The 121,896-nt window shown below is 39.2% G+C and overlaps 1 protein-coding gene and 1 long non-coding RNA gene across 3 annotated transcripts; both read left to right on the forward strand.

Moving 5' to 3' along the window:
* Positions 1-54,427: 54,427 nt before the first annotated feature.
* Positions 54,428-90,957, forward strand: LOC141515696 (uncharacterized). Of its 2 annotated transcripts, none has more exons than XR_012476457.1 (3): positions 54,428-54,514; positions 88,900-89,097; positions 90,885-90,957. It is a non-coding gene; the product is annotated as an uncharacterized LOC141515696 (long non-coding RNA). The 2 variants fall into 2 exon arrangements; XR_012476462.1 differs by lacking the exon at positions 54,428-54,514 and adding an exon at positions 72,329-72,371.
* A 21,082-nt stretch (positions 90,958-112,039) lies between these two features.
* Positions 112,040-121,113, forward strand: WFDC5 (WAP four-disulfide core domain 5). The gene is made up of 4 exons (XM_074227336.1): positions 112,040-112,155; positions 117,738-117,878; positions 117,982-118,122; positions 120,673-121,113. Exons 1-3 carry the CDS (start codon positions 112,071-112,073, stop codon positions 118,119-118,121), a joined length of 366 nt encoding a protein of 121 aa, XP_074083437.1. The 5' UTR covers positions 112,040-112,070; the 3' UTR covers position 118,122; positions 120,673-121,113.
* Positions 121,114-121,896: the final 783 nt, after the last annotated feature.

The raw sequence follows: 121,896 nt of genomic DNA on the forward strand, positions 1-121,896 counted from the left end.
CTAAATGGAAAAATTTTATTTGTTAGCAAGTTTCAAAATAAGTTAACTTTCTATAATTTCAGAAAATATACTGATATGCTAAAATAAATAAGAAGTGGTATATTAACACTATACTATAAAGAATACATACCAGAATATCTATAAACAGTGAGTGATTCTTATTTAGAAGCTACTATAATAATACAGGCTAAATAGAGGTGCATATTGTGAAGCTTTATGGGTGGTACCTTACCACATTCACCTGTCACCTGGAAGTAGAAAACACATGTATATCAAATTCAGCATTCATTTTCAGTTACTACTGTTATCACGTGTTTTAAGAAATGTGTACAGTATAAAAAACTTGAAAATATTCAGGAATCAAAAATGTTTTCATGCCATTTTGTACAGTCTCAAGTCAATTTCAAGGCAAGATTTTTTCCCCTTTAAAATAGATAACTTTTACTGAGAGAATATTTTTACTTGGCTTAGTGCATTTTTTTGTTTCTTCCTTCATCGCATTATTTTGCTCTGTTTTTTAATTTTGTGTGCAAAGACATACTAGTTTAAAATGAAAACTATTTCATGTATAGAAAGAAATTCTGGATTTTTAAAAAGCAAGAACTAAAATAATACCATCTGATTTCCAAATAAAATTGATTTATACTAGTAATAAAAAAGACAAAACACATTTCATGAACACAAAAAGAACTGTTTGCTGAGTGTTTTAGTTCAAATGTTTCAGAATGCTATTGTATGTTTTATGGGGAATCTGGAGGGAAATTTTCATAGCAGAAGGTCATACATATGACCTGTATTGATTTAAATGGTTATCTGGACTGTGAAACTGTGGGATGCCTATAGAGTCAAGCTGCTTGTTAAACAAGAACTGCCTACTATGTTTAAGAAAACCCTCCTTACTTTCTCTTTTCCCAAACTGATCATCCTCCACTGGCTCAGTTTCTAGCATGTCAGTATCTATGTTCTTACTGAAGAACTTATCCAAGTAACTGTTATAAGTATTTCCTTCTCAATTTGTTCATTCTTACTTCACAACTAAAAGATCTATGAGAAAATATTCCTCCCCACCAAGGGGGAATATTGGTACAAAGTTTCTGAGTCAAATTTGCCATTCCTTTTTCCTGTTTTTCCTAGCTTACTGACTTGGGTATCAAACTTTTCAATTCTAGTTGGGACACTGAACTATTCAAGTCATTTAATTTATCAAGAACACCTCATTTTTGTGAACTAAGGTGAAAACTTTCTGCAGTAAAGGAATCAAAGTCAAATCCCTGATTTTTCTCCCTTTCAACCAGTTGCTGTGATGTTTCCTTTAGAGCTATTTCATATTTTGACCTTCTTTTCTTATTAGATTTTTCTTTGCTTTGTTCTTTCCAGTTAAAAAAAAGGTTAGAATTAGGTTCATAGTAAAGGTTAACTTCAGTGTCTCTCCAAATTAAGTTATCTAGCTGTAATGACTTTATTTTATAATTGCAAGAGTGACTATATTCCAGATCAAAATACTTATTTTCATGATGATCAAGATACTGCCTCCAAGACTCAGAAGAGAAATGGATTTCAAAGTCATGATCCTTCAGATACTTTTCACCATCTTGATCCAAACATTTTTGAGGATCTACTTGTACTTCTTCATCAGTGACATCAGAAAGAACCCTTGGATCATGTTGAACTTCTTCAATATCAAAATTATTGTGTATAGGACAGTCATGGTCTGAAAACTGACTGTCATGGTACCTTTCTCAATTATAAATGTGACTATGTGTGTCACCCATAAGAAAAATATCATCAACTTCAGTTCAATGTGAAAAGAATGACTTGAAATTGGTTCATCCATTAGAAAGAAATGCTCATAAAAGGATGGGACAGAGCTTCTTCTTCTGTCAATTGATCCATGGGACTAAATGTCAAAATTTTCTCCAAGAAGTCCAGTACTTTACTAATAATTCCTGGAAAAAGCTGAATTAAGGGATAGTGTGGTTCAATCATATCATTTTTTATGTAAACTGGGATCACACAGAGAAGTTCCTGACAATCTTTTTTCATGTACAACAGGAATAATTCTAAAATCAGCTGTATCTGTTCAAATTCATGTGTCCCTGCAAAGAGGATTATCCCAGTAAGTATTTCAGCAAAGAGGCATCCTGCAACCTATATGTCAATAGTTCTTAGCATAGTTATTAGGAGAAAATAAAAGTCATAGAAATTGGTACCATTCAGAAATCAATCTTTCAGATAGATGACTCTTATGGAATTATGGAGATCCATGATCTGGGCAAAACCAAAGTCACTTATCTTCAACAGCAAGTCTTTGGTATTCTTGAAAAACTCAATTAGTTTGAGATCTCTGTGAAGTATATTTGCTGAATGAATATACTTGAGCCCATTTAGCAGCCAATATATGAAAAGCCTGGCTTGCTCTTTCAACAAAGGATCCTGATCCAGAGGATTAGCCAAGTCTTTCTCCTTATGCTCCTGAACAATATAAATACTGTTCAGTTCTGTCCGCCCATATCATCTATTAACTGGTTTCTACTGGGACCAAGATACTTTCAAATGTTTTCACAATGTTTTCGTGGTGAAATCTTCTAATAATCTTGATTTCTCATTTAAAAAATGTTGAACACTCTGAGCAACTATAAGAACAATTTTCTTGACAGCCACTCTTTTGTCATAGTCATTATTGACAGCAGAAAAAACCAAGCCATTACCACCAGAGGTTGGCTCCGGTCTTTGGCAGTGTTGGTGGCAGTGATGGCTCCAAGGCTCTCATTTTGCCATAGTCATTGCCATGTAACCCCAACTCTACTTCTGGTTAGAATCCTAGAATACATCTCCAGGTTTTATGTCTTCCTGTGCCAATCTAAATCAAACAAAGATCTCACCTTTTTTTTCTGGATTTCAACATCAGGATCTAGTCTGGTATATTTTCTAACTCTATTTGGGGGTAAGATTGGGGGAGTGGTAAGGAGGTATGTTGCTCACTCTTTTACTTCTTTTTATCCACCATCTTGTCTCGCCTCCTCTGATGGCAAGATTAGTTTTGCTTCACTAATAGGATAAAAATGAAATGCTCAGTGGTTATTCAACAGTTAACAGTTAACCAGCCATAGAACATAAATGCTAAATCCCTTAGCTTGCATAGATATTTTCCCCATGAAGGATAGGATGTAGAATTAGATGAGATGATAGTAAAAATAGGATTCTAGCTCTAGTGCTGGAAAGCACCTTGAACAATGAGGAAAATGAATCTCAAAAGAGGGAAGTGACTTATTTAAGGTCATTCATTTCTAACCCAGATGCTTTGAATTCAAACTAAGTCAAAGTGTTTTACATGTACAATGATCATAAATGTGAGCTCTTCTCCTGAGGATTATCTGACTTGGTCTATGCCTCTCCTTTCTCACAGTCTCACACCCAACAGTAAAAGTTCCATCCCTTCCTCTTGGGCCTCAGAGGAAAAGACTGAAAACATTTCAGGACTCCAGGACTGCTCAAATGAGGGCCAAAGCTTGTGAATCCCCACCGAAGTGGGCTTCACTCATTAGTGATGCAATTCTCTGGTAATCAAATACACTGAGGTGGTTACAAAAGCCAGCCCTTGCAGCAGTTACACAGTGGCTCTGGTCCTCACCATGAAGCCCAGAAAGCAGCCTTTTCTTCCTTGTGACTCTATTCATATTTGTGTCCTGGTTTCATCTAGGTTATCAAATGAAGACACAAGTGAAGCCACAGTTAGTCTGCAGGATGGAGGATTGGGGAAGTCCCTCTTGTCCCACCAAAGGCTTAGCTTTCCAGGGTAAGAAGTGTGTGGGCCCTCTGGACAAAAAAATGAAAGCTTCCTATATCCCCCAAGACTCTCCTTGGCCACTCCTATCAGCAGTTGCTAGTAAGGAAATATCTAAGATTTTAGTATTCCAGGTTTCATTCCCATCCTCTATGTATCTCATTCTTATTCTCTATATCACCCTTTGGCATATTACTCTCAATAACTCTTTTTCTCTAACTTCTTTCTCTTTCTCCTAAAATAGTCTCCTTCTCCATCACTCTATGTTTTTGTCTCTATCTCTCCCTCTTTCTCATTCCCTGTCCCCTTCTCTTTTCCTATCATTATTACTATAATAATTCTGTCACTGTCTCTGTCTCTGGGCATGTTCTAGTGGAATTTACTGTTCTTTGATTCAGGATACCAGGATTCAAGAGCTGTCTCTATCACCTACTTCAGTAAACCACAAAAACCTGTCCAATTCTTGAATCTTGGCTTCCTCATTTAGAAAATGGTATGAAAAACAATGCTTTTACTGCCCACCACTGAGCAGGAGTATATAATCCCAGAGATTTCTCAGGGGCAGAATGGAATTAGATTTCCAAGCAGGAATGAAAGGAAGACTGCACATATGGAAAGTGTAGAAGCTCCAGGTGGCAGCTGTGTCAGGTTTCTTGGGCTTGAGAGAGAAGTTAGAAAGTCTAGTAGCCCAGTAGGAAAGGAACTGAGGGGTTTGTTCAAGAAATTGAACCTTCTGAATTTCCATGTCCTTGTTTGTATTTGATACATAAAGGCTAGGAAAGCGCCCAGTTGTGCTTATCTGGTGTTTACTTATAGATCCTCCAAACAAGTGGAGAATGATTCCCAGTGTCCTGATGCTAAAAAATGCTGTGCAAGTGCATGTGGGAATATGTGTACATCTCCAAAGACAGGTATGGAGGTTCTCTGAACTCAGCATCCCTGCTCATCCTCTTTTCCTTGCTCCACCTTTTCCACAATTATTTGATCCCTTCCAAGCCCATAGGTTTAAGAGGAGTTGTCTTCTTTCTTTTAGAACTCTCCTCTTTCTGTCTCCAGGTCTCTCCCTCCAACCTTCAAAAACCAGTCTCTGCATTGGGTTGGAACCTTGAGTCTGTCCATTTCTGACTTTTGATTCTGGGCATCTTGGGTATGGGACTCGTTCCAACTCCTCTGATTCAGATGCCTGACTTAAGGAGGGGATGAGAGAGTGGAGTGGGAGCTGGTGGTCTGCCAACTATGGGACTCTGGGATGGAGGTCCTGAGGCCATTCCCACCTAGGTTTTTGTCCTTAGGGACTACAGCAAAGAGACAGTTAACTTTTCTCTGTATTTCTCTGGGTCTCTGACTGTGTGTGCCTCTGACTTTATTTCATCTCGTCTCCTATCTCTCTCTCTCTCTCTCTCTCTCTCTCTTGCCTTTGTCTCTGTCTCCTACTTTGTCACTGTGTTAATACCTTTTGTCCATCCATGTCTCTCCTGGTCATTGATCTTGGATGGGAGGTGTGGTGTGGCTCATCCCCCTGAGGAGTGGTTCCTCCCTGTTCAGTCTCAGACTGGGTTCAGTCCCTCTTCCCCCCAGGGCCTCTTCTCTCCCTGACCTCCCAGAACCTGAGAGTCATAGCATTTGGAGCTAGGAGGGATCTTAGAGATTAGCATGTATTCCAATCTTCTCATGTTACAGAAAAGGAAAAAGAAACTGGAGCGGAGAAGTGACTGGTTCAAAGTCAAAATAAAATATGCATAGAGATGTACCTATATCTTTGGGTACAATCCAATGTATGAGGGTCCTCTCTTCTGTTCTAGGAGATCAAGCTCCCTGTTCACTGACAAATATAGAAGCTCAGGTCTCTGTATCCTCATTCCTTTGGCCTCTTTACCCAGGAGCTAACACAGCAGGAACTGTCCCATTTGTTCTTTCTGTTGTCTATATATTGAAGTCAAATAGTACCCACAGTACAGGGCAGGGTCCAGAGAGGCAGAAATGTTACTATTCTTGTAGCTCCAGGTGTGTGAGCCCTGACAAGACTGAAGTATGAAATGAGAGCTTAGCCAAGGGAGGGATGAACAGGAAGGAAGAGGGGTCAAGGTTCCAGGGAGCAAAAGTGGACGGTCAAGAAGAGGGAAAGACAGATAAGTCCCACAGGGAGTGAGAGAGTAGAAGAAAATGAAATCGGGGAAGACATTAGAGAGACAGAGAAGGGATAAAGAAGGATGAGGCAGGAGAGGTATCTGGAAGTGGGAAAACAAAGTAGGAAAATACAAACCAAAATTCAGCTCTGAAGGTATCTGGTCTTGGTCCTAGTCTGCCTTCAGTAAAGGAGAGAGGTGTCCTGAGGAAAGTTTTCTCTAACTTGTTCAACTCTCTGTCCTACATTTCCCCAAAGCCAGAGAATTGCCCACAATGTAGGGCCTGGGTAACAAGTTTAGGCATAAAAGCCTTTTTAAGGATAATGGACAATGTTTGGGCCCCTTGCAGTCAAACTGATAAATTTATAGTAAGGTCTGTTAATCCCAGGATCTTTGTGATTTTACACTGCCTCCTCCCCAAACTTCTAGGATTCAACTGCTTTCCCTGTCCAATATCCTTCCTTGACCCCTAGAATAGACTTGTGTCCTCATCTTCATCCATCATCCTTGAGGGAAGGAATCACCCCACCCCATCCCCTCCCCCCATATCTAAGGGGTCGACCTCTGCCAACACCCTTTGTGAATACAAAGTGTTGAGAGAGGTGACGTGTTTGTATAGCAGAGAAGACCCTGAATTTGGAGCCAGAAGACTTGGGTCTCATTCTGTAACAAACCCATCCATTTACCCCTGTTGGAGATATAGAAAAGAGTGCAGATGTCTTGCCTAAGAATTTGTAGTCTCTATGAGTATTACAAAACTCTTTAGTCCAAAGTTGCTATTATAGATATCATTCCTTTTATCACTATTAAGGCCTAGGAACAATGTATTCCTTTTGCCCTGAATCCTTAGCTGTTGGAATTCTTAATCTCATGTCTCCTTGTCCCTTAACATCCCCTTTTGTAAATAGAAATAAGAATTGAGGCAACAAGATTTGGATTTTGGGGTGAGAAGTCATAGTTTATAACTTGAAGCTCTTCTCTGGCTTTCTTTTCTTGGAATGATTCCTGTTCCTGAGCTGAGGCTTTTGAACTCATATCTGAATTCTAGGACAGCAATGTTCTTTCCCTTTAGTGCTCCCAGCCCTTTGGCTAAGTAAATATGAAAATAACTGATAGAGAACTTTCCATACATCAGATCTATCACAAATAATTCCTGTGGGTCAAAGAGTCCTATCTTTTCCTTTATATAGCTTACCTTTTAGTAGTGGCTCAATGGATTTTTGCTAATATATCCTATATTAAAATCATTAGTGAAACATTAAATTCTACTCCTGTGTGCATATTGGCAATTTATGCACATTGGACTGTCAGTGTAAATGAACCAAGCTCTCCTTGGCACCTCTGCATTCTCTGGTCAAGACTTTTCTCTGAAGGGGTGGGAATGTACATATTCAAAAATCTTTATTGAATAAATGAATGTTTAATCAAGTCAATGAAGTGATGAATATAACATTGGGTGGGGCAGACCTGTCTTTGCTGCAATAGTAAACTCAGAGTACCTTTTATCGACTCATATTCTATCTACCTCTACTAAATTACCACCTAAATCAAAACATTTTATTGAATAAACATCAAATTTAGTATTTTATTTCCTCCCCCCCTCAATTATCTATAAAGACCACTTTCAACATTCATTTTTTAAATCAGGCTTCAAATCCTCTCCCTTCCCCTCCACCCCCACACTGAGAAAAGTTAGATCTGTATAATCATGTAAAACATTTCACTTTTAGTGACAATATAAAAAAAAATAGACCAAAATAAATATCCAAGAATAATGAAGAAAGTTAAAAAGTATTCTTCAATCTGTATTCAGACTTCATCAGTTCTTTCTCTGGGGAGGGATTGCCTTTTTCAACCTAAGTCCTTCTGAGTTTTCTTGTATCATTGTATTGCTGAGAATAGTCATGTTATTCACACTAGATAATCATACAATATATTGTTACTATTTCACAATATTCTCTTCATTCTATTCATTTCATTTTGCATCAATTCATGTAAGTCTTTCCTAATTTTTCTAAGAGCATCTAGCTCACCATTTCTTTTTATAGCACAAAACTAGTCCATCATAATCATCTACCACAACTTGTTTGCTCAAACCCTAATAAATTGGCATCCCCCTCAATTTCCAGTTCTTTGCCACAAGAAAAAATGATGCTTTAAACATTTTGGTACATACTTTTTCTTTGCTTTTTCATCTCTTTTACAATTCAGGCTTCATTGTAGTATTGTTATGTCTAAGGCTATGCATAGTCTTTTGGGCTTTCAGCATAGTTCCAAATTGTTCTACCCAAGGCTGAATCAGTTCATAACTCTGCCAACAATGCACCTGTGTCTCAATTTTCCCACATCCCCTCCAATATCAATTTCCCCTGTCTATTCTATTGGCTAATCTAATAGGTATGAAGCAGTACTTCAGAACCTCTTTAACCTACATCTCTCCAGTCAACAGTGACCTAGAGTATTTCGCTATATAGCTTTAGACAACTTTGTTTACTTCATCTGAAAACTCACTGTTCATATTATTTTTTTATCATTTATCAACTGGGGAATGGCCTTATTTTTTTATAAATTTGACTCATTTCTCTATATATTTAAGAAAGGAGGCCTTTATCATAGAAATTTGTTTCAATAGTTTTCAGTTATGATTGTTAACTATATTTCCCTCCATCCTATTTTCTCTGTATATTCTGTTGTCTCTCTCTTTCTTTCCTCTGTGTCTCCTCAAAAGTATTTTACTTTTGACTACTATCTCTCCCCAAACTGTCCTTCCTTCTTTGAGTACCCATACTTACTCTCTTATCCTACACCTCTCCTATTTTCCTGTAGGATAAGAAAGATTTCTACACTCAAATGAGTGTGTATGTCAGGCCTGTCCAAAATACATCCCACAGTTTGATTTTATGCATCCCTCTGTGAGTTTACTAAATTTTTTAGTAAACAAAGTTGAGCTACCACAAAGCTTTCACTAAAATGTCAAATCAAAATATATTTTCTATTGTTTCATTAAAAACTTTTCAAAGTCACGTTGGACAACCCTGGTATATTCCCTCTTTGAGACAATCCAGACATCATAGGATTTAGATCTGAAATAAGGCTGTCCAGCCTTAGGTTATCTTAGATCCACATTAAAATAAAATAATTATTAAAGGGTCATACCTAGAATAAAAAATACAGTACACTAATATAATTGTTCATATGTAGTCTTACCTTAGTTAGATTTAGCAAGCACTACAAAAATTCATGGTACTTTTAACTTCTTAGAAAGTAAGGGACTGCACTCATCAATACAACAGGCAAAGTCCTGAAGTGCAAAAGCAAACACAAAACAACAAAGCAACAACACAATTTAAAGGTATTGGCCAGATGGAAAAAGAGAAAGCTCTCTGAAAAAAAACCAACTCCTTCAAATGTAGGATGGAGTTAAGGGAAGCTGATGAGTTTGCAAGAATTCAAGGGATAATAAAGCAATACCAATAGAATGAAAAACAAGAAGAAAACATGAAATATCTCACTGAAAAAATAACTGGGAGCAGCAAGGTTGCTCAGTGGATAGAGCACCAGTCCTGGAGTCAGGAGAACTTGAAATCAAATCCAGTCTCAGATACCTAATAATTACCTAGCTGTGTGACCTTGGACAAGTCACTTAATCCCATTGACTTGCAAAAAGAAAAGAAACAGAAAAAGAAAAGGGGGGGGGGAAACAGACCTGGAAAACAGATCCAGAAGAAACAATTTTAAAATAATTGGGCTACCTAAAAGTCATGATAAGGAAAAAAGCCTTGACTTCATTTTTTTTTAGTTTTTGCAAGGCAATGGGGTTAGGTGGTTTGCCCAAGGCCACACAGCTAGGTAATTATTAAGTATGTGAGGCTGGATTTGAACTCAGGTGCTCCTGACTCTAGGGCCGGTGCTCTATCCACTGTGCCACCTAACTGCCCCCTTGACTTCATTTTTAAAGTATTTCTACAAGAAAATTGCCCTGAGATCCTAGAAGCAGAGGGCAAATTAGAAACTGAGAGAATCCACCTATCTCCTATTAAAAGAGATCCAGAAAGAATATCCCCCAAGAATATTATAGCCAAATTTCAGAACTCCCAATCAAAGAGAAAATATTACAGGTTGTCAAAAAGAAACAATTCAAATATCGTGGAGCTACAGTCAGGATTATGCAGGACTAGCTTACAGAGCTTGGAATAATATTCCAGAAGGAAAAAAGAACTTGGAATGCACCCAAGAATCAACTACCCAGCAAGACTAAACATCCTCTTCCAGAAGAAAAGATGGACATTCAATGAAATAGGGGACTTTCAAGATTTCCTGTTGAAAAGGCCAGAGGTGAACAGAAAATTTGATATTCAAGTACAGGATTCAAGTAAAGCATAGAGAGGGTGGATGAGAAGGGTAAATTATGAGAAATTTAATGATGTTGAACTGTATATATTCCTGTATGGGAAGATGATACAGATAACATTCATATGAACCTTCACATTTATTAGAGCAGTTAGAAGGAGCATATATAGACCAAGCACAGGAGGGAGCTGAATTTGAAGGTATAATATGTTGTAAAAATAGAGTCATTGAGTAAAAATGGAATGTACTAAGAGAAGGGAAAAAGAGGTATAATGGGCTAAGATATTTCATGTAAAAGAGTCAAGAAAAAGCTTTTGCAATAGAATGGAAGAAGGGAAGGTGAGGGGGAATGAGGGAGCCTTCATTCTTATCAGAAATGGGTCAGAGAGGAAAAAATATACATACTTAATAGGGGTATAGAAATCTAGAGGAAAAAGGAAAGAAAGGGGATGGGAGAAAGGGAACAAGGGGAAGGGAGGTAGATATAGGTGATAAAGGAAAGGGTAGATCATGGGAGAAGTTAATTATAACACATTTTCTTTTTTACTTTTTGCAAGTTAGTGGGATTGGGTGGCCTGTCCATGACCACACAGCTGGGTGGTTGCTGGGTCTCTGGAGTGAGATGTAGGCTTTGGGCCTCCTGGCCCCAGGGCCAATGCTCTGTCCACTGAGCTACTCAGCTGCCCCACAGCACACTTTTGAAGAGCGATAGAGGGAAAGGAGAGAGAAAATATAATAAATGAGAGTGGTGAGAAATGGATCGAGGAAATTACAATCAGCAATACAACTGTGGAAAAATATGGAAATAACTTCTTTGATGGATTTATGATAAAGAATGAGATCCACCCCAGAGACAGAGCTGATGATATCTGAACACAAATTGGAGTACATTTTTTTCCTCTTTCTTTCACTTTATTTCTCATGAGGATTTTTATTGGGGGGAGGGGGAATTATGCCTATTTTAGTAATGTGTAAATAAATAGAAATGTAAATTAAAATTAAAAAGACATAAAAATTTCCATATTTAATCTGCACTGTTAACATTTTCTCTATCACTTTATTTTTTATTTTAATTTTTTTAATTAAATGTAAATATAATTTTCAACATACAGTTTTTTAAAGATTTTGAGTTGCACATTTTTCTCCCTCACTTTCTTCAATCCCTATTCTCCATGATAGTGAGTAATCTGATATATTTATACATCTACAATCATGTTAAACAAATTTTCATATTAGTCAGGTTGGGAAAGAAGTATCAGAAGAAAAGGTGGAAAACCATGATAAAGTGAAACTATTATGCTTTGTTCAGCATTCAATGTCCATAGTTCTTTCTCTGGATGCTCTCCATTATTTTCTAGAGAAAATCTACAGAACAATAAATCAAGACGTTATTTTTAGCACTTGTTAGGTTCTCTGACTTCATTCCTTCCTTTCTGATCTCAGTCCTTCTATAACATCTTTTGCTTTTATATTTCCCACCTTCTTGTCCTATTGCTATTCATCTCTTACTAAACCTTGATCTTGGAGCTCTCCTGCCATCCACCTTCTCCATTCCCATTCCTGAACAACTGGTGCAAGTCTCACAACAGTGGTAACTGGTTCATTTCAAATATATGTTCTTCAACCTCAAATAAACCCTACTGCAGCAAGACAGCTCTTTTATTCTTTCAACTGATTTCTTATATCCCTAAGGAAGATGTCTTCCATAACTTTCCTCTGCTATTCCTTAGCTAAGGATCTAATTTTATTGAGAATTCAACATGGGCTCTCTCTTCTCCCATTCTCGTCATTTAAAAACTTCTTAACATTATCTCCCACACATTCCCTTTCGCCAAATCTCTGAGAAAGAGCTGACCTTTCTCCTTGCCCAAGCCAACCCATCTACAAGTGCTTTCAATCCCCTCCTGTTTTCTTCAGCAGACTAAAGCTTCAATCATCTCTCCATTCTCACTTGAATTTTCTGCTTCTACCACTGTACTTGTTCCTTCTCTACCATCTTTAAATATTCCCGTTTCCCTTGTAATAGAAAAAACAAAACTAAATCTTCACTAGATTCTACCAGTCACTCCTTCCTTTTTGGTCAAACTTCTTGAAAGAGCTGTCCACATTCACTACTTCCATTTCCTCTCCTCTCACTCCTCAATCTGGTTTCTGATCTAATCTCTCAATTAAAAGTGCCCTTTAAAAGTTAATAACCACACTTTTAAAATAATTTTCATTATATCTATTTTTAGCATTATATAAATTTGTCACAGTAGTTCTTCCCCTTTTTCTTTTTAGGAACTAAAGGTGGCATTCCTTATAACAAAGAAATACCAATAATCCTTTAATTATCAATTTTGATGGTCTTTTCTCAGTTCTGCTTCTTGACTCAGCTACTGCTTTTGTTTGCTTTTCCCATACATTCTTTCCTCTTTGGGTTACAACATCACTCTTGGTTTTTCTTCTACATGCCTTTTCTATCTCAGCATAATCATCCCTCTAATTATGGGAGCTCCCCAAAGTTCTGTCCTTCCCTTCTCTCTCTAGACACTCATTTCTGGTAATCTTTTTGACTTCCATGAGTTTAATTATCAATTCTATTCAGATAATTAACATGTATTTATATTTGCATACATATACTCACACACATGAGTGTGTGTCTCCAGTCCCAATTTCTACCCTTGTCTTTAGTCACCCCTGCAACACCATTTGTCTATTAAATGCTTCAGAATGGATGTCTCTGACACATCTCACACTCAGCATGTCCAGAACTGAATTCAGCATCTTTTCCCCAAAGACCTCCTTCCTCCAAGACTTCCTTGTTTCTGTAAAGGCGCAACCATCATCTGAGTCACATAGATGTATAACCTTGTCATTATCCTCAACTCCTCAGATTACCTCAACCCACAGATTTAGTTGACAAATTTATTTTTTTAAACTTTAGCCCTTCTTTTGACATCCCTAGTCACAGCCTGAGTTCTGATCCTTATCCTTTTTAGTTTTGCAACAGTTTCTTCATTGTTCTCTCCCTACCTCAAGTGACTCCCCACTCTAGTCCATCCTACATATTGTAGCCTAAGACATTATTCTTAAGTACATATGTGATAACATTTTCCCCATCAACTCCAATGACTTTCTATTTGTCTCTGGGATATAATAGAAATTCTTCTGTCTAGTTTTTAAACCCTTACACAATCTGGTCCTGATCTATCTTGTCAGTCCCACTGTACATCAATCACCCCTCTCAAACTCTTCAATCCAGAAAAACTGGCCTGTTTTCTGTTCTTCATGATACTCCATCTACCATCTTCATCCCACATGCTTGGAATGCTCTCCCTTTTTTACCTCTGCCTAATATAGTCACCTCATTTCTTTTTAGGATACTGCTTAGACATAGAATTGGAAACTGAGGGATGCCCATCAACTTGAGAATGGTTGAACAATCTACGGTATATAATTGCAATGGAATGCCATTTGCTATAATTCCAGAATGATTTCTGAAAAACCTAGAAAGACTTACATGAACTGATGAAAAGTGAGGTGAGAAGAACCAGGAGAATATTATAAATAGTAATAACGATATTGTATGATAAAAATCTGTCAATTTTCAGCAATATAATGATCTGAGAAAATCCTAAAGGACTTGATAAAGATGCTATCCACCTCCAAAAGAAAGGATTGATATTATCTAATTATAGATTGAAACACACTATTTTTTGATTTTCTTTTTTTCTTGTACAAAAAAACTAATATGAAAATGTTTTACATGATTTCACATGTATAACCTTTATTCAATAGCTTACTGTCCCAGGGAGGGAGACTCAAAACTTTGGAACTCAAAATTTTTTAAAATGTTAAAAATTATTTTAACATATAATTGAAGAAAAATAAAATATTATATTTTAAAATGTAATTGGTCAAAAGATAAAATATTGTTTTTTTCCAAGCAGGATCAGTTTATTAGCAAAGCATGAATTTGTCTTCCTCAGTTAACCTAAGCCCCCCAAATGGGAGCTGGCAGATCATTTTTTTAATTAAAGATTTTATTCATTTTGAGTTTTACAATTTTCCCCCAACCTTACTTCCCTCCCCCCACACCCCAAGAAAGCAATTTGTCAGTCTTTACATTGTTTCCATGTTGTACATTGATGCAAATTGAGTGTGATGAGAGAGAAATCATATCCTTAAGGAAGAAACATAAAGTATAAGAGATAACAAGATCAGACAATAAGATATCAGGGTTGGTTTTTTCCCTAAATTAAAGGGAATAGTCCTTGAACTTTGTTCAAACTTCACAGTTCTTTATCTGGATACAGATGGTATTGTCCATTGCAGACAGCCCAAAATTGTCCCTGATTGTTGCACTGATGGAATGAGCGAGTCCATCAAGGTTGATCATCACCCCCCATGTTGCTGTTAGGGTGTAGTGTTTTTCTGGTTCTGCTCATCTCATTCAGCATCAGTTCATGCAAATCCCTTCAGGCTTCCCTAAATTCCCATCCCTCCTGGTTTCTAACTGAACAATAGTGTTCCATGACATACATATACCATAGTTTGCTAAGCCGTTCCCCAATTGAAGGACATTTACTTGATTTCCAATTCTTTGCCATCACAAATAAGGCTGCTATGAATATTTTTGTACAAGTGATGTTTTTACCCTTTTTCATCATCTCTTCAGGGTATAGGCCCAGTAGTGGTATTGCTGTATCAAAGGATGTGCACATTTTTGTTGTCCTTTGGGCAAAATTTCTCTCCAGAAAGGTTGGATGAGTTCACAGCTCCACCAACAATGTAACAGTGTCCCAGAAAATATTATTTTTTAAAAAAAATATTTTATTGACATCTTCTTTATGTAGCTTTTTTGATCTTCCCAACTTCCTGCTATCTCTCCCAAGTAACTTGTCTTTAACTCTTAATTTGAATCTATGTATTTATTAATTTGTATGCTGGTATTTTACATATATTTATATACATATATTATATATATATATATATGAATGTGTCTCTTCCATTAGAGTGTAGGCTCTTTGAAAATAGGAATAATTTCTCTTCTGATACCTGTATCCTTGCTTGACACAGAGCAGACACTTATTACTTACTGATTGATCAATCCATGTCATAACACTAAATTTGAAAATTAATTTTGTTAGTATTGTCATTGTTATTTTATATATTTAATTGATATAATTGATCATTTATACATTTAATTAATATTATATTACTAATAGCATCACCTTAAATACTGAATAACCCTATAGTTTTTTAAGCAGTTTTTTGCTTCTTTGAAACATAGTAGATAAGAAGTTGACCTGGAAATCAGAAAGAACTGGGTTCACAGTCGTTGCCTCTGACACATACTAGTCATAGGATCATTGGTAAGTCACATGACATTCAATATAATTTGCAAAGAAAGTGCTGCCCTATGCTTTTGAAAGGTATTTTCTCCTCTGAGATTTCCCCACATAAGTAAAATCATGGACTACTTCCTAACTTTCCTTTATTTCTTTTGAGCCTTTTCAAATTCAATAAGTCTTTCCTTGTCTAAGTACACAATTTTTTAATTTACTTTTATTTTTTTCCAATTCCAAGTAAAAGTAATTTTCAACATTCATTCTTCCCAATGACAATAGTCTGATATAAGTAACACATGTATAGGTACAATTTTTGCAACTGGCACACAAAGATTTAAGGTAATGTTTTTTCCACATTTATCTCTTTAGACACAAGTATTCCTATTTATTCAATAAACTTATATGATTTGTCATGTCTCTATAAGTGTAGATATTCAATATTATTAAATAATTAGAAACACATTGAAACTGTGGTTTCTATTTAGCTATTTGACTTTTCAGTTCACCTTGTTATTTGAAGGTATAAAAACTCAATATTGTTAGATTTTTTAAAAAATTTACTCTTCCTTTTGCCATAATTTAATATTCTTTTTTTCCTTAACTTTTCCATTTTGGATTTATCTACTGTAGTTATTGTTACTGTTTTGTTTTGGGGGGTTTTTTTGTGTGTGAAACAGTCACCTGACAAATTTTAGTCAAACTTAGTCTTCATGTGGTTTTGTTTTAGAAGTATTTCCTATAGGCATGTAGTCATTGAATCCATAATATTTGATCTTACATTTGTCACATTTGACTTATTCCTTTCTCTACCCTAACCTATCATAAACTTCAACACCAAGATAAAAGTATCACTTTAAGGATTCTTTCTTAGTCTCTCTTTAAAAATTTAGATTAGATCTATCCATTGTCCTTAACCTTTTAAATCATTCACCCACTTTTCTTAATTTCAAAATTACTATGATAGATATTATTCTTACCAGATTGTAATCTCAAGAGGAATCCTACCTCATCTGTCATTCAGTATTTCTCTATACAGTAAGGATTTAATATTTACTGAACTGAATTGAAGCCAAACCAATACTATTAAATTTCTCTCACAGAGACATTTAAATTTTCATTTATGATCACAACTGTAGTTACCAATATTTTAAGAACCTTTTGTTGAATATATTTCTGATAAGTTGTCCTATTTTTTCAATTGCTTTTGCTATAAGTCTTATGAAATGCTGACTGGCACTTTCTAAAATATTATTTAGGGTTTTTTTAAGGTTTAGAAGATTTTTTTAATCTCTTGTAATTTTTAGAGTTTGATGTGCCCGGAATACTTGAATTTTAGGTTTCTTCTTGTTTGGACTAAATTTTTCTTATTAATCTTTGCTATTAATTCTGGACATTTTTCTTGATTTATTTCTTCAGGCCCTTTTCCTTATCATGCCTTTCTGAAGAGCTAATTATTATTATGAAATTTTGGTCTCCTGAGGATTGGTCACTTTTTCCTGTATTGCTATCAATTGATTTTCTACGTCTGTTGCATTCCAGTCTTATTCTTCTACTTTGTTTTTGTTATCCATTTTTTTATTCTACTACATCATATCTGATTTTTTCCTGTTTTCACCAGCATTATTCTGTCTTTTTACATTATTTACATTAGTAAAAGATGCATTCACAACTAAAAGAAATATATAGATGTTCCAAAAGCTTTGCTATTAACAAATATAGAAAAAATAATTCCAATCATTGCCTCCACCAGCATGAGCCTTGGGTGCTGGTGTCTGAGCCACAATGCAATCTTCCTGGACAATGACTGGGACAGCCTTTATCAAAGTTACTTGCCAGCCCCATTTGCCTAAATCCAGTTAGAGGCCCCTGATAGTGATTGATGGATGGTTCCAAGTTCTAACCAGAAGTGATTTGGGGAAAGGGATTGAGGGTGGAATTTATTCCCCCACACTTATTCTCTCTTTTTTCTCTCAACTCATTTCCATTAACTCTAACAAGAATCTCCTTTTCCCTCTTAAAACCTACATTTGAGATCACTCGTTTCTCTGACATAGTGAATGGCAAGAATACAACCAGGAAACTGGCAAATATGAATGGTAAATTTAGAGAGACTTTGGCAAGACAGGCAAGTAATAAATTAGCTGAGAACTGATCCAATCAAGGCAATTTGCAAACATACTAAAATAATTGTGATAATGCTCTTGTCCTTTCTTTTTTTGTTGTTGGTTTGTTTTTTTTTTAGGTTTTTGCAAGGCAAATGGGGTTAAGTGGCTTGCCCAAGGCCACACAGCTAGATAATTATTAATTGTCTGAGATCAGATTTGAACCCAGGTACTCCTGACTCCAAGGCCTGTGTTTTATCCACTAAGCCACCTAGCCACCCCATGTTCTTAACCTTTCAATGAGAGATTTCACAGTGTGGCATAAACTCCAAGAATGTCAAAAACAGGAAGAAAAGAGATTAGGTTAATCCCATTTGACATTTAAAGCCAGAACTCAGATCCAAGTAAGTAAATTCCAAGAAGAAAAAATTTGACTATACATAGGAAAATCCTCTTAATCACAGCTGTCCAATAAGGAATAGACTTTTTGAAAGGTATTGTGTTCTCTATCATGAAAGGAGTTCAAGTAGAAATTAGATGGCAACTGGTCTGATGCTATAGAGAATATTTCTACTTCAGGTAGGGATTGGATTAGATTTGCCTTCAAGATCCTTTCCAGTTCTTAACTTGTGTGGTTCTGAAACTAAGAATATAGAATAGAAAGAACCTTGATCATGATGTCAGAAGTTTTGGTTTTGAAACCCCATCTTGCTATTTATTGTCTTTGTAACTCTTAGCAGGTTACTCAAGTTTTCTAGGTCTTAGTGCTCATCTCCAAAAATGGGGTGGTTTTGACTAAAAGGCAGACAAGCTCTAAGGGATTCATCAACTTTTAAATCCTATAATCCTAGTTAACAATCATGTTTTGGGAGAAGCTTCCTTATAAATGTGTGAAATAAGTCTGGAGAAGTTTTAGAAAAGGTTTAGGGGAATAGGTGGGATGGGCAAGGGAGTAAATGTTGATCATTATGAGCTAGTAACATGTAAAGGAGTAAAGTGATACCAAGTATTCCTTCCACTTGGAGCCAAAACAGTTCTGGTATGGGAAGGTAGAATGCAGGTGAGAACACAATCCTAGCTGAGAGCAGCCACAGAGAAAGGTGGCTCTGTGCACAGTTTGAGGTGGGGAAGAATCTGAGTCACTAACTACCAGACTGACCAGGAGGAGCCAGGACCCAACCCATGCTGATATCTATGATAAAGGCCTACACCCTCCACCTAGTTATTACTTTATAAAGAAACCTCAGATCTTTGTTAATGCCAACTGCCTCCTTAGATCAGAGAGGGCCTGCTAACCAAGGAAACTCCATGTAGATGGGGAGGATCAGCATGTAATTGGACTAGGGACAATATGCCATTGTAGGACTCAGAAAGTGAACCAAAGTGGGAAAGTGGTTGGAAGAGTTGCCAAACAGGAGAAGGATCCTCAGTCTCAGTTCTAGTCCCAAAATTCCTACAAACCCTGTCTGATTTAGCTTGGGCAAGATTTTTCCTTCCTGTGGGCCTCAGTTTCCTTACCTGTAAAATGAACAGATGATCATTTCTAAGTCTCCTCCTGATTATAAGATTATGTATTCTTATGATAATGGAGGAAGGTTGCATGAAAGTAAGCTCAAAGCTGTAATTTGGAGAAAGAGAAGTGTGTAGTTTGAAAAAGGATTTAAGAGAATAAAAACTTGGAGATGAGTCTGTCTTCAACAGTTCATGAGATCATGGACTAAATAAATATTTATTGATTGACTAGTTGGTACTTTTGGGTAAGGTAGATTATGGTAGGTCACTCATATATCTCCAAGTCAAAATACAAACCAATATGGTTGTTGAGTAAGATCTAGGTAATAGTGAACTAAGCAGATGGGTTAAGGGAATGAAGGAAAGCAGAGATATTTTGAGTCTCAAAAGAGATAATTGTTGTAATGCACTTTGAAAACCTTAAAGCACTAAGTAAGCAAATATAAATAAAATAAACTGATAATTTTTTATTACCTTCTAGTCACTAGGTCTGACAACCCACTTTCTGACCGTTCTGTCCATTCCTATTGAACACAGGCAACGTTTATAAAGAAATACAAGAATATGCTGGTATATGTTCAACAACTGGGTTTGCAAGAAAAGATACAAAACCACTTTAAAATTTAGTAAGCAACATTAATACTTAAGACTAGATAATCAGCAGAAACATAAATTAAGTACTGCTTTGTAGAATGAAATTTCCTGTTTTGTTTAAGGATACCCATGAGTCTGATGTAACTTCAACAATTTTTTTTATGGTGGAAGAAATATAAGACTGTCTCAAACCTAATACTAATAATGTACATTGAGTAGCTTTGTGGAACATGATCTTATTTCCACATATAAGGAAATCCTAGACACTAGTTGTATCTAAGATTTGTCTTGAGAAAATGTTTAAGAGGCTTGAGAAAGGGAGTTTATACCTGAGTGGGGACAGGTCCTCTAAATATGAACTTTGAGTACCTTGTGATGAGGGAGGGTGGGCCATGGATGATACAGAACATAGATCATAGAAGAAATATTCAATGATAAGAGGCTTTAGAAAACCTAATTTCCTACCCTTTCACTGTTACAAATAAGAAAAGTAAGGGCCAAGGAACATTATTTGCCCAAGGTCTCAAATTGCTAATAAGTGGTAAAGCCCCAAGTTAAACCAAGGAATTCCAGAAAGTTCAAAAAATGGTTTACTACATATACCACATGTAGCTTTTACTTAGGGATATGAATATGTTCCCTTGGTATGCTAATGACTTGGATGAGGAGGTCTATGAACATTCAGAGTTGCCTAACTTATATTTTTAATCTTTAAGGAACTTCCTTTGGAGAAGTTATGTAATCAAAAAAAAACCAGAAGGTTTATGCCAAGGTCATCATCCTTCTTACCAAATTGGGAGGAAAAAAGATCATCTGCAGGCCTTCTTGTCAAAGAAAATAAGGAGAATGCAAATAATCATTCTAGGAATAGATATGAATTGATAATCAGAAAAAAGGAGATATGGTCTGAGAGGCCAGCAATAATGGGCTGAAAGGAGATGGGGTTGAGCAGAAGACCAGGGTTGGTAAGACTTTTGGAATCAAACCTGTAATGTCTTCCCCTTCCTGGGATTCTTTGGAGACTTCCTAGGAAAGCCACCTTCCATTTATTGACTAACCATTTTCTTCCTGGTTCTCCTTCTAATGAGTAAGGGACAGAGAAGAAAGAGATTCAATCTCTTCCCATCTGCCCAGTTACAATTCATATTTCAGTCTTTTTTTTTTTTAGGTTTTTGCAAGGCAATGGTGTTAAGTGGCTTGCTCAAGGTCACATAGCTAGGTAATTATTAAGTGTCTGAGGCCAAATTTGAACTCAGGTACTCCTGACTCCAGGACCAGTGCTCTATCCAGTGTGCCACCTAGCTGCCCCCATATTTCAGTCTTAATCTTCATTTAATGCTTAACACTGTCCCTATACCACTTAAAAATTGCCTCTAAACCATATTTTTTATTAAAACCTATAAGTATCCAATTTGAATATGAAAGATTAACTAAGAAAAAGAGAGAAAAGAGATTCTTCCCAGCTCAAACTGGAACAGGAGTAAGCTAATCAGAGAGAGAATTGCTACAATTTTAATAGTGTTGAACATAGTCATATTAGATAGGCTACTTTATAAAACCAGAGAGAGATGTAATAAGGAAACAAATCAGTAGCAGTGGAAGATGGAGTTTACTATATTCAGGTAATTGCATATAACATTCTCACCAACTTCTACCTATTTACACATGGGGACCAAGGATTAGGCTCTTTTCATTTTTTGGTATTTTTTTAATGCTGAAAATTTTTCTTTTTCTTGCTATTTGTATTTCCTTTTAATTAGGTTTAATTCGTTGACACAAGTCACATGAAGATAGTTATTGTGTCAAGTGAAGCCAACAAGTCAAGCTAGCAAATATTTATTAATCATCTACTATGTGCTAGTAGATGCAGATGCATCTTTGCAAAACACTGTGGATATAGAGGCAGCTAGGTGATGCAGTGGATAGAGCCATGACCTGGAGTCAGGAGGACCTGAGTACAAATCCAGACTCAGATACTTAATAATTATCTATTGTGTGACCTTGGGCAACTCACTTAACCACATTGCCTTGTTTTAAAAAAAAAAACAGTATGGATACAAAGAAGCACAAAAACAATCCTGCTTCTCAAAGAGTTCATAATCTAATGGGGAGAAACAACAAGCAACAATTATGTACAAAGAAGACAGGTACAGTATAAATTGGAGATAGTTTGTACAAGATCTTTTTCAATGCTTTTGAGCTTTGAGCTGAATGTAGTTCAATATTATTATTATTTGCTAGAAGAAATTTTTCTTTGCTCTTTCTATCTTTTGTATGCTCATTTTTGAAATATTTTCTTGTTTGCTACCCAGATTTTTTCCAGTTCTAAATTTTCTTAAATACTGTTTTTTTATTTTTGTTTTGTTTGTTATTTTCCCTGTGATTATTTCCTTTCTTATAATTTTTTTTTTTAGATTTTTCAAGGCAATGGGTTTAAGTGGCTTGCCCAAGGCCACACGGCTAGGTAATTATTAAACGTCTGAGGCCAGATTTGAACTCAGGTACTCCTGACTCCAGGGCCAGTGCTCTATCCACTGTGCCACCTAGCCACCCCCTCCTTTCTTATAATTGGCACACACTACTTCAAGAGACTACTATAAATGCAAAATTTTCTGAACTGTGTATTGATTTAATGAGCAAATGCAACAGGTTGGGGGGAGCTTCTATTAGACCCCCTCTATAAGCACTTGAGATATATAGGTAAGAAAAATAGTTGCTGCCTTTGAGGCTCTTATTTATCTGCCCTTACATGATGCTGCAAATATCATTTTATGATGACAATTTTTGAATTTGCATTCATATCTTTCTGTGTAAGTTAATATATATTTATTACATGAAATTTTTGTATTATCGCTGTAGGATGCTATGCATTTAATGCTAAGTTTAGAAGGCCTTATTTGCTGATTAGAAATGTTATTTTATAAATACCTGAATAAGACACTGAAATGTATTAAATGTATGGCCATAGAGAAACAAAGGTCTTTTGATATTGAGAGTAGCCATTGAGAAAAATCCATTATATAATCATGGAAAAAAGCTGTGAAAGATTTGAAGAAAAAAACAAGATTTCAGTTAGACCCCAATGAGTATAAAACTGATCTCATGCAGTGGTGGTATTATTTCACTGAATATTTCTTTGAAATATTCTTTGAACATTTTCACTGGGTTGGAACAAATAATCATATTTTACATATATATTTTAATTTTCAATAGTGCTATCCCTTCATTAGTCACACCAATCCATAACTATCTGCTTTCCATTTTAGCTTTGGATGAGATGTAACTACCCTGGAGGCATTTGTTCAATTGCCAAGATCCATTCTAATCAAGATAAAAACTTTGAGAACAGAATGTTTAAGAAAGTGTTAGCTTTGACAGACATCAAAAAGGCTTCACAATCCCCCAAGAGATATGCAGTCTGAGGATTTCAAAAGCACATTGATAGTACGTGTTAGAAACTTTAAGCAAAAATCTTTAACAAACTTTATTTTATTTCTTTTTTTTAGGTTTTTGCAAGGCAAATGGGGTTAATGGCTTGCCCAAGACCACACAGCTAGGTAATTATTAAGTGTCTGAGACCGGATTTGAACCCAAGTACTCCCCACTCCAGTGCCGGTGCTTTATCCACTGCACCACCTAGCCGCCCCTAACAAACTTTAACAAAGAAAACTTTAACAAAAATCTCATTGGAGTCACACTATGGTATTTTTAGTAAACATGAATTACTCCACCACTAATTTATGCCATTCTTACTGCTGTTCCCTTGGTTCTGTTCATTTTGTTCTTCATTATTTCATGCAAGTCTTTCTGTGCTTTTCTAACATCACTGAGTTCACCCTTTCTTATAGCACAGTAGAATTACTTCACAATCATATGCCACAAGTTTTTCTGTGATTCCCCTACTGATGGGCATGTTTGTAACATCTTAGGTCTCCTTCAGGCAAACCCTCTTCTTCCATCACAAGCTTTCAACTGCAATGATCTTCCAGGTCAAGTGTTAACTTGAGTAAACTACTATTGGCAAATAGATTAGACATACATTAAACTGTATATAGCTAGCTCATTATTAGTGGTGCCTCATACAGGTGCACAGTCCAATATAGTCTAGTTTGGATCAGAATTATTTTGAAATCCTTCAATGTTACCATATAGTAGTTCCATGAGTTTGAATTCCTCATGTACTATATCCTTCTTTCCCTGAACTTCTGATCACTTTGTATATCTCAGGAAGCAGGACAATCCCATGGACAATACTGAAAAGTTTTCATATGAAGTAGGCAGGGGAGGCAAATGGGACAATGGAAGATCAAAGTAATTAATTGATGTGGTCAGTGTCACACAGTAAATTAATGGCAGAGACAAAATTAGACCCTAAACCTGGGCTTCCCCAGAGAAAGAGTGTTCGCTCTACTACCTGATCCAAGTTTAGGTTAAGGAGAAGTGGTTGAAAAATTCAACAGCGGGGTATCACAAACCAGCAAGGTAAGGAATAATTGTGCCAGAGACTCAATATGTATAAGCCTTAATCAATCTATAAGCATAGAAGAACCATGGTTTCAGGCTCAGTTCTAAATAGTTCCTTTCCCAAGTTCCCTAAGTCTACCTTGCAGTCCTTATGCCATATATAACTTACCATAAGAACATAGAATTTAGGATTGGGAGGAATCAGAGATCATAGGATCATGGAGAACTGGAAGAAACTTTAGAAATCATAGTATCATTATTTTAGAGTGGAAAGTGACAGGTCAAGAAACTGAGACCCAGAGAGAGGAAGTTTAATCAAAGCCACACAGTTCAAATCCAGACACTCTGACTTCAAATGCAACAGGGTGTTGTATCTTGAACTTCATAAATGTGATTTTTTTGTATTCACATTATTAGGCTTGATGAATGCACCTTGGTCCTTCCTCCTCTCGTTCACATGCTTTCCCCACCAGGCCCATCCTTTCTCTTTGGGATCTCAAGGTCACCACCAGAGAAAAGGAAAATGATTATTAGCATTTTTGGAAACTGGGAAAGTTTAATTCAGGTCAAAACTTTCTGCTTATGCAACTACACCTTTAAAAAAATGTAATTACTGAGGAAATCCCCTGGGACAATTGGTTTTACAATAAATGCCAGGTCCTCACATCAGCTACCTCAGTGGCCCCAGTCCTCACTATGAAGTCTGGCAGCCTCTTCTTCTTGACTTTCCTTGCCCTTGTATTCCTAGCATCTTCCAGGACCCCTAATGCTGTCAAAACAGGTAAGATCAGGACCAGGGCTATTCTATAGGATGAAAGACTAGGGTCTCCCTCTGCCTCATAACATTGGGCTTACTAGGGTAGGAAAATTTAGCCCATTGGATTCAGGGGGACAAAGACAGAAAATCCCAACTTTTCCCCCTACCAATAACAATCTTCTTATCCACAACCCTGAAATCCTAAGCAGATATACTGTTTGAAAATTTTCTAAGAATCTAGGATTAAAAAACCTCACTACCATATTCTGTGTGTTTGAATCTGTTTCTGACATTCTGTCTCTTCATCTTTTATCTCAATCATATTCTCTTTGGCTTCTCCTCCCATCTGTTTTTTTTCTTTTTTTTCTTACTCTCTAGCTCATATTTCTCTCTATTTCACATTTTTATATCATCCTTTATCAACGACTCTTTGTCCCTGAAACATTTTTTTTGCCTTTGTCATTTTGGTTCTACCTCTTTCTGGAAGAATAGAGAACTTATTATTCTTTGACTTGAGAGAGCAAAGATTAAAGCCCTGGTTCTACTTATTTGGGAAAGTTACCTAACCTCTCTGAGGCTCAGTTTTTCTCATCTACCAAATGAGATAATGTTTTTAGCAACGGCCTAACAAGGTAATTGTGGGGGAAACCCTTTATAAACATAGGAATGGGAGCCTTCTTAGATGATACTTTTCTCTGTCTCTTCACATCCCACTTTTGCTGCTCTCCTTTGGAAATTCTGACTTTCTTTGCTGTACTAATGAAATAGTGATTCCTCTATGCTCAAGGTTAGGTGAATTATCCTCTTGCTTACAATCTCTCCTCTCCCAGCCCCCATCCACAATACCCCCCCTCAACTTACATCCCAGAGCCTTCCTTCAGCTCAAAGAATCATAAAATTTAGAGTTGGGAGGAGTTTTAGAGAAAATTTAGTTCAAATTTCTCATTTTACAGAAGAAGAAAGAGAAAACTAGAGTGGAGAAGTTACTGGCCATAGTCATAGAGGTAGTAAGTAAATGAGTCTGGATTCTAGAAGACATTCCACCTATATGTGTCCCTCTCTCCTTCTAAGATTCTGGTCTCCCTTTCCATGGACATGGTTGGGAGCTCAGATCTAGGCCCTATATCCCAATCTCTGATTTCCTTTTCCAGGTGGAGTGAAAGCAGGGACCTGCCCTCTAGACAGTGGCTTCTGTATTAGAGGAGAGGCTTCAGAGTGCAGCAATGATTCAAATTGCCCTGGAGAAAAGAAATGCTGTTATTATCATTGTGGGTTAAAGTGTGTGAATCCAAGAGAGATAAAGAATCCAGGTGAGAAAGCTCTGGTATTGGGGGCGGGGAGAGGAGAAAGGAGGGCCTCTCCCAGTTTAGAAAGGTTGTAGTCAGTGTTTTTCACAGAACCCAGGGAGTGAATGGATACTCTGGTAGATATAGACTGAAAACCAGGAAGAAGAGACCAGCATCTAAGAAGAGCTTTAATCTTAGAGGTTGCAGGATATAAGATTTCTACCCAGGAAGGGGAGGGGTTTACAATGTGCCCCAGATGTGAATTGTGCTGAGATCCAGATGTTAGCTATGCCAGGTTTCCTGAGACCAGAGAGAAATGCTATTGGATCAGTCCATTCAGAAGGACAGGAAGTGGGACTCTGGGGATTAATTATCAGGGCCCAGAGATGGATATTCTTTGCAGTCCACCAAGTAGGAGAAGAGTTGGGCACCTCAGGTGGAACCTGGACTTGGAAGGAAATACCTTGGAGATTGCCCAAGGTTGCCAAACTATGGCCTGGGGGTATAATGGAGGATCTGGAGTCATCCTGATGATTTGTCCATGTTCTGCTTTTCTTGTTGCAGTAAAAACAGAACTAGTCTCTCCTCCTCCCCCTCTTCCCCTCCCCTCCCCCTCTCCCTCTCTCCTCTCTCCAGCTCTTCCTCTCTCCTTCTCCCTCTCTCTCCCCACTCTCCTTCTCCCTCTCACTCTCCCCCTTATCCTCTCTCCCCTCTCCCTCTCCCTCCTCCCCCTTCTAAGAGTCTGATCTCCCGATCTATATACACAGATGGGAGTTCAGACCTAGGCCCCTTTTTCCAACTTCTGATTTCCTTTTCCAGATGAAGAGGAAGCAGGGAGCTGTCCCCTAGAATATGTCCGCTGTAAAACAGAATATCCTCCAGAGTGTGACAAAGATGAGGAATGACCTCAATGGCAGAAATGTTGCTTTTATCAATGTGGATTCAAGTGTGTGAAGTCAATTGATCGAGACAAAGAGTCCAGGTGAGGAGACTCCAGTGTTGGGGGTCAGGGGAAGAGGGAAGACACAAATACCTGAGACTAAGGAAGCCTTAGTTAGGACTTCTCATGGATCCCTCAACACAATAGCACCCAAGGAGTGAATGTACACTCTGATGGATACAGACTGAAAACTGGGAAGAAGAGACCAACCTCTAAGGAGAAGAGCTTTATTCTCAGAGGTTGCAGGATATAAGATTTCCTCCCAGCAAAGGAAGAAGATTATGATGTGCCCCAGATATGGACTGTGTTAAGCTCTAGATGTTAGCTATGCCAGATCTACTGAGAGAGATGCTATTGGATCAGCCCATTCAGAAAGCCAAGAGGTAGGAGTTCTGGGGATTAATTCTTAGGGCCCAAAGATGATTTTCTTTGGTCATCCCACCAAGCAGGAGGAGAGATGACACCTCAGGTGGAGCCTATACTTGGAGGGAAGTGCCCTGGAGATTGTCTAAGGTTACCAAACTATGGCCTGAAGTGTTATGGAAGAGCTCTGGGGTCATCTTGATGATTTTTTTATGTCCTGCCCTCTCTCCCTTGCTCTCTCTCTCTCTCTCTCTCTCTCTCTCTCTCTCTCCCTCTCAGCCCATCTCACTCTGTCTCGCTCTGTCTCTCTGTGTCTCTTTCTCTCTGTCTCTCTCTGTGTCTGTCAGTCTGTCTTTCTCACTATCTCTCTCTCTCTCTCTCTCTCTCTCTCTCTCTCTCTCTCTCTCTCCCTCTGAAGGGGGAGGCTAGGTGGCATAGTGGATAAAGCACCGGCCTTGGAGTCGGGTGTACCTGGGTTCAAATCCAGTCTCAGACACTTAATAATTACCTAGCTGTGTGGCCTTGGGCAAACCACTTAACCCCATTTGCCTTGCAAAAACCTAAAAAAAAAAAAGAACACAAGGTAGTTTGGGGAAGGGTACACTAACAACTGGGGTGGTCAGGGAAGGCTTCATGTTGACATGAAACCTTCTAAAGTACCACTGAACTGAATCTTATTGGAAATCAATCTATCCAAAAGATGAGAGTAAGAAAATTCTGATGCAAAGGTTTGGAGGTGGGAAATTTATGTAGTATGGGATAAGGAAAGCAGCTGAATGCTAGGAAGTGTTGAGATCACAGACATGCCATACCTTCCGATGTCATGTGAGTAGATTGACCTAGAGAAGAAAGAAAGCAGTAAAGAATGAGACTGAAAATGTAGAAAAGGGCCAGTTTGTGGAAATGTTTGCACAGAGGTACTTACATATGGCCTTAGAAGCAATTGGGAGTCCTTGTGTTTTTCTGAAAGGAAAGTGGAGTGAAATAATCAGATTTTGTACCTTCAGGAAAGGTACTTTGGCATCCAAGTCTGCTTGGGATAAGGAGGGAGGCCAGGGATTCTGTCCCAATAGGTTAGAACCTGGAGCAATTCTTCAAGGTCCAGAGAAGGATGCTCTCTGGGCAGGGTCTGTGCTGGGGTTAGCTTGAGAGAAAAGACTGTTAAATTTTCAGTATGAGCATTGTTATGGTTATTCAATCATTTTCAGTCATGTCTGATGCTTCATGACACTATTTGGAATTTTTCTTGGCAATGATATTGGAGTGGTTTGCCATTTTCTTATCCAACTCATTTTACGAATGAGGCAATTGAGGTAAAGAGGTGCTGGTGTCTGAGATCAGATTAGAACTCAGAACTTCCTGACCTCAGGACTTCCTGACACCAGGCCTTGCATTTTATCCACTGAACCTTAGAAATAACCAAATGCAATAAACTAGGACTTGAATTACAGTTTAACTAAACTATAGTATAGTTTTGTTGATTTTCTACACTTAAGAAAGTAATGGAGAAATATTAATAATACACATTATACTTAAAATTATGCCCTTACCCCAAGTCTATAATTAAACATTTACTAGTATGGCCCTGCCTTAACTTGTCCAGCCTTCTTCTCTCCAGTTTCATCAAGTTCAGGTAAGTGTTCCAGTGCCATATGTAGGGTCTATAAGCACCTGTGAAAAAGACAGGTATTGTGATAGCCCCTTGAAGTGCTGTAAGGCAGTGTGTGGAAGAGTCTACCTGGGCCCAAAAGATATAGCATGGATTTGACCTCAGCATCCTCACAAAACTCTCAGGATTCAGTTGCTTTTCATCTCCCAAATCCATCATGCTCCCCAACTATTCCTTTTCTCTGCAGTCTCTGTTTTGATCTCCCTGCCCCTCATTGGGATAACAAGGAGTTCTTCCCCTCATCCCTACATCTGTGTTCCTAGGCCAGGGCTGTTGTCCCAAGATCAATTCAGGCACAAGATCAACACCAGTCCTTTGGGGGATGTTCTCCTCCCAGTTAATTTCTTGATGTTCAGAAGGCATCAAGTGTAGTGTATTGGAGCCAAGTTTGAATCCCCAGCTAAATCATTTATTAGCCTAATTTGAAAAATAGAAGGGTATGTATACATGCTTGGGTGTGTATGTGTTGTGTGTTTGTGTATGATTTATTCAATTATAATTTAATGAACTCCATCACTATTTTCAGGATTTATTGATCCAAAGTCACTGCCAGAAGTGATACTTCTTTTATAATTAAACTCTCCCTACCCAGATCTAGCTTCAATTAACCTGTGTAGATAGGCTAAAAGTCCAAGTAATTGGGATTGGGTTTTAGGGGGAGAGGGAGGAGCAATTTTGAACTATGACCCTCTGATCTGGCTTTTTTCTCCTTAAATTGATTCCTACTCCAAGTTGCAACATTCACTCTCTATCACCCCTAGGTTTCTGAGAAGTGGGCTATTTGTAGTGGAGCACCATCCTTGGATCAGACTAGTCACAAACAACTCCTGGATTGTGGAGTGCCTTGTCTTCTTCTCTGTGTATTCACAAGCAAAATGCTCCAGACCTGATGGAAGGTCTAGTTACATTTGTTGTCCTTATATCCCAATTTGGCATTGAATTTCCCATGTTGTAGGTACTGATTGAACCCCTGTTATTGTAACCCTTACCATAACCCTTAATGCAAAATAAAGCAGAGGTCTCCATGAGGGACACAACTGTTTTATATCCAACAGAATACAAATTCTTTGATGTCAACCATGGTTTCCTTCTTTGTTTCTTCAACCTAGAAGGATCCTTGACACATTATATGTGCATAATACATATGTGATGACTGTTGGTTGACTGGGATCTATATATAAACCAATCTCCTAGCTTGTATGGTTTAAGTTCATAGACTTTTATCCAGAAGAGTTGGGAAGGCAGAAATCATCCAGAGACTGGCCCATTCTCAGTTGACTGAGTCAAGAGCAGTGTTCCACAATTCATTCTCTGGCTTCTTCCTTAGGCATAGATGATTACAATAGAGGAAAGAGTGGAAACAATTACTTCTCACCTTAACTTTTATTTATTCATAACATCCTGGGAATTATTAGCGGTAATTATTAGCTGATTAGGGAGCAGAGTTCTACCTAGGAATCTAAATCAGTTTTATGGATTGAAGTGAGATTGGGGGATGAGAAAAGACTTTTCTAGTTTAGCACAGTCATTGAGAGATAGAAGCATGAGGTAGAAAAGATGCTGAGTCATTAATCCATCTATGGACTATCCAGGAGGAATGAAGCCCAATACATTTTGGTGAAAGTCCCTAATATCACACATCATTATCAATTTAGAAAGAAATTTCAGGTTAAGTTGTCCCCCTGATTCGCAGGGGGCATGGTTTACTAACCAAGGAAATTCCAAGTGCATGGGAAGAAGTATCATGTACTTCAGCATGGACCACCCCTGCCAAGTCTTGCAGTCAGAAGAGAGCTCAGAGAGTGAACTGAAGGGGATAAGTCATGGGCAGGTTATGGCATAGTATTCATAGAAGGAGACCCAGCTAAGACATCCAGAGACATAAAATCTTCACTCAGATCTGCCATTAACCTGTTTAAGTTTAGGAAAACTCTCTCTGATTTGAGAAGAATGAGCTTCCTTCCCATAAAATGAAGATGTCAAGTTCCTCCCAGCTCTAAAGTTATTTGTTCTTATGACAATCAAGGAAGACATGCAGGAGAAAATTAATTTAGAGGCAATTTTTGGAAGAAGAGATGTATATGAATTGGTTAAGAATTTAGGACAGCAGAAGTTTAGAGGTGGAGTTGTTCTGAGTGGATTGTGGGGCTTAGGACCTTCTGTAGGGAGATCAACTAGAGCAAATCCTCCCCATCCCCCACACCCTTAAACATACTCATACAATCTACAATTGCTATACAATTAACACGAAGATAAAAGATGAATGGAGGTGGGGTAGAAGGGAAAGAAAACGGGGTCTTCCCTGACTTGGTCCTGAATAGGGATTGTGAGGGAATTGAAGACAGAGAAAATGGAGTTCAGCAAAAGGGGATTAAAGATAGGTTCCTTTGGGGTAAAAAACTCACCAACTAGGATTCAGGAGGTTAAGAAAGACTTAAATAATTTTAATTCACAGTACAAAGAAAAATTCCTTTTAAAATAACTGTAGACAATATTAAATACTTGGGAATCTACCTCCCAAGACATACCCAGAAACTATATGAACACAATTATTAAGCACTCCTCACTCAAATAGTCATATCTAAATAATTGGAAAAATGTCAATTGCTCATGGTAAGCTTGAGCTAATATAATGAAATGACAATTCTACACAAATTAAATTACTTTTTCAGTTTCATACCAATCAAACTATGAAATAACTACTTTACTAAACTAGAAAAAAATAACAAAATTCATCTGGAGCAACAAAAGGGCAAGAATAGCAGGGTACTGATGAAAAAAAATGTAAAGGAAGGTGGCCTGGTTCTACCAGATATAAAATTAGCAGTCATCAAAACTGCCTGGTACTGCTTAAGAAATAGAATAATGGATCAGTGTATTAGGATAGGTTCAAAGGAAAATGCATTAAATGACTACAGCAATCTACTATTTGACAAACCCAAAGACATCAGCTTCTGGAATAAGAACTCATTGACAAAAATTGTTGGGAAAACTGGAAAAATAGTATGGCAAAAACTAGGCATGGATCCACATCTCACACCCTACACCAAAATAAGATCAAAATGGTTACAGGATTTAGACTTAAAGAACAACACATAGATAAATTAATAGACCAAAAATACTCTATCTGATCTATGAAAAAGGGATAAATTAGAGCACATTATAAATTACAAAATGAATGATTTTGACAATATTAAAATTACAAAAATTAAATTAAAAATTAAAATTAAAATAAAATCAATGCTGTCAAAATTAGAAGGAAAGCAGAAAGCTGGGAAACAATCATCACAGTCAGGAGTTCTAATAAAGGTCTCATTTCTACATTATTAAATAGTCTTGTTGTAAGAGTAAACATAACCCATCCTTCCCCCACTAAAATTAAAAAACCTCACAAGAAATAAAGTGAAAGAAGAAAAAAAATGTGCTTCAGTCTATATTCCAATACCATGATCTCTGTCTCTGGGGTGATCACATTCTTTATCATAAGTCCTTCAGAGATGTTATTTCCACAGTTGATATTGCTGATTGTAATTCCCTCCATCCAATTCTCCCCACTACTAATTATATTTTCTCTCTCCTTTCACTCTGTCCCACATCAAAAGTGTGCTATGGGACAGCTGAGTGGCACAGCAGACAGAGCACTGGCTCTAGGGCTGAGAGGCCCGAAGTCAACATTCCACCCCAGACACCGAGTACCAACCCATCCCTGTGGTCCCAGACAGGCCATCCAATCACACCACTTTGCAAAAAGTAAAAAAGAAAATGTATTATATCTGACTATCCTTTTTGATGATCTACCCTTTCCTCTATCCCATACTCCCCTCCCTTTCCCCGTCCCCTTTCTCCCATCTCCTATCTCTTCTTTTTCTTCTAGATCTCTATGCCCTATTAAGTATATATGTTGTTTCTTTTCCGAACCATTTCCCATGAGATGAAGTTCCCTCATTCCCCCTCACCTTCCTCCCTTCCAAACCATTGCAAAAGCTATTTCTTGACCCTTTTACATGAAATATCTTAGTCTATTCTACCTCTCCTTTCATTTCTCCCAGTACATTTACTTTTCACCCATTGACTCCATTTTTAAAAATATGTTATACTTTCAAATTCAGCTCTCTCCTGTGTCTGGATATAAAAGCTCCTTCTAACTGCTCTAATAAATGAGAAGGTTCATATGAATATTATCTGTTTCATCTTCCCATGTAGGAATACACACAGTTCATCATCATTAAATCCCTCATAATTTACCCTTCTCATCCACTTTCTATGCTTCCCCTGATCCTGCACTCAAAGATCAAACTTTCTGTTCAGCTCTGGTTGTTTCAACAGAAATTGCCCATTTCATTGAAAGTCCATCTTTTCCCCTGGAAGAGTATGTTCATTTTGGCTTGGGAGTTGATTCTCAGTTGCATTCCAAGCTCTTTTGCCTTCCAGAATATTATATTCCAAGCCCTATAAGCCTTTAATGTGGATGCTGCTAAGCCCTTGATAACCCTGACTGCAGCACCACAATATTTGAATTGCTTTGTTTTGGCTACTTGTAATATTTTCTCTTTGCCTTGGGAATTCTGACACTTTACTATAATATTTCTGGGAGTTATTTTGGGGGATCTTTTTTTCAGTAGGAGATCAGTGGAGTCTCTCAATTTCTATTTTGCCCTCTGCTTCTAGGACATGAGGTCAATTTTCCAGTAGAAATTCTTTAAAAGTAAAGTCAAGGTTCTTTTCCTGATCATGATTTTCAGGTAGCCCAATAATTTTTAAATTATCTCTTCTGGATTTATTTTCCAGATTGTTTTTTTCAATAAGATATACCAATAAGATATTTCAAATTTTCTTCTAGCTTTTCATTCTTTTGATATTGTTTTGTTGTGTCTTGATTCCTCAAAGTCATCATCTTCCTTTAACACCATTCTACATTTGAAGGATTTGTTTTCTTCAGAGAGCTTTCTTATCTCCTTTTCCATCTGGCCAATTCTTCTTTTAAGGTATTTTTCTCCTCATTAGCTTTTTGAACTGTTTTTTTCCATTTGATTTAAACTAGTTTTTAGTATGTTATTTTCTTTAGCATTTTTTGGATCTCCTTGACTAAGCTGTTAACTTTGTTTTCATGTTTTTCCTTCATCTCCCTCATTTCTTTTCCCAATTTTTCCTCTATATCCCTTACTTGATTTTCAAAATCTTTTTTGAGCTCTAAAATATCCTGAGCCCCACTTCTATATTTCTTGGAGAGTTTAGATGCAGAAGCTTGGACTTTCTCATCTTCTGAGTATGTGTTTTGGTCCTCCATGGGACCAAAGTAATTGTCTATGGTCAGGTTCCTTTTTTCTGTTTATTCATTACCCCAGCCTGTACCTGATTTTGAGGAGCTTTTTTTTTTGAGTTTCTGAGTACTATTGGGACACTGCCACAAGGACCTCATTTCCTTCAAGATCTTATGAGAGGCTCTGACTGCTCTCCTGCCTGTGCTTTGGTCTGTGGATGTGTGATCAGGGTGTGACCAGGGTCTGAATATGGACAAAGCACAATAGTCCTGTCCCAGGGTCAGAGGAGAGACTTCAACAGTCTCCCCCCATCTCCTTACCTTGTGCGGACTGAGCATTCTGGTTGCAGCTGCCAGGCTGCTTGATGCTAGGCTCTATGAGCCTATTTCTGTTTCCTGGGATCTGGGCTACACTGAGGGTCACAACTACATTGATGATTGCGGCTGTGCTGAGGGACATGCTGGCTCCCACTCACTCTGGCAGATCTTCGAAGTTGTGTTTGGTGTTACCTGGATTTCCAGGTCAGGAAACTGCTTCTGCTGTTGGGAGTCAGAGTTCCCTATGACCTGGAGCTCCCCATGACTCAGGCAACTATGACCCAGAGGGCTGTTCTGGGAAGACTGGAGCTCCTTCGCTATCAAGTGATTATCCTGCTTGTACTGCTACCCCCTCCACTCCCATGGAACAGAGTTTTCCCATGATTTTACAGGCTACCTTGGGCTGGAGAATTGCCTCAATGGATATTTCTATGGATCCTGTCCCTCAAAAATTCAGTCAGAGCCATAATTTTAAGGTTTTTGGAATTTTTTGAGAGAGCTCCTAGGAAAGGCTGTTCTCATGTCACCATCTTGGCTCCACCCCTTGTGGTGTCTTATGTGCTTCAGGCCAAGGGTTATGGAGGATTGGTGAGAAAATAGCTACATGTCTGAACAAACAAGATATACTCCAGAGCTCAGATAAGGAAGTAAAAACACTGGTTCTCAAAACACTGTTTGGTTCTCAAAACATTCACTTAAGACAAACACAAAGAAAATGTACGGTATGCATGTGAAAAAGTGCTTGCTAAAACGCTTATGTAAGTGGTTACGTAAATGAAGAGTATAAAAGAATGTATCCTGTGATCAATAAACGAACCAGCTTATTCACCACATTGGTGTTTGTCTGAGTTCTTCTCCCACAGACCCAACATCTGGTGACCCTGACGTGATGAAGTGAGTCTAGAGGGAGAAGGCATCCCGGATTGAGGCGGTAGGGAGTCTCTTGACGATCCCTTGCTCGGTCGGTGCTCGAAGAAAAGCGGACTATGTGGCCACGTCTGACCAGTGAGTTAGGAAACAGGATGGGAAAGGCTGCATCAGCCTTGGAGCGCGCTGCGCTCAATACCCTAGAGGGTTTATCAAAAAAATATGAACTGCCTGTCAAAAGGTCAGAAATTTCCTGGGTGCTCCATTGGAGAAGAGACAGGGGCATAATTACTAAGACTGATGAACTCTTCTCTTTAGAAAAATGGGATGAGCTGGGAAAAAGCTTATGGGAATCAGTCCAAACAAGGAACAAGGAAGCCCAAAGACTGGCGGAACCATATGGCACATTGTGCAAAATTGTGCAAAGAGTCCATGGGGAAGCTCAGGTCATGGCTGCTGTGTCATCGGTCTTTAAGGGATATAAGAAACCCATAGACGATCCCCCTGATCCCCATGGTCATGATAAAGGACTTGATTCCCCCTATGATGACATTGAATCTTTGTGGGCCTGCCCTGCTGTGACTGATGCTGAAAGAATAACTCTTGGAGGAAGTTCGGATGATATGCCTCCTATGGCAGAAAAAAGACTTACTTAACCCTCTCCCGCTTCCTCCCGCTTCTGGGGAAAAGACTCTCTGTGCAGCACCTAGTGCTCCTGCTTTAGATACACCTATGGAAATAGATCCAGCCTCTGTTCCCTTGCCCTCTGATGAGGAGGAGGTGACTAATACTTATGCTGAAATATTGGAAGAATTGTGGCATATTGATGAGCACTCCTCCAAAAAAGAAAGGAGGGAGGCATATGATAAGGCTATTAAGGCAGTTAAAAACGGACTTGCGGCACTGAAAGGAAAGCAGAAGGTTGCATAAAATGCAGAGGGTGATGTGCATAATAGAGCGATTGATTACAAGTCTGTTACAGATGCTGAACAGGATCCCCAGATCCTGAATGATAAGAGACTAGCCTGGGAAGGTATCAGGCAAGGGATCATTTCTATGGAAGAGGCAAAGAACTGGTTAGAATCAAAATATGGTATTTTTGGAAGATGGACCACAGAAGAGAAAAGGGTGATGGGAATAGCTTCAGAGGCTGAGAGTAAGGGAGCAGACTATTATAAGAGGGAAGAGTTGGGAAACACACAGACAGGGATGAAAGAATGGATGCGGACAAAAGAGGAAGTACCCCCTCAAAGGGATCCCTCTTAAGACTTTTCTAAACAGTGGCATGCTGTGTTAGAAAATGCCACCTTAACAGGGGATCTATCTATTGCCCCTATGTCATATCCAGTAATAGTGAGGAATGGCAATCAGAGGCAATGGGAACCTCTGGACTGGAGGCTTGTGACTGGTATACAGAAATCTGTACTGCAGTATGGATCAAAAAACAAGCTTGTACAGAACCAGGTTTCTGCCCTCCTCACTCACTCACAATTTGTGCCAACAGACACTAAAACCTTGATGGAGCTCATTTTAACACCCACAGAATATATGTTATTTCTTGCAAAATGGCAGGAACGTTTAGAAATGAAACAACTTGAGAATTTACAGTTGCCACATGGTGACCCCTTGCAGACAACCACCCTCGATATGTTTATGGGACAAGGGCCCTTTGCTGACCCCCAAACACAGGCTCGTTTGCACGAGAGAATTTTACAGCAATCACAGAAATGTGCTCTGGCTGCTTTTCAAGTGCTCCCACAATTAGGCTCCCCCTCTTTGCCCTATACGAAAGTACTTCAAAAGCCAGACTAGCCGTTCATGCAATTTGTGGACCGGGTAAAGGAAGCTGTTGATCTTGTCCCTAACATTCCCCCTGAAATGAAAGCTTTGATGATTAAGGAACTTTCAGTACAAAATGCCAATGCAAACTGTAAAAAACTTATTGCTCCTCTGGGACCCTCTGCAACGTTAGTGCAGATGATAGAAGCCTGTTCTGGGGAGAGACTTCTTTGGGAAGAAGAGAAAGCAAAAGTACATGGCACTGCTCTCACCTTGGCTTTACAACAACAGAGGGGAAATAGACAAAATGACGGAGCCTGCTATAACTGCAATCAAAAGGGACATCTGTGAAGGAACTGCCCCAAAAGAGGGGGAACGCAAGATGGTGACGGGACAGGCATTGATTGAGAGGGCTCATCAGGATGTTAAGAAATACTTAGCCTTGTTTTTAAAAGAAAAGGGGGAGGTTGGGGGATCACCACATAACATAGTGAGCAAAGCAATATATGTATTAAACTGGCTTAACCCTAGGCACTCTATCTCAGATAACAAGCCCCTTTACTTTCACTTTTCAAAAAACACAGCACACTTTGCTGATGTTGACATTCCTGTCTTTCTGTCTCTGTTTTTGATCCTAAAACTGCTCACTGGGAAAGTTCTTATTGATTACTAACCTGGGGACAAGGGTATGCTTGTGTTGTTTCAGGTTCATCAAAGCCACAGTGGGTTCCTGCAAAGTGGGTAAAACCTCACCTGAAGAATGATACTTCTGCTGGCGCTTGAATTCTGCCCTGCCAGGGCTCTTGTGACTCATCTGATTCCTAAGCATCTACAGCAACAAGAAAATATGTGGCTCACACTGGCTAATGCTACAGGACAGCAACATATGTGTGTTCAGATAATAGTGTCTCAATCTATGCTAAAATCAAAAAATTACAAGAAAACCTTGATAAAATAACTGTACATGAAGATTTCTTTAAGGATTGGTTAAAATCTTTAGGATTACCTGCTTGGCTTTTAGTACTTATAAAACCTATAATTGTAATTTGCTTAATGCTTGTTATGTTTTTGTTGTTCGGACCATGCATCCTTTTGTGTTGTCATAGATCTCTAGAAAACATGGTCTCCCAGGCCTTTAAAAGAAAAGGGGGAGATGTGGTGTCTTATGTGCTTCAAGCCAAGGGTTATGGAGGATTGGTGAGAAAATAGCTACATGTCTGAACAAACAAGATGTACTCCAGAGCTCAGATAAGGAAGTACAAAAACACTGTTTGGTTCTCAAAACACTGTTTGGTTCTCAAAACATTCACTTAAGACAAACACAAAGAAAATGTATGGTATGCATGTGAAAAAGTGCTTGCTAAAATGCTTGGGTAAGTGGTTACGTAAATGAGTATAAAAGAATGTATCCTGTGATCAATAAACAAACCAGCTTATTCACCACATTGGTGTTTGTCTGAGTTCCTCTCCCACAGACCCAACAACCCCTCATTTCTAAAATATATAGAGAATTGCATCAAATTTCTAAGATCACAAGTCATTCCCCAATTGATAAATGGTCAAAGGATATGAACAGTTTTCAAATGAAGAAATTAAAATTATTTATAATGATATTTTTAAAAAGCTCCAAATCACTATTGATTAGAGAAATGCAAATTAAAACAACAATGAGGTATCTTCTCACAGCTATTAGATTAGTCAAGATGAGAAAAAGAGATGATCAATGTTGGAGAGGTTATGGGAGGATTGGGCCATTGATGTATTGCTGATGGAGTTGTGAATGGATCCAGCCTTTCTGGAGAGCAATATGGAACTGTGCCCAAAGAGCAATAAAACTGTTCATACCCTTTGACCCAGCAATTCCCACTCTAGGGGGAAGAAGAAATTATAAAAATGGGAAAAGTCCTACATGTTCCAAAATATCCATAGCAGCTCTTTTTGTAGTGGTAAAGAATTGGAAATTGATGGGATGCCCATCACTTGGGGAATGGCTAAACAAGTTATGGTACATAAATACTATGGAATACTATTGTTCTATAAGAAACCATAAGTGATCAGACTCTAGAGAAGCATGGAATGACTTATGGAATCTGCTGCTGAGTGAAGGGAGTAGAACCAAAAGAACAATGTACACATTAACAACAACATAATGAGATGAACAAGCTTGATGGAAGCAGCTCCTCTCGGCAGTCCAGAGAGCTAGGACAACTGTATTTGACTGGTTGTGGATTATAGTATACTCAACTAGAGAAAGAAAAACAAAACAAAACAGAAAAAAACAATCCTTTGGAATCTGATGAACACCTTATAAAAATTATCTCTTATGTATCTCTTTCCCTAAATCCTAATTCCTCATGCCAAAAATTACTATTTGTAAACATGTTTCACAAAATATGTATGTAAAATGCTAGCCTATAAAACAAAAAAAAATAAAATAAAATGCTAACCTAACTATTCAAGGGGGTGGGAAGGGAAAATGGAGGAATATTTTATAGCTTGGAAATATGCACATGCATAGAAATGAAAATAAATTAGTTAATTTAATTTTTAAAAAGTGAATGCAGTGTTCATGCAGATTCTACAGGGTGTTTTGTTTTGTTTTGTTTTGTTTTGTTTTGTTTTTCTTCCTCTGGATGGGGAAAGCATTGTCCATTGCCAGTCTCCTAGAGCTGTCCTAGCTCTCTGAACTGCTGAGCAGAGAGCTTCATCCATCAAGGTTGATCAACTCACAAAGTTGTTGTTAAGGTATACTACCTAGTTCTACTTCTTTGTTCAGCATCATTCCTGTAATTTGTTCCATGCTTCTCTAGCATCCAATCATGGTTTCTTATAGTATAATAGTATTCCATAACATTCATAAACCATAACTTATCCAGCCATTCCGCATCCCCTCAATTTTTTTAGTTCTTTGTCACTACAAAAAGAGCTGCTATGAATATTTTGGAACATATGGGACTTTACCCATTTTTATGAGTTCTTCTGAATATAGGACCAGTATTGGTATTGTTGGGTCAAAGGGTATGATCAGTTTTATTGTTCTTTGGGCATAGTTCCATATTGCCCTCCAGAATGGTCGGATCAGTTCACAACTCTACCAACAATGCAATAATGTGCCAATCCTCCCACAAATTCTCCAACATTGATTGTTTTCCCATTTTGTCATCTTAGTTAATGAGGTAGAACCTCATAGTTGTTTTAATTTGTATTTTTCTAATCAGTAATGATTTGGAGCATTTTTTCATATAAAGCTTTAATTTCTTCATTTGAAAACTGTTCATATCCTTTGACCATTTATCAATTGGGAAATGACTTGTAACCTTATAAATATGATGCAATTCTCTATACATGTTAGAAATAAGACCTTTAAGTGATTGCTATTTTCCCTAAGATGCTGTGGAATTATATTCACTATTCACACTTTACCCAAGAAGGAAGAGACTTATAAATGAAGACTCTATCAAAAGTCTGGTGATCTCAGAGGGACCTTGTTTGAGAATGTCTCTGTCTTGATGGCCCTTTCTTTATATCATAAATAAATGACTTTCTATTAATGTCCTGCTTATGTCTTTTTGGTTGAAGCATGAAGTATTCTTGTTTTACCCAGAACTTCCCTTGCAGTGGGATATTCAAGGCTCCTCTAAACAAGAGGATACTGAAAAAGCCAAGATCTCCAAACTGATTAAATAAGTAGTTTAATAATCAAAGTGGGTTACTTATATCTGGGGCAGTCTGGGACAGTGGCAAGATGACACATTGGATCTCCACAAACACCCCCAACAAGTCCTATGGTAATTATGGAAATCAGACAAAGGGAGGAGGAGTTATAGAATCTGTTAGTGCAGATTGACTGATATTTTGTTGGTTTTCTGCTCAGCACTGCACTTGGGTCCTAGACACCTGTGTATCAGCGTTGTGTGAGTTAAGTCCCAGACATGCAAAGAAGACTATATACTGGTGGGAGGGGGGCGTGGCACAAGGGGAGCAGCTAGTGGCACAGAGGATAGATGGAGCACTGCCCTGGAGTCAAGAGGACCTGAGTTCACATCAGATTTCATCCACTTAATAATTACCTAGCTATGTGACCTTGAGCAAGCCACTTAATCCCACTGCTTTGCCAAAAAAAAAAAAAATACTATATACTGGTCACTGTGTCCTTTACTTTTATGACTTTCTCCAGTAGGAACACAACAGCTGATATATCATCTGTCTGTGTTTAGATACTTGATAAATTGGAGGCCTGTACCTGATAAATTGGAGTCCTCAAGTATTTTTTATGTATTTGATGGATTTTCAGAGTGTGATAGAGTTATATGAATGTATTTGAACTGATTTCTCTGTGGATACGGAAAATGTGGATATGAAACCTTAGCTGGAAATACTGGGAGTTGTAGAACAGGAGACATTTTGTTCTCTTACTTGGAGGAGATTTTATCATCAAAATTGAAGTTCTACTAAGGCAGGAGCTTTTGTACTAATATAAAGGAGAAGAGATATATGATTTATATGATGTATATCTGTATATCTATTCACACTGGCAAAAAGCAATGGGGCGAGGCGAAAGTCAATGATTAGTTAAAACTATACAAAATTAATTAGTCTGAGTTCTAAATCTCTCTATAAAACTAATTGGGGGTTCCAGAAGCTACAAGTATGAAATGGAACTTTTATAAATTCCTAAAATAGCAAAGTGATAGCCCATGTGGGAAAAAATCACCCTGGGCTAAAGCTGAAAGTTCTATTGTTGTAGCAAGAGATGGATGTCATAGACCTTAGGTGTCTTGAGTAAATCTCTTGTCTCTGAATGGGGATAGGGTTAGAGGTATAAGATCAAAATGAAGTCCATATCATGAGAAGGAGAAAGGCATGGTCTAGAAGTCTCTTCCAATTATCACTTTCAATGATTCTGGAAATCTGCTCCTCCCCTTTTCTTTTGGAGGAGGGAGTTTAAAATTTAAAAAAAAAAGTGTTCAAATAAATTTTTCCCTAGAGCTACCCCTGCTGGTGTAAGGTGGATTACTGACTGCATTATCCTAGACATGGAGTCTGGACCATGCTTTCTTTGAATTTGAAGTGCTAGTGAAACTAGAGATGATGGATCCATTGGTTCACTCTCTTTGGCATTTTTCTCCTTCCAGAATGACTAAGGAACTGGCCTTTTCTTTGTGTGTCGTAGGATGTGGGGGGGGGGGGGGGAGAAAGTAGTGAGAATAAATGTTACAATACACAAATATGCTCCTTGTCTTTTACAGTCTTTTTCCATCACCTCAGAATTCAGGATCAGTGAGAAGGGACTTTAGAACATAGAATGTAAAGGACTTTTAGAGATCCTTTTGTTCAATTCTTTCACTTTAGAGAGGAGAAAAATGAAAACTGAAGAGGAAAAAAATGACTCATACCCTGTCTCCAAAGTTAGTGAATGGTAGAGCCCTAAATCAAGCCCAGAATTTCTGACAAGTTCACCAAACATTCTATTTCAACACAACACACCTCCTGAAGTCTCTCTTTGAGATCTGGTCGTTTTCAATAGTCTCCAATCATTTGTTGCAATAGCCTCCCCGTCCAAGTTTTAGTTTAATGGCAATAAAATTCAATTAAATACAGACTAGAAGGTTAATTAAGGGATACTTTAAATACAGATGTTCTATTACAGGAACCCAGAGAAGGTAAAGAATCAGTCTTACTTAAAATTTCACTTATTCAAAAAAATTAAGATTTTATACATTATTTTTTAAAATGGAATGCATAGGAAAATTCGATTGTATATAAAATGGTAACCAATACTATACTGAACTTATTGTATTGAACTAGTGTGTGGAAAATTTCTGTGAAAAATTTCTGGTGAAGTCTTCTCAGGGTTAAAGAAGTGTTTATGTCAAGAAAAACTTTGCATTCCAAGGGACCCAGGACATCCTGCTTTTGCAATAAGACTGTTTTGCTAACTGAGGCACAACATCATGACTATGAAAACTTTGTTATTACTATTTCCATTCCTAGTTAAAATAAGTTACACAAGGTCACTAGGAGCCACCCACCCCACCATCCAGTGAAAAACATTTTGAAAATATTGCATTGCTTTCTTTGCATCTATTGCTAGAATAGGTTTCCATGAATAGATAGTACCCCCCAAAATCCAACCAATAGGCTGAAGATGAAGGAGATAGGGGGGACCTGCAACTAGAAATTATCAAAACCAAATTTGTTGTACTTTCAGTGTGGTTCTATGTCTGTGAGTGCATCTTCCCTCAAGAGAGTAAATAAACAACTTTCTTTTTTTCAGACCCAGTCTCTGAGAACCCCACACACTAGCATTACCTATAATGAAGAAATACTAGAGGCTTTTTCAGTAAGAATAGGAGAAAAGCAAAGATTTTATTGACAGCACCATAATTTAATATAAATTTAGAAACAGGAACTGAAGGAATAAGACCAAAAAAAGTAAAGTAATAAGCACAAAAAAGGAATGAAATTGTTGCCACTTACACATGATCTGATAGTTTACTTAGACAATTCTAGATATAAAATTTTAATACGTTGAAACAATAACATCAATAAAGAAGTTTGACACTAAAGAAAAAGTCTTATTTTTTCAGAATTTACTACATGGGACTGCAAATTCATGAGTTTAATCTATTTTGAAGTCAAGACCTCTCTTCTTTTCCTTTCACGCTTTTGGTCATCTCAGGAAGCAAGTCAATCTTGTTGGCAGTTTCAAAAAACTTTCTGACTTTTCATCCCAGAAGAGATATTATTTTTCCATCTGATAAATATGGTAATTAAAGACCAAAAGTGTTGACTGAGATACTCGTTCAAACAGAGAGACAAGATTAGAACATATCTTCCATTGTCAGAATATTCATCCCTCTACCTAGGCCAATTTTAGGAGCAGGAAGATGCTTGAAAATAAAAAGAATAAGTTGTCTCTGGTCAGCATGAATAAGCATTTAATTAAGGATCTAATATGTGCCAGGACTTAAAAAATTATTTCAGTTGATCCTCACAACCCTGGAAGCAGATGCTGTTATTATCCCTATTTTACAATTAAAGAATCTGAGACAAAGAGGTTAAATGACTTGCCCAAGGTCATACAGCTAATAAATATTCCAGGACAGATTTTAACTCAGATCTTCTTGACTCCAAATCCAACTCTCTATCTATTGAATTACCTAGCTACCCCTGTCAAAGATGAGATAAATAGATTGATAGACAGACTGACAAAGTATTTATTAAGTACTAAGTACTGGTATATACATTCAAGAAAACAAGACATTCCCTGTTCTCAAGGTTTTCATGTGCTACTAAAGGACTACAACACATTAATAGAAGCTGTAACCTGGGGGATATGGACTAGAAGGGGGATGGAGGTTTGGGTCCTAGCAAGATAAGGCTAAAGCTCACCCATTGGGAGCTCAAGGATGAAGTCCATGTTTTGGGGGGAAAAAGATGGTAGGAGAATAGGACCATGGTGCTATATCCTCCCTAATGGACAGGAATATAGACAACCTGAAGCATGCCTAATAATGCACCAAAAAACATAAAGGAAAGCCTCCATTATGTTATTGTACTAGTATTCTTTCCATTCAGGTATCATCCCTCTGTGGTTCCTAAAAATTAATTTTTATCAGTAGCTTTTGTTTGTATAATATCTTGATTTCCCAGTATAGTTCTCCCTTGTCCATCACCCAGAGAACATCCCTAACCACAAATAATAAAAAAAAGAAAAATCTATTCAGTAAAACAAATCAAGACATCAAACCTAGCAATATGTCTATCCTCCCCCTATTTCCTTCAGGAAAGCAAGGAAATGAATACATTCGTCCATTTCCTCTTCTGAAATAACCAGGATCAGTTACACTGATTTTTTTGTTTCTATTCTTTTCATTGTCTTTCCATGTACATTGTTGTGTCTGTGTTCTACTTATGTGATTCTATCATTTCTTAAAGGTCTTCCCATGCATGCCTTCCTGTACTCTCTGTATTCATCATTTCATAGGAGCAGTAATATTTAAGAATATTCTTGTACCACAATTTGTTTTGTCATTTCTCAACCAATGTACATCTACTGTTTCTAGTTTTTTGCTGCTACAAAAAATGCGACAAAAAGAATTTTTCGTGTATTGTATCTTTATTTCTCTCCTTGACCTCCTTGGGGGTATAAGCCTGGTAGTGGAATTTAGAAGTCAAAGTTAATTTCTCAGCATTATTTGCAATTGCCTTCCAGAATGGTTAGACCTTTCAGTCCAACCAACACTTGTATCATCAGCAATGCACCAATGTGCCTGTCATTCCACATTCCTTAAAGCATTAATTATTCTTGTATCAACTCTGCAAATGTTTGGGATATGATGTGAAAACCCAGGTTGCACTCTAATTATTAGTGATTTAGAGCAGTAATTTATATGGTTGTTAATAGTTTTTAGTTCTTTTAAAAACTGATCATATCCTTCATCACTTATCCACTGGCATCCCTAATTCTAAGTAGCTACTTTCTTTAATGTATGTATGTATATGTATGTTGTATATATAATATACAAGTAGCTACTTTATAAGTAGCTGATTTCTTTTATATAATATATATATATATATATATGTTAGTTTTTCCAATTACATGCAAAGGTATTTTCAACAATAATCTTTGTTAAGGTTTTGATTTTCACATTTATCTGCCTTCTTCCCTCCAATCCTTCCCTCCCCCCTCCCCTGACAGAAAGCAATCAATGATAGGTTATACAGGTATAATTATGCTGAAGGTATTTCTATATTAATTATGTTGTGAAAGAAGAATAAAATCAAAAAGGGAAGGAAAAATTAGAGGGAAAAACCATAACACATAAAACAAATTTTAAAAATTGAAAGTAGACAGCTTTGTTCTGCATTCAGACTCCATAATGCCCTCTCTAGATGTAGATTTAAGTAATTACTTTCAAATGTTCTATGGCACCTGTCCTATAATCCTCACTGTACTCATAGACCCAGACACTAGTTCAGGCATTCCTGGATCCCCACCATTCATCTTTCCAAGCAGTCTTGGTCATAGTCCCCAGCACCACTCCAGGTACTGATCAGGATATTGCCCATAGCATCACCCTGGGAAAAACCTCTGGCATCTCCCTGGGCACATCTCCTCATGCCACCATGAACATAGTCCCAGGCACCAAACTCAGGAAAAGCCCTAGGCATTACCCTTGTATCATCCTGGGCATAATTTTGGGCATTGCCCCAGGGAACACCAGGAGTCTGGCTAGGGTCATTGCCCAGTCACTAACCACAGCATAGCCCCAGAGATACAGGCATCACCTTGGGCATTGTCCTGGGCATCACTTTGGTATTACCCAGGGTGCCTCCAGCTCCCAGCACCACTACCCACTCCACTGCCATACAAGCATCTCCTTGCTCTTCCCTTTTACAGCATGCTTTAACCTTATGGAAACCACATATCTAGGCTTGTTTCAAGGATAGTGCCTGAGTGGTAGGAGAATGTATAGTTATTTTTCTTCCCAGAAGGATGTTCCTCTGTTGCCATAGAGTCCAATCAATAATCTAAGAAGAAAAATTCTCTATAGAAGTGCCAACAAATGGTCATCTAGCTTCTGCTTGAAGACCTTAGTTAAAAGCAACCCAGTGGATAACTCTCACTATGGAAAAGCTCACATTTAAAAGAGAGGGTCTTTGAAGCTATTGAAGACACTCACTAACTGTAAACATACACACACACACACACACACACACACACACACACACACACACACACACACACTAAAATTCTGGAGAGATCCAAGGTTTTGTAATTTGTCCCCTGTGCTTTTTTCCCCAAATCTAGTAAAGACTTTTGTAACAGCAAAGTAGTATGAGTTCATATGATGATTATTGTGTTTCATTCTGCTCCTCTATTTCCCTTCCATCTTCTCCCAGAATGTGAGGCCTAATGCCTGGGATCTCAGAGACTTCCTAGGGACCAGAAAAATGGTTCTCAGGACTTTGGAAGTCCAAGATTGTTCAATTTAAGCTGAAACTTCCTGCTTGCGCAACTCCATCTGGAAAAACCCCACACTGGGGATTTCGCCTGCTTGAGTAGTTATAAATACCAGTCCTCTCATCATTGGTTCCCATGTTCTCTGCCTGTGCTCACCATGAAGTCCAGAAGCCTCTTCTTCCTTGTGATGCCTCTTGCCCTTGTGACTCTGGTATCATCTAAGACCCTTAAAACTGCTCTAAAAGGTGAGGTCAGGGAGGAACAGTCAGTAGGATGGAGGACAGGGGCTTCCCTTGGAGCAGTCCTGCTACCCTTTCAGACTTTTGAGAAGTTTTTCATTGTCAAGCTTCATCCTCATGCTCTATGTGTCTTTCTGTCTAAATTTCTCTGTCTCTCATCCTTTTTCTCAGTCTTACTTTCAGTCTGTTTGGTTCATCCTTTCTCTTCCTTCCTTCCTTTTTCCTTCCTCACTCTCTCTTTTCTTCCTATCTCCCTCCTTCCTTCCTTCTTCCTTCCCTCCTTTCTTCTTTTCTTCTCCCTTTCTTCTTCCTTACTTCTTTCCTCCCTTCTAATCTCTTTCTCTTGCTTTCCTGTTCATTCTCTTTATCATTCTATTCCTGTCATCATCAATCTCTCATTCTCTTCATCTGATACTTTCTCTGTCCTGGGTCTCTTTAGATTGTCTCTTTCTGTCTTTTTCTCTGGGAAAGAACAATGCAAAAATTTATTTGTTCTCTAAATCAGGAGACCTGGATCCATTTCTTACTTCAGTAACTTCTTAACCTTTCTAAGTCTTAGTTTCTTCATCTACAAAATGAAATAATAATGCTTTTACAGAATTATTGTGGACAAAACTACTTATTAGACTGAAAATGGTAAAGAAAATGAGCTGTTATTATTACTCCATTCTCAGTTGCTCGTGTCTGCCTGTGTCTCTCCCTCTGGCTGCCATCTGCTGGAAGGCTTACCTTTCCCTTCCTGTTAAAGAGAGGACTAGTTTTGGAATTGGAGGACCTAAGTGATTCCCATCGTGACTTGTGTGATCTTGGAAAAGTCATTTATCATTTTTAAGCCTTGGGATCTTCATGTAGAAAATGATCTCTCAAGTCCTTTGGAACTCAAAATGTATGATTTTGAGATCCTTTTTCTTAGAGTTGATTACCAAAATTTTCCTCATTTGCCAATCCCACACCTCACTTCTAAGACCTTTTTTACTTTTAGAATCGTAAAATTTAGAGCTGAAAGGGATAGAAGAGATGGCCTAGTTCACCTCTATCATGTCATAGAAGAGGAAAGTGAAATCCAGAATTGGAAAATGACTTGCCCATAGTAATAAATAAATGTCTGGATTTCTGGAGGCAACTCCAAGTGTGAAGGTCCAGGTTCCCTATTCATAGGAAACGGGTTGAGCCCAGCCTTGTGCCTTTTTCACCTTCTCTAGCAATCGAGACCCCAGGGTTCTGTCCCGATGATCCTTTCCACTGTACTAAGGGAGAGCTCAGTGAATGTGTGGGAGATGGAACATGTCCTGAAAAGCAGAAATGTTGTTATTATCACTGTGGCTTCAAGTGTGTGTACCCTGAGATGACTCGTGCCAGAGGTAAGTAAGTTCAGGGGCTGAAGAAGGGGACTAGAAGCATTTCAAGTTCAGGAGGCCTCTCCCAGGAAGGGGTGACTACATCCAGGGATCTTCTGACATCCCACCAGTCACAGTAATGCCCAAAGAGGAAATGGACAGTCTTGTGGGTATATGCCATAGTGAGAAGATAGATCATGATCCAAGGCAATGAGTCACAATCCCAGAGTCTTCTAGGTTTGAGACTGCTAGGCACAAGAGGCAGGAGGGAAGAGAAAAGAAGAGATTTCTCCCTAGAAAGGCAGGAGTTGAGGCTTAAGATGTGGGTGGTGGTAAGGTTCCAGATAGTGGCTATGGAAGACCTCCTGGACCTGGAGAGAGATGCTGCTGGGTCAACCCTCCCATCAGAGCAGGAGGTGGGAACTCTAAATTTGGATCTTATCAGGTTATTCTGGGACCAGACAGGAAGACCTTATGGTTGGCCCATCCAGTAGAAAGTGAACTGGGTACCTCAGGTTTCACCTGGGCTGGGAGGGATATTTCCTAGAGACTGACTTGTCCTTTCCTCTCCAGAAAAGATAGGGCATTGCCCAGCTAAGGTAAACCTGTGTGTGACCACAAACAAATGTGAAGAAGATAAACACTGTTTGGGTACCATGAAGTGCTGCAAGGGCATGTGTGGGAAGGTCTGCACAGCTCCAGTGACAGGTATGGAGGTTGCCTAAGCTCAGTTTCCTTCTTCCCTCATCTTCCTTTAAGCCTCCCTTTTTCCCAACCTCAGAGCTGCAATTCCAAAGGGAAAGCACAATTCTTCTCTCTCTTTCTTTCTCTCTGTTCCTCATGTCCTTATTTCTCTCTTTCTCTCCTGCCCCTTCTACCTCCAACCATCAAGCCAATCATCCTGGGAAATAGAACTGTTGATGAAAGAGTTTTCAGTCTGAGAATTCCACCCTAGGCCTCCTTCCTGATGTAATTCTGAAGCTTGGACTCAGGGATTGAATGCAGGAACAAAAAGTATAAGTCCTAGCCAGGGCCTGGGCTTCTAGGGAGGTGCCATGGGCATGACTGGAAGTATGAGGCTGCTTCCTATACTCACACTTTGTCCAAGATCCAAGACGGTTGAGCATTGCCTACCTCACCCAAGGTTCTTTCTGCTCCATTCATGCCAAAGCCTACAGTGACATAGTACTGAGCAGCATCCAGAGGGCCATAAATATTATCTCTGTAGCTTTTATTGTGTGATCCTTAAGAAAATCAAAGCCTGAAATGAGGATACCTTGACTGGATTAGAGTTTATAGGCAAGGAAGAAAGGGACATAGAGATCACAGATAGTAAGGCTGGGGAGAACACAGGAGGAGGTCAGACCAGACTCAGAGGGGGAAGAAAAGAGGCCAGAAGCATAAGGAAGTGAGACTAGAGAGACCATATGAGAAGGATAGACCAGATTCAGAGAGTAGAAGAAATGAGACCAGAAACATAAGAAAGTGAGCCTGGGGAGACTAAGGAGGAAAGAGAGCCAAACCCAAGGAAATGAGTCATAGTTCTAGAAGTCATTGGGCCTGACCTTGTACTACCTACAGTAGAAAGAAGAAACAGGGATTCCAACTAGGATTAGGAGCTGGGGCAAGATGTGACTCCAATAAGCAATGCCTTCTAAGGAAGTTTACTTCAACTTCTCCTGCCCTCCCCTCTACATTTTAATCAAAGTCAGGAAAACACTCCAAACTCAAGGGCCAATGAAACACAGTCACTGTGAGGGGAAGAAGTGGCAGGCCCCTTTTTAAGTGTTGCGAGGGAAGGCATGGGACATCTTACATAGCCTCAGAAGGCATGGAATCTATGTGATATAAGCCTTCCTCCCTGCCCCAAACTAATAGCATCCAGTTGTTCCCATTGTTCAACATCTTGGTCCTCACATCTGTGTGGTACTTTGGCCTAGATCTCCTTTCCCCTCATCCTCTGACCTAGGAGTTTTCCCTCTGCATCATGGGCTGATGCCAGGGTCTTCATCCCAAGCAAACCTATGGCCTCAGTCATTGTAAAGTCAATGATCCATTTAGAAACATCCTTCCCACAATTCATTTTTGAGGTACACAGGGGAAGTAATGTTGGCTTATTGAAAGAGCGTGGGATCTGGAGTCAGAAGATTTGGGTTCGAATTCTAACTAACTTGATCCCTGAATGAACTTCCTTAGGCCCTTCATATGAAGTTCCTGGCCTCATTTTTCTCCCTAAAAAGGAAGGGGTTAGTCTTGATCATTTTGAAGGTTCCTTCTAGTGCTAAGGAAACTTATAACAAACCAAGTAGTTTTCTGGGAATTCTGTAGTGTCCAATATTTCCTGAGCAGTAGTTTATCTTCCCAGTACTTTGGTTTCATTCTTAGACCTTCATCTAGGAAGGAAAGAAATAAGCATTCATTAAATACCCAACAAATGGCATGGACTTTGGTAAGAATTTTAACAATTATTTACTTTGATCCTCACCACAACCCTATAAGATCAAGGATATTATTATCCCTGTTTTACACTTGAGACGACTGAGCTTTTTGACTTGTCCAGGGTCATACAACTAGTAGAGTCTGAGAATGGATTTGAGCTCATGTCTTTCTGATTCCCAAGCTAGTTCTTTAGCACCACCTGTTGCCTCTTGGCAATTAGCTTAACCACATAGGATGAAGCTTTGTTGGTTGGTTAAACTGCCAGTTGGCCAGTAGGTAGCACAGTGGCTAGAGTACCAACCCTGGACTCCAAAAAAATCATTTTCCTGAGTTCAAATCTGGTCTCAGACACTAACAAGCTGGGTGACCCTGGGAAAGTCACTTCACCCTGCCTGCCTCAGTTTCCTCATTTGCAAAATGAGCTGGAGAAGGAAATGACAAACTGCTTCCATATATTTGCCAAGAAAATCTCAAATGAGGTCACAAAGAGTCAGATATGACTGAAATGACAGAACAACTACAATCTGTCCATCAGAATGTGTCAGTCAATATGATTTTAATGTATTAAATTGTCACCACTAACAACTAAAGTATGCAGTAGCATGCTTCTAAAAAAGGAATAGTGGTCACTTCTGTTTTGCATGCTCTAAAGCTATTTTCTTTTAAAGAGCTTGCGTTTTATTTATTTTTATTGATTTAAGGCAATGGGGTTAAGTGACTTGCCTAAGGTCACACAGCTAGATTACTCATCTGAGGTCAAATTTGTACTCAGGTCCTCCTGACTCCAGGGCCGGTGCTCTATCCACTGCGCCACCTAGCTGCCCCTAAAGCTCTGCTGATCTGTAAGAAAACTCACATCTTCTATAACTAACTTCATTCTGGATGCAGCTTATTACCATCTTCTTTTATACTCAGTATTGGAATTCATGATCTCAAGATGTCCTATCCTTTCATCTGGAGAGACAAGCTAGCAATTGAGATAGCCAGGGCTGAATCAGAGGTAGGGGAGAGAAGTCATAGTCTAGAACTTCAAAGCCTTGATCTGGTTTTCTCTCCTTAGTCTGATTTTTGCCCTTGAAATGAAGTTGGACCCTGAAAAATTGGAATCCATGAAGACAATGTTCTCTGCCATTAGGACTCTCTCTGGAAAGTAAAGGAGCACTTCTCATATCCAGGCCTATCACCAAAAACTTCTGGAGATTGAAAGGTCTTAATTTTCTTCTTTGTATTCCTTTCAACCTGTGTACAGAGCTTGGCATATAATATGTATTCAGTCAATCATTGTTGGGGTAACCCTTTGGTGCAATATGACATCCTGGCCCTGTGGGGTGGAGATGGTGATAGTAGGCAATTGTTTTCAGTTGAATTGATATGACTGCTGAGATTCATTTCATAGCAACCTGTGGTTCTATATCTCTGCTTGTTGCCAGAATGAAAATATATTTGTTGATTAGAAGTTTCTAACTTCAATTATAATCCTTTCTGTGGTGAATATAACTGAACTGATATTGCTTGATAAAAGAGATATGCATGCACCCACACATTTATGCATATATATATATATATATATATATATTTGCAACCAATCAATATTCATAAATGAGGTTTTTCTCTGTGTTTAGATCTCTGTGTCTTCCTATCTCAAACAGAATCTGAATTAGTATTCATATGTGTAATCCTCTTCAAACAAAATGACCCAAGGCCAGGATCAGCCAATTCCCTGGAAGACCCATTAACTAGTTATATCAATTAATATAATACTTTTGTAACATATATACATATATCATGACATACCTGCATATATAAGTGTGTGCATGTATCTATAAATACATATGCATATATTTGTAATATATTCATATTACATATGAATATATGTAATTTCTTTTGATTTAACCCTTAAAACTAGACAAGGAAATCTCCCCAATTATAACTTCCTACATAAGGGTCAACCTGGGTATAAATGGCCCCATACTAACTGGGCTTGGGTTTTAGCTAAGATCTTCTGTATCTCCTTTTTTACTTTTCCTTGAGTCAATGAGAGAATCTTCCTGTCCTAAGATTTACATCTTCTTTAATTAATTTGAGTATTCAGTTGCTCTGGAATCAGCAGTAAGTAAAAGGAACATACATCTTGATCTAGGAGCCTTGCTCCATCAAATCCCATCACAGAACCACTGAAAATGAGCAATACATCTAACACCCATCAGATGGGGAATTTCTCATGTATAACAAGAGAAAGTTGGGAAGTTGTCTTGGGACCTATTCTACTACCTCACCTTCCTATCTCTAGGCCTTTTGGGACTGTAATACAAATCCTTTAATAAATTTCATTTGAAAACAATAGTCTCTTATGTGGGCTTTCTCTTTTTCCTTCCCATAGTACAGATCCTGAGATGAGAATGATGACAATAACTAGCATTTATATATTGAAGTTTTGAAAAATGTTATAATAAGAATAATAACTAATATTTATATAGTGCTTACCATGTCACAGGAACTGAGCTAAGCACTTTACAATTAATTATCCCTTCCATATCATAGGGGTTAAGGTTGCAATACCCCCATAATCTGGAAACTCCACATAAAAGTTTTTGGCCCTTCCTTCATACCAGAGAAAAAATCTGAAATTTTTCTTTTTCTTTTTTCTCTTATGGTGTAGTTACAATACCTACTGGAAAATTTGAGTTAATTATTTGGTCATGATTTTTTATCATCTTTAATTTCTATTTTTTTTATTTTTAACATTTTATTTGTTTTCCAATTATATGCAATAATAATATGTATCCATCATTTTTTGCAAGGCTCTGAATTCTACAATTCCCCCCCTTCCCTCCCCCCACACACAGAAGGCTGTCTGATAGTCTCTACATTGTTTCCATGCCATTCATTAATGTAAATAGAATGTGTTATAAGAGTAAACATAAACCCCCTCCCTCCCCAAGAAGATGAGAAACCTCAAGAATAGAGAGAGGAAAAAAAATTGTACTTCAGTCTGTGTTCAGATTTCTATGGTTCTGTCTCTGGGGTGAGTTGCTTTCTTTATAAGTCCACCAGAGAAGTTGTTTCAATATTTTTCCCACAGTTGATATTACTAGCTGTATCTCCACTTTATTCATCCCCACTCTTATTTATTCTATTCTCTCTCTCTCTCCTTTCATACTGGCCTGTCCAAAAGTGTGTTGAATCTGAGTACACTCTAACTTGATTTTCCCTCTCTTCTATCACCTATTCACCACTTCCCTCCCCCCATTCCCCTTTATTCCATCCCTTTCCTCTTATTTTTCCTCTAGGGTAAGATAGATTTCCTCACCTTATTAAATGTGTATGTTATTTCCTCTCTAATCCATTTCTGATGAGAATGAAGGCTCACTCATTCCCCCTTGCCTTCCCCCTTTCCACTTCATTGAAAAAGCTTTTTCTTGACTCCTATGTAAAATTTCTTAGCTTCTTCTTCATCTCCTTTCCCTTCCTCCCAGTACTTCCTTTATCACCCATTGACTCCATCTTTTTACTATATTATACTATTATATTCTGCTCCTTCCTATATCCTGTCTATATATGCTCCTTCTAACAGCTCTTATAAATGAGGAAGTTTACATGAGTTATCAATATCTTCTTCCCATGCAGGAATACAAACAGTTCAATATCATTAAGTTTCTCATAGTTAGTCCCTCTCTTCCACTCCCTCTATGGTTCACCAGAGGCCTGTACTTGGAGATCAAACTTTCTGTTCAGCTCTGGTTGTTTCAATAGGAAAGTTTGAAAGTCCCCTGTTTCATTGAAAGCACATCTTTTCCCCTGAAAGAGGATGTTCAATTTTATTGGATAGTTTATTCTCAGTTGTAAACCAAGATCTTTTGCCTTCCAGAATATCATATTCCAATCCCTACAAGCCCTTAATGTAGATGCTGCCAGATCCTGTGTAATCCTGACTATGGAGCCTTGGTAGTTAAATTGTTTGTTTCTGGCAGCTTTTAGAATTTTCTCTTTGATTTGGGAGTTTTGGAATCTGGCTAAAACATTCCTGGAAGTTTTTCTTTTGGGATCTCTTTCAGGAGGTGACTAGTGAATTCTCTCAATTTCTATTTTACCCTCTGCTTCTAGGATCTCAGGGCAATTTTACTGTATTATTTCTTGAAAAATGAAGTCTAGGTTCTTTTCCTGGTCGTGGCTTTCAGATAGCTCAATAATTTTTAAATTATTTCTTCTGGATCTGTTTTTGAGATCAGTTGTTTTTCCAATGAGATATTTCACATTTTCTTCTCAGTTCTGGATTTTTGGGAGTTTTGTTTCTTCCTGATTTCTTGCAAACTTATCAGTTTCCTTTAGTTCCATTCTGCATTTGAAGAAGTTATTTTCTTCAGAGAGCTTTTCTATCTCCTTTTCCAGCTGGCCAATTCTGCTTTTTAAGGCATTCCTCTCCTCATTTGCCTTTTGTTTTGTTTTTTCCATTAGGCCTAAATGTGGTTTTTAACATATTATTTTATTCAGTATTTTTTTTGTATATCTTTTGCTAAGTTTTTGATTTGGTTTTCATGATTTTTCTGCATCACTCTCATTTCTCCTCCCAATTTTTTTCCATCTCCCTTAATTGCTTTTCAAAGTATTTTTGAGCTTATCCATAGTCAGAGCCCACTTTCTATTTCTCTTGGAGGTTTGGATACAGAAGCTTCTATTTTGTCATCATCTGAGTATGTATTTTGATCTTTTATGGGACTAAAGTAATTCTCTATGGTCAGATTCTTCTTTTTCTGCTGTTTTACTCATTTCCTCAACCCAAGACAACACTGCCAAAACTTTGGGGTTTTTTTGAGGGGCACACCCTACTGGGATCTTTATTCCTTCAAGGTCTTATGCTCTCTTGCATGTGCTTTGATATGTAGATGACCCCCATACTTCCCTCTGCCCTGGGGCTAAAAGGAGGGATCCAGCTATCTTAGTATGGAAGCCAAACTGCAACCTGGGTCTGAGTGTAGGCAAACAGTAGAGTCCTACTCCGAGGGAGGGCAGAGAAATCTCTGCAGACTTCCCTTACCATCTCTGGGGGTGCAGGCTGCTTTCTCCTGATTCTCACTGCAGGTTCTGCAGCAGGTGCTCCTCACTCCACACTCATTCTGGTGGAGCAGAGTTCTCTCCCCATGCCTTCAAGCTGTTGCTGGTGATCTCTGGGCTGTGCTGGGCTAGGATGGGCTGGGCTGTGCAGTGCTGCTGCCCCAGCTGTTTTTTTTTCCCCCAACCTCCAGTCCTGGTGAAATACACCTTTCCCACAGAACTTCTAAGTTTTCTTGGACTGGGAAAAGTATTGGGGCAGCTAGGTGGTGCAGTGGATAGAGCACTGGCCCTGGAGTCAGGAGGACCTGAGTTCAAATCCAACCTCAGACACTTAATAATTACCTAGCTGTGTGGTCTTGGGCAAGTCACTTAACCCCATTTGCCTTGTAAAAAAAAAACCTTTAAAAAATACTCGGAAAATATCACTCAGTCTTTCTGTGGGTTCTGCCCCTCTAAATTTTGTCTAGAGCCATCATTTGTTTGGGGTTTTTTGGAGGTTGGGGGAAAGGAGTTCCCAGAAAATGCTGCCTTCACGCCACCATCTTGGCTCTGCTCCCATCTTTAATTTCTGTAAAATTTCCAAAAATTTTTCCATTTAATTTCTTATGCTGACCTGTGATATATGGAAAAGTTGAGATGTGGAGGAGATAACTGTATTATGTCATTTGATCTTCACAACAACTCTGTGAGGTAAGTGTTATTATGCCTATTTTATAAATGATGAAAGTAAAGGAGACAAAAGTTAAATGATTTGCCTAGAGTCACATAATTAGTAAATGTCCCCAAATGTAGAGTGAAGGAAATAAGCTCCTAGAACTCAACTGTTATAGAAGGTCCTAATTTAACCAGATAAATGAATGAACCCTTATCTTCTGGGATCCACAGATTCTGTTCTGAAGTAGATGGGAAGCAGTGCCCAACCATGGATGGCAGCCCTACTAAGAGGCTGAGATGGAGCCGAGTGCTCAGGGGCTTAGCCCTCAGCTGCCTTTTTACCTTCCTCTCAGACAACCCTCACTTCTTCAATAACACCCTTCAGGTTTTCACAGAGAAACACATGAATAAGTGATTGAATGAGTAAGCAAGTGAATGAATAAAAACTGTGCTAATTGCTGAAGATACAATTATAAAAAGAAAGTTTCTCTTTTATGGAGAAAGACAGCCCTTAAGGATGAGTGGTGCATGTTTTGGATTGGAAAGTCACTGGAATGATGATTGCACATTTATAACAATTGATTGTCATGAGCTTTCCAAACATGCGGTGTGTTAACCAGACTATTTTTCAAGCAGAAATGGGGGAAAGAGGTGGTATGGATGTGGAATGTTGAGGGCATTTTATTTGATAGATGAAATAACTATATTATTAGTTTTACAGAATTGTTTGACTGTGTGACAAGAGACTTCCAGAAACTGTCAGTTACCTGTAAATATTTGTGTTGTAAAAAAAAAACCAATAAAACCTTAGTTAAAAAAAATTGGATTGGTAGGTCCATCTGGGGTTAGAATCTCATTATTAAGAACACCAGGTTCCCAGGGCAGGAACTAGAGAGCCCAATAGGAAACAAGGAAGAATGGCAAAAAGAAGAAATATTGACTAGGAATCAGGTCAAATTTTCCCTAGTCACAAAACTCATTCTGAATGCCCCACTCCAGTCTTCCTCCTAACAACCCACACCCCTAGATTAAGGCTGATTCTCTAGTTTCTCCTTAAGTAAGCATCCAGTTTTCCCAACCCAACTACCCCCATTTCATTGTTATTTTGTTGTTGCTGCTGCTATTGTAGTTTTTGTCCTTGTTCCTGAAGAGGACTTGCACTCGAATTTAACTGAGGTAAAACTACACAAAATGATAGTGAGATCACAGATTATAGAGAGAGCTGGAAAGGACTCCAGAGATCATCTAGCCCAGACCTCTCATTTTAAAGATGATGAAAACTGAGGGCTAGAAAAGAAAAAAAATTTGCCTCAAGTCACAGGACTTGGAAGTAGTGAAATCAGAGTCAAGACCAGGTTTTCAATTTCAGATCTGATGTTTTTCTACTAAACTATGCTACATCAAAAGAAAAAAAAAGTTAACAGCTAAGGGAGCCAGGAGTTAATTGTGAAATGCTGTGATCCATAGACAGATACATTGTCCATTGTACCCTAGCTCTCAGTCTTTGTCATGCTCTTCTGGACAGGCCCTGGAGCCCTGAGAGCAGGCCCTTACCTGACCATTCTACCCCCTGCACAAAGCACAAAGTGGGGGATGTGGGAATTCTTCACAAAGTTAGGCTCCACCCCTTCCCTCCGAAATCTAGAACTTCCCAGAGGGGCAGCTAGGTAGCACACTGGACAGAGCACAGGCCCTGGAGTCAGGAGGACCTGAGCTCAAATGCAGCCTCAGACACTTAATAATTGCCTAGCTATGTGATCTTGGGCAAGTCACTTAATTCCATTGCCTTAAATAAATAAAAAATTTTTTAAAAAGAACTTCCCAGGATTGTCACTAAGGGGCTTAGTGGTCTGGGGGGAATCCTTTCCATTCTCTGGGCTTCATTTATCTCCTCCCTCAAAAGATATTAATAATGGGGTAGCTAAGTGGCACGGTGGATAGGACACAGCCCCTAGAGCCAGGAGGATCTGAGTTCAAAGTCTACCTAAGACATTTAATAGCTGACATTTAATGGAACCCTACTTAAGACACTTAATAGACATTTATTGGAACCCTGATTGAGTCACTTAACTCCTAATAGCCTCAAAAAAAGGTAATAATAATACTACTGCTTGACCTGCCCTCACAGCCCTGTGGGTATGATAGAATGAGATAATGAAAAGGGGTGCTCCATGAGAAGTTAAAAACTAGAACCAAGTGTAAGGGGAGAATTATGACCAAAATTTCTGAAATCCTTTGCTTGCCACAGTGCCTAACAAATAGTAGGTTCTTATGAAATGCTTCTTGACTCCTTGATTCCAGGAATTCAAAGGTAGTATGATATTCCTGACCCTCGATGATTAACACCAATTCTTATTACTCAATTCTCTGTCCTGGGATGCTGAAGATAGACCCTCTCCATAAGGATCCCACTTGAACAGTCATGGGGGGCGGCTAAGTGGCGTAGTGGATAAAGCACTGGCCTTGGAGTCAGGAGTACCTGGGTTCAAATCCGGTCTCAGACACTTAATAATTACCTAGCTGTGTAGCCTTGGGCAAGCCACTTAACCCCATTTGCCTTGCAAAAACCTAAAAAAAAAGAGAGGGAAAAAAAAAGAACACAGTCATGGCCATTAGGATGTCAGTTCTGAAGGGGACCTTTTAATCCTCCAGAAGAGAGCTCTGAAGTTCAGAGTGGGGCAGGACTTGTTTAAGGTTACATACAAGTCAGTGACAGAACCAGGACAAGAACACAAGCAGTGAAAGACTCCAAAGGATGACCACACTAGCCATGTTGAAGAGTTGTCTTAGGCAGCAATATCTGGGCTCTTAGCCTAAGGCAGAGAAGTCAAAGCCAAGGAGGGAAAAATGCTGTTTGCTGTAGAGACAAAAAAAGACCTAGATGATCAAGGTAGATCATAAGCTTTGCAGGAGACAGGTGAGGAATGTTCAAACTAAGATAGTTCTCTGTTAAGTCTAATTTCTGGCTTCCAGCAATGGGTTTGGAAGGACACTAAATTTTGTCACTTTTCTACTAAAGAACCTGTTTGGGATTTGGACTTGGGATCAAGACCAAGTTTCAAAGCCTGCCTCTGTTCTTATAACCTCTAATGACTTTGAATATGTCACTGGGTCTTAGATTCTTCAACCATAAATGACTAGACCCAATGACCCAAGATGGATAGGCTGCTGTAGCCAAATTACCCAAGTTTACATCTGCCCTCTCTCTCCTGCTCATTATTCTGATTATTGGCAATATAATGGTATAAATAAAACAAAGTAATGGAATAATGTACATATATATGTAGAAAATACATGCAGGGTCTCTATAATCCTTAGCCCTAGACCCTAAAACTTAGCAGCTAAAAGGAACCCCAAAGATTTCTCCCAGTGCAGGAATTCCTTCTGCATCACCCCGATCAGAGATTTGATAGGCAGCTTCTATTTGAATACTTGTAGTGATAAGGAACTTGCTTTTTCCTAAGATAGGTCCATTCCATTATTGCATAGTTCTAATAATTAAAAATAACAAAAATGAAAGTAGCTGACATTGATATAATGCCTAAAAGTTTATAGATTCACTTGAATTATCTTGAGTCTTACTTTATAAGGTGGATATTATAGATACCATTATCCTCATTTTATAGGTGAAAAAATTAACACTTCAAGAGGTTAGATGACTTGACCAAGAGGTTAGATGACTTCATAGAGCAAGTTAATGTCAGCTATAGGATATGAACCAAGTTTATTCTCATGTTAGGGACAGCGCACTGTCCAGGATGCCTTTTCATATTTAGTTGAAGTTTGTATCCTTGTAATTTTTCCCCCTGCTTTATCCAAAACAAAATAATTGCATCTTCCATACAACTGAGCTTTATTTATTTGAAGATAGTCCCCTTCCCTCACACAATACCCAAATCTATTCTTTTCTGGGCTAAACATTCCCAGAACCTTCAATTAATCCTTGTATAACATAGTATAACATATAACATGATTCATCTCTTTTCTACATCATCAAATTCAAATGTCTCTGTCTCACCATCAAAGAATTGCCTCAATCTCACTCTTTTTATCTCTTCAGTCTGATCTTGAAGCATATCCCCAGCACATTCCTGCCTAGCTTCCTCACTATCCCTGTTGCCTTTAATTACACTACTCCCAAGCATGGAATACCCTCCTCAATCTTCTCTGGCTCCTCATCATTCAAAATTTGGTCTTAGTTTTCTCCTTTATAAAATGAAAGGTCTGAATTTTATAATTCATAAGTTCCTTCAAGTTCTGACTTGTTCTAAGACTTCTTATAGCCTTAATGATTTATGATCTCCTTACTTCCGAACATTAGTATGGAGAAAAAAGAGGACAAATGTGAAAAAGGTAGAGGTTTGACAAGTTTAGCAATTGATGTGTGCGATAGAGAGTAAGGAATTAAAGAAGTCACCAGAATGATAAAAAAAACTAAATTCCCACAAGGGTAGTGTGCCCTCTATAGGGAAGAAGGGTAAGCTTTAAAGAAAAAATAATGTAATGATTTCTACAAAGCATAGAGTACAGCATCAAATTCAAAAGTCCATCCAAGCCCACTACCTTGCATGATTCCCTTGGTAACCCTCAAAATTAAAAAAAAAAAAACAGTGGTAGAAACAGAGCTCTTACTAGTCATTGCCCCAAGGCACAGAGCCTTCCCTCTCAGAGTTATCTGCTATAGCCACAAGGTGATCTTTGAGACATAGGAGGAGGTGGAATGTTCCCAGTGACAACTGCACAGCTTCCACAAGTAGCAATTATTTAAGGTACTAACTACCTTGAGGAATCAATACCAGGATCAGAAGGGAGGAGAAAGGGAGCTTGAACAGCAGAAGGAGTGGAGAGAATATTGAAGAATAAAAATAGATGTGATTGTATTGGCAACAAACCCTCTTATTGATTTTTGATAGGCTAATGCAGCTACTCTTGGATTTGATCTGACTTTCTACCCTCCAAGGACAACTAAGTGATACAGTGGATAAAGGACCAGACCTGAAGTCAGAAAGTCTCATTTTTCTGAATTCAAATTTGGCCTCAAGATACTTATTTGCTATATGAACTCTAAGCAAGTCATTTCACTCTGTTGGCCTCTGTTTCTTCATCTGTAAAATGAGTTGGAGAAGGAAATGACAAACTCCTCCAGTATCTTTGCCAAAAAAAAAACCCAAATGGGGTCATGAAAATCAGACTCAGTTAAACAACAAAATCTACCTTGGCTAAAAATGGTTAATTGCATACCCCTAAGGGTGAATTCAGGCCTTCTTTAGCTCAGCAAGGGATATAGGCCTTTTCTTTGGAAATCACAGAACCTGGAAACCAGGAGACCTGAGTTCCAAACCTAACTCTCCTACCAATCTCCTCTTCCTACTCAATAAACTCTAATAGCCTGCTATTGATGTTCAAATATTATTTCATCTTTAATTCACTCCTCTTAAATTTCTATTTTTTGTTTTACAGTGTACATAATTATCAGAATAATATGTGTTCGTAATAAATAGACATACATTGAATCTTTCACTATTTCCTCTGGGTCTCAGTTTCCTTCTCTAATGAGTGAGGAAACTTCTAAGGTTCTTTTCACCTCTGACACTAAATCTAACTCTGCCTCTGCCTTGGGCTGGGTCTTTGTGAGAATTTGAAGTAGGAGAAAATAATCTCCAGCTCCATTTTTCTGATGTTTGCACTTTCAATCCTTTTTCTGCAAGAACTGACAAGAATACCCTAGGTGAGTGTTCCCTCTTCTATGGTGCTTTATGTTTTAACACACCTGTTTTCAAAAATGCCTACATCATCAACTCATTCAATGAGGTACTAAAATGCCCTTAGCTCTCATGACCAGAAGAATGGAAGCCTTCTTCTCTTAAACCACTGAAGCATTGAATAATGGTGGCGATCATGATAATGATGATGTAGATAACATTAATAATGAGAATGAGAAAACAAGTGACATCAACTCAAGGTAGCTCTTGTTGAAAACTTCCTCATCAAAATGAAGGAAACAGATATTCTTAGGTCTCATTAGTAAAGTTTTAAAATACACAGAAATACTCTGAAACAAAGAGAACTACACAAAGGAAAGGTTAACAATGGGTTCACACAATTAGATATTTGGAAGATTATCAATATTGGTTTACATCTGAATGGAACCTTTGAAATGACTGAGATGCAAGAATGGAAGGAAAAGCCTTTGATGACAAAATGTACAACCACTGCTATGATAACAAAGATTGATTTTTATAGAAATGGAGAGGTTCATGATAGCAATAAAAGATCAGGTCATTATAAACAGAAATTACAGCATCCCTATAGAGAATTTGTGTTCAAAGTCTGTTGATTTCTTTTTCTGTTAGTATCCCCTCTCTAGTCTTATACTGCCATCATTCTGTTATAGACCCTCATCATCTCATGCCTAATCTATGGCAGTAAACTTGCCTAACTCAAATCTCCTTCCACTTCAATTCATCCTTCACTCAGCTGTCAATGTTATCTTCCTAAAGTACAAATTTGACCATGTCATCACCCACCTTTCCCCACACCTATTGAATAAACAGCAGTGGCTCCTGTCACTTACAGGATCAAAGATGAAACCACCTAGTTGGTGCTCAAAGTCCTTCATAACCTGCTTTCTCCTCTTCCCAGTCTTTCAGTCTTCTTATACCTTCTCCTCCAGCTCCCACCCTGAGCAAAAACCTCCAAATGGCTAATCACATACCACTAGTGGACAGTCCAAGCCTCCTTCATTGTAATGACAAAGCCTTCCAAGGAATATGGGCCTCTACCTTGAAGACTACCGGCCTTAGGAACCAAGAGAACTGGGTTCCAGTTCCAACTTTCTCACAAATATCCTCCCCCTACTCAATAAACTCTAATGACTCCCAGAAAGAATACTGACTCAGATGTCAAAAGACCTAGGTTTTGATCTCAGTTTTACTACTTTCATAAGATTTTATGACTTTGGGCAATTTTTTTCAGGAATTTTTAGGAAGGAGTGTGTCAGACTTAACCAAGAAACAGAGTGTATATTCATTCTGAGTGGGGGCGGGGGGGAGTGCTGGTTCCTATGGGTACAGAGCCTGCCTCAAACTAGTGTTCCATAGTAGAAAGAGGGGGATTTGATTCATGATTTTTAAAAAGTGAAAAATTTAACCTTCTTCCTCACTCCCCCACCCCCTTGCAGTGAATATGCATAGTCAGGCAAAACAAATACCCACTTTAATCATAATCAAAAATCTACATCTCATTTTTCATACCTGTCAGGAGATAAGGTTGCATGCATCACAACTATTCATTTGGGATTGTAGTTGGTTATTGTGATGATCAGAGTTCCCATGTCTTTTTAAATTGTTTGTCTTTACCATGTTGTTGTATCTTAGTCATTCTTTTATTCAGGGTCACCCCTTTAATTTTCAGGTCTTTGCCATTACAAAAGCAACTACTATAAATACATTTGTAACTATATGAATTCTTTCCTATTTCTTTTATCCATTTACAGCATATAGACAGAGTAGTGACTATCACTAGGTCAAAAGGTATGCATAATTTGGGAACTTTGGGGGCATAATTCCTTGTTTTCCAGAATGACTAAATTAATTCACAATTCTACAAAGGTGCATTAATGTCCCTATTTTCCCACAACCTCCCCAACACTTGTCATTGTCCATTTTAGTCAACTTTGCCAACTGATGAGTGCAGAGTATAATCTCAGGTTGTTTTAATTTAAATTTCTCTAATTACCAGATTATTTTTCTAATAACTGAACTGCCTGTTCATCTCCTTTGACTATTTACAAATAGTGAAATGATTCAATCATTTGTCCTATCTCCTCATATATCTTAAAAATGAGACACTTATCAAAGAAATTTGATGTAAGGTGGCAGTTTTTCTTTTTTGTTTTTCTTCTTTACCAGTTAACTCTTTCCCTTCTAATTTTAAGTCACTTGTGTGAAAACTTTTAAAATTTGTGTTATTGAAATTGCCCATTTTTCTTCTGTGATTCTTTTTATGCCATCTTTGGTAATGAATAGTATTCCTACCCATAGAGCTCCATTTTCCCCTTTCTCCTCTAATTTGTTTAAGATGTAAACTTTCATATTTAAGTCATGTGAGATTAGATCCTTTCTACTTGGTCCTTGAAGATAGAAATAGGATCAATGGGAATAAATTATAGCTATAAAGTAGAAATTCTTCATAGTTAACTGCTCAACAGTAAAATTAACTACTTTGAGAAATGGCAAGTTCTCCATTACTAGGGATGTTCAAGCAGAGGTTAGTTGGTCATTTGTCAGATGTTAGAAGCAATTCCTTTTTTCCATGTAGGAGGTAGACTAGCTTTGAGATTCTTTTCCAACTCCATTCAATAATTCTAAATATCTCAGGAGTCATGTTGGATAGTGTAAAAAACACTGACTTTGTGGCCAGAAAACCGAGCTTTGAAATCTAGTTCTACTACCTATTGTTTGCATGATCTTGGGCAGGTAGGTAACTTAACAATTCTTGGTTTTACTTTACTCATGTGTAAAGTAAAAGGTTTTGTAAAGTAAAAAGACTAATGGTCTATGTGACTGTAAGTTCTATGATCCTATTTCACAGTCATGTTGGGTAGAGAATTTTCATATAAAAACATGAAATAAATCCAAGAAGAGTTCCAAGGTAGGGAGGTTGAGGAATGGCTATGGGACAGTAGAGAAAGAAATCCTGATCTAGATAGTGAAGGGGCAAGATTAGCTACTCTGATGTGCAAAGGGAAGGGAAAAATAAGGAGGAAAATTAAGGGAAGAGGGAAAGGAAGAAGGAAGGGAGGGGAGAAAAGGGAAGGGAAAGGCTGCTATGGTTGCCTATTGACCATCCTCAGAATAATGTTAAATGTATAAAATCAAATAATAGGATTGGAAAGGAAGGCATTATATTGAAATACAGTTATCAAAATATTTTAAAAAACAAGGTCATGAAACCCAGAGTAAGAACTCCTAACATAGACTCACTGGTCCCACCCCCTAAATTTATAGATTTGACAAGTATGGCCCAGAGAAGGGATATTATTTGCCCAAGGTCATTTAGCTAGTAAATGTCATAACTCACTCTCTCTCTCTCTCTCTCTCTCTCTCTCTCTCTCTGTTCTTTCCCAATCTCAGGGAATCTAATTGCTTCATCCTGACTTTTAAGTTCAGTAATCTACTTTAATATAGGCAAAAGAAAACTATACCCAGGTCGGCAACTCCAGGTACCTAATGAACCTATAGAGTCCAGCTTGACCTGGCTTAGATCAATCTTAGATTCTTCCAAACCTCTGGAGAGGCCCATGAGTTTGGTCTCTTTTTGTGCTGGGTCTTTGTCCCCTGAGCTCCCATTTATCCCAGAGGGTTTCTCAGAATGAAGGTCAGTCTCATTGGCTATTGTAGTTTGTTTCTATTTTATTTTATTTCATTTTTTTAGGACTGGGTCTCATTTCTTCCAAACTGGAAGTTCAGGGGTTATGAGTCAATCCTATCAATGATCAGCAGGGGAAGTTTTTCTGCTCCAGCCAATCCTTTCTACCTTCCATCTACACTAACACTCCCAAGAGTTCACATTGGTGCCAGATCATGCAAAACCCCAGCTCAGAACTCCTGAACTCAAGCAATCCACCAGCCTTAGCCTCAGCCTCAGCCTCAGCCTCAGCCTCAGCCTCAGCCTCAGCCTCAGCCTCAGCCTCAGCCTCACCAGGAGCTGGGATTACAGGAGTTTGCCATCATACACAGACATCATCTCCTAGTCCTGTGAAATTTGCAGAAAAGGCAATATTCACCTTCACTGATTCCTCTCAGCTGCTAGTACCATACTCTCCCCCAAGTTACCTTACACATATGGTGTATATATCTATATGTGTACAGTGTGTCACCCTAGATATGCCATATGCTCCTTGAGAACAATGATTGTTTGACTTTTCTTTTTTTCTAGACCCTTTTTTTTAGAAAGGAAGGGAAGGGGAGGAGAGGGGAGGGGAGGGGATGTCTGGGAAGGGAAGGGAAGGGAAGGGAAGGGAAGGGAAGGGAAGGGAAGGGAAGGGAAGGGAAGGGAAGGGAAGGGAAGGGAAGGGAAGGGAAGGGAAGGGAAGGGGAGGGAGAGAGAAAGAGTGAGACAGAGAGACAGAGACAGAGAATCAGAGAGAGAGAGAGAGAGAGAGAGAGAGAGAGAGAGAGAGAGAGCTGGGTTTGAGAAGTCCCAGGGTGGGCTACTGGAGTCATTGATTGGGCAATTATTTGACACACCCTTTCCAGGAATGGTACTATTGATCTGATTTTTCTTCCCAGATAAAAATACAGAAAACAAAGGTAGTAAGGGAAGACTTGTGTGATGAAGCATGAAGATGGCAAAGGGACAGCAATGTAGGGATCCAAGGCTAGAGAGAGTGAAGGCTCAGCAAAGAGAGGCCTACAACTCCAATGTAGAGTCTGGCAATCAGAAGTATCACATGAAGATGTCTGGGGAAGTGGTCTGGGTTGAGCTGCAAATAATGAAAACTGCCCAATCAGAAGTCCAGGTTTCTAGGGCTGTACTGGGTAGGAGATGGAGTCTGGAGTATATGCCCAAAGTCACACCAAAAATTAGTAAATGAGTATTTAAATAAAGAAATAAAATGAATATGATTAACAAATCAAAATCAGAGGCAACATTATAACCTAGGGCTCAACTTCCAGTATAGGAGTGTTCACATGACCATCAGACCCAATTTTAGGAAGTAGTGTGAAATAAGACATCAGACTTAGCAAGATGAGCAGAACCAGAAGAACATTGTACACCATAACAGTGACATGGGGGTGATGATCAATCTTAATGGATTTGCTCATTTCATCAGTGCAACAATCAGGGACAATTTTAGGGTATCTATGATGGAGAATACTATCTGTATCCAAAGAAAGAATTGTGGAGTTTAAACAAAGACCAAAGACTATTACTTTTGGTTTTTTTTTTTTAAAAAAAAGGTTATCTTATTATGTGATATTGCTATGTCTTGTAAGATAAGGATATGATTTCTCTCCCAACACATTCAAGTTTGATCAATTTGTAGCATGGAAACAATGTAAAGACAGTAAGACTGCCTTCTGTGGGGTATGGGGGGGGAGGGAAGGGAGATTGGGGAAAAAATTATAAAATTCAAAACATAATAATATAAAAAGAAATAAGACTCAGAAGGCCACTAGACCAGAGAATTCAGGAATAATTGTGCTAAAAGGCCCTAAGGTCTCCCTCTATTCCTCAGGTCCTAATCCAAATAAATCCTTTCTGAGATTCTGTGGTCCCTGAGCTGACCTGAAGCCCTGAGTTGTAGACACTGACTAGAGTATAGTTTTTAGAGCTCATAGGACCATAGATATAAAACTAGAAGCTGACTTCATTTGTAAGGAAACAGAGACTCGAGGTCCCTTATTCAAACCCAGGTTCTCTGACTTCAAGCCTACTTAAATTCTTTGTATCCATTAGAGCCTTTGGTTTGTGAATTATTCTCATTCTCATTGTTTGACTTTATGTGAAGCCCAACTCACTTCCTTTCTTTTCTTCCCCTCCCCAAACCTCCTCCATCAGTACCATCTCTTCCCTCTAGGGTTTCAGAGTCTTCTTGTGACCAGGAAGGATCAATACTTTTGGATGCCAGAATTATTTATTTCAGACCAAGGTTACCTGCTTATGTAATTTCATCCTGAAATAGTCAATAGTTGTTGTTGAGTTGTTTTTCAATCATGTCAAATTCTTTGGGATTCCATATAGGATTTTCTTTCTTTCTTTCTTTCTTTCTTTCTTTCTTTCTTTCTTTCTTTCTTTCTTTTTTATACACAGCAGTGGGGTTAAGTGACTTGCCCAAGGCCACACAGCTAGGTAATTATTAGATGTCTGAAGTTAGATTTGAACTCAGGTCCTCCTGACTCCAGGAATGGCTATGGGACAGTGGTGCTCTATCCAATGCACCACCTAGCTGCCCCCCGCCTAGGATTTTCTTGGCAAAAATGCTATAATAGTTTGACATTTCTTTCATCTCATTTTACAGATGAGAAAAACTGAAGTAAATGGGGGGAAGTTTTGGTGAGTTAATTATCAGTATATAAGTTAACATATGAGCCTTAAGGTTTGTTTCTTTAGGGGAGGGGAGTTTAGAATCAGTTGGCAGAACAATGTGGCAGCTTACTGTCCCCCCCCATTTTTCAACACCTAAAATATCTCAGAAAACACATTAATTACCAAAATTTTTACTTATATGTCAAGAGCAGGGAGAGTGCAGTAAGATGTAACATAAGTAACATTTTTGGTAAAATTGTAGAAAGAAAGTTGATGGGCAGTGATGAATTATATAATTTCATAAAACAGAAAACTGCAATTGAGACTGGAACTGGTGTAAAGAAAACTTGGAAAGATGACTGATTAAGCCAAATCCTCCCAAGAACTTTAAGGTTGAAAATGAATAGAGAACAACAAACAGAAGAAAGCAAGGGAAAATTTGTTAAGATTATGCTTGACAACCATTTTCATCATCAAACAGGGTGGTGATGGGAGAGGTAAAAATTGTACTATGGAGGACAAAGATAGGGAAAGCATTTAGGGTAGATCAATTGTATATGAAGGAGATCCATATTGAATCAAGAGAGCCAATTATTAAACTTTTAGTATGAACATTAATGCCTTAAGGCAACATTTGAAATCATGACTTGATTTATAGTTTGAATATTGATCATATAAATTTAAGAAAGTGATGGAGAAAATGTTAATGTAGATAAAACTTCAAAGAGTTTAAGTTTGTTTTGTTATTGTTTTTTCCTGGAGACCTGGTTGTTAAACATTTACCAGCACACTCTTGGCTAGACAATCTTGAGGGCACTGAGAGATCAATATAAAAGATATCAAAAGAGAGAAAAAAATCAAAGACATAAAAAAAATCTCAGACCTCATTTATGTCCCTCCAAAAAATAGTGACCAAAAGACTTGAACATCTACTAATCTACATGTCTATTCTCCCATTTATACAAAATCTTTCTTCAAGACAACTAATAGAAATTCTAGATACCCTTAATGAGAGCACAAGCAGGTCTCAAAAATGGACACCATTTTGCAATTGACAGAAAAATATAGACATAAGATAAAATTGAACTTATTTTTTAATAATGGGGAAAAAAGCATTTGATTTTATAGAATAAGATGTGTTCTTAAAGGTTATTTTCTCCTCCAATGAGGTGAGGTGTGTCCCATCAAAATCATTCGAGATTCTTTAAAAAATATAGCATTCTGTTCCATGGCCCTCAGAATCACTAATACCAAGAGAGATGTGCTTGCCAATTGATATTCATCACTGTGATGGAGAAGAACCAGAATAGAATCCAAAATGAAAAGGATTCTCTGTGGATGGTAAGTCCCCCTCCCCCAGATGCTCCTGAGTATTTGTAAATGGTTCTGAACTTGGTGCAACAAGGCCCTGAACATTGCAGTGCTTCTTGGAAGACATCTATAACTGTTCAAAAGAGTTTGACCCAACCATTTACTAGGGAAAGATCACATGCTTGAAGAATTTCTCTTGTCCAAATTTCAATAAGCATTTGGATGGACACCCTATAGAACTTGTCCATTTGAATGAAAATTTGGGACAGACAATAGAGATGGACAATGAATTGGGTCCAAAATAGAACTGAGGGAAGAGAATGGGCTGAATTGCCTTTCGAAAATTGCATTTCATGATCTCAAATTTTCTCTATAAAACAAAGGCCCATAAAAAAATTTTCCAATTAAAAAAACTGCTAACATTCTAACAGTGTTGCTGTATGGGAGATATATGGAATAGAAGTCTTGAAGGCATTTAGAATGAGTATCATAAAGAGGGCAGGGTGGGTTTAAGCAGACACCAACATAAAACCAATGAGAAATTTTGAAGAAGAAAAGATGTCATTAAAGAGAAAAGATAGTTGGTTACATACAAGGACATTCAAGTGATGGCAGGTAATTTTGATGGTGTAGTGTTCCTTGTGCATCCCCAAGATGTCAGGCGCAATGAAAGACATGGACAAGAGGCATGCAGAAAGGAGAGGTCTGGATGGCTTTTCTAGTTGTATTTTTTGTAGGGAATTCTCAAATTGTTGTAGAGAAAGGTCTTTTTAAACCTTAAAGCACAACAGAAATGCTTCTCTCTCTCTCTCTCTCTCTCTCTCTCTCTCTCTCTCTCTCTCTCTCTCTCTCTCCACCCAGATCTGGGAGGGATACAAGAGACAATTTAGTCTAAATGATTTATTTTGAAATCCCAGAATAGGGTTCCACTGGTTATGAGTAGATGAGCCTGGATTCTTGGGGAGAAACTCTTTGGAAAACTCCTTGCCTTCCTCCAGAATTCCAGGTGCCCTATCCATAAACATAGGAGAGAACACAGGCCTAGTTCCTGACGATACATCTTGGACCTCTTTCTCCAAGGACCAAGAAAGGAAAGGAATTGCCCAGATACTCCTACTGTTTTAAAACAGAACCTGATCAGTGTCTGCTAGATAAGCAGTGCTTTGAAAAGGAAAAATGTTATCATTACTATGACTTCAATGGTATGCACCCCAGAGATTGGGGATGAAGGGCACTAGAAACATCCCAGTCTGGAGAGGCCATTCTCAGGTAGGGCTGAGTGCAGCCAGGGTTTCTGGGGAGCCCCATCAGAGCTGGGAGGGGGCGGCAGGTGAGGAGGAGCCTCACCTCTAATTGTGAAGCGTGGAGCGCATACACTAGCCTCCCGCCACCTGTCCGCGCGCATGCCTTGGCAATCAGTGGCTAGGCTCCGCTCTGCCCATGTCCCTCCTCTCACCCCATGTCCCTGACCAGTCATGCCCAGGGACAGCCCTGTGGGAAGCCCATGGAAACAGGACAGATTCAGTGCTGAGGCCAAGAGTCGGAGTCCCGGAGCTTTGGGGATCTGAGCCCCGAACGGGAATGGGAGACATCCCTGTAGGAGGGCAGGAGCTGAGCTTGGTGCGGGGAGAGGAGGAAGAGTTTAGAACTCTGGGGCTCTGATCCGGCTTTGTCTCTTTAGATTCCTACCGCGGGGCTATAGCTGTTGGGCTCATATCCCTAGATTCCAGGAGAACAATATACCTACCTCCGCTCTGATCCCAGGACTCTGTCTCTGAATTTCTTTGGGGGAAGCACCTCCCATCCATCAGGTTAATCACCAACAACAATTTGTAAGATTCTGTCTTCTTCTCTAAATCCCTTATGATCCAACGGAGTCCAAGTCTTAAAAAGTAGTTAAGTAGGTGCTCAGTGAATCCCTTTCCACAGCAACTTGGGCAAAAATACAGGATAGGATGTATGGATGAACCAAGCCCTCCCCAGCACCTCTCCTTTCTGAAGTTCATGAATTTGGGTCTGAAAAAGGTGGGAAGGGAGTGCTCATCCAGAGGCTGGTTCATCCTAGGAAGTTGATTCACAGCAGGCTCAACGCCCTGAGCTCCCAGAAGATCCCTAGTGAGGGGAAGAATGGGGATTCGAGAAAGAGAAAGGGACCTTTCCCTATCATCCTCCACTTCTTTTTTTTTGTTTTTGTAAGGCAGTGGGGTTAAGTGACTTGCCCAAGGTCACACAGCTAGTAAGTGGTCAAGTGTCTGAGGCTGCATTTGAACTCTGGTCCTCCTGACTCCAAAGCCAGTGCTCTACACACACACACACACACACACACACACACACACACACACACACACACTGTACCACCTAGCTGTCCCTAATCCTTCACTTCTTTAATCACATCTTTTAAGGTCTCACCCACAGTAGGTGTTTAATAAATATTTATGGAATGAATGAACAAGTGACTGACTAGATGATTAACGGAAGGCCAAGCGCTCTCTCTGGTTTCTGAACTTAGACTGCCCTCCCCAAGCCTGAGATTCTTGCTATTATTCTCATCATCCATCTAGCTCTTCCATTTCACAGAATTAAAGATGGAATCCTAAAATTTAGAACTAGAAAGGACATTAGAGATCATCCAGTCTGACTGTGTTACCACACACCCCCACTTCCTCAATAAACTCAAGTGACTCCCTATTGCCTTCAGGATCAAATACAAAGTCCTCCATTTGGTATTCAAAGTCCTTCATAGGACTTTCCAGTCTTCTTACATTTTACTCTCTGCCATGACTTCCATTCAATGACATGAACCTCAAAGTTTTGCTAGTCTATGTCTTACTCCATCTTCCCACTCTGGTCATTTTTACAGTCTATTCCCTAAAAAGACTTTATAGCCTAGAACACTTTTCTTCCTCATCTCTACCTACTTGCTTCCTGTCTTCCTTTTAAATCCCAACTAAAATCTCTTCTTCTACAAGAAATCTATTCTTACTTCTCTTAATCCTATTGCTTTCCCTCTATTCATTGTATCCTATTTATCCTGTGGGCAACTATATCCAGCTTTGTCAGCCTTGGAGTCAGGAAGACTCCTTTTCCAGAGTTCAAACCCAGCTTCAGACACATGTTAGCTATGTAACCTTGGACAAGTCACTCCACCCTGCTTGCCTTAGTTTCCTCATCTCTAAAAATGAACTGTAGAAGGAAATGGTAAACTACTTCTGTGTCTTTGCCAAGAAAACCCCAAGTGAGGTCATGAAGAGCAGGATATAACTGAAACACCTAAACAACATATATTATCCTTCAAATGGCTTACTTGTACATATTTGTTTATTTGTTGCTTCCCCTATGTGTGTTCCTTGAAGACAGAAACTGTCTTTTTTGGGGGGGGGTGTATTCTCAGCAGTTAACACCATAGCTGGCCCTAAGTAGGAATTTAATAAATTTTACCATCATAGAAGGTCAGAATTCAGAGGGATATTTGAGATCATTGAGTTCTATTCCTTCATTTCACAGAAGAGGAAACTGAAATATTGCTAGTCAAAGATGTCATCAGACTAAAATCAATGAATCAAGAAGGATTTATGATGCACCAGAGGGGAGTAGAATTATCCAGGAGTAGAAATTAAGACTTAGAGAGGTTTCCTTCCAAGTTAGGATCTAAGGCATGATTCAAATTCAGGTCTTCCTGACTCCAAGTCAAATGTTCTATCAACAATATCACCTATCTATCTGCCTGGTTCCCTGGGTCTTATTTTCCTTTTCTGTAAAATGAAATGATTCACTAGGTAATCCTTTAATCCTTCCTAGCTCCAACATTCTAGGTTCCAAGGCTTCTTATAGTACTAACATGAAGATGAGCAGTGTTATATCATGCAGAGAGCTCACAAAAAATGAGAACTAAGAAAAAGCCATGAGTGTGAGCAAGTAAAAGCTTACTGGTAACTTAGGAGAAAGACCCAAGTGAGGAATTTGGAAGTCAGATTACAAAGAGTTGAGAAGTGGATCAGAAGAGAGCAGTAGAGGCAATAAGCACAGATAACTTTTTGAAACAATTCATAAATGGAAGAGAAAGATAGTATGATAGAGTGGATAGTAGAGTGAGTTTTTTAATGATGGAAAAGACTTAAATATGTTCATAGAAAGGAACTCTTAAGATAGCAGAGAAGGCTCAGGAGGAAATTCCTAACACCATTTACAAATGTCAGTTCTCCTGACTCCTAGAACCTGGGTGTGACCATACTACTCATACCTTCAGTATAACCCTCATAAGGCAATATTGGGCAGCAAGACTAGTGATCTCAGTCAAAGGTAGAGAAGGAAGAAGGCCAGGGACAGAAAGATGTTTCAGGGACTATGAAGAGACAAAGAGCCCACACCAGAGGCCAGAAGAGAAACTATATGGTCAGAGTGGACCATAAGCTTAGATGAGTAGCATTAGAGCTAAGGAGGTCAGGATGCTGCTGGGATTGTTACATTTACATCATGCTACACTGGGCACTGATCACATCCCAGTTAAGTCCAACTTCTGGCTTCCAGCTAGAAGACTTTAGAGGGATAGGAAACTATTATTGTGTCACCTGTCAAATACCCTACTGTATAATAGCTCCCTAACCCCCAATTCTAAAATCTTACATCTAAAAGGAACCTCAGAAGTTTCTAATCCAACTTCTGCTCCTTCTACAGCATCCTTGATAGGATCTAAGGCAGTTTCTGTTCAAATATTTTTAGTTAGGGGGAACTTATTTTCCCCTAACATACTCTCATTCCATTATTGAATGGTTCTAATTACTAGAAATAGCAAAGATGATAATATTGTTGTTGTCCAGTTGTTTCAACTGCATCCAGCTTTTCATGAACTCATTGATTCCATGAATTCTATTTTTGCTTTAACAGACAAAATTTTAATGGTGCAGACAATGGGTTTTCTTGGCAAAGATAATAGAGTGATTTTCCATTTTCTTCATCAACTCATTTTACAAATAAGGAAACTGAGGCAAACAAGGGTAAGTGACTTGCTCAAGGTCAAGTGTCTGAGATCAGATTTGAACTCACAAAAATGAGTCTTTCTAATTCTGGGCTTGGCAATCTATCTATTTCACCACCTAGATGCCCAAAGATGATAATAGTTACAGATAATATTAGATAATTTATAAAATTCATATAGTACCTCAAAGTTTATAGGTCATTTGACTTGCATTATCTTATCTGAACCTCACAAAACCTCAGAGAGGTTGAGCAATTTGTCCATGGTCACAGAGCAAATCAGTGAGATTTTCTTGGTTGTAGAGACAGCACTCTATCAACCTTTATACTAAGCTAAAATCTGCCTAATGACTTTATTGGCCACCTTGGCCCCAAGTTTCTCCTCTCTGAGTCAGACAAAATTTTTTCCCATGTATTAGGAGTCTTGATACTTACCAACACCCAAGTCTTCTCTTGCCTGGATTGAATACTCCCAGACCTTCAAATAATCTTTGTATCTCTGTCTCTGTCTCTGTCTCTGTCTCTGTCTCTGTCTCTGTCTCTCTCTCTCTCTCTCTCTCTCTCTCTGTTCTCCCACCCATCCACCCATCACTTTCTATTTTCTACAGCATAGTCTAAACTTCCTTTTGCCTAGAGTTCAAAGACCCACCTTGATCAAATACTTTCTATATTTCCATTTTGACCTTCAGTCACACTAATCCTATGACCTGGTCTTCCCATCTATGACCCCCATCCCTTCTTCCCCTTTCATTTCCTTCTCTAGCTCATTTTACAGATAAGGAAACTGAGGTAAACAGGGTAAAGTGACTTGCCCAGAGACACACTGTTAGGAAGTGCCTGAGGCCAGATTTGAGCTCAGGAAGATGAGTCTTCCTAATTCTAGGCCTGGGGCTCTAACCACTATGCCCCCTAGATGCCCTAGACGGGTCCTTAGTACAGAACTAGTTGCTTGGGGAGCTCAGGAAGAAAGAAGGAAGACTCTCTGAAAGAATGGGAAGAAGAGAGTTGGAGCTGAACTGAACTGGATTCAGGTGACTAGACTGAAGAGTCCCTAAGTAAGACAGACATTTTAGACTGAAGCAGACTGAACCCTGTATGGGCCACATGTAGAAAGCATGGGCTCTCATGGAGCCTTCTAATAGGAACAGTGAAGTTTTGCTGTGTTCTAAATCTGGCCATAGTATACACTGAAAGACCCACACTGACCTGCCTCCTCACATAACAGGTAACAGGGACAAGCAGAGTGGGCAGCCTGAAGTTCTAGTATTCCAAGAAAATAAATATAACCCCACATTTCTAATATATGATCCTATTTGTTCTTCACAGCAATCTCCTGAGACAGGTAGCTGTCATTACCTCCATTTAACAGATGAGGAAATTAAGTGTGAAAAGAGAATGAGTGACTTGATCAGGGTCACACAGCAAGTAAATATCTGAGCTAGGATCTGAATTCAGAACTTAACCTAACTATATATCCAGTAACTCAATCCACCATGATATCTAGCTACCTACCATAGGAGGTTAAGATTTACAAAGTCCTGTCCTCATAACAACTATATGAAGTAGGTAGTGCAAGTATCATTATCCCCATTTCACAGATAAGATAACAGACTCAAAGGAGTTTGCTGAGGTCACTCAGCTAGTCAGTGTCAGAGATGGGATTTAAACTCAGATCTCCTGCCTCCAACTCTTTCTCCATACTAAACATTATTACCAGAGTAACCCAGTCTGTAAACTCCTTAAGGGGGAAGAGTTTTGACACAAATTCTCAGTATCTCCCAGTTCTGGACATACCTTATATTTTCAGTAAATTGACCTAGACTAAAGTAAAGTGTATATCTGTAACAGAGCCAATGACATCTCCAAACAGGAGTTTCAGGGAATCCAGTGATAGAAAGAATGATTCAAGGACACTTCTAATGGGGAAAGTAGAATATTTTTCTTGAGACAGTCTCCACTCTAAAACCATTTCCCTCTTTCTTGCTAGAGACACCTCCCTTTGGGGGGGGGGGCAGCACAGGTTATGCCCTTCCACAGTAGAAACTCCCATCTTCCATGCAACATCAATTTCTGGTGGCTATTAATCTGTGAAATCAGAGACAAGAAGTCAATTAGATGTACCTAGGTGAGATATGCCCCACTATTTCCCCCTTTATCCTCACCTCCCCCCACAACTCCTAACCCTTTTCAGCATCCTGAGTTGCCTTGATGCATGGTTGGCCAGGAGGTTGACTGAAGAGTGGAACTTGGCATAGCAATGTACTAGGATCAGCTTCTCATAGAACCAGCATTGGAATTCCTCTTCATATTGCACTTTTAATAGTGCAAAGTGGTCTACTTTTTTAATTCTAATACAACCCTGTGAGATATTATATGTTTAGGGTCTCACAGTCAGTAAGTGTCTTAGATAGAATATGAATTCAGGAATTCCTAACTCTACTGCACAGTTATTGTTAATAAGAAGAATAATAAGTCTCAACTATAATAGATCAGGTAGCCTGCCTTTAAATGCACTGAATAAAGGCCCATTGCTTTCATTTGATCTGATTCCTCTATGGAACTCCCTTTGAGCCCCAGGCAGAAATTTTCTTTGCTGGAATACTAAAGCTCCCTATATCACAGGCAGCTGGGTAGTATAGTGTTGGGCCTGGAGTCATGAACAACTGAGTTCAAATCTGAACTCAGACACTTACTAGCTATTTAATTCTGGGCAAATCACTTAACCTTGTTTGCCTCAGTTTCCCAAATGAATTAGAGAAGGAAATGACAAATCACTCTAGTATCTTTGCCAAGGAAAATCCCAAATGGAGTTACAAAGAGTCAGATACAATTGAATATCAACCATCAGGGGAACCTTTGGGTAGGTAAGAGCTTTTATGAAGAAACCCTTCTCTAGGCCTGATATGCTGCCTTACCTTAGACCTATTGTGTAGTCCTTTTTCCCCGCTTGATGAGGGCAGTAGATTGGATGGAATGCTATTCATTCCCTGAAAATGCTGTTCCACCAGAATGTTCATTATCCTACCTTCACTTCAATTTTTCTAGCCATGGGAAGTTTATGACTTTCCTTTTGTTGTTGGAGTTCTCAGATTATGAGAAAAATGTCTCCTCATATTCAATGGAAATTTCTTGTCCTGTAGGAAATTCCAAATGCTAATTTATTATATTCCTCTAGGTCATATTTCAGAAACCTTAATGTAAATGAGTGTTTTTAGATAGATCAGACAAGGCACTGGAAATTCTTAAACATATATTACATAATTATGCCCCATGAACTTGTTTTTTGAAATAAAATCTTACCTCTATCTTTTACTACCCAACGTATTCTTTCCCTCCTCCCTCTCCCAGAGATCATCCCTTATAACCAAGACTGGAAAAAAACAGTTCAGTAAAAATAACCAACACATTGAAAAATTGTGACTTTCTATGGATGGGGAGAGGGATTTTTTCATATCTTCCTTTTGTAGTCAAACCTGGGCATTATAATTGTTCAACATTCAAGTTCCCTTTCCCAAGTTCTGTAGCTGTCCTTTCCATTCCATTGTTGTAGTCATTGTGAATGTTGTCTTCCTGTTCTCCCCTTCCTCCTTTTGTTGCAATTCATATAGGTCTTCCCATGCACTTTAAACTTGTATGAAAGACTCATGTTATATGACTTAACTCTAAATTTTGCTCAATAAGGATACCATATTCATATATGCCTTAATACTCAGTGAGTGATTCTTCACTCCCACCCCACCTTCTCATAATCCATGCCTTCCATCTGCATCTGCTTATGTGTCTCCCTTTCTTAAAATTCCCTCTCAGATGTGTCTTTGATCACCTGGGGAAAAATTATTCTTTCCTTCCTCCTGATTCTCTGCCTTTATCTTTCTGCCCTTTTCTCACTCTCTCATCTTATAGTTATTTGTACATCTGTCTATCTTCCCCATTAAACTATAAACTCCCTGAGGGCAGGGTCCATATCATACTTTATTTTTATATTTGCATTTAAATATTTATTAAATTAAATAACGTGTGGTTCTTTCAAGTCTTTGCTCATGTACATTTCTTTTTATGCTTTATGAGGTTTATGTGCTCTCTCTGTGGTCATAGTGTAGAGATAGGTGGTATGTGACACAAATACATACTACCTGTATATGTGAGCATTTTTCTGGGTAGCAGGGAATCATTTATAGAATAGATTCCTTCATCCCTTTCAAAGACACTCAGAAAGCTCTCAAATCATCCTCCATGCTAGGAGTCGAGGAATCTATACTGCAGGTACATTCTGAAATTGAACTCTCAGAAGATTTCTTTGAGCATCATACAGGAAGTGCAGCCTCTTCTCTTTGTTCCTCCAAAACCTGACCTAAAAAACAATCTTCTCACTCTCCACAAGAAAACAATACAATACATTGTACACAATGTGCATTGTGCCTGGGCAGCACTTCTGGGTGACCCTGACCTTTTCGTTCCCATATCATAGTGTTCTGAGTAGGTGCTGCCCACAACTTCCATTGGGTAAGCACTGTGGTTATGGGGTTAGTACCCCTGGGACCCAAGTAGGGGTGAACTTTAGTACAGGTGTGACCCTGCTTGGATAGAACTATAGTTTGTACTTTTGTACTAGGTCCTCAGGTTGAAAGCTGAACATGGATGTAATCACTGTATATACATACATACATACATACATATATATATATATATACCTATATACATATTTATGTATATTCACTATATACACAGATACATAGGTACTTGCCTAAGTATTCAATCAGAAATATACTCTTGGCTCTATTTTCTGCCTCAGTGATATTTTCTCCCAAGGGTTTAATTATCATTGATATTCATATGACTCTCAAATCTATCTCTCCAGGCTTATTCTCTCCTTTGAACTCTAAGCCTGTGTCACTAAATACCTGCAGGACATTTCCATCTAGATGCCCCCTAAAATTTTTAAGTTGAACATACTCAAAAAAAATTTCAGTATTTTTGCCCTCTCTCCCCCATAAAACTCCTTTGCACTTTTGCATTTCCTTATTTCTATTAATTTACCCTCATCTTCCCATTCCCATATACCTTAAAGTCATTATTTACTCTTTCCCTCACCCCACAAATCCAAATAATTGTCAAGTTTCATAGATTCTACCTCCACAACATCCCTCTCTTCTAACCCCATTTCTTTCTACCAACATAGCCACCACCATGAGTTGGGACCTCATCATCCCTCCTCTCCTATTGTAGTAGTCTCCTAATTCTCAGCTTCCATTCTTTCGTTTCTCCACTCCTCTGATGCTATGCTTTTTCTAAGACATGGGCCTGTCCAAGAATGTGATGTGCTCAGAACCTCAGTGACTCTCCTCCAGTTTAAACTATCAGTTCCTCAGCATGATATTTAAAGCCCCTCCTTCCCAATCAGGTTCTCCCTTATATTTCACATAGTTTATCTTCTGTGTTGCAGACAGAATGGACAATTAGCTCTTCCCAGAACTAAGCATTCTATCTCTCCTCTTTCTACCTTTAAATTAGCCTGCAGACCTGGACTATATGTTCTCCCCATTTTCATCTCTTAGAATCCTTGCATGGCCTACACATGCTCTGAAGCATACTAGGCTGAACTCCCACCCTCATAGAAGAGTTGCAATGGTCTGTCTTCCCCTCCAGGGCTTTAGAAATATTCCTGAAGAGCAACAGGGTGGTATTCTCTAATGTCAGAGGGTCAAGTACCCATCAGTATGGTTACCCCAAGATTACCATTTGAGAATTACTTTAGGCAGCTATCATTAAGTAGTTTTTAGACACTGTAAGTTTTAGATATTTTTACTAATACTGTAAAAATATTTGGTACAAAAAATCCAACTCCCAAAGTCTTTGGCCCACTTGCTCACAAGTCCATAGAGTCCAAGAGAAAGTGGGTTTAAGTTTAGAGAAAGCATATTTGACCAAGCAGTAATTCAGTTCCTAGTTGCTAGAAGGTATTTTCCTCTTTGTGGAAGGCTCAAAACCCCTTTGGCACAGTAAAACTTTTCTTGGATCCCTTAGAGAGTTGTGAGTCCAATCTGTCTTGGATTTCCAATAATGCAGGTACTGTCACAAGCTGAAGGTCCTCCTCTAAGTAAAAGGGAGGGGGAGAGGGGAAAGAGACCTTGCCAAAGTTGAAGTTGAGGCCTCTCCTTCTTTCCAAGGCAATTCCTCCTCAGGAATTTATTGGAAAGCTATATGCTACAATTTCTATTAATAGATGCCACTGCTGCTCTCCAACTTTTTCTCAACAAGCTTAATAATTTATAGATGATTTCTGAGGTGTGGTCAAAATTGGGCCTATAAGGATAGCACTCTAGTCTAAACACCTTTACACACCAAGTCTAAGATTGATTAATTGATGTTTATTCTAAACTAGTAAAAATATCAGATCTAAGATGTTTTCAAATATACCCTTAGCCTTCCAGGCTAAGTTCTCTTCTACCTTCTCCTTAGAGTCCATCTTGATTCTTTCTCCCACCCCACTAGCTCCCATCACTTGTCGGGCTATCTTCCCCTTCGAGTTATTTTCTATATATTTCTCTGACCACATCTTATAGATATACATGCTCCCAGAGGCTATGGACTGGAGGGATTTGGGGAATTTGGGGTTTTTTTTTTGATGAAGGGGAGTTGTCTTTATATTTCCAACACCTGTAACAGTAACTTGCAAATAGTAGGTTCCTAATAAATAGTTTTCGAATTGAATACACAGACACAATAGTTTTTTAATTGAATGCATGTACATAATGAGTACAAATGTACAATATAACAGTCATGCCCATGTGCACACATTCAATACACTGCAGCAACATCATGGACATACTCATCTTTAAAACTGACCCCAAGAAAAATGTGTGTGTGTGTGTGTGCAGATATATATATGTGTGAATTATACATGTATATGCAAAAATATGTGTGAATGTATATGTATGTATATAAAGCCATAAACATATACCCAATACACATATACTTGTATTCTAAAATATAGATACTTATGCACACAAAGCTAACATATACATGTGATATTTGTTCTTCCATCACAAAGGGGTGATACTATAACAGCAGGTGACTTGGATTTGAGTGAGGGAGGTGCTGTGCTATGTCTCAATTTCTTATCGGCCTCACTGTCTCCTCCAGAGCCATCTGGGTCCAGTGGCCAGATATAAATCAGGACACCTGGAGATGGCATTGGATGTGAGGCGATCAGGGTTAAGTGACCTACCCAAGGACACAGAGCCAGAGTCAAAGTATCTGAGAATGGATTTGAATTCAGGTCCTCCTGACTCCAGGGCCAGTGCTCTATCCAAACTATACTTGGTCATCAACACATCTATATGGTTTTACATCTATCAACATATTTCTACACACACACACACACACACACACACACACACACACGCATTCACATTTATACACACAAACACACATAATAAATTTGGGTTGTTTGATGCAATAAAATATAACCCACATTTACATGCACATATAGATAGTAATCTGTATGTACAGAGGTAGCCTAGTGTTAGGAAAAACACTGGCTTTGGAGTCAGAAGATTTCAGTTTATTCTGGAATGTAACTAACCCTATTCAAGTCACTCAGCCTCTCTGAGGTTCACCAACCTCCTCTAGAAACTAAGGGGGTTGAATGAGGTGATTTCTGCTCTAGAGGAAGCTGGTGATACAGAGGATAGAGCAAGGGGGCTTGGAGGGCCAGGAAGACCCAAATTCAAATCCAATCTCAGACCTTTATTAACTATGTGATCCTAGGCAAATTGTTATTTAACAGTTAACATTTGTATTTACTGTGTACTAGATATAATTATTATCTTATTTGATCCTCACAACAACCCAGGAAGTTTCTCCAATATGGGGAAACTGAGGTGAATAGAGTCTTAGTGAATTGCACAGCTAGTAAATGTCTGAGGCTAGATTTGAACTCAGGTCTTCCTCAGTCCAAGCCTGGTGCTATGTCCACTATAAAACCTTGCTACCAGTTATTTGGGCCAGTCCCTTAATTTTCATTTGCCTCAGTTTCCCCAACTATAAAATGAGGATAATAATAGTAATGTTGTTAGGATCAAATGAAATAAGATTTGTAAAAAGTACTTGGGACCATAGTAGACATTGTACATACTTATTCCTTCCCTGACCCTAAGTTCTAAGGCTTTTTTCAGTTCCAACATTCTGTAGTCTAGACTTCAAGTTCTCTTTCAGCTCTGATATACTATGTCCTATGATGTAAGACCTATCCTGCCCCACAATTCCACATTCTTTGGCCTGATGTCCTTTCTAACCTCTAAAATTCAGGTCCTCACTTGTGTACAGAATGCTACTTTCTAGGAGTTTGAGGAGTGGGCTGACTTGGAGCACAAGCATGAGGCAGAGACAATTAATGCCTCTTTTCTGGGTGCCAGTTGGGTCAGGTCCCATGGCTGGCAGAAGAGTTGCTGTGTTTTCACTCTCAGGTCACAAGGCACATGATAACCATCCATGTGCCCATTCTGGCCTGTGGTCCAACCACTGCCAGCCTCGCCACCTCAGTTTCCTCTCACAGTTGTCTCAAAGAGCCAGTGAGGGAGGGAGAAAACAACGTCAAGAGACGTCAGAATAAGGCATGGGGCAGGATAACCTGGGACAGGTTGTCTGATTCCCTTCTCTTGTTGCCTTGGTGGAATGTGGTGCCCAGCCCACTCAAGTGCCACAAAAGAACCATCAATCCTCTGGGTGGGCAGTGACTGACATCAGCTGCTTTGGCTTCTAGTTTGGGGGGAATTATGAAATATCAAAACAAGAAAACTCAAAGGGGCATCCAGTCCAACCAGTACTGAATCAGGGATCCCCCTTTCTAACATCCCAGATGAGAGAACATGCTGTATCTGCTGGAATATTTCTAGGGATGAGGAATTCTCTCTTTTACTTCGAAATCTTTCCTTTATTGGACAGCTATAATGTGGAATTTTTTTTTCCTATAGGGAGTTAAAATTTACCTTTGGAGCCAAACAGAACAAATTCCCTCCCCAATGCTTCTTTCTTCTTCAGGCTAATCATAGCCTTGTTCTTGCAATCAACTGATGCATGGAATGGTCTCTAGACCCAGTCCCATCCTGGTTACTTTCTTTTAAAATGTTCTCCGGGGTCCTTTAGGGCAGACTGTTCAAAACTTCCACCTGGCCACTTCTTTGCAGGCTCTGAGAGAAAACTGATCAATTGAGGGTGGGGGAGACATGTGTTTGGCACTCCTTCCTTCGTTTTTAGTGTTCAGATGGCTGCGTTCATGGTCACTGACAGTCAAGGCACTGGTACAAAACCCACTTCTTTACCAAAATTTCTACCATAACATGCCCTACTTACAACAAAAGAGTCAGCCTTGGAGTATAGAAGGCTTGGAGAGGCAAAGAGAAAATCCATCTCATCCAAATGACACACACATTCTCTCTCTCTCTCTCTCTCTCTCTCTCTCTCTCTCTCTCTCTCTCTCTCTCTCTCTCCCTCCCTCCCCCCAACATGCTCTCTCTCTCAATTAACTCTTTTGCCTTGCCCTAACTAAAATTATTTGTCCACAGTTACCAAGTGGCAGAGCCAGGATTCAAACCCAGGGTCCTTCCATTATGGCATAACTTTGTCCTTTTGATTCCATAAGCCATTAATTAAATCATTATCAGGGTAAGAAATTCCACTAAACAAAAGGTCCTCTGAGATGGACTGGTAATATTCCAGCCTCTAAGCTGGAGAGTCCTTCAGAGGGTATCCAGTGGAAAGATAGCAAGGTACAGACACTACATTTGGAATTAGAGGAATTAAGTTTGAATTCTAGCCGTGTGACATACTGGGGCAGCTAGGTGGCCAAGTGAAGAGAGTGTCAGATGCAGAGACAGGAAGATTCATCTTCATGAGTTCAAATCTGATTTCTGTATAGCTGAATGACCCTGTTTGTCTCAGTTTCCTCATCTGTAAAAATGAGTGGAAAGGGAAATGGCAAACTCTAGTATCTTTGATAAATTGGTCACAACTGAACAGGGCAAGGTTACATGCTAACTGTGTGACTTTGAGCAAATCATTAATCCTCTCTGAAACAGTTTCCTAATCTCTCAATAAGGAACTCTCTAAGTATCTCTGTCAATTCTAAATCATATGGATGACTGCTCCCTAAGCAGGAATCTACTCTGTGTCACCCTGGGTAGGAGGTCTTCCAGGCTCTGAGGGAATCTCACAGGGTAAGCCTTTCCCCTGAACTCGGGGAAAGCTAAATTTTCAGGTCTAGGCCCAAAGTTATATAGACATTGAAGACCTTCAGCTTCTTTAAAACTAATCTTATCCAGTTGCTGCTCTGATTGGGGTCACAAAGGAATTGCCTGTATCTCCCTTATGGACTGAGCCAGAAGGATGTCACTCCCAAAGTGGGCTCAGACTTAGAGGTTCCAAATAATAGATTTAGGTGTGAAATTTATCTTAGTGGACATCTGAAGAAATTGAGACTCAGAGAGAGGGTCAGGACTTTGCTCAAAGCCATATGATCAGGTTCCAGTGACTAAGCTAGCATGCAAACCCAGGTCTTTGGATTTGCCCTGCTCTAAAGCCAGTTCTCTTTCCCTAATTACATGCTGCAAGGCAGTAAAGTGGTACCATTCCCAACAGGAAATCAGTTTGGTTCAGGAAAAAAAAATGAATGAGCTAAGATATCTGGATGTTAGTCCCAGGTTTGCCACTAAATTCACCGTGTGACCTTTCAGCAAGTCATCATACAGCTTCACTGGACCTCAGTTTCCTCAATTGTTAAATGACAGAGTTGGATTGATTAGATGATATTGTCTGGGAGCCATATAGAGGCTATCCAGAGGAAGTGGCCTGGGGGTGGCTAGGTGGCAAAAGCTAGTGGAAAGAGTACTGGCCCTGGAGTCAGGAGTACCTGGGTTCAAATCCGGCCTCAGACACTTAATAATTACCTAGTTGTGTGGCCTTGGGCAAGCCACTTAACTCCATTTGCCTTGCAAAAAAAAAAAACCTAAAAAAAAAAACAGAGAAAGTGGCCTGTATGTTGAAGAGGCACTAAATTCCAGATTAAAATAATATTTAGAAATATTTAATGAAATACAAAAAGATATAACAAAGCATAAATAACATTAATATATATTTTTCTAAGTCAATATGCATCCAGCAAGGGTTCTTAGAAATGATTTATGTGCTCCTCACCCCCCTTTCCCTGTTTCTATTTGAATTTGACACATCTTTTTAAACCAATTTATGTGAGAAAATTTTGAGGGAACCAGGTACATTTATCATGTTGAAGAGAAGACTCAAACAGGTCATGGTCACCATCTTATATCATGTGAAAAAGTATGAGACTTGTTATTCTTGGCCTCAGAAGAAAAAGAGTAGAAAAGTGCCTGATAATAATAAACAAATAAAAAGACTTAGCCATGTCTAACAAAGACCTTTGTGATAGACCCTGAGCTCCCTGTCACTTACATTTGTTAAGTAGGGGGCCTCTCCTCAGAGGTAAAATTCCTAATTAGAGTGGGCATTGGACTAGATGAGGATAGTCATACTCAAACAGAAACAAATGTCCAGGCTAGATATATTTACTTAGAAAATCACATTAAAAGCTATCATTATTTATGTTGTATTGTTATTTATTTTGTTAAACATTTCTCAATTACATTTTAAGTTGGTTCATGCTGCACTCTAGATTTTAGCAGGACATGCAGGCCCAAGTTTGAGAGTTCTGGATTAAATGACCAAAAATCATCCTTTTCAGGTATAAGTCCATTATGAAGAAAAATTTAAAAATAATTCCCATGTTTTTGGTGCCTTTCAGTTTATGAAGAATTTTTCTTATAGGATACCTATAAGACAGAGAGGCCAAGCATTGTTATTCCTATTTTACAGATACTGGAACTAAGTTCAAAAAAGGGGGTCAAGTTCTTTGGCCAAGCTCCTATGATTACTAATTGAAGATGTGAACTTGAACCCCTGGTTTGTGATGCTCCTGATGTATCATACTGGGCAAAATTAATTGATTTCAAAAATTCCTTTCTGCTCTAAATTAGACAGATAGAGAAAAGGACTAAGGACTAAGCTACAAGAATACAATGCAAGTTTCTCCAACAGAACTAGACCAAACTCCAGGCTGCTTTGCCTCTTTGGAAGAGCTGACCCCAGTGAGCCTCCTGTTGAATATTCTTGTCACAAGGGGCAGTACTAAGAAATGATTTCATCAGACACACATGAACCTGGTCCTGTGGCCATGCTGATGTGTCAGGTCAAAGGCCCCACCCCCTGGCACAATTGAACAGACAGGTATAAAACAGGGAACCAGCCTCAGCTCTCACAGTCACTTCTCTTCTGGCATCATGCATTCTAGTGGCCTGTTCTCCCTTCTGCTGCTCCTGGTTCTTGGAACCTTGGTATCTGAGGCCTCAAAAGGTTAGTCAAGGTGATGGGTATGGGAGAAGGCAGACCTGGATCGAGCAGAGGTGGAGAGAAGTTCTGAGAAGTCAACTGAACCCAACTGGGGAAGGGAGGGGAGCTGGCAGGGAATCTACCACCTCCTCACCCTCTCCAAAATAATACAGAATGAAAACTTAGGGAGATGTGGGTCTTAATTGGAGTTTGAAAGAAAGGAGCCCAGGAAGAAAGATGGTCTCCTCCATTCAGGAGGTTCAGAGGAGAAATCATAGGGCAAGAATTGAAGGGAAGGATAAAGCTTCAGTTCTAGCATACCATGGTATTCACAAAAAGTTAAATGAGGGAGAGTTAAGAGACAGAGCATGTTGAGGGTGGGGGAGAGAGAGAGAGAGTGAGAGAGAGAGAGAAAGAGAGAGAGAGAGAAGGGGGAGGTGTTTTGTGGGGCATAGAGCTGAAAAGGGACCTTTGATATGAGGAAACTGAGGACCAGAGAGGGGAAGAGATTTGACCAAACTCAAACGGGTAGGAAGAATTAGATCTAGGTCCTCTGACATCAAAACTAATGTTCTTTCCACTATTCTACCTTAATAGCTCAGATTCCTAGCTCCTCCCTCTGGGCAGGCAAAACCATCAAAAGCTTCAGAGTAGGAAAATGACTTATTCAAGGTCCTGTGGAAAACAAGGGACAGAGCTGTGATTCGAACCCAGATCTTTGAACCTACTGCATTTATTACTGTATCTTGTCTAGACTTTTCCTATTAACCTGAACTACTTCTTAACTCTGAGTCCTTGCTTGCCCTAGAGATCACTCAACCCTTCAGTCTAGCTGGTGATAATCTTTCTCTCTTCCTTGTTCCTTCTCAGGTCCCTCAGACTGAACTTGGGTGTCTCTCTTAGGGATAACTGGCATGGAATGGGGGGATAGAAACTGGCAGGTGAATGCAATAATCTGAATGTGGGGCATTTCTTTCCCTTAAGGCATGATGGCTTCTAAAGGATATCATCATCATCAACATCATCAGCTCCCCATGAGTGGTCATGTCACGAAGAGCAACCCTACCAAGAGTAATAATATATATAAGGGTCATTCTTCAACCAAGGTCCATATGTCATCTAAGACCCAACCTTCATCCAAGAGTCATTCTTCAGCCAAAAGCCTAAATTCTTGGAAGTCAGGTACTGGCCCTCATGTTATCATGTGCACTTTTACCTACATGTCCCAACAAATGCCAAAAGGATTCAGGCTATCTTAGATGAAAAAGGGCTAACTTGATGCTTCTAGAAAGATCTTCCTGAGATGAAGACGTAGTGGGTGGGGATTAGTTGAGGAGAATGAAGAGGAACAAGGCTCAATGACCTACTCCCCAAAAAGAAGATGAGGAGAGAAAGGTGGGAGGTAATAAGAAGGGTCCAGAATAGAGCAGGCTTCAGGATTCCTAGGAAGCTGAATGAAGAGACTTGTCCTTGAACCAATGAGTAACAGGAACAATAACAGATGATAGCAATACTTGAAATGTGGACAGCCTCTATACTATAAGGGAGGATCTAAGGTATGGTAGAAGGAGTCCTGGGTTGGAGAATAGGAAGTCTGGATTCTCATCTTAGTCAGACATTATAATGCAGTGAGAAAAGGCATGGATTTGGAATTGATGCAGCACAATTCAGTCTTGACTCTGCTGCTTCCTGCCTATATATCCTTGAAAAACCATTTCCCTTCTCTGAGTCGAAGTTTCCTCATTTGTATAAGGAGAGGGTTGAGCTACATGATTTCTAAGGTCTAAATCTTTAATTGCATGATCCTGCCACTAACAAGAGTGGAAGATTTCACTGAGAGGCAGATTTAAATTTAATGTAGGGAATAACTTCTTCACAATCATCTGTGAAAAATGGAATGGTCTTCCTTGGCAGGAAGTGAATTCCCTGTAAATGAAAGTGTTTAAATAAAGGTTGAATGGTTCCCTCTCAGGGACTCTGTACAGCAATTTCCTAGGCAGATAGGTGGTACAATGGATAGAATGCCAGCCATAGAGTTAGGAGGAATTGAGTTCAAATCCAGTCTCAGATATCTGACACTTAGTTGCTGTGTGACCTTGGATAAGTCACTTAATTGTGATTGTCTAGCATCCAAGGTCATTTCTAGTCATCCTGATTCATATCTAGCTACTGGACCCAGAACATTCTGGAGGAGAAAGTGAGACTAGTGACTTAGCACAGCATCCCCTCATTCAAAATCAATTCATGTGCGTGTCATGTCATCACCTCCTTAAGAATGAAAACTATCAGCATCATCACCAAGACTTCAGCTTCAGGAAGGGAGTGATTAGATAAACTCTGGGGTCTCTTTTGATTTTAGAGGGCTATGAATTTACAAATCTGTGATCTCCTTTAAGCCTTCATCAAACTAGATAATAGGATTATTCTCCTTGCTATAGATGGGAAAATTGAAGCTCAGTAAGACTAAATGACTTATCACATAGCAATATCATCAGTATTCTGACTCCTAGTTAAGTATTCTCAGAGCATTGGGTCTAGAGTCAGGAAGAACTGAGTCCAAATCCAGCCTCAGACATTTATTAGCTGTGTGATTCTGGACAAGTAACTTAACCTTTTTCTGCCTCAGTTTCCTCAACTATAAAAAAGGGATCATACATAGCAGCACCTACCTCCCAAAGTTAAGGATCAAATTAGGTAATATTTGTAAAATGCTTGGAACTTAATAAATGTTCTTCCCCTTCCCTTTTCCCTTCTTTTTCAATTCCCCTTTCTCTTCCTCTTCCCCTTCCCTTTCTTTTCTTGAACAGTAACATCTCTGGGGAAAAAGGCTAGGCCCTTGAAATCAGGCAGGGGACAAGGGGGTCAACTCTTTCAGGGTTTGTGATTGTGGGAGTTCTTTTTACAACAGGACACATTGACTTGACCCCCCTGTGTTTTATGCCTGGACTAACCCTTTTGTCTCTCCTCAGACAAAATTCTTATGTGAAGGCCATGGATTGCTAAAGCTGAAGCATCATCCTTCTCTTAAGTTCCTGCCCTGGGATTTCTACTTTCAACTGTCTCTCTTCTTGATGCCTTTTCTTCTAATTACTAATAAAGATGCATCCCCCTGCATTTCTGTTCTGTATTTTGTGACTGGAGAGAGGGTTTTCTAGGAAGAAGTATAGGGGGTGGGAAGGAGAAAGAAAACTACAAGGCAGTCCTCCACAAGACTTTCTTGGGAGTGATTTGAGATGAAGGAAGGTAGCCCTTCTTCTCCCCATCTTCCCCCAACCCCAAAAAGGAATAAAGCATGGTAGAATGGACACTGACCTAGGAATCAGATGACCTGGGTTCAAGTCCTTGTGTTGACAGTAAGAGGCATTATTATTATAGATAGGGTTTAGGTTCAAAGCTCAATATTAATTCTCTTCCCCCCGCCAATATCTTCCAGTTACTGTGACAAAATCTTGCCTTTGTCTTAGACTCAGTAGCAAGGCCTTTTCCACAAGCACCTACCATCTCCCAGTCAGGTCTACACCTACTTCTCTTGTAAACTCTTCCCTGGAATATGTTATTCCCCAGCATTTTTCCCTAGCTCTCTTATAGAGAAGAGTAAGCCCTAAGGGACTCCACAATCCCCTTCTATGACCATTCTCTAGTCCTTCACTTCAAACTCACCTCCTCTTTAGCAGATGGTCTTTGAAAGATGCAGGGAACACCATTCTCCCAAACCTCTCTGCCAAGGATGGCTAAAATTCTTTTGTCAGCATTTAAAGGGTCCATAAGGCTAAGAATCTAGCTCCTCTAGCTATATAAGAGGATCTTAGAAACAACCTAGTCTAACTTTCTCATCTTACTGATGAGAAAACTGAGACCTCAGAAGGTTAAATAATATGCCTATAGTCCGTTGAGTTGATTATCTCACCTCCTGGATCCTATGCCATAATGTACTTCAAAGTAGAGGATGGGTGTCATATTCAATCCTTGATATAATGATGAGAATGAACTTATGATTATAAGATTAGTTCAGTTTACATCAGGAGTTCCTTAACCTGTGGTTCCATGAACTTGTTTGTTTTTTTTAAAAAATTGATAATTGTATTCTAACATAACTGGTTTTCTTTGTAATTCCATGTATTTTAGTTTATATGTCTAAAAAGATACTATCCCAAAAAGGATCTATAGGTTTCACTAGACTGTTCAAGGGATCCAAGGCACACACAAAGTATTAAGATACTGCTTTAGAAGTTTCAGAGAGGGGCGGCTAGGTGGCACAGTGGATAAAGCACCAGCCCTGGAGTCAGGAGTACCTGGGTTCAAATCCGGTCTCAGACACTTCATAATTACCTAGCTGTGTGGCCTTGGGCAAGCCACTTAACCCCATTTGCCTTGCAAAAACCTAAAAAAAAATGTTTCAGAGAGGTAAGGTAAGTTGTCCTAGGTTCCATAGCTAGTAAGTGGAGAAGTAATGGAAGAATGATGATGAATACTTAAAGGAGGAAAAATGCATAGGAAAAGAAATTCAGCATACACCTTTCTGATTTTACTATTTTGCTGTGATTTCTGACTGTTTCTCCACCTGATTGAAAGGGAGTTTTCAGATTAAGACCACTGCCCCTATAGGAGTGAGACAGTACTGTACTATGGAAAGAGCAGAGGTCTGGAAACCAAGAGATTTGGATTCTTGTCTTGGTCTGCAGCCTAATCAGTCAATAAGTATTTATCAATTACCTCCCAGGTGCCAGGATACTATACTAGGGGCTAGAAAGATAAAACAATGCCTGTCCTAACTGGATGACCTTGAACAATTCAATTAAACATTTGTGGAGGACCTATTATTTGAGAATTTATAAGAAGGAAAAAAGTCTCCTTTCATAGTTAGATAACTCTCCAAGACTCTAAAATGTAGAGTAGATACTAATCTGCATTTGGAAAGAAAGTCCCCCTCTCCAAAAAGTTCCCAAGTTCAAAATCCCAAGTCCCAGTCCTATCACCACAAAGTCCTACGTGATGGGACTAATACTATCTCACTTGTTCATCCCAGACCCCCAGAACTTACTTCTTCCTTCTTTAGTCGGTTGTTTAAATGCTTCATTGACATTCTTTTCTTAGTTTTATCATTATTTTTTATTTTTCTTTTTTATTTATTCTATTTTTATCATTATAATTATCATCACCCCTCACCTCCCCAAGCCAATAAAAGTCCTCTATTGTAACAAAGAAGTATATTCAAGTCAAACAAATTCCCACATTGTAATAATGTCTGCCAATGTATTTCCCATTTCATACCCTGTCTTCCCTGAGACTCAAAGTTACAGTATCCTTCTGCATTAGTAAAGGGAATTTTCTTTTACTAGGAATTCTCTACGCCAAAGAAATCAAAGGTCATTCTCTACCCTGTCCTGCTATAGATAAGACTCTGTGCTATGTTCTGGGAAAATAAAGACAAACAAACAAAAAAAAAATCAAAAGTTCTTGGTCTCAAGAAATCTTTTTAAGTTAATTTTTTTCAATCAGTGAAAATTGATCTTCTTTCCTCTTGACCATCAAAAAAGAAAAATAAAACCCTTTTACAAACATGTGTAGACAAGAAAACAAATTTCCTAATCAGCCATGTTCAAAAATAAAATTCTTCAATCTACACTTTCAGTCTATTATCTCTTTATCAGAAGTTAGGTAACATGGTTCATCTCAAGTCCTCTGGAATTCCTAGTTTTATCTCAAAAAGCTCATGATTTACTGGGGAGGGGATACAACAAACAAATAATTGTTTCAGGGTTACTACTTATGAGTATAATGCAGTATAGTATCTTACAGAGAAAAGTAACACTTCAAAATGACTTCCAATGAACCACAGTTTCCTCATCTGTAAAATGAGGGTTTTGGTCACAATGATTTCTGAAGAACTGTCTTGCTTCAGGACTCTATGATCTGTGTCTTCATGGACCTTGCAGTACAAGCATTCTATGTTATATCATTTTATTAATAACAATATTCTATATTCTAGGGTTCCTTCCCAACTCTCATACTTTGTGTTCTATTTTATGCTTCAAAATTGAGTAACATCTTGTCTGACCCTTAATCTCTTCTATTTAATGAAAGAAAGCTGCCTATTTAAAACTACTGAGCAAGATATCATGAAGAGAAACAACCCCAATAAGGAAAGAATGACAGGAAACACACCTTGTAACTGGGATTGGGGGGTAGGGTCAGTTCCAACCTGTGAAATCATTTGGTATGGGAACTTTCTCTTTTGAAACCTTACAATTTTCAGGTTTATTAATCCACTACTGGTGGAGCTATAAATTTGTTCAGTTATTGTGGAACGCAATTTAGAACCTTGTTTCCAAGTCACTGAATTGTGGATACCTTTTATTCAACTATATCTCTATACCTCTTGGGTCTAAATCCCAAAGAAATGAAAGAGAGAGGAAATGCATAATATGTACAAGAGGAATTTTATACACAGGAGGAAATAAGAAATATGTACAGAAACGCAAAAAAGAGATATGTACAGAAATATTTATAACAGCTCTTTTGGTATAGTAAAGAAACAAAAGTGGGAGTGGGGGCAGCTGGGTGGTGCTAGTGGATAGAGCACAGTTCCTGGAGTCAAGAGGACCTGAGTTCAAATCCAGCCTCAGACACTTAATAATTTCCTAGCTGTATGAACTTGGGCAAGTCACTGAACCCCATTGCCTTACATAAATAAAAAAAATTTTTAAAAGAAATAAAAATTGGGGTGGCTAGGTGGCGCAGTGGATAGTACTGGCCCTGGAGTCAGGAATACCTGAGTTCAAATTCAACCTCAGACACTTAATAATTACCTAGCTGTGTGGCTTTGGGCAAGCCACTTAACCCCATTTGCCTTGCAAAAAAAATTTTTTAAAAACCTAAAAAAATAGAAACAAAAATTAAAGAAGTATTACCTATGAGGAATGGCTAAGCAAATTATGACAAAAATGAAAGGAATGTTGTGATATAAGAAATGATGAAATGGATGACATAAAAGAAACCTGGGAAGACTTGTTTGAACTGATTAAGAGTGAAGTAAGAATTAAAAGATTAATTTTCACAGTAACAACAACATGAAGAAAATATCTAAAGACTTAAGAACTTCATTCAATACAATGACCAACTATAATTTTAGAGGACTGCTGATGAAGCATGCCAAATACCTCTAGCATAAGATTCAGAAAAAAGACACTTTTGCAGGGGTGCCTAGATGGCGCAGTGGATAGGGTACTGGCCCTGGAGTCAGGAGTACCTGAGTTCAAATCTGACCTCAGACACTTAATAATTACCTAGCTGTTATGGCCTTGGGCAAGCCTCTTAATCCCATTTGCCTTGCAAAATCCTAAAAAAAAAAAATGTGTAGAAATAGTGTGGGAAAATGTTTTACTGATTTTGTATATGTGTCACAGGAGGTTTGTTCTTGTTACTGCGTTCTTTCTGATGAGAAAGTATGAAAGAAATGAGAGAAAATTTAGAAAAAAGGAAGGAAGGGAAAGAAAGGGAGGAAGAAAGAAAGGGAGAAAGGGAAGAAGGAAAGAAGGGGAGAGGAAGGAGAGGGAAAAAGAAAAGAAGGAAATCTAGAAAGAAAAAAAAAGAATAGAGAAAGAAAGAAAAAGAGGAAGGAAGGGAGAAAAGTGGGAAGGTGGAAGGGAGGAAAGAGGGAAAGAAAGAAAGAAAGAAAGAAAGAAAGAAAGAAAGAAAGAAAGAAAGAAAGAAAGAAAGAAAGAAAGAGAAAGGAGAAAGGAGGACAGAAGGAAGGAAGACAGGAAGGAAGAGAAAGAAAGAAAGAGAGAGAAAAGGAAGGAAGGGAGAAAAAAGGGAGGGTAGAAGGAAGAAAAGAGAAAAAGACAAAGGAAGAGAGAAAGAAAGAGAGAGAGAAAGGCAGAAAGGGAGGAAGGAAGGAAGGAAGGGAGGGAGAGAGAGAGGGAGAGTAATGGTGGCATCTTTTTAATGCAGAGAACAAAAGGAAAGAGAAGAAAATCACAGATAAGCAAGCCATACATAAAAGAAATCTGCAGTTTCATTTACAATCTCTTTCTGTTGAATTGTATATATAAAAAGGTCTATTTTCTTGATGTCTGTTAAGTCTATTATAAAAATACTTGAGTTCAAATATGACCTCAGACATTCACTAACTGTATTGTCCTGGGAAAGTCACTTACCTCACATGCCTCAGTTTCCTAATTTGTAAAACGAGTTGGAGAAGGAAATGGCAAACTATCTTTGCCAAGAAAACCCCAAGTGAGGTCACAAAAAGTAAGACATGACTGAAACAACTGAATAAAAAGTAATATGGGCTGCTTTGGGAGATAATGGATTTTGTCTCCTCTCATTGAAGGGCTTCCAACAAAGATTAGATCATAGCTGGTGGTGATATTGTGGAGAGGGTATACAGATTAGATTCATCTGTTCTTTGGATGTCTTTCTCTCAAACATCAATTTGAGAAAAAAAAAAGGAGATTCACTTCAACTCAACAAACAGGTGTTAAGTCTGTGCATAAGTGATACACTCTCCTTACTTGCCTCTACCTCTTGAAATCTCTAGCTCCTTAAGACTCATATCAAGGGAAAATTTCAACATGAAGATTTTCTTCATCTAATCTCCCATCCCCAGTTATTGTTATTCCTCATCAAATCACTTTATATTTATGTTGCAGTTTGAACTTAATAAATGCTTGTTGATTGAATCCAATTTAAGATCATGGAGTTAGCACAGTCAGAGATGATGGTGACATCTAAGATGTGGCAATCTTTGTGAATGGTTGATAGAAAGGGACAAAGATATGGGTCATAAGTATTGAAGAGCCTGATCAACTTGGAGCCCAGGATGTGTTAATGAACATCAAAGCTTATACTGAAGTAGCCTTATCTAAAGGCTGGGGTTGGAGATAGGGAAGAAGTCCAGGAAATGAAAAAAGAGAGAGAAGGCCCTGGAGGATGGTAGATGACTAAAATGAGTTGCTAGATTGGATGTCATAGATGAATGCAGTAAATCTTAGAAGAGGAGGAGGGGTTTACTGAATGACTGATGGCTCAGGCACAATTTGTCAATGATAATGAAATGTAAAGAATTCATTGATGCCTCCTCCTGGATCAAGCTAAAGAACATGAAATATTGCTGATGTCATCAGGGATACATTGTTTTCTGGGAGGAGTCACATTTCCACTAGTACTAGAAGACAGAAGGAGAGGGAGTTTAAATGGTTTAGAATGAAGGGAAACATAAATTTTACGGTTGGAGTTCCAGATAACACAATGGAACAGCAAGGCAGGAAGGACAGGATCCACATCCTCCAGCTGAAGTGGCCTGAGATAGTGACATGAGGAGAGTTCTCAATGGAAGGATTACCTTAGGAGATGATGACTCTGAATCAAAAGGGTAAAGGGAATAGGACATTTAATTCAACAGGCAAATATTACGTACTACTCAGTATGCTGGGTATTAGAAATTTTAAAAAGCCAAAAATGGGAATCCCCTTGCCTTTAAGGCTTACATCTTATTGGGTGAGGGAATAAATATAACAGTTAAGGAAATTAAGATAGATTAAAAATAGTTTTTTTAAAAAAGTAACCTACTTGACATTTAAAGTTCTTCCCAGTCAGGATCCAGGTTCTCTTTCCTGGCTGATTACACATTATTCCACCACCACCACCATGCAGCCTGTGCTCCAGTCAAACTGGCCTCTTTGCTTTTCCCTATTCGTGATACTCCCATCTCCTGCCTCTATCCCCCAGGTCTGGAATGCTCTCCCTACTCATCGAACTTCAGTTCCCTTCTAGACCCTGTTCTAATGTTACCTTCTTCAAAAGACCTTCCCCCATCACTATATTTTTATCCAGAAAATGTCCCACATTTACTTGTCTCCAAACTTGTTACCATTCTGTTTTTTCTCCATTATCACCACCCCACAAACCTCAATAGATTACCAGAACATGACAGATTCTTAATTTAAAGCTTCTTTTGATTTAGTAAATCAACAAATATATATATTAAATGTTTATCATGGGTCAGCACTCTTAAGTACTTGGTGTGGAAAGAAAAGCCCAAATATGTTCCCTGCCCTTAAGGAGTTCACATTATAATGGAAGAGATGGCACCAGGGAATAAAAAAGATAAATATAATGCATATAGAAAGTAAGGGCAGCTAAGTGGGGCAGTAGGTAGAGTGCTGGGCTTAGTATCAGGAAGACCTGAGTTCAAATTTCATCTCAGACATTTACTAGTTGTAGAACTCTCAACAAAGTCGCCCTGTTTTCCTAGTTTATTCATCTGTAAAATGAACTGGAGAAGGAAATAGCAAACTACTGCAGTACCTATCCCAAAAGAGGGTCAGGAAAAGTCAGACAGGAATGATAAAAAAAGTGACTGAGCAACAAAAACAACAGAAGACAATCTCAGAAGAAAGGCACTGGCTGTGTATGTGTGGGGAGTGAAAAGTCGGGGGGGGGGGGTCAGGGATGGTGTAAAAGAGGTCTGCTCCCTGGAATTTGAGTTGTCTTAAAGAGAGCCAATATGCAGAGGTGAAGAAGAATATTGAAGTCCTAGGAGCAGGGGACAATCAATGAATGCAAAGGTTTGGGAGATGGAGTGTTCTGTTTGAGTATCATCAAGGTCAGTGTAGTTGAAGACAAGATCACAGTTGTAACCAACTCTGTTTATAGCTGAGGTAGAATGAGCTATTGATTGATTGAAATGGGGCATGCAATTAGAAATGGTTAGCATGTTGTTAAAGATTCAAGACTAGAACTCAGGAGACAGATGATAATTTACTAGCCATAGCACAAGGGAAAAAAAACAACTGAATGGAGTCCCCATAGACATAATTAACAAACTTCCTAAACATCTTAAGCCTCTTCCATTTTTTCCCCATCTTCCATCCCTTACTGAGACATGGCTTCCTTCTGAAGCATTGTTTTTTAGAGTATTTTATACTTTATTTTGGCAGCTGGATGGCAGCCATGAATACAGTGCTGGGCCCGGAGTTTTCCTTCTCCAGCTTTGTGAATTCAAATCTAACTTCAGATGCTTCCTAGTTGTATGATCCGAGTTGTATGCTGGGGTCCCAGAAACAAAAACTGTATTTGTATCCAAGTACATATCAGCATCTTTCTTAAGCTGTGACTTGCAGAACTGAATACAATACTCCAAAAGAGAACTGGAAAGGACAGACGTGGATTTAACTTTCCTGTCCCTGGAAGCTATGCTCCTCTTAATGCAACCCAAAATCACATTAGCTTTTTTGGCTGCCATATCACACAGCTGACTCATCTTGAACTTGCAGGTCACTAATCATCCCAAATCATTATAGAAAAAAAAAATTAGAGTTGACACAGAGCCATACCCAGGAATTCTAGGATCTGGGGCAAAATCAGGAAGAGGGCATATGCTCTGGGTTGACACTGATTTAGGGTAGTCCCTTGGTAGGTTTATAGTTGGTACTAGAACAAAATGGAAGGCTCATATTCAATTCACCAGTAAACATTAGGAAATTTACTTTGCTATAGCTAGCAAATCTTTCATGATTCTGACCCTGTCTTCTCTCTCCCCCAATCTCCTTTAGGACAATAAAGGCATTCTGGCCTCCTGATTAGGCTATTATGCCCCTGCAAACTCTGATCTGTTGTGAGGTGGGGTCTCACAAAATAGTGTTGCCATCTACCAGGAAAGAGAATCTCAAGGGAAGACCTTAAACAATATAATCTCATGTCTCCCTCAACAGGCTTCTTTCCAACCACTGATATTCCTTTTTTTTTTTTTTTTTTTTTTGCAAGGCAATGTGGTTAAATGGCTTGCCCAAGGCCACACAGCTAGGTAATTATTAAGTGTCTGAGGTTGGATTTGAACTCAGGTACTCCAGACTCCAAGGCCCATGCTCTATCCACTGCACCACCTAGCCACCCCCCAACCACTGATATTCTTTCTAGATACGCTCTTTGATGGTTAGCTTATCTCTTTATAGCTGCCCAGTTCCAGTCAATCTGAACCCTCTGTTCCCATCCTCAAAGTGATGCTCCTTTGAGTTTATCAACCTCAACTTTGTTCCTTCCAACATCCCTCTCCACACTTTCCACTGTGCTCTCTGTAATGCCTACTCCATAATTAATAACCATCTTTAATATCTTAAACCTCTTCCTTTTTTTCCATCTTCCATCCCTTACTGAGACATGGTTTCCTTCTGAAGCCTCATTTTTTTAAGAGTACTTTATATTTTATTTTGGCAGCTGGATGGCAGCCATGGATACAATGCTGGACCTGGAGTTTTCCTACTCCAGCTTCATGAATTCAGATCTAACATCAGATAGTTGTATGACCCTAGGCAAAACACTTAATCCTGTTTCAGTTTCCTCATCTGTAAAATGAGCTGGAGAAGGAAAAGGCAAACTATTCAAGTGTCTTTGCCAAGGAAACACCAAATAGGGAGCATAAAAATGTCACCAAAACAACTGAACAGCAACATTCTTCTACTCCATCTCAGAAACACATAGAGATGATCTTATCCCTGATCATACCATCACACATACATGTTTACTTTCTTGTTCACAAAACTGGAAATAGTATGATCTGATTATAATATTTTATAATTCAATCTTTCCCTGTGCTTTATGACCTGGAACTCTAGTCTTCATCCTCACAATGACCTCTATTCTCTCCATTCCTCTTATCACCGCTGCCCTGCCTCTACTCATCTCCCTTCCCCATCTAGATTTTATTGAATAACAAAATGAAGTTCTACAGTATCTTTTACTCTCCAATCCTTTATCCTGTTGACTTACCATCAATCCCAACTTGTCAAATGATAATCCTTTGTTTCACTTCTACCATCTACCTCCTTCTCATCTCTTATACAGCATATATTTCCTTCTCACACAGCTACCAACTCAGCTCTGCTCAGACCCTTTTCATCTTTCACCTGGACTATCATGATCATCTAACTGGTCTCCTTATCCCAAGTTTCTTCTCACTCCAATCTATTTTCCTTTTGATGTCCAAGGGATCTTCCTAAAGTGCGGGTCTGATCATGTCACATAGTCTCCTCTGCTCAATAAATTCCAGTAAATTCCTATTATCTCTAAAATAAAATAAAAACTCTTCTGTTTGGCATTTAAACCTGCTTCCTTCCTATCTTTAATCTTGTTACACTTAACTTCTCTCTGTGCTCTCTATATTTCAGCTAGCTAATCTAGTGGTAGTTCTTTGAACATGATATTCCCTCTTCAGTCTTTGCACTGGCTATCCTACATGCCTGAAACATTATCTCTGGCTCTTAGTTCCCCCTGGCTATCTTCAAGACTCAGCTTAGGTCCTACCTTTTGCAAGAAATGCCAATGCTCCCGGCTGTTGGTACCTTCCTCTCAACAACTACGTAGTATAAATTCTAAATGTACCTCATTATTTACAGGTTGTCTCTCCAATTAAAATATTTGTTCCCTGAGAACAGGTATTATTTTTGCCTTTCTTTGTATCCCAAGATTAGCATAGTGTCTGCTGTTCAGTAATCACTTGATCCCCTGACTAGAGGAGATGGAAAGGGAGAGGAGTCAGCACAGTCAGTACAGGGCATCGATCTGATGGAATCTCAAAGGTATGGAGGTCAAGGGACCTAGGGGAATAATGGTTTGAGTGAAAGAAAAAGAGATGGTCATTGGGTGGAAAACATCAAGTGGGAAAAAATGCAACCCTCACCCCAATCCCAAGAATAAAAAAAATCTCAATCCCTGGGACCAGGATACAGGTGTCTGAGACAGAAAATACACACCCTCCAGGGTAGGGACAAGAAGGACATGAGCTGAGATGTGACAATATAATTAAGGAAGGCATTTGATAGTTTCCAATTTCAACTATTTTTTTTTTGCTAACTAGGTGCTAATCTAAATTGTTTCTGGATTATTGAAGGAATGCCAAGTGCTATCAGCACCCTTTCACTTTTAGTGACCTTGAGCAAAGCCCCAGTTATGGCTTTGCCTGCTATGCTGTGGTATATAAACACTGAGATCAATGAGAAGATAGTGACATTTTTACCATCAAATGGGGGGCTATCAGAATTAGCAGAGGATAGACGCAGCAGGAAATTCTACTGGGGCATATAGGTCAGCAAATAACTACTATAGGCTGTATTGAAAGTCCCAGTCTCTAAATCTCATTCCAAGATGTCAGAGAAGGAGGTATCTTTAGAAAGTATCTTACACATGGATCTCAATATCAATCCCCAGACTCTGAGAACTAGAAAGCAAATGTAATCTAGCATCTTCGGTATCATGAGAGATAACTCTGATGGACCTACTCAGATTGTCGGATTCACATGGGTCCCCTTTTGAATAGAACCTCTGAAGTCTGTTAATAAAATTTATTCTATGCCTTCCTCACAGGTGTGTTGTGAAAAAGGCACTTTGTTTTTTATTTTTATTTTTTTTTTTTTTTTATTTTTTTTAAATTTATTTTTATTCTCATTTTGTACAAATGTTTTTCTTTACATTAATAAAATATACTTGTTTACAAGTAAACAAAATACCCCTCCCCCATGAATATAGATAGACTTGCTTGGGCAAAAAAGTAAAAGGGGGATAATAAAAATTAAAATTAAAAAAATAATAGTAATATTTGTAGCTATGGCCAGGTGGCACAATGGACGAAGCACCAGCCCTGGAGCCACTAGCACCCGAGTCCATATTCAGCCTCGTAAACCCAATAATCACCCAGCCATATGACAAGCAAGCCACCCGATCCCCACTGCCCTGCAAAAACCAAAAAGAAGAAAAAAAAGACCCAAAATAAAATAAAATAGTAATAATAGTAGGGGTGGCTGGGTGGCAGACAGAGCATTGGCCCTTGAGCCAGGAGCACCTGGGTCCGAATGCGGCCCCAGACACCCAATGATCACCCTGCTATATGGCCCCAAGCAGGCCACCCAGCCCCACTTGCCCTGCACCCTCCCCCAAATAATAATAACAAAAAATGTGTTTCAGTCTTTGTTCCAACACCATCAACTCTGTCATGAGTGGATCACATTCTTTATAAGTCCATCACAAAAGTTACTTCCATATTTTTCCAACATTGCCATTGCTGATCGCAACTCCCTCCTTTCTTATTTCTCCACTACCATGTATTCTATTTTCTCTCTCCTTTCACTCTGACTCTGCTGTAGGGTTGCTGAGTGGCGCAGCAGACAGATCCCTGGTCCTGGGGCCAAGAAGCCCTGAGCCCCCATACCACCCCTTAGGCCCAGAATCCACCTGGCCCTGTGGTCCTGGGCAGGCCATCCAATCCCAGCCCCTTGCAAGAAGTTAAAAAAGAAAATGTGTTATATCTGACCACTATCCCCCCATGGTCCATCCTCTCCTCCTTTATTCACATCCCCACCCCTTCCCCCTGCTCCCCCCTCCTTCTTACTCCAGTTGTCTATACCCCATTGAGTATATTTGCTGTTTCCTCTCCTAGCCATCTCTGATGAGAGCAAAGGTTCCCTCATTCCCCCTTGCCTCCCTCCTTCCATATCATTGCAATAGCTCATTGAAATAAAAAAAAAATCTTATTATGTGAAATAGCTTGGACTATTCCCCCTCTCCTTTTTCTTTCTCCCATTCCATTTCCCTTTTTTTCTTATTGACTCCATTTTTACACCATATTTTATCCTCGAATTCAGCTTTCTCCTGTGCTTCAACTATAAAAGCTCCCTCTACCTGCTCTATTAACTGAGATGGTTCATATGAATATTATCAGTACCATTTTTCTATACATGCAGTTCATCCTCATTAAGTCCCTCATATTTCCCCCCTTTCCTCCAATCTCCATGCTTCACCTGAGTCCTGTATCTGAAGATCAAACCTTCTGTTCAGTTCTGGTCATTCCAAAAGGAACATTTGAAATTCCCCTGGTTCATTGAAAGTCCATCTTTTTCCCTGGAAGAGGACATTCAGCCTTGCTGGGTAGTTCATTCTTGGCTGCATTCTAAGCTCTTTTGCCTTCCGGTATATTGTATTCCAAGCCCTACGAGCTTCCAATGTAGCTGCTGCTAAGTCCTGTGTGATCCTGACTGCTGCTCCATGATATCTGAACTGTGCCCTTCCGGCTGCTTGTAATATTTTCTCTTTGACTTGGGAGTTCTGGAACTTGGCTATTATATTCCTGGGGGTTGGTTTTTTGGGATCTCTTTCTCGGGGGGATCAGTGGATTCTCTCCATTTCTATTTTGCCCTCTGCTTCTAGAATATCAGGGCAATTTTCCTGTAGTAATTCTTTGAAAATGATGTCAAGGCTCTTTTCCTGATCATGACTTTCAGGTATTCCAATAATTTTCAAATTATCTTTCCTAAGTCTGTTTTCCATATTAGTTGTTTTTTCAATGAGATATTTCACATTTTCTTCTAATTTTTCATTTTTTTGGTTTTGAAGTATTGATTCCTGATTTCTGGTAAATTTATCAGTCTCCCTGAATTCTATTCTTTGTCTGAAGGATTTATTCTCCTCAGAGAGTTTTCTTATCTCTCTTTCCATCTGGCCAATTTTGCTTTTTAAAGCATTCTTCTCCCCAATAACTTTTTGAACTGTTCTATCCATTTGACCTAAGCTGGTTTTTAGCATGCTATTTTCTTCAGCATTTTTTTGGATTTCCTTGACTAAGCTGCTGACTTCATTTTCATGTTTTTCCTGCATCTCTCTCCTTTCTTTTCCCAGTTTTTCTTCCAACTCCCTCATTTGATTTTCAAAGTATTTTTTGAGCTCTTTCATAGCCTGAGCCCAATTTCTGTTTTTCTTGGAGTCTTTAGATGCAGGAGCTTGTGCTTCCTCATCTTCAGACTGAGTATTTTGATCCTTCTTGGGCTCATTTGCAAAATATTTCTCAATGGTCTTCCTCTTGTTTCTTTGTTTGTTCATTTTCCCAGCCTAAGCCTGTTTTTGGGGGGTGCTTCCTGAGCTTTTGGGACACTCCCACAAGGGTCTCAGACCCTCCTGGTCTGTGAATGAACATAAGCACCCCCCTCTGCCACGGGGCCAAGGTGGGGGGCCCTGTTGTTCTATGGGGGGGCCTAGACTGGGATCAGGATCTGAATGTGGTCAGAGCTCCAGGGTCCTGTTCCAGGGACAGAGGACAGAGCTCGGCAGTCTCTCTCTTTTCACTCCCCTCCCTCAGCTTAATGGGCTCATGCCCTTGGGGGCTCCTGCTTACCCGCTCCACCTGCTTCTGTTTCCAGGTCTAGGCTTCCGAAAGACCAGGCTGCTGGCTGTGTGCCCTGAGGGCTGGGCTCCACGTGCTCGCCCCGGCAGAGGTCCCCCGCTGTTCCCCCACTCCGTGCAGGTGCTCCCTGGGGTGCAGCCCAGGAGACTCCCCCGCTGCTGCGAGCTGCGGCCCCCAGCGCCCTGGGGCTGCCTGCGGGAGGCTGAAGTTCCTTGGCTCTGGCGGGCCACCCCTCTGGTGAGCCACCCCTCTGGCCCCGGGGAGCAGAGCCTTTCTGCTCTTTTCCAGGTTACCTTGAGTAGGAGAACTGCCTCACTGAGTCCCTTTGTGGGTTCTGTCTCTCGAAAGTTTAGTTAGAGTCCTTAGTTTATGAGTTTTTATCAGAGAGCTCCTAAGACTCGCTCCCTTCATGTCGTCATCTTGGCTCTGCCCCCCAAAAAAGGCACTTTGTAAAGCTAGAATTTATATATTAAAAGTACTCCCACAAGGTAAATTGTTGTTAGTCTCCTAGTTTTTATATGGTGTCCCAAAGCTTCTTAGAATTCCAAGGAAGACTAATTGTATTGATACTAGTAATACAGGATAAAAATTTCTCAGGTCTCCATACATTTCCTTTTGATCTTGCTAAGTGGGGGTTATGGATGGACTACAAGGGAAATAATGGGGGTTGGAAAAGTCAAAAGGAATTTTCTCAACCCAAATCTGATAGTAAACTGTGATAAGAGGATGGCAACTGAGGTACAAAGGAGTAAAATTTTTTTAAAAAAGAAGATAACATAACCCAAACCTTCTGCTGTTTTTTTCTATCTGTCTCTCTGAAGGCAGATGAGGCACCAGAACTCATTTTTTAAAAATCTGAAATAACTTGAGGCTATGGCTAGAAATCCAAAAGTCCCTCTCTATAATTAAGGTCACAACAAGTGAAATTCAATAGAATGCCAGTAGAGAGCAGCAGACAACTTGAAGAAAGCAGCCCTATGGTGAGAGTCCTATGAGGGATGACCTTGCTACAAGCCAACCTCTTCTGGGAGGGCATCAACAGAGCAAATGATGACATCAGCAGCTCCACTGGCCATTGGCCAGGATTCATGTCAGAGTCAGAGAGGTGGTTTGATGGAGATACTATCAGAGGAGAATATTCCTGTGACTTTTCATGCTCCGATCTCAGACATTTTACTGACTGTGTGACCTAATCTCAGTTTCCTCAACAGCAAAATAGGGATAATAATAGAATCTACTTATAAGGGTGGCTGTGAAGCTCAAATGAGTTACTATTTGTAAATTGTTTCGTATAGTGCCATCTAAACATCAGTTATTATTATTATTATCATCATCATCATCATCATCATCATCATCATTATGTGAATTCTCAAAGCATGTCACTGTGCCTATACTTGTTCTTTACACGTGTTCCCGTTCAGACTGGTAGTATAATCTGAGGAAAGAATACACTTCTCTGTGTATAATTTTATTTGCTATTTATTTGGTTATTCTGTTTTCATTACTTTTTCTTTAAAATAGCTAGAGAAAGGGCGGTTAGGTGGCATAGTGGATAAAGCACTGGCCTTGAAGTCAGGAGTGCCTGGGTTCAAATCTGGTCTCAGACACTTAATAATTACCTAGCTATGTGGCCTTGGGCAAGCCACTTAACCCCATTTGCCTTGCAAAAACCTAAAAAAAAAATAGCTAGAGAGATCCAGGGGGCATAGTAGGTAAATCATTCGGCCAGGAGTCAGGAAGATCTGAGTTCAAATCCAACCACAGACACTTGCTAGTCCTATGACTTTGAGTATAGGGCTTTGTCTGTTTTTTCAACTATAAAAGGAGAATCACAAGAGTGCCTACCTCATAGTTTTGTTGAGAAGAGAAAATTAAATAATGTTTCTGGAGCACTTAGAATAGTGTCTGTCTGGCACATATGTGTTCCCTTTCCTTCCCCTTTCCTTTCTGGTAAAAGGAATATTAATAAAGTATCATGAGTTGCCCTAAATTTCTAGAGACTTACAAAGCACCTTGCACACATTATGTCATATAAGCTTCACAATAGCCCTGCAAGGTAAACAATTCAAATAGTTAACTTCCTGGGGTAGGTAAGGATACTGAGGCTTATTGAAATAAGTGACTTGTTGAAGGTTAGTCAATGGCAGAACTGGGACCTGGGGCCTCTAATTCTAAATCCAGTGCTTTTTTCTATTACATAAAATTAAATTCTAAGATGTTTTCCAGTTTAGCATTTTATGAAGGCAAGACTTCTCCCTACCAACTCTAATCTTAGAATGCCCTAAAACTTTCATTCCTAGACTAAATTAAGAGACACCATCCATACTTCTGAAATAGGAAATGCTGTACCCAGAAAATGGAACCTGAAGACAACCTGAATCCTACTCATCCTTCAAGACTCAGATAGTGTCATTACCTCCCTCAGAAAGCATTCCTTGATTTATGATATAATGGGAAAAGATGCTGTTCTGAAATCAGAGGAACTGATGCAAGTGTCATTTCTGTAGATAATGACTATATGTGTGACTTTGGACAAGTCATTTAATCTCACATTATTACTTGTATGACTTTAATTTCTTTGGGCTTCAGTTTCCTCCTTTAAAATGTGGGTGTTGGCAACTTGTCCAAGGTCTCTTCTAGCCCAGATCTAGGATCCTTTAATCCCCTCAGCTCCCATTTTACAGTAGAAAATACTGGAATTTCCTCAGACAAAAGTTAGGTGACTTGCCTAGGGACTCAGAGTTGGTACAAGTGTCTGAGGCTGATTAGGAACTTAGGGCTTCCTGACTCTAAGTTCAGTGATTTACCCATTACACCACCTAGATCCTTCAGAGGAATCTCAGATTCCCAAGGAGAAAGCTAAGATGATCCCATTGTTCTTCTTATATAAACTTTTTTATTTTCTGAGCCCTTCCCCACATTGGAACATCAATTTATCATTTGAAGGGAGAGTTGGCCTATATTTAATTTGTTTATTATTTACCTTGAGAGGGAATTCATGAAAACTGGTTGAAGGATTAATGGTCAGGGGAGTGAGGAGACCTGGGTTTAAGTCCTGTTCAAATCTTAAAGCCCTATGTCAGCTGCATTTACACATACAGACACACACACACACACACACACACACAAACACTCATATAGCCTTTATATTTCCCTTGTAGTTATAAAAACTGTAATCAATGATTCAAACCTTAAAGTATAATGTGAGTGTGAGTCATTGTGAGAGGTTGGGCAAATGGCTTACAATGGGACTGGAATTTCCTCATCTAAGAAATAGGATAGGAAAATACTCAATAATCTCTCTTCTATCCCATTGTATAAGGTTCTTTCCAGTTCTAACACACTGACCCAGTTCAGTCTAGTTCAACAAATCTTAAATATTTAAGATATACAAGGTGCTCAGGAGCAAGGACAAAAAATGAAAAACAGTCCTTGTCCTCTACAAGTTGTTGCAACAATTTAGAGAGAATCATTTTACAGATGAAGAAATTGAGGTCAAAAAAGTTAAGTGGCTTGTTCAATAGACTTTGAACAGTTCCTCTAAACTTTTATTCCAGATCTGTTTTTCCTTTTTGATATGTTATCTTGATCCCAAAGAATTTATCTAATCTCCTGTAGTCCTCAATGGGTATACCCCTCATTGAACATTTGGTTCAGGTTATTGGTTTGAGTTTTGTCCCTTCAAAACAGGTTTTCTCCTTCACCAGCCTCATAGAGGCATCTATGATGACAAAGAAGAGAGTTTATCTTCAGATCTGAACAATAGTGGAGCATCTAGCAGGCATCAGGGAGTATTGGCCAGCAGATTTGGCCAGGAGGTCAGGAACCAGACCAGAGTCTCTGTTTCATTATCCCTTTCTGCCCCTTCCCTGACCACTGGGCAAGCTGGGAAACCAACTGAAAGGATCTCATATCAGAGACCTGAGGTCTGAAGAGAGTCATGGCCAGTGATACAACCCCTCCACTCAGATACATAGAAAAACGTGTATTAGGAAAATAGAATTCGTTGAATTGAATTGTACAAATGAAGTGATTAATGGCCATAGAAGTGTGATCACCTGGCACTGAATTTTGAGCTAGTAGGCCTGGGTTCAATTATTGCCTTCATTACTTCATTCTCCTGTATAACACTGGACAAGTCACTAAGATTTTCTGTGCCTCAGTTTCCCCCTCTGTAATATGAGGACTAGATGATCTCCGAAGTCTATCTCTTCTAGCTCTAAAACTTTGGCTCTCTGATTCAGGTTTTCTCAATTCTCCCTCTCTGTCGATGGGGCTGATTTCTATCACTCTCCTCCCTTCTTCCCCCCTTTAGGGCCAGCACCTTCATCCCATAGGGGAGCCCAGCACTAGGACAGCCAACTAGAACTTTGACAAAAGGCTTTTTCAAAGAATCTTAAAATATCAGAGTTGTAAGGAATCTTAGAACATAGAATGTTTCCAGCTGACAAATATAATATCCACAACATAAAATGTTAGTGTAACGCAGAGGAAGATCTTCACATCTTTAAATGATGTCTCTGGTTCAAAATCTATTTGGGGTAGGCCACTTCTCAAAATTATAGCTGACAATACTCTATTCCTTTTACCAGAGGTTAAGTGACTTACCCAGGGCACAGCTAGTAAGTATCTGAGATAGAATTCAAACTAAGATCTTCTATCTCCAAGTCAATACATACCCTAGCTTCCTACTAGAAAGAAATAGATAGTCATCAGTAGTGCTGACTTGGAGTTAGGAAGACCCTAATTTGAATTTGATCTCAGATACTTATTAGCTATGTGACCCTGGGCAAGTCACTTAATTTCAGTTGTCTCCCCCAAAAATATGTGTGTGTGTGTGTGTGTGTGTGTGTGTGTGTGTGTGTGTGTGTAAAGTGCTTTATAAACTTTAAAGTGCTACATAAATGCTAACTAATATGATTATCTGAGATCCTGAGGACTCTAGGCCTGGTGCTAAGAGTAAAATTTTCTTTTCAGGATCCTTCAGTGTCTGAGGAAAGGACCCTAAGATGAGGATGGGGGGGCAGCTTTACTTATTGCTAATCATCAGAGTCTAGCCCTGTTAATAATCACAAAGTTCTAAAATTGAGGCATTTGAATGCCACATGCATAATGTAGATGGTCCTAATCCCATTTGTCCTTGGGAGAGCTGATCTAGAAAGAAGGTTATTTCAAGCTCACCTCTATTGGCTACCACTTGGGGTGTCATTAAGGTCAAGATCTCTAAAATGGGGAAGGGACTGGAAGGTGACAGGGCCATGGATACAGTGGGAGTCTCACTTCTACATGGATTCAGTAGGATGCTCTTCCTACAGCTGACAAGGTGGGAATCCACTTCCTACAGGCCAGGAATGAGGAGGAAATTCCAGAGCTTTGTCTCATTCACCCAATCAATTCTGGTAGAAGTTAGTGTCAGGAAGTAACCTGAGTTTCTCATAGTGATATCTTAATGGCTCACAATGACATATATAATATTTTGAAGTATAGATCATAAGTAATAGGATTCATAAATAGAACAGAGACAAATATATGTGTATGTATATGACTATATGTAGAAAAATATGTTAACAGACTTTTGAGACACAGATATAATTTCCCCCATTTTACATAGGAGGAAACTAAGGCTCAGAGAAGATTATCCATAGCTACATAGTTGGAAAATATCACTGGTAAGATTCAAATCCACATCTGCCTGATTCCAAGTGTAATACTATCCACAAGTAGTTGTATTGTATTTAACAACCAGATTTCCAGGAGAAAAAAAAGTAAGCCCAGCCTACTTTTAAGTTTTAACCTGCTTGATCAACATTTTCCCCATCATTTTCTTAAATCTAGGCAGTCAATAAAACAATAAATAAAGCCTTGGTTTATAGTATTGGCTACAACTGTAAATGTTGAAAATCGAACAAATACTCCTCAAGACATGAGTAAAAGCTGGCTTCTGACAAGTCATGGAATTCAACCTCCTTATTTTATAGGCAAAGACAACCTCATACAACTAGTAAATAACTTGAGATTCAAACAAGATTCTCTGACTCTTATTATTATTATTATTATTATTATTATTGTTGCTGTTATTTTATAAATGAGGAAACTGAGTCTTGCCTAATTATCACTGAGCTAAAAAGTATCAGAATCTAAATCTGAACAAATCTCCTGAATCTGAATCCTTCTTGCTACATCAATTACCTTAAGTTCATCTAAACTAATTTCTTTACATTCTGTTCTCTAGACAGATAACTAAATGGGCAAGATGGTCACCTCCTTTTGTTTCAAAAACTCAAATGTCTGCCATCTTTTAGCAGTATTGATGATAACAGAAGCAGAGAATGATAGAACTGGAGACCTTAGAGGTCTAGCCCTGTCCCTTATCTTACAAATGAGGAGAAAGAAGAAACACAGTTTAGAGAAAGACTATAGCCCAGGCCCCTGACTCTTGACTTTTTTTTTCAGGAAGCCTTTTTCTGTTCACATTTAGCTTTTCTTCTTTATTGTATAGCATTCTCTCCTAAAGGCTTTCTTTTCCAAACTGACAATCTGAGTCTCAAGACGGTAAGAGAGGATGGCTAGGTGGCCCAGTAGATAGAGCACCGACCCTGGAGTCAGGAGTACCTGAGTTCAAATCCAACCTCAGACACTTAATAATTACCTAACTGTGTGGCCTTGGGCAAGCCACTTAACCCTATTGCCTTACAAAAACTAAAAAAAAACAAAACAAAACAAAAGGTAAGAGGTAGCCCTGGGAGGGGAGGAGTTGAAACAGAGCTGCCTGTGGCCACATTCCCAAAGACTTGTGTAAGTTTCTACTCCCCTTGAGGCCCAATCTTGATCTCAGGATGGGGAAGGGTGCGTCCCAGGAGGAAGAAAACATGTGCCCTCCTTCCTACTGCTCCTCCCCTGCCTCAGTCACAAATCTAGACTCCAAATTCTTCATTACTAGACACCTCAGGCTTTGCTTGACTCAGGTTGGCTCCCAGAAGGTGGCATGAGGGCCCAAGGCCTTCTTCTCTTGGCAGTCCTGTTGGCCCTGGGCAGCCAGCTGCCTGGGATAGTAGGCTGGAAGAAAGGTGGTAAGTTTGGGTAGCTGGAGGTGGTGACAGTGGAAGAAGGGACTGTGCCCAGCTTTGCTCCATTCAGCTTCCCAGCCTCAGACTTGGGGCTTGGATAGCTTACATTGGGCTCCAAGACAAAGTGGCACTTGTTTCCTCTGGCCATGCCAGAGTATGTGCAGTCCTATGCATATGATTATATCTTTGTGTATGTCTGAACATGGGTCTGTACATATGGGTCCCTGTATATTTTGATTGATGTATGGGTAGATCTTTGCCCCTCTGAGGACTTTCTCTCTGTGCAGGATATACATATGAATGTGTGTAGATCTGGAGATGGATTGGGGAAGATAGGGACGTGGTGGGGAGGACTCAGGCTAGGGATACTTTTCCAGGATGTGTGGAAAGGGAGGAGAGGCTGCCTTTGCTGGGAGATAGACCCTTAATTTCTTTCTTAGATTCTGATCTGGGTCCAGGACCCTTTCATAGGATTGATCATGGAGCCATCACTGGTAGTCATTGTGGGGAAATATGGGGTATTCTGTAGTTGTAATAGGTTTCAGGGAAATCAGTCTAGCAGATGTGAGGGCACCAACAATTCATCAGTGATTCTATTTGTGGGTACTAAAAGCCTGGAGTATGCTGATGAAGGCTATGGGAGAACTGAGAATTCCATCTGCCAACTCAGGAATCTCTTGACACTGTGGGTATGTCCCAGAGATGAGAATAGAGGATTCTGAGGGCTGGGAACAAATTAGAAGATTTTTGTCTAGAGTCTGGAAGGAAAGGTGGGAAACTGTCTGGGAATGATGCTCTGGGAATCTGACTGGTAGAAGGTCAGGAAGCTTTCCCTGGTGGGGATAAGGAAGATCATGTTGAGGACTGACGGGGGGGGGGGGGGGGGGGGGGGGGGGGGGGGGGGGGGGGGGGGGGGGTGAATGGCGATTTTTTCTGATATCCATTCTGAGGACTAGGGGGAGGGAGATGTCCAGGCTGGAGGTTGCAAGTCCAGTCTGTGCCTAGACCAGCCAGGGCTGGACACACAACAGGTAATCAGCACAACTTGTTGTCAGACCTTTTGAGATCATGGAAGTTGTTTGACAGGTCCCTCCCTTTCTTCATAAAGGTTGGTATCTGAAGCCTTCCACACCCTCTTGCTCCAAAGCAGGATATTCTGACCTATATTATAAGCTCCTAAGAACTAAGCAGAACAGAGCCAAGTCTAGCCCCTTCCCTCATTAGGCCAGGGGAGCCTGCACAATTGCTTACTAGAGTAGAGGAAAGGTGGGGCACTTCACTGAAGGCGATAATAAAAGTTCAGAAACTGAATAGTTGAGATCCTATGATTGATGAATTAGAAAGGTCATTTTTCTCTAGGGACAGGAATCCATGGGATGGGAAGAAATGGGACATGGCATCCCTAAAGGGGATTACAAGCTCAGGATCTCTCCAAAAGGTCTGGGACATCTGGGGAATCCCTGTAATAGAGAGGGTGGAGCTTGAGGCATTCCTATGGTACATGAAGAGCCCTGAATGAATAGGGCCCTCTTCTTCCTTAGACCTGAGTGACTCTGGATGCTTGGATCTTCAGCCTTACTCTGGGTGAGTATGTCAATAGTGCCTTTGTCAGTTTTAGCATATATCCTTCAAGCCTCCAGGAGAAGCCCAAAGGGGAAGGGCAAAGGAAAATGGAAGCAAAAGGGTACAGTCTGAGGCTGAGGACTATTGGGTAATGTTTAATTAAGAGTAATCATAATTACAACAAAGCTGAATGGCAGCCAGATCTTCTTGGAATAGAACCAGGACCGTGCAGGCTGACTGACTGAGTTTATGATTCTGCCCTGGAAGTAAATTTTGTTCTGGACATTAGTCTCTTCACTCTCATCCATTCCACTCCCATACCTGTTTATGCAGTCAAACTTCTCTCATACAATGTCTTCATTCCCTCAGGAATTTGTGAAAGAACTAAAGGAATGTATTCCTAATGATAGAGTCATATAATGAGGGCCATCACAGGTCAGTAAGGTGAATTTTGTCCCAGGTTCTCTGTCCAAGGTGCTTAACATTCTATTACCTAGACAGGGATATGTGTGTTTGTGTGTGTGTGTGTGTGTGTGTGTGTCTTGTTTAATAATCTATTAGTTGGTCCCCTTGTCTTCTCCAGTACATCTTTCATATATCTTTCAAAACAATCCTAAAGAACAGATCTGATTGCTCAAAAACCATTAACAACTCATTATTGCTTTTAGAATCAAATAAAAACTGCTTAGCCAGGTGTTCAGGGACTTTCACAATATATCTTTTACCCATCTTTCCAGACTCAGTTTACTTTATCCTCTTTCACACACTTTTTTCCCAGTCAAATTGGACTATTTGCTTGTCCCTAAACTAATCTTCTATGTCCCCCATTGATGCTTCCTCCCATCATTCTCCATATCTGGAATGTACTCCTTTCTCATTTTTGTCTATTGAAACCTCCTCCTTCAAAGGTCAGTTCAAATGCTATTTCCTTCAGGGATTGGACTCTAAAATTTTCCCAAAGTACTTATCTGGATTTCTCCTTTGCTCGTGATTAATGTGAGTTCAAATAATGCAAAATTCAATTTAGTATGAATTATAAAATGATATCAGGTCACATTCAATGCAAGTCAAAATTCAATTAGTTTGAGCTAGGTGAGGGTTTTAATATATCAATTTATACTTGCCTATCCTGCATTATAAATGTGGTATGCTACTGCATGCCATCTTACCAATTTATGTTAATTTTTTTTCAAAAATAGCCCTAACTCATCATAAAAACTGCCATCTACTTCCAGAAAAAGAAAGGGGGGAGATCTTAATGCAGATCAGATCACAGCATACTATTTTCTAGCTTCATTTTTTTCATTTTGGGGGGGAGGGGAGGGTATCTGTTTTCATTCTCAACATGACTAATATGGAAATATGTTCTACATAATTGCACATGCATAATCTATATCAAATTGCTTACTGGAGAAAGGGGAAGAGAGAATTTGGCACTCAAAAATCTTAAAAAGAAATGTTAAAAATTGTTTTTCATGTAATTGGGGAAAAATATTATTTAAAAAATTTTAAATACCCCTTAACAAAATGGACAAAAGGAAGAAAAACTCAGATGGAAATAAGAGCAATGCAAAAAAAGAATAGTCTTCCTATTATAACATTAGAACAAAAATTTTATGTAACTGAACAGCCTGGATATGGTCAGAATAATTCTAGAATAGAATGAGATATCAGAGTTCCTGAATGTATAGTAAGGAATATTGTGAAATATATACAGGCAAAATAAAAGAAAAAAGATAAATTCCATCAGCATCTTGTGTTTTGCAAACAATTATGAGGAAGAGAAGTAGTATTTCAATGATAGAAATAGAGGTCTTTTTCCCTGCATGGCTTGAAGATCACCATGAAAACATATTCTTCTTAGAACAACCATCAGACAAAACCTTCAAGTTTACTTGAGGTAGTGAAAGAGATTGGAAATGAATTGAAGAGTGAAAGAACTTTCACAGAGGGCATTGGTTAGTTTGCTCATTTTAAAAGTAAAGTTTAATTGCTTCATATTAAAAATTACTGAGAGGTGACCAGAGCAGATGAGGATGAGCTCGCTAAGAATCTAGATGTTCTGAAGATAATAATCAAAGAAAGTAGATACACTGATCAGGGGAATTTTTAATATGGATGATAGAAGTTCATTCTTGGAAAAGATGACTTCCAGAATTTACATGTCTAACAAAGGAAAAATTCAATCTGAATTTAAAGTATTGGGAAATCATAGAGAAGGGAACTTTAAGTTTCAACAAATACTTGTTTGTTCTTAAAATCCTCCCACTCTGAGAGGCTACAACCACCTTGTTCTTTGGTGGCCAAATAAAAGCATGGTTGACTAAAGTTGTTTTCAAACAGTGGTTTTTAGGTTATTTTAGTTTAGCTCACAAAAAATATTGTAGCTTCAACAATATCACATTTAAAACATTTAAAATAATGCCTAAGTGGGGCAGCTAGGTGGCACAGTGGATAGAGCACCAGCCCTGGAGTCAGGAGGACCTGAGTTCAAATCCCGCCTCAGACACTTAATAATTACCTAGCTGTGTGGACTTGGGCAAGCTACTTAAGCCCATTTGCCTTGCAAAATTCTAAAAAAAATTAAAATGAAATAAAATAAAATAAAATAATGCCTAGGTCACCTAACTATACTGGGTTTATTATATGAGAATGACAGCATGCTATTCAAGGTATTTGAAACACAGATAGCTAATTATCAGTCATTTTTCAGTCTTGTCCAACTCTTTTTTTTAGTTGTTTTTTTTTTTTTGCAAGGCAAATGGGCTTAAGTGGCTTGCCCAAGGCCACACAGCTAGGTAATTATTAAGTTCTGAGACCGGATTTGAACCCAGGTACTCCTGACTCCTGGGACGGTTCTTTATCCACTGTGCCACCTAGCTGCCCCTTGTCCAACTCTTTACAACCCTATTTGGGGTATTTTATCATTTTCTTCTCCAGTTCATTTTACAGTTGTGAAAACTTAGGCAAACAGGGTTAAATGACGTGCCCAGGATCAGACAGCTAGGAAGTATCTGAGGCAAGATTTGAATTCAAGTAAAGTAACTTTTTCTTGAGAATAGGGACTATAATTTTTCATCTTTGTATACTCTATCAATTAGCAAACATTTATTAAAGACCTACTCTGTGCAAAGAATTGTGCTCGATGTTGGAGACCCAAAGATAAAAATGTAACAGTCCCAGCCCTTCTATAGGATGACAAATACATATAAAGACTACATATTTAAACAGAGGGTTTTGCAAAAGTAGGCACTAAATGTATATTAAATAGAATGTGTTTATGTATATATGAGACTGAATACATGTAGTATATGTGTATATGTGTAGGGTAGCTAGATGGTACAGTGGATTAAGCACTGGACTTGGCGTCAGGAGGATAGGGTTTTGAATTCAGCCTCAGATACTTGACATTAACTGTGTGATCTTGGGCAGTTCACTTAATCCTGATTACCTTGCCTCTAGGGCCATCTCCAATCCTTCTGATTCATATCTGGTCATTGGATCCAGATGACTGGAAGAGAAAGTGAGGCTGGTAACTTAGTGCAGCACCACCTCACTTAAATCTAGTTCATGCTTGTCATGGCATCACCTCCCTGATGTTGTGGTCGTCTTTGAAAATGAAGGACAAACATTACGACAGCATGAAAACAGTAAAGGGCTCAGAAGTTTGGGTTTCAAATCCTAGTTCTGCTGCTTGCTACTTCTGTCATTTTGGACAAGGCATTTAACCCTTCTGAGACTCAGTTTCCTCTACTGTAAAATGAGGCAATTGAATGAGCTAGACCCTCTGATCTATGTGAACATGTTTCTGGGACTGTACATAGGGACAAGCATTTCTGTGTCTGTCACATATGGCTCCTCAATCAAACCAAGGCTGAATGACCTTCATCAACTCTCTCTCTCTCTCTCTCTCTGGGACTCTTTCCTACACGGTCAGATGTGGAGATCAAACTCAATGACCTCTAAGTATCACACTCTTCACCACTTCTTTCTAATTCTAATTGTCTGTGATTCTCTTGCAGAGAGATCAGGGGGCTGCCCACCAGATGATGAGCCATGCCTTCATCCCATCCCAAACCAATGCCAAATGGACCAACACTGCCCAAGAGGGGAGAAGTGCTGCTTTCGGGCCTGTTTCCTCCAGTGCCTGCCCAAAGTCCTGGGTATTTCTTCCCTCTGCCTTTTTTGGATCCCCCCCTCTCCTTTATCCCCCTTTTGTCCTGGCTCCACAGCTCAGGTCTCTCTCTCTCTCTCTCTCTGTTTCAGTAAAGCGGGGCCAGTGCCCTAGAGATTTGCTGCACTGCGTCAGCCCCCTCCAGCACCTGTGCAAGGTGGACAAAGATTGTTCTGGCTCAAAGCGATGCTGTCTAGCAGCCTGTGGTCGAGACTGCAGGGACCCTGCCTAAGGTACCTATCTCACTCCATAGGGAAGAAAGAGTTCTTTGCCAAGTTGCTCTTTATGAGAGTTGCTAATAATGGCTGGCCCAGTTTGGTAGCAAGACTGGATTTTCTCACAATCTGGGGGGAGGGGGAGAAGGGAGGGAGTAGTGGTGGGGAGTGGAATTTCTCCTGGGGTCAATGAGACCGATACCCAGAAAAGCCTGAGGTGGGGGAACCTGAATTATTGGGTCTTGGTGAAGCTATAGCTTGAGCTCCTGGGCCCTCTTATAGAGGAAGAAGCATTTTGGGCAACTCATTTGATGTCTCTCAGGTTCAGTCCCCTTTCTTTTTCTGTAAAATGAGAGGGTTGGGTTAAATAAACTGCCAGAGTCCTTTCTAGCTCTTACATCTTTAAACTCTGCCAAGTGCAGTCCTGTCTATTGGGGAGTAAAAGCGAGATTTAACTTCAATTCAACTTAGCAAACCTTTACTGATCCCACTATAGGTGGGATCCTATGCTAGGCACTTGATGGGGAAGAATAAAAGCAGAGTGGCATAGTAGGTCAGCATAGTAAGTGGCATAGTGTCAGAAGTTTGGGGGTTCAAATCTAGACTCTGTTCATTCCTAGTTGGATATTACTGGTTAAAATCAATTTTTCTCTTGGGGCCTCAGATTCCCAATCTGTGAAATGAGAAGGTTAGACTAGATGACATATAAAGCCTCTTGTTGTCCTAAAATACTAGATCAAGTGTGTGTGCTGCCCATCTAATATGTGCTTGTCCATATGGATTGTCTAAATGTAGCTTGTGGAGAGGCTTGGCCAGAGATCTTAGGAATTTGGCGATTCCTGACTGAAAAAGAACACCTTTGAGAGGAGGGTACTGGACATTTATCTTCCTAGACCAGAGTCACGATATTTTTAGCTTTAAAAGTAACAATGCCAATAACTTTTCCGGTTGCCGATGTTTCAAGAAGGGTAATCCAAATATACATCTGTGAGTATAACTTTTCTCCACCAAATGCTAGCTAAACAAATGGTGAATAATGAGTAGCCCCATTTATTTAGGTAGATAGGATATAAAAACAGAACTTCTACAGATTAGAATATACCAGAAGATACCTAAGTGAAGGACCTTCTTAAAGAGGAGCAAGCTGATTTTCACTCAATCAAGAGAGAGAGGCCCCAGTCTCATCCAAGGGTAAACTCTTTGAGTTCTCTAGGGAGGCAAGCTGGAAATCAAAGACATTTTGAGGGATCAACTTCCCCTGTACGTTTGAAACTTTCAAAGTCATTTCTCTCTCTCTCTCCTCCCTGCAGTTAGTCCCAAAGAGAGTCTGGAACCATATGTCCTCTCTCAAAGCAGAAATGAAGAATCTCCTCTCCAAAACTCTTGTGCCAGCTCCTCCTTGTTCATCTCCCCCAGCAATGAGTCATCATTTTCTCTGCCAATTAGGAAAATCTCATGCAAAGTACCCCAGGCTGGAAACCTACATTCTAACTGAAATTTCTGTGATCCTATGTTCTCAGAAAGTCATATTATACTTACATATCATACTTATTTACTTATAAGACTCATTATTTCCCTACCCTCACATACACATGAGATTATGAATTCCTAAGGACAGTACCATATTATTTTTCATCTTAATATCCCCAATGATGAACACAGAACCCCATATAATAGTAACTAGTTAGGAGATGGTTAAGATAGATATATAACTATGGTACAAAGTAAAATGTAATAAGTACATTAAAAAAAAACCAAATAGATCCTGCCTAAAAGGAGGATCAGGAAGGGTTTCATGGAGAAAGTAGTTCTTAATAGATCTCATCTTGGAGGGAAGGCAGAGCCACATAGAATTACAGAATGGCAGAGCTGGAAAGAAGTTCAGAATATAGAATGCTAGAGATGAAAGAGTCCTTAGAAAAAAGAACATTAAAGTTAGGAAAGACCTTAGAACATATAGACTGTTAGAGTTAGAAAGAACCTTCTAGTAGCTATAGCATTCAATGTTGGAAGGAACCTTATAACATAGGTTGTCATATATTAAACATAATTGTACATATATATGTATATATATATATATACATATATATATATATATATGTAACCTATATCAGATTACTTTCTGTTATGGGGAGAGGGGAGAGGTCAGAAAGCAAAAGGCCAAAAAGCAGAAAAGGAGGCAGAAAAATGTGGAACTCAAAATCTTACCAAAAAAAATTTTTACATGTAATTGGAAAAAATTAAAATAAAATTTTTAAAAAGCACATGAAATGTCATCCTAATCCAATTCCAACCTCAGAACATAGGATGTCAGTGTTGGAAGGGTCTTTAGAAATGCTCTACAGAACCCCCCTTCTTTTTATAAAAAAGAAACCTGGGGTATTGAGTCTTGGGATTTTTCCAGACTTCACAGTCCTCTTGAACTAGTCATAAAATCCTGAACAATTTACCAAACCTTTCTGGTCTTTAAGGTCTTCCTCTGAAAGATGACTAGAGCTGGTCCAATAGTGGCCAGTTCTGTTGAGGTTAATGACTATTCAGGGACTAATCCCTTCTTTTTTTCCCTAGGCTAACTCCTGCTCCTTCTCAGAACCCCAGAACTAGGCTTGGGGCAGGACCAGAGGCAGGGTATGTTCAACTCTTTCCCCAGCACTGCTGCATTGGTCATTCTCTCCCAAGGCCTTCCTGCACTCCACCATTCTTGAGAAGGGCAGCCTCTCCTTGCCATCCCCTGGGATAACTTATTATCTTCTGAGATGGGGGTTGCCATTCTCTAAACTCTTAACCAGCTCCATGATGATTAGTGGGAGAAGTGAAAGGACCTGAAACTGGAAATGGAAGGTTATCTTTCCAACCTTCTCCTTGAACTTTCTGTGAAACTTGGGACAAGTCCCTTGAGCCACTAAGACTTAGTTTTCTCTTCTGGAAGATGAAGAAAATTCTTTCCTCTGACCCACTGCTAAACCTTGGGTGGGATGTGGGGGTACCCATACTGTGGCCTCAATAAATTTTGACACTGTATCTCAGACCATGGATAAGCTTGGATTAAGAACCTATATGTGGAATGAGAGTGAAGAAGGTGAAGGGAGGCTGTGGGGAATGAACCCTTACACTGGGAATCAAGAGACCTTACTTACAGCCCCATCTCAGCCATGATTGCCTGTATGACTTCGGGTAAATGATAATAACAAAAATAATAATGATAATAGCACTTATGCTAAGCTATAACAGTGTTTTACATATGTTTTCTGGTAAAGTGCTTTACATTTTTATCTGATTTGATACAATGCTGTGAGTAGGGACTATTCTTAGGAAAATGAGACAAAGGAAATGAGATTTGTATGGGGAAAAGATTTGACTCTGACTTTCCTGTCTCTTCCTCTAGAATTTGATTCTGCCACCTAGTTTCTTTTCCTTTTTTGGTCCTCAATTTCTTAACCTGCAAAAAAATGAGGACCTTGGACCAGAATCTCTCTAATGTCCCTTTCACCTCTAAGATCTTATATCCCTAAGACTCTGGGACTTGCAAAGGAAATAAGAGGGATAAGGAAAAGGGCTGTTATTGGAAATGGTGCTGAGGTGTAGGGGTTTGACCCACCTCTCTTCCTGCAATGCCTCTAAAAGGGAACCTGGTTGACACTTCCTCTGTCATGGCACACTCCCCAACACCCCTCCCCTGCTGCGTGTGACTCACCCCTGGAGGTGAGAGGCCCGTAGGTAGCTTTGCAGTCTCTTTTTTAATTCAGGATTTTTCCAGGAAAGACCATCTAACATGAGATAGCATAACCTACA

This window comes from Macrotis lagotis, chromosome 1 (genome assembly GCF_037893015.1).
Source record: "Macrotis lagotis isolate mMagLag1 chromosome 1, bilby.v1.9.chrom.fasta, whole genome shotgun sequence".
NCBI classification, from domain to species: domain Eukaryota; kingdom Metazoa; phylum Chordata; class Mammalia; order Peramelemorphia; family Peramelidae; genus Macrotis; species Macrotis lagotis.

Bases quoted from the DNA above. Each gene is read 5' to 3' on its own strand.
- WFDC5 (XM_074227336.1), top strand. From the start codon at position 112,071: ATGAGGGCCCAAGGCCTTCTTCTCTTGGCAGTCCTGTTGGCCCTGGGC. The intron at 112,156-117,737 runs GTAAGTTTGGGT...ATTCTCTTGCAG, and splicing joins AGTAGGCTGGAAGAAAGGTG to AGAGATCAGGGGGCTGCCCA. The intron at 117,879-117,981 runs GTATTTCTTCCC...TCTCTGTTTCAG, and splicing joins GTGCCTGCCCAAAGTCCTGG to TAAAGCGGGGCCAGTGCCCT.